Source organism: Rhinichthys klamathensis, unplaced genomic scaffold, assembly GCF_029890125.1.
Source record: "Rhinichthys klamathensis goyatoka isolate OS25496 unplaced genomic scaffold, OSU_Roscu_1.1 h1tg000196l_1, whole genome shotgun sequence".
Classification (NCBI taxonomy): Eukaryota; Metazoa; Chordata; class Actinopteri; order Cypriniformes; family Leuciscidae; genus Rhinichthys; species Rhinichthys klamathensis.
In genome coordinates, this window is record NW_026606722.1 from 3,764,714 (window position 1) to 3,908,892 (window position 144,179).

A 144,179-nucleotide genomic window follows, 5' to 3' on the forward strand; every position below is an offset into this window, starting at 1 on the left:
TTTGAAACAGAGGGAGGGAGTAAAGATGGAAGGGAAGATGAATCGATGTCCGCACCTGTGAGGATCTGTGCTCTGATGTTGCTGGCAACAGGTGGCAGTTCCATGGCTGTAGCGTTCGGCGGGATGGGCATCAGCATTGCGAAAAACAGAGTGAAAGGAGAACGATTTTGGGAAAAGGTGTTAGGAGGAAACCCCCCCGGGGCCGAGGCCGTTTGTGGAGGCAGCCTCACACTTGGGTCGGCCCCTAAAGCTTGAGGAGGAACTGGAAAAGTGGGAAAGGAGGGGAGCTGGGGAGGTAGAAAAGGTGTCTGGGCCTGCACCTCTAGCTGAAGCAGCCTCGCGCTAGAGTCTTGCGGTGGGGCTGCAGGCCATGGACAGGGGAAAGGGTTGGAAAAGGTGACAGGAAAATTATGTGGTAGTTGGGCCTGTGCCGTTGGCATACTCATGCTGACAGAGCGGCCCGTTTTCACTTGTGACGTGAGGTGCGGTGCTGGAAAAAAAAGCTACGGTCTGTAGCTCGGCGGAGCAGAGAGAAGAGTGGGGCCTGGCGGCGGCGGAATCTGGGGCGCGGCCCAGGCTAGCTGGAGGCCTGCTGCGGCCTGGCGCTCATGGAAAACTGGGCCCTGCAAGAGCGGGAGAAGGTGTTTTATGGGAACGTGAGTTTGGAGCCTTGTAATTACTTGCCTTTTTTGCGGATTTCGAAGGTGGAGTGGATTTTGGAGAAGGGAAAGCTGCCTGGAGTGAAACGTACAGGTTGTATAGTTGAGCTTTGTTCATTCTCCTAGAAAAATGAACATTGGTGCTGATTAGCGCTTGTCTCAACCCCAGCACTGTCCATTTCTCAATTGCAGGAATAGTGGGTTGTGCTGAGGTGTAGGAGGAAGCTGGAGATGGTGGTGGAGGTCTTGATGGTGGAGGTGAGGGCAAGCCCCGGTGCCTCGGGGTACGGAAAGTGGCTCGGCTAGGCCTGCGGCCGCACGGTGATGCTGGAGGTTCAGATGTGGTGTGCTGTTGTTGAGCATGGGAGCTCGTTGCAGCGATGGGATGCTGCGATGGAGCCTGGGCGACGAAGGAGTCGTCGTCGGACGGGAAGAGTTCGATCTCTGACATTGTAGCAAGTGGGCGGGACCAGATGCTGAAACTGTCAAGGAATGTCAGGTGAGTTGACAGAGTGAATATATATATGCTTCCTCTCGTGCTGATGGGGTAGACATGGTAATTGTTTGATGACAAGTTGATTGCAATGATTGTTTGAATCTGCTCCTCCCGAACTTTGTTTATAAAACATAATTTCTTGGTGAAAATGATTAGTGAGTCATTTTCTCTGTTCCCTTTGTTCTTTGTTTAACTTTACTGACAGACAGAATTAGTGGCTGCTGTCACTTTAATACCTGGAACTGCTGTCATAGAAGCGGATCTCACACGCGCCTCATTCTCTCACAACTCTTTACGTTAATTTGAGACTTTGTGTGTGTCTTATTGTTTGTTCAAGTGCGAAACATAACTCGATTCTGGCAAGATGTATGTGCGCACTGGCGCACGATACTGGCGCCCCTGTGTGTGTCAGGACATTCACAGGGAGCGCGTTTTCTTTTGTCTTGTCGTGCTTGAATCGTTTGAAAGCATTTGCATGAACAAGAGCGTGATCATATAATGTAACACTAGCTAAAGGATGACAGAACAAAACAGTTAATTGCATTAAATATTTTTTACACGTTAAACTGGAAAAAAAATAATCGCATGCGTTAACGCGTTAAAGTTGACAGCCCTAGTTTTTGTTTTGTTTTTCTATCTGCTGCTTGTAATTCTCTGTCTGCAGCTGATGTTGATGCTGCATGTGCTTCTTGTCCTGCTCTAATGGCCATCCAGCCATGGAAACCTGTGGTGACTGACTTTTTGCAGGTGTACCGTGCCATTTCACATGCTACAACTGGTATTTCACCCTTTCAGCCCCTCTATGGCTGGCAAATGCGCCCGAGGCTGTCTATTTTGCCATCTGCTCCTGTGCACCCGCCAACTGACATGACTGTTCACAGAAGGGTTTCGCGGCTGCAACACAAAACGAAAGAGTACACTGTTGCTAAAGCCGGGTACACACTGTACGATTTTGGCCTTGATTTGGCCGTCTGAGACAAATTTTGCAAATCCTAAAAGATTCCTCTGATCCCAGGCAAAAATCTGAAATCTTTGAACATTAGTTTGACATTTTCACCGACAGCAGATTAATGACCTTTGTGATCAAATTTTACCTACGGCGAAATTCTGGCAGAAACTTGACTCACAGTCCTGCGGTGTGACTTCTCCTACGACAACTGTCAACTTTTTCAAGACAAGCCATGACCAAAATTAATGTTAGAGATTTCTTTGTAGCCACCATTTAAATCCCGCTTGTAATGTAGCTCACTGTCACAGAATATGTTATTGATTGATAATGTAAAACAATTAACGTAAGTTGATTGTATTGTGGACTCTTATTTTGAAAAAGAATCTGAACTTTTGAAGTGTGTTCGACGTAATGTGTGTGAGAATGGAAGTGAAAGAGTATACAAGATGGATGAAGTTCACTCCTCCTGTCTCCTGACAGTTACCACACTGTGCCAAGGTCAATAAGTCACACTCAGTATATGATAATTAATCTTATTATGACAAGGAAAAGGTACTTGATGTAAAATGTCTTTTAAACAACTTGCAAGAGTGTATCTACAGTTTAGGTTCGGCCCTAGCATTTTGGGGGCCCATAGCAGATTTTCAGATTTCAAACATTAACACATGGCACTTATTACCAAGCATTACTGTCTGAACCCCTAACATGGGGCCTCCTGGTGGCCCCTATGTAACCGCTTGTATTGTTTTTATCAGTCATAAAGTTTAACCAAGTGAAAATTAATGCATTTTACAAAGTGACATTTTGTTACAATGTAAAAAAAATTATGGAGACCATTTGAACCATGTTAAGGTTACCATGGCCCTGGAGTCTTTAAGCCCCCAAAATCAAGGCTTAATATATCTTAATATCCCATATCTCAAAGCTTTTTTCCCCACTAGTTTTATTTTCAGTGGTGTGAAAGGCATCTCATTAAATTTCTCCAGCCTCTGTAAAGAGCTAGCTGTTCTCACTGTGAAGACATGAGAAAAGACTCATCCTGACCCCAAGGTCCATTAGAGCTCCAAGAAATTGCTGTTTTGACCCTTGATACTCCAGAGTTTCTTCTCTCACCAGTTTGCTTGAGGGAGCATCTCGACCATCTTGAAATTGAAGGAAATTAGATGCGGATGAATTGTCATCTGAGTGTCTCTATGGTAACAGCCACACAGGAGGCCCATTGCATGAGCGGTGCCTCTTGTTTTTTTGCCTCTTGTTTTTTTGCCTCTTTGCAGCTGTGGACTCACGGATGTTGCTTTCGGTCAACATCAAAGTGACGAGGCTTATGTTGATGCATCCAAGGGTATACATCACCTAAAGGAAGTAGAGTGTTCCAGATGCGTTATCTGACAGCTGCATTTTGTCACAGAAGGTGCCGATGGACTCAAAAAATGTTGTTTATGCAAAGTCCACACGCCTGCCAGAATTTTCTTACAGGGCGTGTTGATAGGAAATAGTGTGCAATAAAAAAGGTATTCTGCAAACACAGACCATTAAAGTGCATTTATGAGTTTAATATTAGAACAGTCGCGTAATTATTTCCATAAACTCTATTCTCGGGTAAAGTTCCAATAATAATGCAGATTCCAGTAAGGTACTTTAGCCTTTTCCTGTCTATGTACCATAAACTACCCTTAAGATATTAAGAGACAAAAATAATAGTAATATAAAACTCCATATAAAATTCTATACCATGAAATTATTTGTTGTGCAATTTAATTTTATTTTTGTGCAATTTTTTAAGTGCCTGAAAACCCTTCATCTGGTACCACCTCAATGCAATTTACAGTTATTTATTATTTTATTATTCTATTTTAAGTGTTAGTGCAAGGTCTAACAAGGGCAAAACAAAATAAATAAAATAATAATAATTAATAATACACATAATTTAAAAAAATAAAATAAAAAGCATTTTGTACTGTGACTTTTTCCCCAGTGATATGTTTTGAGATAATATTGATAATACTATGATAAGTAAATCATATAAAATATGGTCTGGTAGTAAATAATATAGTTTAATTATACAATATTATATATGGAATCATAACACACATTACAGTCTATTTCACATAAAGGATGTTTTCCATAGAGTCCACAAAATAATAGCTGTATTAAAAAAAAAGAACCTCATTCAAAAGTTTACATATGCTAAATTTGTAGATTAAAACTATAAACATAATCTTAAAAATAGAGAGTGGCCCTTATTTTCACATTTTTATGATCATAGTGGACCAGCTATGAAAACATGCTGTAGTGTAATTGTATTGGTGATTTGTTATACTTTAAAAACTATAGTTTGGAAGAGATTGTTGGTGGGAATTACCCAGTTTGCAATGTGTCTACAGGATTGCGTAATTCTTGGTGCCATCATTGATTGTTACTGTGGATGAAATGTGAGTTCCAGTTTAATAATGGGCTTGAGCTCAAAGTTTATTGTTTACAGTTAATGGCAGATAGTACCATCTGTTCATAAACTCCCTTGTGTTAATATTTTTTAAAGGTCATTGGTCAGAGATGTAATTGCTCCTTAATGGAGGCAGTTGTGGCCTAATGGTAAGAGTGTCAGACCGGTGACCCAAAGGTTACGGTTTCAATTCTTAATACTGGCAGGAAGTGACTGAGGTGCCCTTGTGCAAGGCACATAACCCTCAACCGCTCCCCAGGAGCCACAGTGAAAATGACTGCCCACTGCTCTGTGTGTGTGTGTTCACTAATCCGAATGTGGGTGCACTAACTTGGATAGGTTAAATGCAGAGGACAAATTCCAAGTATGGGTTACCACATGTCACTTTCACTATAATTATGTGTTGACCAGCTTGCTACTTATGATAAAAAAAAGCCCATGTCGCAAGTCCCTTATAGTCAGCTGGATAAAATATGCTCACACATGCTCTGATCAGTTAATTTTTTTTTCTCATTTCATCAGAATAATGGTGTCAAACAGCCACTCTGTATATGGGTTAGAGCTGTTTATTATGGCACTTAAGAGTCACAGCGATAAATTAAAACCAAGACACTGTTCTTTTCCAGACTTCTGTTAAACATAACCATAACAAAATACTATTTTCATCCTAGAATCAGCACTGACAGTAATTTTCTCCAGATAAAGGCCACATCCAGGAAACGATATTATAAATGTTACTTGGTTCCCATAATCAGATACAGTGAAAACAGAGACGATTACTCAGCCAAGTCCGACATATCATGATGAACGAATAGAGACCCACAGGCCCATCACATCAACTGTTTGCTCTCTTGCTAAATGAGTTTACCTGCCAGGTGATGTCAAACAGAAGGTGACAGGTGGGACCCATTCATCAACATACAGCTGTTTTGAGATCTATAGGATAATTGGAGCCAGACTCCTCCAGTTCTCTCCATTACATCCAGGCAATGAGCCATCAATCCCACGCACACAGTATGTGGGAGATTGATGGATCCGACGCGCTGCTGGATCTGACGTCACAGGATTAATCAGAGAGTATGCATCTAAGTCTGTCGCACACATCCTGATGAGATGAACGACATCGGTGTGAGTTTTCTTTCTCTGAAATCTGTTGCTTTGTGGTTCATAGCACTCGAACATCAGCTGCAGGGTCGCTGACAGCTTAATGCTCGAAAACTGTTAAATTACTGTCGCCATGGTGATGCTGCCATAGCAACAGAGTTTCCGGAGGTAGAGATTTGCAACTAGTCTGCACACATTTGGGGGAGAGCATCACATAAGTGTTTTCCACATGTACTCAACTAAACACAATCCCACACAAAACTATTCCTGTTTTCGGAAACAATGAAATATGATTCTGTTTCAGCGCAAACGTACAGTACATTTGTGAGATGGAAAGCTGTAATATCAGGTTACCTTGGCCTGACCCCTGGGTAGATGGAATATCTAATTTCATATCTCATAACATTGAAGGGATCATCATCTGTCTGGTTTAAGGGCAAACGCAAGCAGTCAAGAGCTTTACGGGAACATCAGAAAATCTAAACCGAGGCATTCTCGAAACAGACATGGACAGATTGATGAGAAACATAATAGTGACCTTTATGAAATTAGTGGTTGTAGCATTCTAAGCTTTTAGCCTTCACATAAGTGACCTACATGTGTGTGACAACAGCCTAAGGCAGAGAAAAACAGGGCTTGCTGGTGGTTGAACATGTCATGTGTTACAAATCTCTGTTTGGATCACACCATCAATAATCGTGAACAAATCAAACGCTGATGTGAAGGCTGAAAACAGACATTTTTCACCTCCAAAGAAAGCATTTACTTTCACATTAGTGGAGTATTAAGTAATCCATCAGTGATGTCAGAGGGACTGATCTTGTAAACAGGGGTGAAATGGGATCTATGCCGATCCGTGATTGGTTAATTGTGAAATTTGGTGGTCAAATTTTTTGCATATTCACTGCGAAACTGTATATTTTAATGTTTTATTCATGGCAACCTGCTGATTGCTATTTTACTGTTTCTTGTATCATACAGATGCTTGTGGGTGTGAAAGGTCTGCAAAATTTCAAAGATCAAAGTGCAGGATGAATGGAGTTATAGTCTCCCTGTCACGTGTAGGATAGAGGACCCAAAAGCAATGTCAGTTTGACAATGTTTAATAGATGACAAACAGTCCAGGCAAAGTAACACAGGTAGTCGCAAGACGATCAAATCCAACAGAAGATAATCTCATCCAAAAGGAAAACAGAAAGTCTCTCAGTCATAATAGAACATAAATACGCGGACAGGGCCGGCAACGGGAAACCCCGGAGGATGAGATTGACTGGGTCCGTAGAAAGCACGGGAACGCCAATCCTTGGACCCCTCACGTTTGCTGGAGGTTGGATAAAGCAGAGGCGAGGTAATAAGGTTTGCAATTAGGTGCAAGCACCAGACCGGACACGACTAAGACACAAGTAGGTACAGCAGGCAAACAAGTACGTAACATTCGGCAATAATCTGACAAAGAACAAGAGAAAGGAAAGCCTAGAAATAGAGAGTCTAATCAGAGAAAGTGGGAAACAGTTGGGAAGGAGAGAGAGTGATGAGATGATGTGATGAGACACAGCTGAGAGCGAATGAGATAATGAATGGGAATGTGTGTGTGTGTGTAAATAGATGTAATAAAGAGTTTGACCAGAAGAGGGCGGAAAAGTGTAAGAGAAGAATACCAGGATCATGACAGTACCCCCCCCCTCAAGTAGCGCCACCTGGCGCAACAGAGGAGCAGGACTGGCGGGCACGGTAGAAGTCATCGATCAGCGAGCGGTCCAGGACGTCCCGGGTTGGAATCCAACTTCTCTCCTCAGGACCGTATCCCTCCCAATCAACCAGGAACTGATGACCACGACCCCAAGGGCGAACATCGAGAAGTCTACGAACCCTGTAGGTGGGAGTGCCCTCAACGCGGATCGGAGAAGTGACAGGACGAGAAGGAGCACGAATAACGTGTTTTATACATGACACGTGAAAGACAGGGTGAACGCGCCGAAGATTGGCAGATAACTTGAGTCTGACTGAGACAGAACTGAGTACCTTGAGGACACGGAATGGCCCGATGAATTTAGGAGCCAGCTTACGCGAGGTGGACTGGAGAGGAATATTTAGAGTGGAGAGCCAAACCCTCAGCCCAACAGAATAACGAGGGCTTTTGAAAAGACTTTTATTAGCGGCTCGCCGGGTACGAGAACGAGACTTGCATAGAGCGGATCTGACCCCTCTCCAAGTACGCTTGGCACGTTGAATAAAGGTTTGGCCGGACGGCATTCTAGAGTCAGTGTCTTGTGACGAGAAAAGCGGAGGCTGGTAACCGAGACAACACTGAAAAGGAGAAAGACCAGTAGCAGAGGACAGAGCGGAATTGAGAGCGTACTCTGCCCAGGGGAGCTGTTCTGACCAGGAAGCCGGATTGCGGAAAGCGAGGCTATGGAGAATGCGTCCGATTATCTGGTTAGCTCGTTCGGCTTGGCCATTGGTCTGCGGGTGAAAACTGGAGGAGAGACTAGCCGATGCTCCAATAAGACGACAAAACTCCTTCCAGAACAGGGAAGAGAATTGGGGACCCCTATCGGACACAACGTCGGAGGGGAGACCATGGATCTTAAAAATCTTGTCGACGACAATCTGGGCTGTCTCCCTAGCAGACGGAAGCTTAGGTAAAGGAATAAAGCAGGCGGCTTTAGAAAAACGATCCACGACCGTAAGTATCACGGTGTTCCCCTCAGAGGGAGGGAGACCCGTGATAAAATCCAAGGCGATGTGTGACCATGGGCGAGACGGTAACGGAAGGGGACGCAGAAACCCCGCCGGGGGTGAATTACCAGACTTAGTCTGGGCGCAGACAGCACATGAGGTGGCGAAACGGCGAATGTCGCGCTCACGAGAGGGCCACCAGAACCTTTGGCGGATCATGGCGACGGTGTCCCTAACGCCGGGATGGCAAAATAGTTTGGACGAATGACCCCGAGACGAGCAGAAGGAGGAACGTACAAAAGGCCCGTGGGGCAAAGACGGGGAGTAACGGCGTGAGCCAGAGAGCGCTTGACCAAACGTTCTATTCCCTAGACAGCTGCACCCACCACCACGCCCTGAGGAAGGATCTCCTCCTTATTGGGAACAACCTCTGGGGAAGCAAACTGTCGCGAAAGAGCATCTGGCTTGAGGTTCTTAGAACCGGGACGGTAGGAGATGGAAAAATCGAAGCCCGTAGAGAAAAGTGCCCCCAACGGGCCTGACAAGCACAGAGTCTCATAGCGGAACGAATGTACTCTAAATTTCTATGGTCCGTCCAAACAACAATCAATCAATCAATCAATCAATCAATCAATCAATCAATCAATCAATCAATCAATCATTTATTTATAGAGCACATTTACGACACAACCAAGGTTGACCAAAGTGCTTTACACAGAATAAAAGACACACAGACCTAGCATTTATGAATACAAACAAAAATAGGTAATCAATAAAAATTCATTTTCAAACAGAAGGTAGCTATATAGTGTTAAAAGCCAAAGAGAACAAATAAGTCTTAAGCTGAGTTTTAAAAGTGGAGATAGATGGAGCATGCCTAATCGACAGAGGAAGGCTGTTCCACAGCCTCGGTCCAGCAGCGGCAAAGGCGCGGTCACCACGTTTTTTTTATTTTACTTTAGGGACAGTTAGAAGGCCATGGTCAATGGATCTCAGGTTTCTAGATGGGGTATACAGTACCAAGAGATCAGTTAGGTATTGCGGTGCTAGATTGTTAAAAGCTTTGTAGACGAATAATAAAATTTTGAACTCTATCCTATACTTAACCGGAAGCCAGTGCAGGGACATTAAAATAGGAGTTATGTGATCGAACTTACGCTTCCCTTCAAGCAGTCGAGCAGCTGCGTTTTGAACCATCTGCAGACGGGAGATTGATGCCTGAGAAATGCCATAATACAAAGAATTACAGTAGTCAAGCCTAGAAGTAACGAACGCATGAATAGCTATTTTTAAATCACTTCTTGATAGAATGGACTTTACTTTACTGAGAAGGCGCAGTTGATAAAAGCATGACTTAACAACAGCACAAATCTGTTTATCAAATTTTAAATCTGTTTATCAAATTTTAAACTAGAGTCAAATCGGAAGCCCAGATTCCTGGCACACTTTGTTTTGTACGGGGTGAGAGGGCCAAGATCAAAGTGAAAAACACAGTTTTCATTGGGGCCGAACAACATAAACTCCGATTTGTTTTCATTTAAGTGTAGAAAATTGTTTGACAGCCATGACTTAAGATCATTCAGGCAATCTAACAGCGGCTTAAAAGAAGATTCATTATTGCGTTGCAAGGGAAGGTAAAGTTGGGTATCGTCAGCATAAAAATGAAACGAGACACCATGTTTTTTTTTAAAATAGCAGCCAGGGGGAGCAAATATAAAGAAAATAACACAGGCCCAAGGATTGATCCCTGAGGGACACCACAACCAAGCTGCTTATTGGAGGATGAATATTGTCCTAACTGTACAGTAAAACATCTATCTGACAGATAAGAGTGAAACCACTGTAAGACAGACCCACGAAGTCCTACACAAGACTCCAGAATGTTGTGGTCAACTAAGTCAAAAGCAGCACTTAGATCTAAGAGGACCAGAGCCAAAGGTTTACCAGAATCTGTGATAAGATATATATCATTTAGGACTTTTAAAAGAGCAGATTCGGTGCTATGTAAAACTTTAAAGCCAGATTGAAAAACTTCATTGATTGAATTGTTTGACAGAAAAGTTTGTAATTGAGCCAATACAGCTTTCTCCATGATCTTTGAAATAAAAGGAAGATTTGAGATAGGTCGAAAGCTGGAAAGAGATGAGGAATCTAGATTAGGTTTTTTAATATATGGTGTTATCACAGCCTGTTTGAGGCAAACTGGAACAGTGCCCGTATATAAGCACTTATTAATGACGGACAGCAGACCTGGACCAATTGCATCCATATTTTGTTTAAGGAAATGTGAGGGAACAATATCATGTTGGCATGATGTAGGCTTAAGACGCTCCACAATTTCCTTACAGGTGTGGAAACAGAGTGGCTCAAACACAGACCATGTGGCGGAATATAAAGGAATCTCTGACAAAGTATGTCCAGTCTGAGACATTTTAGCTCTAATGGCCAATACCTTATTTGTAAAAAAGTTTCCAAAACTTTCACAGAGCGAGACAGAAGGCGTAGGAAAAAGATTGACAGGTGGATTTAGCACAGAGTCAACAGTGGAAAAAAGTACACGAGGGTTATTTCTATTTTGCGTAATCAAATCAGAGAAATATTTACTTTTAGCAGCTTTAGCAGCCCTCTGAAATGAGGAAAGAGAGTTTCTCATAATTTCATATGAGACATGCGATTTGTCCTTTTTCCACTTGCGCTCAGCTCGACGTCAAGCCTGTCTAAGAGAACGCACTGATTCATTAAACCATGGAATTGCTACTGAATTACGGAATTTAAGCTTAAAAGGTGCAATACTTTTCAGAATAGAAGCACAGGTGGAGTTGAAAAATCTGAGATGTTCATCCGCATCCAGGTTATGAAGAGTAAATTCCGTTTCAGAAGTCCACGCTCCAAGAAATGCTGCAGTGAACTCCTCCCTGGAGTGTGCACTGAAGGTACGAGACATACGCCCCATGGGCTGAGTTTTTAGTGTTTGACCAAAGTATGGAACAGAGAAAATTACAGGCATATGATCAGAGAAGGTTGCATTGCTAATTGTAATATCTGATACAGATAATCCATGAGTTAAAATCAAGTCCAAGGTATGACCCTGTAGATGCGTCGGGCCAGATACCCACTGAACAAGGTCAAAAGACTCAATGAGATTTAAAAACTCCATGGAGAGAGTTTTAGATGCACAACAAACATGAATATTAAAATCACCAAGCAGCAGTATTTTATCGTAAGCAATAACAAGATCCCCCACAAATGCAGCAAATTCGTTTATAAATTCTGAGTTATGTTTGGGTGGGCGATATAACAGAGCAATGGTGACAGGGTTTGCTACTAGTATTTGAAATAGTTGCACCTCAAAACTGCTATATGAAGAAGTAGATAAAAATTGACAAGAAAAAGTGTTTTTAAAAAAAGTCACTAACCCCCCACCGCGGCCTGATGAGCGCGGGGTATTTAAAAAGTCACAGCCCTGTGGTCGTAATTCAACAAGCGAGCTTAATTTGCCAGGTTTAATCCATGTCTCAGTGACACAAAGGAAGTCCAGCGCTTGTGTAGTAAACAGTTCGTTTAAAATGAAAGTTTTATTTACCAGGGATCGTGCATTGATAAGGGCCATCTTCAGTACAGATGAGTCACTATCCGACTGTGTTGCTCGACACAGTGGCCGGAGATTACGGAGATTAGCTCCGCCATGGTAAATATACATCCCATGACGATGCGTGGAAATAATAACAGGGATAATCGCGCATGGCCGCTGGAACTGAACCTCAGGAAAACACCTTCCTGTGTCGCATCCACAAACCCGAACTCCCAACGAGTAGAATGGGTGCTGCGCGCCGTTCTCTCGAGCCAACGCAATTTTCCGGCGAACAGCGACACCACCCCGTTTGCCGTGCCTCCTCCGGCGCTTTCTTTTGGGTAAGTCCGTCGGACACCTACGCAGGTGCACAGGGAGATTGATCGCAAAAAAACGATGGAAACACTCTATATCCATTAACATCACCATTTGCAGAGTCCAAGACCACACTACGAATGTTAATCAGTGTTAGGCGGTCATACAGGAGGATGGAATTACAATTTGCGATAATAATGGAGATAAGAAAAAGAATAACACATGCCAACGACAACGACGAAGCGGACAGCAGACGGCCAGCCAACACAGGCGCCATCTTTAACTCCAGAAAAGGTACAACGAACAGGACAGAGGTACCCTCAAGCCAGTGACGCCACTCTCCGAGGGCTAGACGGATAGCCAATAACTCGCGATTGCCAACATCATAATTTCGTTCGGCGAGCGAAAGGCGATGCGAAAAGTAAGCGCAGGGGTGAATTTTCTCATCAGAAGATGCGCGTTGGGAGAGGATAGCTCCAATGCCCACCTCTGACGCATCAACTTCTACAATGAATTGTCTGGAGATATCAGGAGTTATTAAGATAGGAGCGGAGGAAAAAAGGGATTTGAGGCGATCAAAAGCTGTCTGAGCCCCCTCCGTCCAGGAAAATCGGACCTTGGCGGAGGTGAGAGCCGAGAGAGGAGCGGCGATCTGACTAAAATTACGGATAAACCGACGGTAAAAATTTGCAAACCCTAAAAATTGTTGAAGAGCGACACGCGACTCAGGCACTGGCCATTGTGTCACCACACGGACCTTTGAGGAATCCATGCCAACACCCTCTGCGGAAATCACAGATCCAAGAAAAGGGACAGATTGCGCATGGAAAGAGCACTTCTCGGCCTTAACAAACAGTCGATTCTCGAGGAGACGTTGGAGAACTTGTCGAACGTGTTGAGTGTGTACTTGGAGGGAGGGAGAGAAAATTAAAATATCGTCAAGATAGACAAAAACTAAAATGTTCAACATGTCTCTGAGGACATCATTAATTAACGCCTGGAACACGCCGGGGGCGTTGACCAATACTCAAAGTGCCCTAAGGGGGTGTTAAAGGCCATCTTCCACTCGTCCCCCTTCCTAATGCGGACAAGGTGGTAAGCATTACGGAGATCTAGTTTTGAAAAGACCTTGGCCCCCTGCAAGATTTCGAAGGCAGAAGACATGAGCGGCAAGGGATAATGGTTCTTGACCGTGATGTCATTCAGCCCCCGATAATCTATGCAGGGGCTTAACGAGCCATCCTTTTTTCTAAACGAAGAAAAAACCCGCACCGGCAGGGGAGGAGGAAGACACTATGGTACCAGCGTCGAGCTAATCAGACAGATACTTCTCAAGAGCTTCGCGCTCGGGGGCGGAGAGAGAATAAAGTCTCCCCCGGGGAGGAGTTGTGCCCGGAAGAAGGTCGAAACTGCAGTCATACGGTCGATGGGGAGGAAGAGAAGTGGCCCTGGAACGACTAAAGACCGCTCGAAGATCATGGTACTCCTCCGGGACCCCGGACAAATCACCCGGCTCCTCCTGAAAGACAGAGACAGAAGAGAAAGGAGGGACAGCAGACATCAAACACTTAACATGACACGACAAACTCCAAGAAAGAATGGAACCTTTAGACCAGTTTATCTGAGGGTTATGCTCAACTAACCAGGGATGTTCTAAAACAACAGGATTAAAAGGGGAATGCAAAACAAGAAAATAAATTGTCTCTTGATGATTGCCAGAGATGGTGAGACTCACCGGAGCTGTGGCAAAGCGCATTCTAGAGAGGATACTACCATCAAGGGCGTGGACAGGGGTGGAGTCTTTAAGTTCAATAAGGGGAATCCCCTGTTCTCGAGCCCAAGTCTCATCCACAAAACTTCCCTCGGGTCCCGAATCGATCAAAACCGGGCAGGAGGTGGAAAAACCTGGCCATCGGAGAAGAGCGGAGAAAGTAGTGCGTGCGTGTGGCGGAGGGTCAAGGGTTGAAGCGCTCCCCAGTAGCCCTCTCTCTACTGGTGAGCTTTGGCTTTTACCGGGCAGGCGGCGACGCGATGAGATGCTGACCCGCAGTACATGCAGAGACGAGCCATGATTCGACATTGACGTTCAGCCGCGGAGATTCGTAAACCACCCAGCTGCTTGGGCTCGGAGTCAGCGATGGGAGGCGGTGTAGAAGAGAGCCCCGGAGTGGTGAAAAGAACCCTCTCAAGGCTGCGGCTGCGGCGGCGCATCTCAAAACGCTTCTCCACCCGAATGGCCATGTCGATAAGAGGATCCAGTCGAGTGGGCGCCTCGCAGGCGAGAAGCTCATCCTTTATGTCGACATTAAGCCCTTCGAGAAAACGGGCTACTAAGGCAGGCTCGTTCCAGTCACAGGAAGCAGATAAGGTACGAAATTCAATCGAAAAATCTGCTGCTGACCTTCTCCCTTGGCGAAGCGTTGACAGGAGACGGGAAGCCTCCGCTCCGAACGCAGAACGGTCAAAGACCCGCAGCATCTCCTCCTTGAAAAAGGAATAACGGCTGAGACAGTCGGCCTCCGAATTCCATACAGCTGTTCCCCACTCCCGCGCCCAACCATACAGCAAGGAGATGACGAAGGCGATGCGAGAGCGATCATTAGCGTACGTGGAAGTCTGTAGTAAAAAAAGACAACCTCACACTGAGTTAGAAAAGATCTACACTCCTTGGGCTCACCGGAATAACACGGCGGATTGTTCACTCTTGGTTCAGGCGCGTCATGACTTCTAGAAGAGGAAGACTCTACATGGAGGTGATGAAGCTGTTGTGAGATATCGGACATGCGAGCTGCAAGTGAATCCATGGCATGGCGAGCGGCGGCCAGCTCATCCTCATGACGGCCCAGCATGGCTCCCTGGATCTCGAGTGCCGATTGAAGAGGACTCTCCACTGCTGGGTCCATTTCTGGTCAGATTATTCTGTCACGTGTAGGAGAGAGGACCCAAAAGCAATGGCAGTTTGACAATGTTTAATAGATGACAAACAGTCCAGGCAAAGTAACACAGGTAGTCGCAAGACGATCAAATCCAACAGAAGATAATCTCATCCAAAAGGAAAACAGAAAGTCTCTCAGTCATAATAGAACAGAAATACGCGGAAAGGGCCGGCAACGGGAAACCCCGGAGGATGAGATTGACTGGGTCCGTAGAGAGCACGGGAACGCCAATCCTTGGACCACTCACGTTTGCTGGAGGTTGGATAAAGCAGAGGCGAGGTAATAAGGTTTGCAATTAGGCGCAAGCACCAGACAGGACACGACTAAGACACAAGTAGGTACAGCAGGCAAACAAGTACTTAACATTCGGCAATAATCTGACAAAGAACAAGAGAAAGGAAAGCCTAGAAATAGAGAGTCTAATCAGAGAAAGTGGGAAACAGTTGGGAAGGAGAGAGAGTGATGAGATGAGGTGATGAGACACAGCTGAGAGCGAATGAGATAATGAATGGGAATGTGTGTGTGTGTGTAAATGGATGTAATAAAGAGTGTGATCAGAGGAGGACGCAACAATGTAAGAGAAGAATACCAGGATCATGATACTCCCAATTGAAAGAACCGATTCTAAACTGCCAGAAAAGAAGTAGTCAGTAATTCCAGTCTCACTTCCTGCACAAACCTACCTAGGTTTGTAACAAATTTGCATAAGTCCCACCTATGGGATTCATGGTTTTCCCTGCCTACAAAAAAACGTCTACTTTGACTCGTCCTCAAACACTGTAGATGTAGCTGAGGCCTTGAAGAGTTTGGTTCATGTGTTGAGAAAACGTTGTTTTCTGCGCTGCGAAAGCAAATCCAATTTGCATGCTCTTCCAAAGGATGATGACTCATGCTCAGATTGATACGGTAAAACCAACGCCATTGTTACTGTTCATTTCACTGTATATCAAGCGCTGAGCTGAAATTCAGATATGGTGATGGGAGTTTAATTTCTGACACGTTGTAAGTGGTAGACCAATCAAAACACATTGGGCCAACTGACCAATCAGAGCAGGATACACCAATCACAACAGACTGGCCCATCTGATTAATCAGAGCAGAGTGGATCTATCAAGACAGGGCCATCTGACCAATCAGAGCTGAGCAGACTCTCAGAAACAAGGGTTTAAAGAGACTGAATCCTTTATCAAACCGTTTCAGACACTGTGAGAACAGAGGATATGTTGCAATGTATATTATGTGAAAATGTAAGTGATTTTTGACCTTGGATGAATGTAAACCTACGAGACCTCCAAAACAAAACTAGGATCCTTAAATACCCCTGGAAAGCCACATTTAATCCTGTAAAGATGTTTGCTTTTAAGCAATCTATCGTATAAAGTGATATAATTAAACATGACGTGACTTTACTAGAGTGCCAAATAGCAGTGCTCGAGCAAACTTTTCCACGTTGCTATGGTCAGATTATTATGCTTATACAAAATACTTGCTGTTTTCTCATTTTGTTGTGTGATTATTTTATTTTTGAGTGGAAAGCGTGTAGCACATATTTAGATATTCATCCACTCTCAGCAGTGTGGGCAGCGTCAGGATGTTTGCTAACATTAACCCTCTGGGGTCCAAGGTGTTTTTGGGGTCCTTTAGATGTTTTGACATACTCTGACATTTGTGCTTTTTTCAGTTGCTTATAAACAAATTACTGGCAAAGGTGTAATTACACTCTATACAGCACACACAAGGCTACCATAATATGTTATCAACATGTACATGTTTGTATTTTTGAGAGAATATTGTTTATGCGTGGTTATTGAAAAAACTAAAACTTAAAGTTTCTGAAATAAGGCCACACAACACATACTAAATATGTGTCCACAAGACTTTTGACTAATGGATGTTGTCGCCTAGATTTTTTTCTTCAAAATGATCTGAAAATCATCCTGCCTTATCATTCACATAACACAATAGATTGGTTTAAATTTAAAAATGACACTTTTTGTTTGGAAAGGCAATATGCGCAGGGGTGTGACCTGCTGTGATTCACACCTGAGAAGACAATGTGCCCGCATAATGAGCGCATAATGGGGCTGCATACTAATGACCCTTTCATTCAGGTGTGTCACTGAGCCACAAGAATGCAATGACAATATATATATATATATATATATATGTATATATATATATATATATATATATATGCCTATATAATACAAAATTGGTTCACAGTTCCAATTATTTATTTATTTTTCAAATTGTGCTTGCAAATTGTATAATATCAAATGTAAACATTTCTAGTAATTGTGCAGTTAATTCTCATACTGTTTTTACAGAAAGTTTGGGAATATATCCCAAATGTGTCACTAATAAAACACAATACAAATAATTTAAAGAGAAGGCTTATATTGAGCTTTTAAGATTTACTTATTTATATGTAGCCTACATATATTTTTGCTATTTTAATAAAAAGGTTACAATTACAACAACAATTCAAATTTTAACTATATTTAAAATGTAATCTTTCTTTGTATATACTAAAGTATACATTTTATCATACATATTTCACAGTTGCGGATTAATTAGTTTGAATATAGCCTACAATCGAACAAACACTATAATAACATCTTAGCAAACAAGCTTATTGATGTGGCAGTATTTTACAGTAAAAACGACATCTTGTCTTTCATATGTAACATATCGTTTTTATGATTAGGACATATAAATGTTAATTTGCAGTTTAATACGTTGCTTATACAAAAATATTTTATTTCAACATATTTCAGTCGATTTTTACTCATCTCAGTATTGGAATACAGTTAGGTAAAAGCTGTTCATTCATTCACACACAAAAACTCGATTCATATTCAAACAGTATTTTTGTTTACAGACACTATTTCTAGCGCGATTAGCACAAAGCACTTGAAAATAAAGAATGTACCTATTCATCAGCTGGATCCGTTGCTCCTCAAAATGAAACTACCTGCACTTCTGGGGTAATTTTTTCCAGGATTATTATTAAGATAGTATTATTCCTCACAGCGTCGTAAATATGAGTCTCTTTCGGTGGGTTATCCAGCTGATGTGGGCGTGGATCGCCTCAGAGCATTTGTGTTTGAATAGAGCGCGCGCTCCGTGGGCTTGGTCAAATTAACTTTAATGACCTGAGACGAGAACGACTATCATCTCTCTCTTTTCGTACAGATTACATAAAATGAGAAAATTTGTTTTTTATATAAATTACTTAATTTAAAAGAAGATAATTCAGGCTTCATGCCTGTGTGCCTGTATACCTGTTTGACTGAGTATTTGCAGAGTTACAGTTGATTTTTCGGACGCGTTTCAGAATGGACTTCACTGACAGAGAGAACGCAGAACGCGCATCATGTTTATTTTTCTTTATCAGGCGAAAAGCACAACACTTTGTTTTTATTGTGAGGTTCCACAAAAAAAATACAAACTTAACAGGATCGAATTATGTACAACACTTATATGTAAGATCAAAATCAACAGAGTAATTTGAGTCTCTTTTGCACTGATAAGGAAAAAAGTGAGCTGGTATCGCCGGCGAGACCGCCGACCCCAGAGGGTTAAATTGGCCCCATCTTGCAAAATGTTAAATTACAGCTACATATGTTAGCTGTCAGTGGACAGAAGGATACAACACAGGTAATGTAGTAGTCAAGGTGTATTAATGCTGGTGACAGAGAGCAGGTGAAACAAACAGGTGAGCAGATCGCTTGAATATATTTAGCTCAATGGCAACAGTCTCTGTTTCTTTGTAGATGCTGATGACTGGAAGATCAGAACTGAAGAAGAAGATCGATGAAGGCTGATGACAATGGTGATCATGTGTGTAGCAAACAAGTCAGGAATCAGGTGAGCTGAACGGTAGGTTTCAACAAGACCAGACAATGGTGAATGGAAGGGTGACTGCTTGTATCCGGTACACTATAGAGCTGGTGCAGTTGCGTGCAATTAGCATTCAGGTGAGGCTGAACGAGTGGGTGGAGCTGAAGGGTCTGGTGTGGATGATGGTGTAGCCTTTGTTGCACAGTACCGTGAAATGTGACACGTGAAATGTGGGTGAGATGCGATACTCCGAATGTAGTGCCAGACGGTAGGTGACTTTGTTAATCTGCCTCTCGATGGTGAATGGACCTATGTAGCAGTTAAGAGCCAGACCTTTTTTCCCGGATGGTAAATGGGAGTGGCAGATCTTCGTGCATCGGCCTGGCTCTTGTGTCTTCGTACTGCTCGCTGGATATGGATGTGAGCTGAGTCCCATATTCTCTCACTCTCCTAAACCAGTAGTTGACAGCTGGGACTTCAGATGGCTCCCCTGACCAGGGAAACAGGGGAGGCTGGTAGCCGAGTATGCACTGAAAAGGGGGTTAAGGAATGGTAGGAAATGACTCCAGTTGTGATGGCGCTGATGGCAGTAAGACTGCAGGTATCTCCTGATCTCCTGGATCTTTGTTTCAGTCTGGCTGTTGGTCTGTTGGTTATATCCGGATGAGAGGCTGATAGAAATGCCATGTAGTTTGAGGAAGGAACGCCAGACTCGGGATATGAATTGGGGTCCACGCTGTGAGACAGTATCTTCTGGTAGTCTGAAGGGGCGGAAGACATGATGGAATAGTGATTCTGCAGTCTCTAATGCTGTGGGTATCCCCTTCAAGGGAATAAGCTTGCAGGCTTTAGAGAATCTGTCCACGACTACCAGATTGCAATTGTATGATTCCGATGGAGGAAGATCAGTGGCGAAGTCAATGTCAAGAGACCATGGACGGTTGGGAATGGGTAGTGGAACCAGTTTACCATCAGCAAGATTACGCAGGTGTTGACGTATCGGGAGTCATCCTGGGTTATTTCAGGCCACCAGTATTTGTTTCGGAGGAGCGAGAGGGTTCGGTGGCCGTCTGGGTGTCCAGAGCCCGGAGATGTATGAACTGAGTCCATGAGAGATAGGTGCAGGGCAGATGGTACAAAACCTGTCCCTCATGACATCCTGGCAGAGCAGGTTCAGAGCGTGTGGCTTCGGCATTCTGGTCATCCAGAGACCATTGGATGGAACTCACGACTATGGCTGGAGGGAGGATTGGTTCCGGTGCAGACAGTTCCTGTTCAGGGTGGTACAGGCATGAGAGGGCATCGGCACAGAGTTTCTTGTCCTCTGGGCAGTAAGTGACGATGAAATTAAATCGTGTAAAGAACAATGCCCAACGTGCCTGTCGGGGATTCAATCTTTTGGCATCACGGAGGTATTCAAGTTACGATGATCAGTGATTACCTCGAACTGATGTTTGGCTCCCTCCAGCCAGTGTATCCATTCATCCAAGGTGAGATTGATTGCCAACAGCTCAAGGTTTCCAATGTCGTAGTTCCACTCCGCCAGGGACAGTTTCTTGGAAAAGAAGGCACATGGATGGAGGACTGGTGGATCACCCTGCCGCTGAGATAGTATGGCTCAAACCCCGGCATCTACTTCCACGATGAAGGGCAGTTCTAGATGGACCAGGGTTGGAGCAGAACAGAAGGCTTATTTTAATTGTTGAAAGGCTTTCATGGCAATGGGATTCCAGGACAGAGACTTGGGCTGGTCTTTCAAAAAGAGAGGTGAGTGGTGAACTGATGGAGCTGTAGTTGGAGATGAATCGACGATAGAAGTTGGCAAAACCCAGGAAACGTTGCAGATCTTTGATGGTGGTGGGTTGTGGCCAACTGCGGATGGCATCCACCTTCCTCTGGTACATTTGCACGCCATTCCTGGTGATTATGTATCCGAGGAAGTGGATGGTGTCGCGGTGGAACTTGAGATAGATGTGGTATTCTCTCAGTTTCTGGAGGACCTGCATTACGTGGTGGCGAGCCTCGGCCAGGTTCCGGGAGTAGATGAGTATGTCGTCGATGTAGATGATGATGAAGTGATGGAGAAACTCCCGGAACACCTAGTTTATGAAGGCTTGGAATACGGAGAGTGAGTTCGACAGGCCATAAAGCATAACGCGATATTCATAGTGTCCTGCAGGTGTTATGAATTAAGTTTTCCACTTATCTCCATCACATATCCGAATGAGGTTGAAGGCGGTCCGCAGGTTCAGCTTAGTGAGAAGCAACCTGCAACTTCTCCAGGGAGGATGGGACCAGAGGAAGTGGATAGCGGATTTTGACTGTCTAGGCGTTCAGAGTGCGTTAGTCGACACACGGCCTCAAGCCTCCGTCCTTCTCCTCAATGAAAAAGAAGCTGGAAGCGGCAGGGGAAGTTGATTGTCGAATGAACTTCTGCTTGAGTGCCTCCTTGATGTATTCCTCCATGGCCTTTTGCTCCGGGATGGACAATAGATCGATTTTACCTTTAGGTAAGGTAGCCCCAGGCAGCAGTCTGGCGCAGTCCCATGGCCGATGAGGTGGTAAAACTGCTTACTTAACACATCTGGGAACGCCCGGTAATCGTGAGGAATTTCAGTTTTGGAGGTCGACTTTGGACCCTCTATGGTAGTGGAGTTGAGTGCGACGTTTGTGGTAGACGAAGGTGTGTCTGGAGGCAATACTCACTCCACTGTGTTATTTCCCCAGTGTTCCAATTCACTTTTGGAGAGTGTTGAGTCATCCACGGGCGTCCCAAGATGATATCCGCAGTGGAACCCACCAGCACCAGAAACAAGATTTTCTCCTGATGAAGGCAGCTGATGCAGAGCGTCACAGTGGGTATGCAGTGTTTGATGCAGCCAAGGCCCAGCTGTGTTCCCAGGAGAGAGTGTAGATTAATCTTATGTGAACAGGTTTTCTTACGGAGTTGCAGTTTGCGGAGGAGTTCAAGTGAAACAAAATTTCCAGCTGATCCAGTGTCTACGAGGGCTTGTACTGAAACAGAGTGTTTGGAGGCAGTTAAGGAAACAGTTGTGCGAGATAACCCTCTGGGGACCAGAAACGCGCCCTTGCGTTTTGCTCGTTTTTTTTTTTTAGCAATGCAAAATAAACTCAAACTGCTCTGTTAATTTTGATCTTTCATGTTCGTGTTATACATCAATCGATCCTGTTCAGTTTCTATTTTTTTTGTGTAAACTCACAATAAAAATAAAGTGTTTTGCTTTTTGCCAAATAATGAAAAATGAACATGATGCGAGTTCTTCACTCTCTCTGTCAGCGAACTCCAATTTGAAACGCGTTCGGAAATGATCTGTAACTCCACGAAAATTCAGTCAAACAGGCAAACATACCCACGGGCATAAAGCTAGAGATCGCATCTTTTAAATTAAGTCATTTATATTAAAAACAAATATTCTCAGCTTCTGTAATCTGTATGAAAATAGAGCGATTCCAGTCGAGCTCATTACGAGCTCATTCACTTTAATTCGTTCACGCCTACTCCCGGAGCGCGCTATTCACAAGATAATGTGTTAAGCCATCTATGGAAAACAGGTAAACGCCCCCAAGCAAATGCATTAAAGGCTTCAAGTTTCATCATTCAGTTCACCTGCGCGTTAGGAAGATGGCACGATACACCGGTGTAGAAGCTCTTCAGCTCGTCCTGGATACTAGCGACGAAGAATCCACATTTTCATCAGAAGAAGAGCGCGACTCTGATGACGACCGTTTGATCGAGCCGCGGATAGAATTTCGTATGAGTAAGTATTTAGTCTTACTTCCATTAGTTGACAAGCTATTCAATATAAACATGTAGCTTACATATTATACTGGGTGGACTATTTTCCACTTGCCATCCAGAGTATTGACATTTGATATATTCAACACGATCTAATGAAAGTGCATATCTATACCATGAATTTAATATCTCGTGTTAAAGAGAAAAATGTTTTTTTTTTTTTTTTTTTTTTGCATGCTACGCACTGTAAACCCCAGTTAGGAAATTTGTATGTGTAAATGATATGTTTAGATCATTGTGTATGAAAGCTAGAATGTAGAAGTTATTTTAGAAAATAGGCCTACTAGATGTTTAGATTATATTTTGACTAGTTTAAATGCTGCCTCATTATTATCATTGACGATGCATGCTCGCAAATTAATGCTCCCAGTTAATGACTTGCGCAAATGTGTTTTGTTTGCGGTGTGCCTCTCCGGCAATGGCCCATTGACACGCATATTTATTGCACTCGCCTAAAATTATTTACATCAGTTATTCATTATAGACTAATGCTGCTATGGTTATATTTATGTAATAATATTCCTCAACTTAAAAAAAAAAAAAAGGAATGTAGCTTCATCACTACCTCCGCCTGCAACTCGGAGTGCGCTTAGCAACACAGTCAGAAATCAGAAAGAAAGTACATATTTACCTACAATTTTACAGATGTTAGTTCAATTTTGTTTATACTTAGTGTTAATACAATATGAGCCTGTATGACTTCACAATTGCTTTGTTTATAGCCAACTAATTATTTATTTATTTTACTCACATTTGATTTGCTTAGAGCAAATTTAGAACATTTAGTTTCTCCATATAGAGGAATTACAATAAAACAGATTGAAAAACCTTTGAATCCTCTCATTCTTGGTTCAGGCTGCCTCACTTGATGGGCCATTAGCCATTGGGAGAGTATCTGTCACACCCCTGGTCTGAATCTCATTAATATTGATGGGCCATTACCACCCCCACGCATAAACCTCTTCTGACCAAAAAACTGTCATACAAAGTATGAATTCATGTTTTGCTTTATGTGAACAATTAGGCAGGATGGTTTTCACATCATTTTTAAGCCAGAACTCGAAGCGACAACATCCATTAGTCAAAAGTCTTGTGGACACATATTTAGTATGTGTTTTGTGGTCTTATTTCAGCAACTTTCATTTTTATTTTTTTCAATAACCACGCATAAACATTATTCTCTTAAAAATACAAACATGTACATACATGTTGCTCATATATTATGGTAGCCCCGTATGCGCTATATAGAGTGAATTTACACCTTTGCCATTAACATGTTTATAAATAACTGAAAAAAGCACAAATGTTAGTGCTTGTCAAAACATCCCAAGGGCCCCAAAAACACCCTGGTCCCCTAAGGGTTAAAGATGCTATTAGGGGAGGTACTTGGATGGTACTCACCGCTGGGCGTGGCGGACGAATAGGCATTTGGGTAGTTTATAAAAAAGTAGTACATACAATTTTTTTGATTGCAGAGTAATATTAAAAGTAAGTGATTGATAAAAAGAAGCCATGTGACAAGTGGGATAATGTATAGCCAGCTAGTCATTATCACAAAACAAGTCCATCCTTGTCCAGTCCATCCTTGTTTGCAAACCCCCCCGGCACTGTTATTTTCATTGTCAAATAAACATGCAGTGTCAGAAGCAAAAATGTCATCCCCATAGGATTCAAACTGCTCTAAAAGCATTGCATTGTTTTTGTTCCATGCTTTTATATGCTCCTGCATCATAAAACTAAATTAACTTTACAAGAGGATGTTACAAGATACAACTTTTTTTCCAAGATTTAAATTAATTATGCATAGCAAAATGTTTGAGTAAAGCCAAGTGGTTTAGTCCCACGACCTTTTAAAACACTAAACACTTTATATGGGCCTAGACGTGCATGTAATCTATGCAAAACAACATTTATGTTACTCTGAAATAAAATATATTGTAGTAGGGTCACCTAATTCTACAATCTACAAATTAGATAAAAGCATAAGTGAAAACATAAGCCGCGTTTCCACCGCAGGAACTTTCCCCAGGAACTAGGAACTTTGGGGTGGTACTCCGTGTGTTTACACCGCAGGAACCAGGGTCTAAATGAAGTTCCGGGTAAAAATTTCCCCCCCAGAAAGTCCCTGCTGGCGAGGTAGTACTTTTTCAGAGTTCAGGAACTTTCGGGGTGGGACTTGTGCGCTGAACATGCTGATTGGTTCTTTTACCTTGTTCTCTCTGCCGGATGGCGCGCGTTCGTCCCATCCATCTCACGGTCATGTCCGCTATAGCTGATAACAAACGTTGTCTATAGCATTACGAGCTTTCTGAAATGAATACGCTTTGGTATTAGTGTTCGTCTCTTTTCTGCCGTTTTGTTAATTACCTCGTTGGTAAACCAATAGATCGCACACAAAAACAGGACAGCTTGAATCTCCTCAATACTTAAAACTCAAAACAAGTACGCGCAGACTGGGAGGAGCAGTCGCACGCAGTTCAACGTCACCAGACTAATCTTCCCGGTACTTTAGTCCACGGTGTAAACGCAGTGAGCAACCGTTCTGGGGCAAAAAAAGTTCCTATGAAAAAAGTTCCTGGGACAAATAGTTCCTGGTAATTGCGGTGGAAACGCAGCTTTATTGATGGATTTCCCCCCCCCCCCCCCCCCCTCCCTCCTTTATTTATATGTATGATATGTATAATATTTTATAATAATGCTTTAAGTTTCTTAGCTTTAAGTTTCCTTAAAGCAGGAAAATAATGCTTTAAGTTTCCTTATAGCAGGAGTATAAAGACAGAGAGAGAGAGTCAGAGAGATGAGAATGTTAAAAGAAATACTAAGAGCACGAGTAAAAGCTCTTGGGGTAGTCATATTTGGGTCGACTGAAATCAGAACTGAGTGTTCGAGGGAGACATTGAAAGAGACGTGAGAGTTATGTTAAGTGTCGCTCTGAGCACCATTGAGGCGTCTGTAAAGCATGAGCTCTGAAACAGCAGATGTCTCTGGGGAGCCTGCCTCAGTCCGAGTCAACACAGATGAGGGTTTGTGGGAACAGGCTGAAAGGCTCATAGACTATGTATCAAATCAAAGGAAACAGGTTGGATACTGGGATTTTGCAGGCTCACTGCTTCCTCTAGAGAAGAAGAAAAAACATATCCATATGTTTGGTCTCCAGAATAATTAGATTTCTGTAGCTCCACAAAGCTTTTGATATACTTCAAGTGTTAAATTATTCTATGAATGACACTATACTTGTTATTGTCAATTTAACTCTCATTCCTGACAAGCGGGAGAGTGTTTATTGGGTTTGATGACAGAACTAGGCTTCATAATCATACTTTGATCTAAGGGAATCAAGCTGCAGAAATCTCTCATTTTATTTCCCAGGCATGTCAATGCAAGCAACAAAAAAGGGAATGGTTTTTTTGTGTAAAACAAGTTAGTTAGTTAGTAGTTAGTACTTGTTCGACGTTGGTTTCAAAGACATAAGCACAAGTATCGACATAACTTAAAAACAACTAACAGAAAATGCATAAGTATGGTATAAAAGGATGGTATATATATTTTTAAATTCAAACGTAATGTGTGCAAAAATATGCATATCAGTAAACAGCTTGTGATTTCCTCCATTAGCAACAATAATGTGGTGTAAACATCTCCCATAGCCACTAATCAGTCTCTGACATCTGTTTTGAGGGCTTTTTGCCTACTCTTCCAGAACTTTACCTCAGAATTCATAATTTCCTTAAAGATGTGTAGTCATTGAGGCACAGAGGAAGAAACACAGACAGATCTTGACATTTACACCACCATGCTTAAATGTTTATACAGTTTAGATGTCAAAAGCAGTCAACAAATGGTGTCCTTTAAATCTACTGAAGAAGCATGATCCTAACCTTTATCTCCATACCGAAATCCTAGATGGCCAGACAGTAATTCATATTTTATGAATTGGTAAAAATACTGGTGACTGGCCTGTGACAGTGTGAGCTGCAGTGTTCAACGTGAGTTTTTAAAAGCTTAGATTAAATGTGTGATTTGAATAAGCAGTGCTCATAAATGACTGATAAAAGGGTATCCTCAGGTGAAACGAGTGGAGGCTTGGACCCAGAAACGGTATTCCTTACGTCACTACTTATGTCACAACAAAGCAGATGGACACTAAAGCTTTTTCAGGTTTCATAACCTTTTTTCTCTGAGGCCCACTCACATGATGTTAGTCAAAATCTATAATATATTAGTTCCCCTTATAATTTAGTTTCCTTTCAAGGGAACTAAATGCTGCGTCATAGGGTTGGCGCTTTGGGAACGCCCCCAGGCTTGACCGGTGTCTAAAGCATGTGTGGAAACACGACAATTGATTGGCAGATGGCAGCCCTATGAAGTCACATGGAGTGGCTGAGAGTATAAAAGGGAGCATGCCTTAGATGTCATCAGCTCTTTGTCTTCAGGAGCTGTTTGACTTAGTGTGTGTAAAGATATCACCTGTCAATGTTTGCTTGAGAGCAGAGTTTGTGCTGTCAGGTCTTGAGGGAGCTGTATGCACACACTGCGATGAGTCATGGTGGGGAAGCTCTGCTCTCGCTTGATTCTTTTCTTGAGGGATCAGAATCGAGCATCTGAACCCTGCATTTGCTGAGGCCGTGCGGTGGTATAGATCGTGCAGACAGAGGGTATATATATATAAATTGGTGAGCCTGTAAGCTGTCTTTAGGGTAGAGCGTAGACAGGCTCACACTAGAGGATTCTAAACAGTGATATCAAGTGTGACGGCTCCCTGTGAGCCTCCTTGGTAAGCTGTCTTTAAGATAAAGCATAGACATGCCTCCACTTGTTCTAGAGGGTTGTCATGCTGAGGCCTCCGCTCCCCAGAGCTCTGTCTTTAAGGCTAGTACAGGTTTGGTAGACTGGGCAATACCGCCACTGTCCTCCCACTACCTCATCTCTCCCATCCAGTTTGGATCTGGGGGTGATAATGAGGGAAGCATTTATATACCTTAGGCTTGTACAGATTAGGAAGACTGGGCAATACCCCCAACCCTCATCTGTCGCCCCTCCAATTTGGCTTGGAGGTGATAGTGTGGACATAGAGGATCTATGTAACACGTTTTAAGGTTCGTGAGGAGTATGGAGAGACTTGTTCATCATGGCGACGTGGGTATTGACGTTTCAAAAAGCGTCAACGCTATGACACAGTGTTGAGTTCCATTGAAAGGGAACATCTGAGGTTATAAATATAACCCTGGTTTCCCTGAGAGAGATGCTGTGTCTCATTGCCATGCTTCTAGCATGCCTGCGAGTCTCCTTTAGACAATAAGCTGATGACGTCTAAGACAGGCACCCTTTTATACTCTGGGGCTCTCCATGTGACGTCATAGGGCTGCTGTCTGCCAATCAATTGGCGCATTTACACATGTCCTATGATGTAATAAATGAGACGCCTTTGTGCATATAAAAGGGCACCTGCATTACATGTCATTAGCTTTGTTGTCTTCAGCAGTGGCGGATTTAGCAAATTGGGGGCCCAAGGCGAAGGTAGTATGGGGCCCCCCATCCGATCTTTAAAAGAGAACGAAATTTCTTCTTTTTTTTTTGAAAAATAAACCATTAAATGGCACTTTCTGGAGAGTTTTGTGCAAAGAAATATAGAAAAAAGTAGGTCTAGCAAGTCTTATATTTCTGTAACTCACACAGATCAAACACAAATATGCTGACTGAATAGATTGCTAGTTGAGAAACACTGCTTTAATTAATGTTTTTATGATGACTTTGTGAAAGGTTAACTAAACAGCATGAGCCGTCTTCCAGCTGGCCAGTAAGTTATTTGGCAAATTTCATTCATACAGATTTGTATTATGCTATAGTTTGTGATAGTGTTATACATTTCTTACAAATAATCACGATGATCATTGCGTTTGTCTTACCGAATGTGGTAGCTTTATGCAATTACAGTTTGTCTATAAGCTTTCTTTTTTTATTAATGCCGACAGTAAAATGTTGCCAGATATTGCTACGAAAAACAAAACAAAATAATAATAATAATCCGATATAAGCTTGTGTTTTGGAAATAAGATTAATATATCACTAACCCTAACATGCAACTTTCCACTTTAAAAACTTCCTAAAGTGTCACATTAAATCAGAAAAACAGGTCCAGAAGACTACTGCCACCTTTCCATTAGTGCAGTGGTCACCAACCTTTTCAAGCCTAAGATCACATACCAAGTCCAAATGTAAACCAAGATCTACCACTTGCAGAAAATTATGAAAAAGCAAGGCCACAATGTAGTTCTACTTTGGCATTCTTTGTTGCCTGTTAGTCACTAGCAAAATATTTATTTAACTATACAAATAGTATATAACTATACAAACTGTCAACTATAATTCAACATTTTCAACAGTAATATAACATTGGTAAGTATATCCACAGGCTTATTACTCATATATAAACACAATAATCAGTCAATTACAGGCCTAAGCCAATAATGTACTGTTTCATTTTCCCTTTTAAAACATATTTCAAACACTTCAAAATGGTAAGTGCAACTAGCATACAAAATATTATGACAACAGTCATCCTTCAATTCTTCAAAAATAGTTTCACACAAATTACAGACCTACTACTATTCATTACCTCAATAATCAATCAATTACAGGCCTAAAATAATCATGTACAGCACTGATTTTCTTTCCCTTTTCCAACAACATAAAACACAGATTTCCTTTTAACAATATAGCCAACACAGGGGTTTTCCTGGCTCAAAATGAGGCAGAGGTGGTAAAATCGTAACACTAGGGGGGTCCGGGGAGAAAATTATGTACATTTTAAAGATAAATTCATTAATCTGGTGCACTTTGAGTCACTCGAATCTGTTGTTAAAAATAAATAATAATCCACCCGCAAACCACCCATATTCTTTGATTTAGATATCTGATTCTGATCATCACATTACAATTGTTCAATTAAGAATGATAATATGGTAACATATCACACTGAAGTAGGCTGATTTAAAATGAACATTTATTTAAATTTAAAGTTCTTCTTTTGGCAAAATTACATTTCCTTTATAGCCTAAACAGAGGCTTTAGCCTACTCCCTTTAAACTTAAATTGTCAATGTTTCATTTTTGAAAACACTCTTATCGGAATAATTTTTTGTACCTTTATAAAGGGCATTTTCCCCCTAATTTTATTTAATGTATGCTCTAAATTTCATTTCAAATTCTTACATTTTATCAATACATCAATTAAAATAATAAGACACTAGGCTGTTAGCAATCAAATTGAAAAATTATAACTGTATTAAATGAGATTATGAGATTGTTTTGAATATTTTTTGAATATACAAATAAGGAATGTTGAAAAGAATGATACTTTGAAACTAAACCGCCAGTAGGAGGCGGCAGGCGCCCGTCTTAATGAGCGAGTCATTGAGTCATTCATTCAAACGATTCGTTCAAACGGCTGATTTATTCAAAATGAGGCGGTTTAATAATGGGTAATTGAATCTTTGACTCAAGCGATTAGGTCAAAACGCTGAATCTATCGGTAATGGATCATGGATGCTGTGAGATGCGCTGGTTCTGTTGTTTGGAACTATTTTTGCTGCTGAAACAGAACAAAAACAGTCAGCGTCTAAAAATGTAAGTAACTTAATTTTAACTATTTGTTTATTGAACTGTTATGAAATCAATATCTTGGTTTCAATCGCGATGGCATTCACAGGAAAACAGCACTCTGGTCGTGTGTAGCCTATAACGTTATATTGTTTCTTAACTATAAATTTGACAGAAGCGGCCGCCTCATAATTGTCTATGCAGGAAAAACCCTGCAGATGACTACTCCCTCACCGTTGTGCCGGTTGTGCCATCGTTTCGTTAGCTTGCGTATCGTTAGCTTGCCTTGAAGAGCTTGATGTGAGCGTAGTGTGAAGTGGCTGAGCGTAAAGCCTTGTTTATACTCGACGCGTCCGCATGAACCAAAAATGACGTTATTGTAACGACGCGCGCGCCTCCGGATCCCCTAGACACCATTTACTACACACAGTAGACTCACACATGGTGCATTTTTAATTAATAAGTAATAATGAATACAAATATTGGTGTTTTTCGCGATCGACTTAAAATGCTTCCAAGATCGACTTGTCGATCGCGATCGACGGGTTGGTGACTCCTGCATTAGTGGATCTGGCAACACGGAGGCTGCACGCGCGCCCTCACTCACAGCGCGCTCTCAAGCCCCGTTCACTACGCTAGCTTCTCGCAGCAACATGAATTGTAAACACTCATATGAGGTGGTTTAAACGGGTAATTAATCATTCAGAGAGCTTGACATTTTATTTTTGAATGTAAAAAAATGACAGAGTTGCCGGACCTCACCTCATAGCTGGCTATACGGCCATGGACTTGTAACATATCGTTAGCATTGTTGTCATTGTCAGCGGGCATCACAAAAAAGTTTGTTACCTTCTGCAATTTTGCTAAAAACGTTTTGCTTTCCTCCCGCTTCCTGGTTTTTCAGTACCGCTTGGGTAGCTTCGCTTAATTTTTACTCTGTCTACTACTCTGTACACTCTGTCCGTCACTCTGTACACTGTCTGTTAATCACTTATTTTTCTCCGTCAGTTTTTTTGGCGCATTACAGCCTTGTCACTTTCGCACGCAGAAAGTGAAATAATGGAATAGTCCAATGTAGTGAGGTGGGGGGTCCCCTCCTGTCTGCGACTAATGATTTGATGCCTTTCTTCGCAAATGTTTTTTAGAAATATATAATTTGCGAAAAGTAAAAAAAAAAAAAAAAACGTAAGCATAGTTTAATGGGGCATTTTGGGGGCCCCTAGGTAGCTCGGGGCCCAAGGCAATTGCCGACCTTTGCCTAATGGTTAAGTCCGTCCCTGGTCTTCAGGAAGCCGCTTTGTGTGTGCATGTAAAAAAAAAGAGATTGTCCAAGTTAATTATTGTTTGTTTTGAAAGGAAAACAGTATGGCACGCTCTAAACAGTTCAGGAAGTTCCTATTTCCCATTTGTTTAGGACCGAAGTATGCGCGTTTGGCTCTTTAGGGAGCTGGATGCATTCACTGTAATAAGATTTAGGCCCCACAATTTAGGTAACCAAAAATCGCCATAACCATAAGATTTAGGCCCCGCGGTGCCTTCGATTGTGGGGATCGTAGATGGAGCTGGCAGAAGAATTTGACATGGGTGTTGCCCTTCTTCATTCTCCTCCCGCTAGCTCCATTGCTCTCATGCCGGGTTATAAAGCCCACTCAGCCTCTTCTGATCTGGCTGAGAGCATCTTATGAGAGCATGTTATTGACTGTGTCTATCTAGTTCTGTGGAACTATGTGGAGGGCGTTGAGGCAGATGTTATCAATGAGTCCGCCTCCTCTGCTGGCCCCGCATATGAGGAGCTAGTAGGGGAAGACCAAATCACAGTTAGTGATCCATTCTCTCATCTGTCTCCCTCTCCATCACATTAAGTCTGGGAATTTGACTTCAGAGGTGTTACCTCGCACTCCCTTTGGTAGGGCTGCTTTCTAAGAGCTTTACAGTTGTCTTTGGCTCAGGCCAGGGGACTAGTTGGCTAATTACTAGGCATACTAGTGGGGCATTACTAGGCATACCTGGGACTAGGCATACTAGTAGTATGACAGAGAGAGGATGTGCACAGTTATCCCATTTGTTGCCTGCTTCAGCTTAAGATGGAAGGAGTACCATGGATTATGTATTGGCATGCCTTTGTTCAGCATGGTGTAGTGGGTATTAATGTTCCCATAGCGTCAACACCATAATGCAGCGTCGAGTTCCGTGAAATGGAACGTCTGGTTACCTGGTTCCCTGAGATGGAAACGAGATGCTGTATCACGTTGCCATGCTTTGGGCACGCCTGAGTGTCTTTCTTCAGACAATTCAAAGTTGTAATGTATTCAATTCAATTCAAACGTGTAATGAAGTGTATACGAATGGTGCTCCATGTGATGTCATTGGACTGTCGTCAGTCAATAAGTTCCAGGGAACTGGGTTAAATACATAACCCTAAAATGTTCTCCATGACTGTTTTCATTTCCTCCTCATTTACAGTTTCTGTGTGGACCAAGCTGCTGATTCCAAAATAGTAATTGATTATTGATTGTAAACATGGTCACTCACATGCAAATGTATTCTATTATTAACAACTAGATTATTGAGGTGAAAGTGTCAAGGTTTTGCTTAGTTCATTTTCAGAAAAAGATGAGCAAATTTGTTATAAGTATACGACAGTCGCACATCTAGTGTTCAATGACTCGTTTAATTCAACAGTGGTTTTTCAATACAAAAAGAAACACATTGCAGTGCAGGTGAAGCAGAATTTAGCTGAACACACCAGTGTCCATTTGCCATAATATATATCAGGCCTCTATATAAAGACCTCTCAACATCAACAGACATGACTTTTACTAAAAATCTTAATATCTACATTGTTTTTGCTGAGCAGAATTTTTTTGTTACTTTGCATCACTCTTCTAAATTAAGGTTTACTGTTGTTAGGGGATTGTGATTTGAGCTGGTCTAATTAACAGATGTCCCTCTATTAGGAACTGCAATGGTACCAGCAAACTGCAGTTTATTCCCTTAATGGAAAAGAGACTTTGAAGGACATTTCAATCTTCTCTCCTTCTCTCTGATTAGATCGTACCATAATTAACAATCAGCTCTTCATCAAACTTCATTGTGGCAGTTACAGTTTATCTGCAAAGTTTTTTACATATGGATGTGAGGGCTTCCAGTCCATAAATCAAAGTCAATGATAAAGTGAAGGCCATTTTCCTGTTCAGCATATATTCAACTTCATCTCCTAGTGCAATCCATTGCAAAAAAGATGATAGATGATCATCTTGGCTTGGTCCCAGTCCATTTCGTCCAAGTGAACCGTAGGTCTAAAGTCTGTTGATCAGATCAATACTGTGACCGTCACAGTCTGAAAACTGTCCGGTCAATAATGACTCAATTAGAAATCGTTTTTACAGTGAAAATGCTGAAGATCTGACTGGTTTGTAAAATTTGACTGGTATGAAATAACTTTCTAAACCTTTTTTAGTTGGAGACATTTAAGGACATCTGAAGACTTAGTCTTATAAACTAAATGCAGTCGCGTAATCAGAATTAAGAGAATTGATTCATCTTAAAAAAAGAGTGTATTTGCTGTTCCTAAACTACAGTAATAAACTATCTTCCCTTGAAAGACTATATTGGTCAAATAGCAAGACCAGCACTAGCCAGCATCAGCAAACCTAGAGCAGTCAATTAATTCCATTTCAGTAGGGATTGTTGGTCCAGTCATATTCTTCATTAAGGCTTTAAAACGCTCTAAAAAAAGACTTTTTAAAACATTTATAATAATAATGAGCAATAGGAAAGTTATTAGCGTAATTATGCATGAATCAAATTTCTTCATGTGTGTTTGTTTGGACAGTTGCTTTGTGCAAGCAGGCAGTAAAGATGTTTGCTGGTGTATGATGGTGGGATAAGAAGCCACAGCCACTTTCTCCCAGACAGCATGAAACAGTCACCATAGCAACCACCACCTTTTTATGCTGAGCTCATTAAAAGCAAAGCTTTGACCTCTACCAAATACAAGCTGCACTTGTCATCCTCAACTAACGGGACGGGATGATTCATCTGTATGAAATCGTTTACTGGAATGCAGGTTTTAATTCAAATCATTGTGTGGTGTGTTTCTTAAATATTAAACTGGCCCTTCCATAAACTAAAATTGGTGATTTTACTATGTGGAGATTTAAGTGAAGAGATTGTCTCCAAATTGATGTATCCTGGGGTCAAAAAATGAAATAATACATGAAAAATAAACCAATGTGTAAAAAAGAAAAAAATATAAATGCCTTTAATCGCTTATTATCTGTTTCAGAGCAAGGTTAAAATATTTGAATAGTATTAAAAAAAGGGTTTACTTTTTTCTGGGCACTTACAGTCTCCACTTCCTACTTTTACACTATGTTTTGGTTACTTTTCCAAATTAGGTTTGGGAAATCATTTCAACTTCCTCATCACTGCTCTAAAAAGGATGCTGGATGACTTCCAGAGAGTAGCGTTTGCCCTCTAGACATTTAAAGCTTAATAAAGCATTTCTTATTACACAATAAAAGCAAAAAAAAAAACACATACAAATGATTTGGCAAAAGTCTGGCAGTATTAGTCACTCAGAAAAATAAAAACAGCAGATTTTCCTCACATTACACTGTTTAGCATCAAACAATCTAGATAAAAAGTTTTCAACATGAAAATTACAAAATAATTTCTGGAGCTTCTAAATACTGTTCTGAATAGAAAATAAACAACTAACACCGTGTACATTTTTTTTTCTTGAATGATTGCACACACTGTTCGTCTGATGAGGGCCCCGGCACCCTGTATTTGGGGACGAATTTATCTCCAAAGTTCAGTTGGTTTCATTCTAGAGGTCAGAACGTAAAGGCATAAACAACGCCCACCACTATAATGTTCCCGATGGTGGCTGTGATGGCGATCCACAGCCATATGGCATCTCGGGACATGGACTGCTGCTCCTCCTGTTGGTTGTGAGCTGCCAGAGCGGCGGCGTGGACGCTAGCAGAGGAGTTGAAGAGAGAGTGATCCGTGCTGTAGTCATCGTGAGGCGATGAGTCCATGAAGGCTCCTGTCATCACAGGGATCTGATGATGGAGAAGAGATAAGGTAAGACGGATGACCACACAACCAAATGATTCAATCTTCTACATCGGTAACACTCTGATGCGCATCATGGTCTGGCTTTATAGACATCTTACAAAACTCGGTAACAATTGGATAGTCCACTTTAGACATTTTGCTATCTATAAGTAATTTGCAACTACATGTCAACTAACTCTTGTTAGTATTAGTAGACTGTCTGCCTTTAATATCTGGCAACACTTTATATTGATGCTCCCCAACAGTCTATAAGTAACTTTGCAACTACATGTCAACTTATTATACTAACCTTAACCCTAAGCTAACAGTTTTTATCATACTCTAATGGGAGATAGTTGACATGTAGTAAAAGTACACTGTAAAAGTCTCACTGCTAGCCACAATTACAGTTCCAGATACAATCAATAAGTGCACTTAGATGAGTTCATTCCTAGCCTCGGGAGAGCAGGAATTTGTGTAATACATTTAGCTAAATTGATAAATGTTTAGCCTAAATGTTTTACATTCCTTAAACATCTTTGACATGTTAGAGTAAAATAAAATATATTGCTTAATTGAATCAAATGTAATTAAACGAAAACTACATTAATCTCAATAATATATACAGTACTGTATATAGTAGAATACCATTGGTAAGGTTTATTATTATTATTTTCAATGTTGAAAAACGTTTTGCTGCGTAATATTTCTGTGGAAACCATGGCGCATTTTTTTCAGGAGTATTTGATAAATAGACAATTCAAAATAATAACATTTATTTATTTCATCATGTGCCAGTTTTAGTAAATTTGCAATGGATTGATGCAAATTTTTGGTTTTACTAGATTTATTGCAAATAAAAATGACACTAACGCCAAACATTTTATTCTACTTAACTAACTCAGAGCGCATACCTTAAATGGCTACAGAATTACTGATGTAGCTGATAAAATATAAACTATTACAGAAAATATATAAATTGAATGCAGTGTGAGTCGCTTTGATTAAACAGCATCTGTCAAATATACACTGTTTAAGAAGCAAAAGAAATGCTAAAGTCTTATCGGATTATTATTTTATTTATTTTTGAGGTGTCTAAATAATATAACTAGACCTCTTTTTAAGATCTGAAGTCTACACAACAGGTAAATGATTTTTTTTATTCTCAGAAAACAAATGCAGATGTATCTCAAAACAAATGTGTTACTTTCCATAAATCAAGATAATTGTTTTTTTTCTGTGGAGAGAAAACAATTCTCTTCACAAGCGATAACCTCAGGAAACAGGCTTCCCATATACAGTCTGCAATCTGTCATATATTTGTGTGTGGTGTAGCAAAAAAAGAAAATAAAACATATCTAAATCTAAATTTATTTGAGGATAATGAAGACAGCTATCCTATAAGGATTTTGGCTGTTTGTTCAAAAGTTGAAATATGATGAATTATGTTATTTTAACTATTTTAATAACTATGAATTACTTCATTTAGAAACGTGTTTTTATGAAATAGGACCATGCAGAACACCTCATAAAAACTTGATCGTCTACATGTAGCATTTTATTGGATTAGTTTTATTGGAAGGCATTTTCTGAGATTGAATTGTCTTGTTTACTATTGACTTTTTTATTTATTTGAAATGTAATTTTAAACATTCAAGGGAGTAAGTTTATGCACGTCTCTTTTTAACTCTTATTATCGTACATATCTTGTTAACAATTAATGGACCCATTATCCACTGACAGATATTTGAAATTTTGGATGATTTATATAAATAGTAAAAAAAAAGGTTAATAATAATAATAATAATAATAAATCATAATCACTGCTCAACAATATAATAATAATAATAATATTTTTTGTGAGTGAAATTTTAAACCTACGACTTTTCACATCAAATGCAAGAAATATACCTCTATACCAAACTATCTCCCTATGGCTAACATTTACCATCATCTCTCTGGGGCTTCTTCATAAAGATAAAAATAAAACATGTTACAAATGAATTGCATTTTATATTTGTCTAATAGCCCTTGGCCTCGAAAATGCTCCTTTTTAGTCATTCACAAAGCAGAGCTGTCATTTCCACAACCTTCACAACAAATTGTCTAACAAGTAGCATGTTGATGATTAAAGCGAGAATGTGAATAACAAATCTGGCTATTTCCAGAGAGGTGTCTGAGCTGGTTTAAGACTGATCAAAAGCTGCATGGAGCAGTAAAGAGTCTGAGAGCCTCCACTGATCCAAGATGAAAAGACGCTCTCCACCAGGGTAAAAATATCACAAAGAACCCAAAGATGGCCAATTTCTCTCCTCTCTATTCAGCCTGACATGCACACCTGTCTGTGCTGGTTTGTGGGTGTGAACCCTTACAAGCTGCACACTTCACACACACACAGACGGATCCTTGTTCTGCTTCACTATGGCAACTGGTGACAGAAGAGAACAAGGAATGGTGGAGGCAGGGACGCTGTGAATGAAGAAGGATGACAAACTTAACGGTGTATGAGCGGCTACCAGTGAACCATCATGAGCTGATAAAAAAACAAACAAAGACGACATATCTGAAGGCAACATTATGAATCATCCATCTCAGAGTATAATTGTTTATAATGTGTCGTTTCACTCATGGCTTAACACTTTTTAAGCTGTATCTACAACATTTTCAAACCATTTTCAGGAATCACACACGCGCACGCGCACGCAAACACACACACACACACACACACACACACACACACACACACACACACACACACACACACAACAAACAACAAATTAGCAAATAATATTGAAAATGTCTGTTTACATGCTGGTGCCGGTTCCAAGTTCTACCACAAACATGTATGTAACTTTTTTTTTCTTTTTTTTATTTAAATACATATTTATTTAATATACAATTAATAATTCAGTATCTCATTGCTGCTGTGCATTTTGTCAGTTTTGACAGCAATGTTTTTCATTTAGCAAGGCAAAAACACAAGTGAATTATAGTCTGCCCGGCTTATATTAAGACCAGGGAAGCAGAGCAGAATGTGAGGTTTTTATATTACTTAGGGTACATTTACACGATGATGTACTAAAAACGGAAAAGGTTTTATTTATATATACAGATGACAACGTTGTCAAAATGATCCCTGTTCACATGGATCAACGAAAACTACTAAAAACGCTGTATTATCATGCCAGGCCAGTAGGTGGCGATGTCACTTTGTAAAGAAACACTACACGCCTACAGACTGAACGCGTAAGACGCATACGCATGACGTTCATTTTTTTCACAAATTCACGTTTGCTGTAGTTTACACATAGATGATATTGATAAGGGTATAGTAAAAAAAAAAAAAAAAAACTTGCAGTATGAATACCTTTTTCAAAATTTTGTGTTTTCAGGACCCCAAAACGCCGTTGTCGTGTACATGAACAGCCAAAACGCATAAAAAGTTTTCCGTTTTTCGTTGAAAACTGTGTCGTGTAAACTGCCCCTCAAAATTAGGCCTGTTTTGAGATGTTATGTTGATGTATGACTCAGAGGTCAGTGATTGGCTGATTATTGAAGTCAGTGTAAAACAGAGGCAACTAGGCAGCAATCGATACAGCACTGCACCTGCTGCTCCTCACTGACAGAACAACTACATCAATCTTTGAGGAGAAAAACCTTCTCTCGTCTTTTTGAAACATAAAAACTGACGTACACATAAATAACAGTGCTAATAAATCAGAATGAGGATGTTCACTGGGATTCTAAATAGAACATTTTCAGAGTGCAGAGATTTTCCTTACACAGTTCTCCTATGTAATAACATTGTACAAAAGGTAGCATACGAATCAATGCATGCAATCAAGAGTGGATGTATAAATTCACATTCTGTACTAATAAGCACTAAAGGTACATAAAACATACAAAAACCTGCCATTATTTACTATTTCATTTTCTGCATGCTTTTTAATATAATGAAAGTGAAGAAATGCTGGAGCTTTCCAAATGAAAAAAAAAAACACCACAAGAGCATCATAAAAGTTTTCATTACAACTTGTGCACTATGTATTCCAAGTTTTCTGAAGCAGTATGATAGGTTTGTCTGAGAAATAGACTGATATACTGAGCTCTCATTTTGCATGTTCAACAAGAGTAGGTGATTTGTGAACAAATCATTCTTTTGAATTTAATATTTTCAATGAATCAAATGTTCCAATGCACAAAACCAGCCAGAGTGATTCGCTAATGAATAAAAATCTCACTTAATGGTCAAATTACAGTGATTGATAGCTCATTGGAGGTGAATATTGTCAGTGAATAACAACTACAGTGTAGCTTGAGAGGACTTGGAATATAGTGTGTCTACTTTTATGATTTTATTGTGTTTTTTTATTGTTGGTTGAAACTAAAAGCGGTTTCACTTTATTTGGATGGTCCCTTTAACACATTCAGTTGACTATAAGTAATGTTGCACCTACATCTCTATTAACTCTCACTAGAGTGCATTAGTAGACTGGTAGGCAGGGCCGTAGCTAGAGGATTCGGGGCCCCCTGAAAAAATATTGATGTGGGCCCCCACCACCCTCCACCAATATCATATACTGTACAATAGATGAACATGGAGGCCCACATAACAGAAGATGGTGATGTTGTTGTAAAACCTTTATTTTAAAAGTTAAATGTTTATATAAAAATTACAACTAATAAAAACTAACAAAAAAGCAAGAAATTGTTCAATAATAATAAAACCAATTTTTAAAAAGTAATAATTTTTTTCCCCATCAGTCTGTTATAATTCATAAATCAAAAAGTAAACATTTAGAAATTGACAAGAATGCAGTCTAATTCAAAAAATAAAACCATTCATTGTCTTATTTTTTAATAAAGATGATATGGAACTGGTAATATTATTAAATAAAGCGAATACATTTATTCATCCAAGTGCAGTATTCGTGTTTTCTCGATGTTTTAAATATCATCAGCCGGCAGGTCAGATGCATAATGCAATGCATCGTGACTCGTGTATTTTTTTTAAAACTCTAGTAACAATAGTGTAAAAAGACAGGAATTTAGACCACGTAATCATTCGGTCGATTGCGGCGCGCACCGATAATAAAAAATGACTGTACACGGCAGACTGTAGACGGAAGTTTTCTAATTCCCAGCGAAATAACAATATATAACCGGTCTTTAAGAACGTCTTGATCGACTGGGATACAACCACTCTCCTTGCCTCCCTCTCCGTCTTTTCCTGGCATTTCTGGTTCCCTGATTTATGTTTTCTTCAGTCTTCTTCATATTTTTCAGTCAGTCAGTCTCCTGCTCTTCCACCAAGTTCATCGTTAACTTCAGGCTGCCGCCTCAACTCTGATTGGTTCTGTTCACGAGCTGGGGCTTACAATTTTATTGGGTCCATCTGATGTTTGTCACTGACTCTGACTGAATAATAAATACTTTAGGTCGGACTAAACCATTTTTATGGAGGTAAGAGAAGCAGATATTTGGAAAAAATATTTACCCAAATTGCACGTTTTTGTGGTTTTCATTTAAATCTCAGGCATACAACTAATATAAATATTAGAATTATTCATACTACAGGGGCCTAAATAGTATAACTGCTGGATTTTGTGGGGCCCCCTGGGCAGCGGGGGCCCCTATAATTGTCACCACCTTTCACCCCACTAGCGACGGCCCTGCTGGTAGGGTTAGGGATAGAATAAGTTGACATGTAGTTTCAAAGTTACTTATAGTCTGTAGAATGTCTGTTGGAGGACCATCACAATAAAGAGTTGGCAGATATTAAGCAGACAGTCTACTAATACTCTAATGAGAGTTAGTTGACATGTAGTTGCAAAGTTACTTATAGTCAACAGAATGTTCAAAAGGGACCATCAAAATAAAGTGTTACCCTAAAAGCTTTAATTCCCATGCCAGTCTTAAGAATTTCATATTTTTGGATTTTAAATATTCAAGACTTTAAAATAACTCTTAACCAAACAGAGCACTTTACTGTCAAATGAAGCTGTTCCTTTGCATTTTCCTCTATTACTGTAAATTAAAATGACAAACAATTTAATGTCATAGGGCCCTATCTTACACCCGGCGCAATGCAGTGCCAAGCACGACGCAAGTGTTTTTTTGCTAGTTTCAGTCCGACGCAGTTATGCATTTGCGCCCATTTGTGCGTCCATGGGCGTCCATGTCTGAAAACGAGGTGCGTTCAGGCGCATTGTTGGCGCGTTTGCTATTTTGAGGCAACTGAAATAGACTGCGCCATTGACCAACTGAAACCTGGTCTAAAGTCAACGGCGCAGTATTTTTTTTTGTTATTTAAAGAGCACGTTAGTAATGTGCGCTTATAGGGTCCACAAGGCGTGTACACTCTGCTTACACACAGGGATGCACAGCAGTATACAAACATGTCAAATATTTAAAATAAAAGGATTACAATGTAAAAGATTTTTATTGTGTACATAAAGATATGGTGGAATCCGGCTTATCCCGTAGATGGTCTGCTTGCGCACTTTTACCTCGCGCACGAGCAGTTCCGTTTGCGGTCTGGGGAAGCGTTCGGTCTTTCCACAATCAAATTCCGTCATGTAAATAGCGAATCCGCCATGGCGCAAACACAACTGGCATTTAAAGGGAATGGGAGATGAGACTCGTAACGCACGTTAATCCCAAAACACACCCATTACTCATTAAGAGAATAGGGACAACCCTTTTAGACCATGCGCCTGGCGCGCATACCATTTTTCCCGTTGTTAAACTAGCAAAAGTGGATTCTGACACGCCCTAAGTGAACTTGCGCCCTGCGCTTTAGATCATGCGCTTAGATTGTTAAAATAGGGCCCTCTAGGTGTTTTTGCAGAGCAAAAGTTCATAGACCAAATAGTCTAATTTTGTAAAAGGAGAGAGGATTTGGAAAAGAAAAAGTCCACATTTCAATTTCTGCCACCAATTGATGAAGCATTGCAGCATGAAAAGGAGATTCAAGCTGTTCCCTTTGAGGGAACTCACATTGCTTCGTATGACAACACTTTGGGGAACGCCTTCAGTGTGACTGCGTCTGAAGCGTGTGTGCAACTAGTCCAATCCTGGTTGGTGCTGTGTCACCTTGTGAGGTGTGATGGCATAAGGCGGAAACTACAAAGGGAGGCCGGCAACACAGCAATGTCAGTTTTTGCTTTTTAGCAAGTGCTCTGTGTTGAACTGTCTGTCCTATTTGGTGTTGTTTGTCCCGTAGGAACTTGAAATGTTAGTATAAGCACAGCTCCGTCCTTCGGATGAGACGTTAAACCGAGGTCTTGACTCTCTGTGGTCATTAAAAATCCCAGGATGTCCTTCGAAAAAGAGTAGGGGTGTAACCCCGGCATCCTGGCCAAATTTGCCCCATGGCCTCTGTCCATCATGGCCTCCTAATGATCCCTATATACTAATTGGCTTCATCACTCTGTCTCCTCTCCACCAATAAGCTGGTGTGTGGTGGGCGTTCTGGCGCAATATTGCCGCCGTCGCATCATCCCGCTGGATGCTGCACATTGGTGGTGGTTGAGGAGATTCCCCCCTTCCATATGTGAAGCGCTTTGAGGTCCCAGAAAAAGCGCTATATAAATGTAACAAATTAGTATTATAGCTGATAGAGGGTGTCTTCCTGCCCGCGTTAAAACTTCGGGAGGTTACACATGCGATCTGGCATCACAAGAGATGACCCACTGTCTGCTCTGGTTCTCCCTTAAGCCTCCTGCCCCGTGGGGCCGGATTCCATGGTACAGACTTAGATGAGGCTTTGTCTGTGTGGCAAGCAGGGCGGGGCTGAGGGCCGTGAGAATAGCACACTCCCCGTGGTGCTACGCAAGTATAAAAGGAGGCGCGAAGACAGTGAATGATGAGAGAGGACCAGGTGTGTGAGGCAGTCGTCCTTGAGGGGCTGCCGCTTTCACTTTAGTTTTGTGTTTATTTTATTATTTAAAGGTGCTCTATGTAACTTTTCTTCTAAAATGAATCCTTTTTTTATTGCCTGTGAGTGAAGGGGTTGTAATCACACATTACAATGATCCACTTGTCTGGTTTTGCTATTACCTCTGAAGGCCAGTATTCCTATTTCTATGTGAAGTCTCTGGGTCGGATTTTCTGCGAAATCCATCGGATGTGACGTGCATGCGCGCTCCCGAGCCTCTCTCCTTTTTATATACAGTCTATGTGACGGCACTGCAGCTGACGACATGGAGTCTGATAACACCCAAAAACGACCTGCCTCCAGCACAACACAGACTCCAACACAAACGCCACATAAATATAAAAAACAAAACAAAAATGTATCTGCTGAAGCTCTTCTGTAACGTACGGACAGAGGCGGTCGGATCCATGTGCAGAAATGTATTATAACTTGAACATAAACAGAAATAAACCAGGCATACAAATAAACAAGGGCAATCCAATAACTCGTGGTGTAAACAGGCATAGGTCGAGGCAGGCAGCACAGGTTCGCAAACAGTCCAGGATACAGGCAAAGGTCGAGAGTCCAGGGAAACACGGAGAAACAGAACAGGGAATAACGCTCAGAAATGCACGCTTACAGTGTAATAAGACTGCGCAAAGGACAGAGGAGAAACACAGGATTAAATCAGGAACTCAATAACCAATAATGAAACACAGCTGAACATAATAAAACATAATGAGTCCATGGGGAAAACATAACAAAATGAGAGGGTGCTCTCCAGTGGCTCTCGAGGGCACTACAGCTGCCGATCGTCACATAACCCCCCCTCTAATGAGCGGCTTCCAGACGCTCCTAAGAGCTCCGTGGGGAGGTCAACGGGGGCTGGGATGGAGGGCTGGGATGGAGGGCCAGGCCCGTGGAGAGGCAGGAGGTCAGGCCCATGGAGAGACCTGGGGCCTGGAGACCAGAGCAGGGCAAGAGACCATGGGGGAGCACGCGTCAAAGGCAACCAGGGTGGAACACACTTAAGGGTACCAGGACGGAGCAGACTCGGACGGAGACGAGGGCGGAGCAGACTCAGACGAGGTCCATGTCAGCGTCGCCTCCATGGCCCTCACAGAGTACCTACTGCCCCCCCCCCAAAAAAAAATACTTGGGGAAATCCACCGGAGGAACCTCCGGGCGGTATACGGGTTCAGGAAAGGCCACCCGGAGCTTGAAGGGCCCAGGCAGGGCGAGGCGCAGAGGCGGGGCCGACAGGGCGAGGCGCAGAGGCGGGGCCGACAGGGCGAGGAGTCTGGGTACGCTCACCGGAGCCTGATGAGCCGAGGGAGTCCTCCTCCTCCTCCTCCTCCTGCGACGACGCGCTGTTGGAACTGGTAACTCTGGATCCAGGGGAACAGACTCGTTAACTGGACCTGACTCCATAGATTCAGCCGAACTTGAATCACTTCCTTCACTGGATTCACTTGACTCGGGGCTAGATCCACTTGACTCGGGATTCGGTTCACTTTACTCGGGATTCGGTTCACTTCACTCGGGATTCGGTTCACTTGACTCGGGATCTAATTCCTTCGAGTCGGCTGGCACGCGCTCCAACTCCGGTTCGACCGGCGAAACCTCCGCTGTCTCTGGAATAGCACGTTCAACAGGGCCAGTACAGAATACGGGCTCGAGGGGTCCGACACGATGAGTGGGTTTGCCAGGAACGATATGCTTAAAAGCTCCTCTGACGGTCCTCAAGGGAGGATCAAACAGCTTGGCGAGCTGAGGCTTTAGCGGCGTGCGGAATGAGTGAGAGAAATCCGCCGCATACGAACCTCCCCGGCGCAGAGACAAGAGCAGTTCCTCGGGATCCTCCTCTTCTGCGGGGAGTTCAAAAGCCTTTCTGAATAGGGCGATAAACACGTCGTAAGAAGGAAACGATATCCGACCTGATTCCCAGAACGCGCCTGCCCACTCCAGAGCCTTTCCAGATAACATTGAGCAGATGAAGGAAACGCGGTCGTTATCCGAGGCGTAAAACTGGGGCTGGTGACTCATGTACAAGCCGCACTGCTGAAGAAACCCCTCACACGCTACAGGTGAGCCATCAAACTTTTCAGGAGGTGGCGTACTGGGATAACTGGATGCGGTACTCACACTGGGTTGCGGTAGAACAGGTGCAGCGGCAGTTTGGGCTTGATTAGCCGCTGTGCTTGAGCTCTGCGGAGACCAGGATTGCACGGAGCTTGCTAGTTCCTCGAGGAGAGAAGTTAGTCTCGCCAGCTGAGAACGATGAGAGGCTAGCATGGAAGCTCGGGTCTTGACCACGGTGGATAGATGCTGAAAGTCTGCTGGATCCACGTTTGGCGAAGTCTTCTTTAACGTACGGACAGAGGCGGTCGGATCCATGTGCAGAAATGTATTATAACTTGAACATAAACAGAAATAAACCAGGCACACAAATAAACAAGGGCAATCCAATAACTCGTGCTGTAAACAGGCGTAGGTCGAGGCAGGCAGCACAGGTTCGCAAACAGTCCAGGATACAGGCAAAGGTCGAGAGTCCAGGGAAACACGGAGAAACAGAACAGGGAATAACGCTCAGAAATGCACACTTACAGTGTAACAAGACTTCGCAAAGGACATAGGAGAAACACAGGTTTAAATCAGGAACTCAATAACCAATAATGAAACACAGCTGAACATAATATAACATAATGAGTCCATGGGGAAAAGATAACACAATGAGAGAGTGCCCTCCAGTGGCTCTCGAGGGCACTACAGCTGCCGATCGTCACATCGTCAGGCCAAACGTGAATCGAATCGACTTAGGACGAAAACACGGATCAACATCGGCAGAGCGTTTGAATTATGGAGAGACCTCCGCTATTTTTATTGTGATAAATTACAAGTTTTCAGATATGCTGAAATAAATAATGGTAAACTGTAATGAAATAGCAAGGTAAACTACAACATACATGAGATATGAAAAGAATACAAAAGATAGTATTTTGTTCCAGGATAACAAAAAGTAGGTGCTTTAGGATGTAACTTTTATTTTATGTACTAGATCTACTGTCTAACGTCACTCATCCCACTACTATCATATTGTTTATAATACACATTTCCAGACACTTTCAGTACAGTAATGTTAGTTCCTACGATCTTACTGTTACACTGAAATTGTTCAGTCTAGTTCACTAACCGTTTTCGTTATCATATTATACATTCATCTATGTTGACATTGCTGATTGTGAAAGATACACGAATAGTTAGTGAAATGCCTTATGCTAGATAACACACATGTCGGCTAAATGCAGTCAATGTAACGTTATCATGGTACGAGCATGGAGCATTAGTTCAACGTCAAGCTGATAAAAGTAGCCTATTATTGTAACGTTGCAGTGGGAGTTTACATGAGCTTCCAGTATGTTGTATGATGCTTTCTCCGGTGTGTTGAAAGTCTCAGTGTGGCCGGTACCATGAGTGTTCACTCTTGTGTTCGAGCACGCGCAAGAGCACGCCACGAGCGCTCTTGTAAAAATTGGTTGCAATCTGAAACATTACCGATAGAGGCTGCTAAAAATACATATAGCACCTTTAAGATGTGATATATTTGCTGGTTCCCGCCTCCTTCTTCCCAGAGCTAACTAACCTGGTTACATTGGTGCTGAAACCCCGAAGGTAGGAGGAACGCCCTTTCATAGAGCAGTCGCCGCTGTGGGGAATCTGTGGTGCCATCGAGCATGGCTGAGCAGAGTCTGCCAAAATGGGTGCTCGAAGCGGTGGGCTGGAGTGAGTTGCCGGGTGGCCGCCGTTCGTCGGAGCCTGCTGCTGTCTGCCGTGATGGGGAGGAGCAGGGAAGGGGGGACTCGCTGCCAGCTGCCCGAAGCCGGAGGAGCCTTCACCGTCCACCAGGCAGCGGAGGAGTCAGTGTGCTGTCCACCGAGGGCTATCCAGCGCAACCGCCAGGCATCGCGGAGGAGTTCACCCAGCTGGTGGAGGACCGTATTGTAGAAGGTTCTTTTTCTCTCTCCCCTCTCTCGTCTCTGTCTCTCCTCATGCATCTGTCTCCTTTTCTCTCGCCTTGTCTGTCCTTACCCCCAGGTGCTGCGGCTGCCATGACTGGCCCCCTTGTGGGGGAATAGAGCGCAGTCTCGTGGGTACCCCCCAGCCTGCGAGGGGCGATAGAGGTATGTGGCAAGCAGGGCGGGGCAGAGGGCTGTGAGAATTTGTATAACTCACAGAGGAGCTACGGAAGCATAAAGGTATTAACACATTTGTTTTTGTGTTTATTTTTAAAGTTGTGAAATGTCTGTATGAGTTTTGCTGATTGCTCTGCTCCCAGGAGTTCCAGAGAGAGGGGGGCTGACCCTTGAGGGAATACAGGTCTCTTAACTGAGGTTGTGGAGACCAGCCTCAACTCTAGAGCTCCCCCGACGTGGAATCTTTATCCCATAAATGTAAGTTCACTCTTGCTGTTAGCTGGACCCAGTTAACTGCCCAGTGGCTTCAGTGCTGGAGTTCCTTTAAGACTGTCACTCTGCCGGTCTTCCCCTGTCCAAACCTAAAGTCTGCGTGACGACCTGTCACATTCCACGCACCACTAAGTGGTGGACCTCTAGAGGTTTATAACCTGGTAATTGGATTCCTTTGTGGCATTATGAGGATGAGGCCTGCAGCTCAGGTTAGAGTCCCGACAGGAGGATCTATCCGTGACTTTAGAAGAGTTGTCCCTGGCACTATTCAGACATTTAGCTTTTAGTCATACAGGCCTTCATTCTACTCCTGTGTCGGCAGACCAAGAGAAGCTACATCTAATTTGTACGACTGCTCGGCGAGACTGACCAGTTGTTGGTATGCTTCGGGCCCCTCAAGAGGGCTGCCCGGCTACCAAACTAACAATCAGCAGGTGGATTTTGGAGGCAATTTTGTTTGCCCTCGCCTCTGCCAGTAAGCCTATTCCACACGAAGTATGGCATTAAGTATGTCAACAAGACCTTTGTTGTAAGGTTTATAGACTGGACCTGCTGTCCAGGTCGGGGTCTCAAGTGCTCTTGTCCTGAGCTGTGCCTGAACAGTTTCATACCAGGACAGGCATTTGTCAGTATGGTGTAGTGGGTATTTCGTTCCTCAAAGTGTCGTTATACGACACAGTGTGAGTTCCCTTAACAGGGAACGTCTCGGGTTACAACTGTAACCCTTGTTTCCTGAAAAGGCAACAAAACACTGCGTCTCTTCACCATACTTCCTCCATGCCTGGGACAGGCTTGCTTCAGCCTATCAAAAACTGACGTTACTGTGTTGCCGGCTTCCCTTTGTAGCTTCCACGTTACGCCGTCATATCTCACGGTGACCCCTAGTGGTCAGAACAGTGTAAATGCAACAAAAACCCAGGCCAAACATGCATGAAATCACCTTTTACAAATCTATTGCATTTTTTTTTTTTAAAGTAAAATCTTTCAAATGGAATTATCTAATAATCTAATAAGATTATCAAGTTTCTATATGTTATTTTATCAAGTGTCAGGGTTTGTTTTGTTGTTCTATGAATGGCCTAGCTAAAGGGCAATAAGATACGTTGAACTACCATTACTCATTTTAATTATACTAATGTCTAATTAAAACGTCTACAAATGTATAAAATTGATCAGAGATCAGGTACAACCCACCGACTCTTGTTCATTGGTTCTCAGTGACTTCTCATGATTCATGGGTTGACAGAGATCAAATTTCGAAGCATTTCGAAACAGTTATGATGTAATGAAGCCTCGTTTTCTGAAATCACGTGACTGGCAGTTTGATTCAGGCTCCGAACCATTGATTCGGAACAAAATATTCGTAAAGGTTTCGAAGCTTCATGAAGTAGTGTTTTGAAATTGCCATCACTACCAATCAGGACTGGACTAGCTGCACACGTGCTTCAGATGCAGTCACGCTGAAAGCGTTCCCCAAAGTGTCATCATATGACACAGCAAGTCAATCCCTTCTAAGGGAACAAGGTCTACAGTCGTAACCAGAGACGTTTATCATCATCATCATTGTTTTTTATATCAAAGTAATTTGCAATTAATTTATGCAAGTAAAATGAATATATTTTGTTTGAAAACATTTAATTTCATATTGATGATGTTTTGTTCGAAAAAGAATATGTAGGTTTCATAAATTTAGTCATGAGTTATAAGTGTCAAATTAATTTAATTAAATCTTTTGAAGCCAATGGAGATCATACTGGTAATTCTCATATTATATGTTCTTATAAATTTAATCTAATGATATATTCAACTAATTTGTCTCATATTGATAAATATGTATATATATTTCCGTGCATTACACTGGTTTCTGCTGTAGTTCTTGAAAAAAGTTTAATTTCAAAGAATCTCTCAAAGAATTTAAATTAATAAAAATGGGGGTAAATGAAGTAAGAGCATGGTAAAAACATGATAACATTAAAACTTGTAAAACTGTTGAGCATTCACTGAGAAGTTGAGACGTTACTGATTAGATACAATATGGATTTGTTTAAAAATATTAAGTTATGACTGTTTTATACGCTTACATCCCACTGGGTCCAAGCGAATCCGGGAATCCGGACACAAAAGGTTGTATACAGTTGTTTTAATGCATTAGGAGGTTTAGCTTTTAATAACAGTCACTGATGGATTTTATATATTAAAAAAATCTGAAAAATGCAGGGAAAGTAATGCTACATGAACATTTGATATGAAGGCTTTCATACAATGCAACTGTCACATGAACTCAGTATCTTTTCACTGCAGAGGCAGTGGTTGAAATGAGTTGCCTGGAGCTCAATACCATTCAGAGAGCTGCATTAAGTCTTAATGAGTCCCATGCTTCCTGTAGCCTCTGCTCTGAGCTACAAAAAAATGAAGGATTCAATGGACAACTGCTAAGAGCCCACAGGCTCACAATAGTGAATAGGCACTCTGGACAGGAGCACCTAATAAGAAATAAGATAACGAACCCAAACAAATGCATACAAACTTAAACCGCATGTTTATAGATGTCCATGGCTTCTTTATTAAGTCTACTTTCTCACAAACTCACATGCACCAACAACAAACCATTACTGTCCTGCCCTGATATTCTGAATCTCAACTTTCACTACTTTTTTTTTTCACTACTCTAACATTCTCCAACCAAAACATTCTAATCACCTAACACTTTTTTAATTGAAATAATTCAATTTCATATTTAGAAATTGAAAGATGTCACAGACAGAAGTGCTAAGGTTTTTTATTTATTTATTTATTTATAATTATCTACCTATAAACACATATCTCCATCATACAGATCAAATTAATTTCAAGTCTAAAAAAATATATCATGCATGTTGGTGAATGTATAAAACCAATGTATAAATTCAGATGGTTCGGGGTAAGTTGTATAACTAAATGCTAATAAATTTTGCCTCGTAATGCAAGCAAACTTCTAAAAATTACAAATACTATTACAATATGTTATTATCCAAATAATCAGTTTATTGTAAAAAAAAAAAACAATTACATTTATTCAGTTAAAAGTATGAGCAGGGTTAAAATATGGCTAGCTGTGGAACAAGCAACACTCACTTAAAATGCATGAAACAAATTGGATTTATTGATGATACATAAACTGTTATTGTGTATTTAAAACACTTTCAGTTTATAAGAACTACAACAGATGTTACCTGTTTCATGTATGTATTACAAATATGCTTCATATTAAGTTTAGTTTTTTAGGCAATTCAAATACATAAATCTTCAAATTTAGGACCAAATTTTCATGGAGAAATAACTTGTCTATGGATATATGTGTTTGCATGCTTTCTTATCTTATAATCATTCATCATTGTTCAGTGCCTGAAGGACATAAGTAGTCGAATTTGGCACAGCTTACCCCACTCTCCCTTAATTTATTACAATATTATTATAATGTCAATGGATTGTTGTCAGTATGATGAAGCCTCATTCTTTCAGACAGGTGTTATCACTGTGCCAAAGACAATGCGCTCCCGTACAGCAGGGCTCAAAGCAATTTTTTTCCCCTCGTTCCATTTAAATGTCACACTTTTTAGACAAAATCCTCTTTTCTGTTCACAACCGCAACTCTTTGTTCTTGTTCCCAGTCTTAGAAAACCTCCTTCAGCAACTTCTTTATGAACTTCTGGTTTATTATGGTTGAGGTGCAGTCCACTGGCACATTGGCCTTCAAGGCACCCACAAATTAAAGAAAGCGAGAGAATAACGTATCCTCGGCTAAAGCAGGAGACTAGGGTCCAGGAAAAGATTTGACAATATAAATCTGCAGAGCCAGAGGACAATGGCAGCTTTTTTCATAGTTTTGGATTCACTCAATATGGTGATATATCTTCTGCTGTGCTTTTGCCTGCCAGTCACAATCAAGTTACATTCTAAATTGCACCTCTTCAACTTCTGGCAGTGTGAGATTTGATTAAGAGCGACAACCCATCACTACCAATGACTGATTGCCAAAGTGGTTTATTCTTGCAAATACGGATTCAAACTTTGAATGAAAATTCAGAATGATGAAGCGTCTCCCTGGATGTGGCCGGAAAGGACGTTTCCCTTAAGCTTATGATAGGATACATCCATGGATATCTTCCACCAAGGGCATGACATTTGCATTTGCTGTCTGTTAAACTATATAAATTGTATAAAGAATTCCTGACCGAAAGTTCTGCTACTGATTGTGAAACTCTTTTGTGTTTAGGTGATTTTCAGTGACAGATGGCACTTAGTTTTATTAAAACATTTGAGGCACAAAAACAGAATCTGGCATGAGTAGCTAGTTTTCAACCCATTAAATGTCTGTAACCAACCCTTAAAATTATAATTTTGGACTGTCACACCTCAGACATCTTCTGTCCAATTTTTAACATATTCTTTTTAATTTTATATTATGACTTGATAATTCAAAGTCATTTCAGTTATAACATTATATTTAAAATTGTCCACACAACTCTGTTACAGGAATGTTCTTGTTTTTTTATTTATTATATTGTATAATGATAAGAAAAGACCTCGAGTGACAGCAAAAGACCTGCAGCAATACTGGGTGGTCACAGGCACTGAGGTTTCAGCTTGCCCAGTAAGGCACGTGGTAAACGCATGCCATAACTCCAAGACTACACCACTACTGACCCAAAAGCACAAGAAAATAGCTCAAAATCATATAAATAAGCCACAGAAGTTTTGGGATTATGTTCTGTGCGATGAAACAAAACTGGAACTTTACGGCCCTATGGATCAGTGGTATGTCTGGAGGAAGAAGAATGAAGCATAAATAACACTGTCTACAGTTAAGCATGGTGATGCTCTGTGATGCTCTGGGGCTGCTTTGCATCCTCTGGCACTGGAAACCTTGGACCTTCCAACAGGACAATGCTCCCAAGCATACCTTGAATTCCTCCAAGGCTTGGTTGCAGAAGATGTCCTGGAAGATTCTACAGTGGCCATCACAGTCATCTGACTTAAACCCCATAGAAAATATCTGGTGGGATTTAAAGAAGGCGGTTGCTGAACGCAAACCCAAGAATATGACTGAACTGGAGGCCATTGCTCATGAGGAATGGGTTAAGATTCCTTAGAAACACTGCCAGAAGCTGGTGTCTGGTTATACATCTCGTTTGTAGCAGGTCATAACAGCAAAAGGGCGTTCTACTAAGTACTAAAGATGCTTGCCATGAAGGGGTTGAATAATTTTGAGACTGCAAAAGTCATTAAAAGTTGCATCTTCAGCTGAAGTTGGGGAAACCACTTGACACATTTGTTGTGTTGAGCTATTTCAGTTACTTTTGTTTGATTTGTTCATTGAAAACAGCTGAAAGTCTGTACATTTTGCCAATAAACCTGATCAGCAAAGGGGGTTGAATCATTTTGATTACAACTGTATATTGTCAGTGTTATGTTCTGTTTTTCTGTGTTTTGTGCGTTTCCTTTGTTCCAGTTCTCCCGCCTGTATGATTCCCGTATTTGTGTCCTAGTTACTGAAAGTTGCACCTATTCTGAGTTACGGTGACGATCTCCCTGTGTATTTATAAAGCCTGTGTTTCAGTTGCTCTTTGTCTGTTCTCGTCATTACATTGGTGTTGTTCGGTTATCCGTGTTTTGTTTCTTGGATATTCTGAAGTGTACTTTGAGTTTATGAGAATTAAAAAATTCTAAAGTTATTTTCCGTTTTTGCAACACCGCAGCATTATAGATTTAGTTAATGATAATTTTGCAACCCCAATTTTGTTTATTTAAATTGCAATGTTTATTAGCAGAAAATAAAATCAAAGTTTAAACTAAATTTAGACGTGCATGTAGCATGATTGGTTTTATTATTCCATAGGCCTACATTCATTTTTTGAGAGTTCAGTAAGCTTAAGGTTGTAAGGTTCAGAAAGGAAATTGTGTGTATTGATTTAACATTTTAATTCTGTTACAAGACAGAGCTAGCTGTTTTTCCTACTCTCTTCTGTCTCAGCCTATAAATGATACAGAAGGAATGAGTGTAATTTAGCCTTACTCTACTGTAGTGGCATATGCTAAAAGCTGTTTTACATTATGTGGTAAGACACAAAACAGTCCTCATCTATCCAAGCCAATGGTTGTGCTCTCAAACCAAAGCTCTTCTTTCACAGAATAACAATTACTCTTCATCCTCCAGAGAGAGGGCTGCAAAAATGGAAAAGAGTTGAAGCAATTTGCAGAGGCTTTGGAGTGATCTCATATCCAACCACTTCTGCAAGGAAAAGGAAGCATTTAAATTATGCAAATTAATGCTCTGAAACTTAAGAGAACATTGGCTAGAAATGAGAGTTAAAGAGAACAGCCCAGCGATATAAAGAGAAATAGGTGATATGAATATATTCCAAGTAATAGGCTAATATTCATACCCACTGTAATAATCCATTAACTCAAAAAAGGGAAACAAGAATCTAGTTGTTGAAGGCAGAATGAAGTGTGACCACTTGACTTTCTATCAATTTAAGCAGTTAAACTAGGAAATTAAAGGAGACCAAGAACAAAAAAAGAACCCTAGTACTTCAGCTCTACCAAGATAACACGCATTGATGTTGACTAATGAGTTTCTGCATTCTAGAAATGAAATCTTATCAGAGTCTGATAGCCCTCATGCCATGAAGAGATAAAAGCCTTTACCACAAGTGGCTGTTACACACTGCATGAAGATATACAATGAGAAAAACAGAGATAAAGGTGCCACTATACAAAGCTTTGTAATGATATTCATTAGAAAGACAGAATTATCAAACATTAAAAGTCTACTTTCCTAAGGTTTGAACACAAAGTATGATTCATAATTCTCATTGTGGGATATCTGTGGAAATTTAAATGCAGATCGTTTATATATATATATACACACACATAATATTTTTTTATGAATTACTTATTTTCCAAATTAACCAAAGTAATTATTCCTTTGAATAGAAAGTAAATAGTAAGAATAGAAGATTGGATTTCATACACAAAAAGGATTGAGAGCAGACTAAGAGATGGCCACATGAAATGTTTTGCTCTTTTCTACATTTTAATATTTTAGTTTTAGTTTAATTAATTATTAAGTGTAAACATTATTGACATTATTACTTACAGCCTTATGTTTCTCCTTTTATCCTCCTCCTTTTATTAACTTTATTTGTCTCTTAATGTTTATACATATAACAGCACTCTATTTTTTAGAGTATAAAAGGCATTTTATACATGAAAATATTAAACTGGGTGTCCATTGCATCAAATGAGTATGAGACCATGCCAATCCAAAAAAAAAAAAGCGGGGTGGGGGTGAATCTTATAGCATTACCAATATGTGTTGGTAATATTTTAACCTTTTGACCTCACATAAAATGTTGTGCATCCAGCACACAGTTAAATACATTAGGTTTCTCCATCTGAGATTGAATCACATGCATTCATAAATGTGACGGCTTACATAAGAGTATCACCACATGTCGGAGAACTGCTCACAAAATACAAGAGAAGCAGATGGGAGTAAAAACACCTTATGTGAACCATTAGCTTGTGCCTCTGAGAGAAGAAATCCTCTGGCTAGAGCAAATGAATCAGTGTGCAATGAACTCCACAGCATTATCTACATTGAAGTGCCATTTCCATTCACAGCAGCTTCCGGCCCCCCTCCCGCTGCCTTCATCGTCCTTATGGGTCCACACTTACCCATCCAGGCATCACTGTCCTCAGGATAACAGGGAGACGCGGGGAATGACACTCGGGTCTCAGAGGAGGAGATTTGAGATTGGTGATGTGGCATTTGTTCAGCTGGCTGAAACGGACGAGAACTCCCTCATCAGCAGTTTGCAAATTTGTCTTGGCTCACAATTTTAGTGTCACAGACACTAAAATTAGTTAAATAACCTGAATTAACCTTAATTAAAAGATTATCACTTCCAGCATTGTGCAGTAGCTTCACCTCAAATAGCCAATTTACATTTCTCAGTGGTGAGGTGGCAGATTCTTTGTTTATAAAAGCATGTAGCTTTTCAGTAGCAAAGCTTTTTTTATAGATTAAGTAGCAGGGTCGCATTGACACAAGCTATTTGTTTTGTTTTCACTAACAATATACAACATACCATATGAAAATATATTCGGTCAGCTTCTTAGAATCACAACTCAAGCGAAGCCCGATTCATGGATGAATCAATGTTTTAAGTCAGCTCTATTTAAAGAACTGATTAACAAATCGGTCTGAATCTTTCAGATAGCTCAGTCACACACTGAATCAATTGGAGTGCTTTCTCACTCCATTAAACACAGACATGAAATTTTATTAGGTTCAACACCAGCAGCTTGTGAACAGCTCTGTAATGCAGGGGAAGACATGTTAAAACAGTATGCTAAAACAGTAGTAGTACCAAAAAGGTGTCATGGCATTTCCATGGCTTCGACATGGTATTCTTTAAAGTACCTTGGAGTACCATGTAAATATCATTGTACATGAATGGGGGTGGCACAGTAGCTAAGTGGGTAGCACTGTCACCTCACAGCAAGAAGGTCCCCGGTTCAAAACCCGGCTGAGAGTTTCTGTGTGAGTTTGCATTTTCTCTGTGTGTCAGCGTAGTTTTCCTCCGTACTCTGGTTTCCCCCACAGTCCAAAGACATGCAGGTTAGGTGGATTGGATATGTGTGTGAATGTGAATATGTGAATGTGTCAGGAAGGGCATCCGAAGTAAAACCTTTACCAAATCAAATGTGTGTGTGTGAAGCGGACCCTGCAAATTAGCGGGAATAAGGCTAGGAAGATGGATGGATCATGGTACATGAATATGGTAATAATTTAGTACCAAGAAATAGCTAAAGTATACCTAAAGCAGAGTCCTGCACGCAGGCGACGGGTGAACCACTAATATTTGATGTATATTAACGTAGTCATTTGCGGTGTGGGTGCGGTTCAGGAATCAATAGGCACAGGCAGACTGCGGGTCCACAACCCGATCACACTAAATGCGTCTCTATAGCACGCAGTGTGTTTATCGTGTAATTTATACGCGAAAATGAGTTTTTACGTGCATAGGATACGCATGGGTTGGTTTAGTAGTGGTGTGGGGTACGTGTGTATTATACGTTTGGGTAGAATTAGTGGTGTGGGGTGCGTGTGTATTACACGCAAATGAACTGCGTATCAAATGCACGCGAAAACTGTGTATCATATGCATGTAAAAACTCATTTTCGCGTATAAATTGCACGATAATACACAATGCATGCTATAGAGACGCATTTACGTGAGAACAGGCTGGGGTCCAATAGCGAAGACAATTTCAACGCAATTCGGTACCTAGTGATAGGCAGCTGATTTCAAACGGTCCTGTGCTTATTTGTGTTCACGCTCTTCAGTCTTAAAAACCTCTAAATAACGTTTCTAATTGCAACGCGATTTGCAGCGCTGAGCACAGCGTTTCCACGTGATTGATAGATTTAGTCATTAAGGGAGTGTTCTTTGTTAGCTTTCTGTATATAATCTATTCGCAATTTGAATAAAAGTTTTATCTTTCATGCTGCTAAGAGGATCAACGGCCACGTATACACTGCAGTTTCAGGAGAGACTATCACAATGAAATGAATGAATCCGCTAAAATATTCCAGATAGTATATGAGAGTAAAGGCTCATATTGTAGCATACCGTAAAACTTCAAATAATAGCCTGGGCTTTTATTTTCCCAAACTGTGGAACTGCACCGGCTTGTATTTGAGACAGGCGCCTATATGAGACTGGCCTTTATAATTTAGTGTTGAGATGTTGTTCATTGAGTGTAGGCCTAGAGTCTCTAATCTCTAAAAATCTCCAAATGCTCCATGTGAAACTGCGGTCTTCCAAACTTTTACTCTCGTGTCAATTGATTTTGATTAATATGCGGGAGGGAGAGAGAGCAAGACAGCGCTTGTGTTGTTTGAAGACGTGAGAGTGCGCGTGCGCGGCCGGGGCGCTCTCTCTGCTCGTTATGCGTCAAGCGCAGCAGTCATTCTATTCTAGATCACTCACCGATCAAAACAGGCTTTGGCGGGAGAAAAATGTGTTTTAGAAGATAAAATACAACCCGAAACTAAAAAACAGACCCGCCCTCTATGGCCTGTATTTACCCAAACCTGCAGCCACACCAGGCGTATAAAAGAGACAGGCGTCTATTTGGGACTCGGCTATTATTTGAAGTTTTACGGTATGCTGTGTCCTGTGTTCTCTGAGACCTAGTTTCACTGTCTGGTTAATAAGTCATTATTTTCACCTGTTGTTTCATCAATTATCCCATTAGTTCCATTTGTTTGCTTTATGTATTTATACCCTGGGTTCTCCCTCATTCTCTGTTTGTTCTCATCAATGTTAAGTTGTGTTTGTATTAGTTTCCTGTTTGATCTCCAGAGTGTTGTCATTATATACATTTATACTTAATCACCTTCATCTTACTGCGTGTACGCAACCAACTGGTGACAGAAGAACGAACCAAACCGAAAATAGACTTCCCGGCTGTCCAGCTGTTATGCCTCAAGCAGGAGCAGCAATCCCTCAAGACCCACACCAGTGGATTTCTAGATCTGGCGTGCCTCACAAACTTCCTGGACCCATCGCTGTGCATCTTCTTCCATGTAAGCCTTAACGCAGAAACAAAGGCGCGCCTGCCCGGAGTGGGTCCTTTGGGGAATTTGCCATCTGCCATCACCCAGCTGCAAGGTAGATGAACCTGATATCTGTCAGTAACTCTACCCAGTCACTGCTGTCTCCCGTCAGCCTCTCTGTTCCTTCTCCACCATCCCTCTGTGGTGTGGATCCATCTCGGGCCAGCCGTATAACAGCACCATCTGGATCCCCTGGCTCAGCCTCCAGCCACTGATCCAGTCACTCCACCTCGGCCCGTCGTCCAGACTCCTCCGCCCTGGCTTCTCCATCCCTCTGCTCCACCTGGGACCATCGGCCTTATGGCTCTACCGGGCTCCCTCGACCCTCCGGCTCTACCTTGGTTAGACGTCGCCTTGTCTACACCACGGTCTTACGAGCCATCTGCTGTGCGCCTTCCCTCCAGCTCCACCTCGGCCCTCAGTCGCTCCGAATCCAACTCAGACCTCTGGTACCCTGGTTTAACCTCGGGGGGTCGTCACCATGGCTTCGTTGTGGCCCCTGAAGCCTGCGTTATCGTGCCTGTCCATTGCCTCTATGTCTGCGCTCCAGGCTCATTCTCCACCGGCTCAGTCTCTGTCCGTCCTCCCCACCCCATGGACTGACTACATTGCCCTGGACTGTGTTGGTTTTTCCATGGCCTCCTTCAGACCCCTCTCCCTGCCTCCTCAGTTAGACTATTTACGGCATGAGGAGACGCCTTTTCAGGAGGGGCGTACTGTAACGTATGCTGTGTTCAGTGTTCCCTGTGACCTAGTTTTGCTGTCTAGCTAATTAGTCATTATTTTCACCTGTCACTTCATCAATTATCTCATTAGTTCCTTTTGTTTGCTCTGTATATTTATACCCTGTGTTCTCTCTCATTTTCTGTTCGTTTTCGTCAATGTTCTGTTCGCTGTGTTTGTGTTAGTTTCCTGTTTGAACTCGAGAGTTTTGTCATTAAAGACATTTATAACTAATCTCATTCATCTTCGTGCATGTACACAACCAACTCGTGACACGTATTTGGCTATATGTTCTTTTAATGTATAGAGACATTTAAGCGTACAGCCTATTGTGTGTAATTATACACATTTGTTCAAAATAACCTGTAAAGGCAGATTGTTCACATGATAGGCAAACGTTTTGTATTGTTTACATGACGGATGCACGTTCTCAACTTTTTTTCCTTGTTGGGTTGCTTGTCTATTTTTCTTAACTGCATAAACTCACAATGCATAATGGTGGTTTGAATACTTGTTTTACATGATAAACTAAATCATTTTAGTCTACATGATGTAGTAGATTTAAAGTGGCTCTGGTTCGGGTTGCGGTCTTTGTCAATTTGGTCGGGTCGGGTACGGATTTAAATTAGTGCTGCTGTCGGATAACAGGACAGGTGTTCTGTTAACTAGTGCGGGTGCGGATTTACCAAACAGGACCCTTGCAGGAATCTGGCCAAAGCTATACCAATACTACGGTATACCATCACTGTATCTTAGCTACTGCTTCAAAATGATACTAAGGGAAATTTTGAAGACGACCAAAACATCTATTTTATGCGTTTGCAAATTTGTATGATCTCAATTGTGGTACAATCAGCTGATGCCCCAGGCCCCACTGAAGGTTAGGTTTAAGGGTGGATTGTCATGCTTTTTTTCTCATAAAAAGTATACGTTCACCAATTCGGCAAAATGTAAAATAGTCCATTTTAATACATTGCTAGCAGGAATTAGGATGTTGCTAGCATGTTGTAGCACATTGCTAGCATTAATTAACACATTGCTAGCATGATTTAGCATGTTGCTAACACGAATAATTTGATAATTATAATTACAGCATGTATACTATGCCTATGGTCAGTGAAAACAACAGTTATGCTAAGTTTGGCTACCTAGTAAATGCAGCAACAACAAAAAGGTTGGTTAATATTTTGACTATATATGTATGTATATCTCTAAGTAAAATTTACCTGAGGGTCTACCGATAATAAAAGTGTAGATGCATTTTTTAAGAGAAATAACTCAAAATAATAAAGTGAACCCTATTTACACAAATAATAGGCGATAAGGCTGATGATATATTGAGCATTCCCACTAACACACAAAGACAGAAAAAAATATATGTCAATTTCAAAGATGCTTTTAAAAATTATAATGCAAATGCAGTATGGCTACATTTAATAAAAGGTACCATGGGCCAGGTGAAAACGCCAAAGCATGTTTTATCACTGTAGAGTGATATTACTAGTACAGAGTTGTCCCAAAGGAGAACTGCCCACAAATGTGTAGCATGCATTAGGGATTCAGTGACTGCAGAGAGTCTACAGACAGACCCAAGGCTAAACCTCGGCAAAGCATTCACAGAAATAAGACATAGTAAAGAATCAAAAAGCAGCCATGGGCCAGTGGGGAAATAGAGGAAGCCGATATGCATGTGATGAGGTTCAAAGGCTGATGAAAAGGTGCACAGGCAAAATTGGGATATTTTTTCATTTGCTGGAAACAAAGGATGCAGATGACAGGGAAACCATTCAATGTGGACTGTAGAAAATAGCACAAACGAACACTTGGAGTGTGTTGAGGCCAAGAATGTATTTGAAGGCAGATGGTGTATTTATGGCATTTCCAGATGGGACTAACTGGACTGTGATAACCAGCCAAACTTTTACTTGAAGTCACGAAGACTAAGAATTCTGCCCATGACATCTTCTACGCTGGTTCTATGAATAAATTGTGTGAACCAAGCAACACACCAACACACAAAAAAAGAAGTAATCTGAGGGCACATCATATGAGTTAAACAGCATTTTATGTTAGTGATACCGAAGATTAATTACCCATCTAAAGGGCTCGACGGCTATGCCAAAGACTCATATAACCAAAAGTTATCAGACAATATAGAGCTAAACGAATAAGCCACTTTCTCTGTAATATCTGCCTTTGATGAAGGCAGGGAAAGAGGTGCTGAAAAGCATAGAGGACAGATGTTGAAAATACTTCAAGTTCGTTACTATGGAAGTCAACAGTGCTTTTCCAAATTCCTAATTGTTAACACATAATTGATTAGATTTAGAATGCTCTACGTAGTCAGCAACATAGTGCTGCACACAGGAGACTCAACTTGTAATTGAGTTCAGTTCACTAAATGCGAATATGTTCTACTTTATACCTCAAAATCTTAGGTGAAAGAATGAATGTGAACCATTTGTGAAAGCCTGATTTGAACATTGTTTTGAAATCAGTTTTTCCCTGCATTATTAGTACAGTACTCTATGTATAAGTTTTATAACTTGTGTAACATCACTGATATAGTTTAGCTTAATCCCAAAAAAAAATGAGCTCCACCGTTCTACACCATCTGAGCAAAATGAAGCGATTTAATTAAAGGCAGAGATCCAACACTGTCTGAGATAAATGAGGCAAGTTGGAGAATTAGTGGAAATCTCGCTAGCAATCAGGGCCATTGTGAGAAACCATGGCCATCTTTTATCACCTGTCAAAACACATAAAGCCAAATATTAATTTGCATCAAGGGCACAAATGTGGGATGAAACCAAACTGAAAAATCATGCAGTCTTGGACTGGCTACAATATTCGGATTTGGCCCAACTCTAAGACTCTCCAATGAGAGTCATTATAACATATTTGAAACTAAGACCTCAATCCAGTTCGTACAGTCACATGGTCAGTTCTGAAAAAGACCAGACATGACATCAGAAATTAGTCAAACCAAATCTTACCTATCAGACGTGACTTTATGAGGGCCATGTCTATTCTGGATGATAGCACTGTTCTGGCAGGCTAATTTTGACCCTAGCATGGCTCTAAGTTAGTCTCAACCATTAATATTAAAGCTTCTGCCTCTAGGCTGTCAAGAGAAATGACACTGAGAGAAGACACAACACTAATGGAGACATCACTCTTTGATGCCCTGCAACCTATCTCTGTCTGGCCTTTGATCAAATCCATATACTGCACAAACTACACCTAAAGTTATTTCCATAGCCCATCCAGTAAGAGGGAAAGGGTTGTTTAGTTGCACTCCTGGCTGATGTTGCAATGATGTTCACTTCGCTTGGATACATCCTTTTAAATGACTCTGCCAGTACAATTTTCTGATGTCGCTCCAAGCAAAACTCGTCTCGCTTGTTTGCCTACGAGAAAGTCTTCATCCAAAATAAGCACTGTGTGTGATCACAGAGGATTGGCTTATAAAACACTTTTTTTACATCAAACTCCAGTGAAATGGCTGCCATGGGGGAGTTTTCTTTTAACTAACTTTCCTCTGCTGCAGTGTTTTAAAAGACTTTATACTTTTGCCTTTAGATTTTTTTTCTACCAGTTTAATCAAACACAAGGAAATGAACATGACCATAAAGCTTGAGCACTGCTGTTCTCTCCTATTAGCCTTTCACCAATAATTGCGTTTCAGCTCATTACAAAACCTGCAGTTGTTCCTATCAATTCTTAATTTTATTGTTCTCTGAATCATGTTCACTGCACATTCTCATGGTCTAATAAATGCAATAATCTTTGATCAAATTTATTGAAATTGCATATACAATATACATGTTTAGGACTTATTCAATTTCAACAAATGATTACTTGTTGCAAAGTGAGTGGAGGCAATTAACCCAGGATAATTTTATAATTACATTTACTGTATGCTTTTGGATTATGCTTTTATTTAATTACACACACACACACACACACACACATCTATCTAGCATTTGTCTGTCTGTCTGTTAGTCTTTTCTTATGTATTTCTGCGTATCAGTAAGATCGCAATCACTGTTTAAATGGCAACTAGATAATTAGATTTTTTTGTGGAATTGTTCTATAAAACTAATGGTTTCTGATTGCAACAGTGACAATAAGTGCACCTGACTTTTTAAAGTAAAATATTGTTGAAGTAACAGCTCTCACGTGGATACAAGTTGAGTTTTTAAAGTGCGTCAATAGGAGGAATGAGTATTTGGCTTGTCATGAACTCCACAAGTTGCAGAAATCAATGTTACCCAGCATGATTTGATAATGTTACAAAGAGCATATTGAGCTTCATGTGAAAAAGAAAATGTGACATTTTAGTGCAAAGCAGTTCAAACACTCGGTATCACAAAATGTATCTTATTATTAACAAATACATAGGCCTAGTCATAACTTCTCTTTGTTTTACATTTCCTGGAAATCCTGAAACGTTCTGTTTACTACCGTGTAAAAAACGTATTTTAAATCCCATTTTTAATCTTGTCTCGGAGTTTTTAATGTTGTCTCTTTTAATGTTTTAGACCCCACAGTATACTATACAATACAAATCGAATTAGTTTTGCTGATATAATAAGCTGAAGTTCGTAGCCTATTGAGTTCCACATAAACTTCAAGTTGACTTTACTGTAGCCTATATCTTTCTGATGGCTCGAGACGAAAGCGTGAAATGTCTTACCTGTGCGGCCATAAATGACAGATCCATGATGATTTGCTTATCAGAAGAATAACTAAAGCTTCAGGAAGGTCAGGTAAGCTCGCTTTCTGCGTCGTCTTTGTCCACGGAGGTAACCTATTTACTTCCAAATAACATCGTCGAGGTACAGCTTCCAGGTACATGAATCCTGAACATCTGAAGTGCGTCTGCGATCATTTTAGAGACGGATCAACAGCGAGACGAGGATGAGACAGAGCAGAGGTGAAGAAACGAGAGAGAGAGAGAGAGAGAGAGAGAGAGAGAGAGAGAGAGAGAGAGAGAGAGAGAGAGAGAGAGAGCCTTATTCGTATTCATTTTTTTGTGACGCCAAGCGAACGTCTCGAAAATATTTTAGACAAAGCTTTTGTAGATGCGCCACATGTATGAGCTCGAAATATTTCAGAAAAGCTCCTTCAAAGCCAATTATGTTCGATTTATCGTCACCAAAAATATGACTATGATTTATTTCTACAGCCTTAAATGGTAGTCAACCAAAAACGTTAATTTTCCTTATGGATTTTCTAAATAAATTAGCTAGTCAAATCTATTTAACGGAAAACATATTTTGATAAAGGTAAACATAAGCCTTTCTGTTCATAATGGTTTGCTCAGGCACGAGGCAAGACATGAATGTGAAACCAAATGCAGTAAAATCGTTTTATAATTAATACAGCAGTCAGAACGTGTCAAATATTTAATGTATCCGGATCCATTATTGTTATGACTAGGTTTATAATAAAAATATAATATTTTTTCAAATGTAAAATGTTGCAAATAATCAGCAAGATGTGAGATTGGAGACAAACTGTTGCTATTAATGACAACCAATGTTGCCACCTTCTAACTTGTTGCCATCTTTCTAACTAATGGTAAATAAAAGCAATATGGGTTCAAAATAGGGTAATTTTAAAAATGAATCCTGTTGGAATGCCATATTGGCATATGCCAAATTGGAATGCCAAATTGGCTCTCTACCTGGTTCAAGATTATAGTCCCAAACACGTTTGAGGAGCTGGTAGTCAGAACTTGTTGAACATACAATCTGTTAATGGAAGATTATTGAAACGCCAAACTCTCTCTGTTTTGTGCATGGCAATAATCTGAATTGCAAATGCAAGAGGTAATTGTCATTCTAGTCTGTGAGCACGAATATGCCACCCTCTTGGCAGCTTAATGGTGTTTAGAGGACAGAATCTCTGTACTCTCGGTGAACTTTCGCACATTTGACCACAACATTCAAGATGTACCTAGCATGCCTTACGACAATGCATTGATGATGAACAAACAAACATTAGATGAGCTGCATTGTGAAAAAAGAAGTGTTCTGCATTGCACTGAATGTGCACTTGTAGTGTACTTCAAATCTTAAAAGTATAATATAATATAAATATAATATTAATGAAATAAAGGGCCACTTAATTGTACGAGGTACTTCACCGCTGGCAAAATGGGCTTTCATTAAAACTTGGCTGCCTAATGCTCTGTTCCAGGCAGCTTGAAATTTTTCCCACCTTTTCTTGGAAATGACATCTGGAATGCCACTCAAAGTCAGACATTCGACCTGTGAACTCAGGGTACATCGATCAACCTCAGCGAGACACGTCATTTGACCCCACTTCCAAAATGTCGGCAAGCTTCCAAAATGCTTCCGACGAGCATAAATGTAAAAACCAAAATTTGACATTAAGTTTATGTAAAAATACCTTAGTTTTTGCTTTTCGTCAGCTGATTTCAAAAGCGATTTTATGTTGTTTTTATTCAGTTTTTGCAATAATTGACACAAAAACAATGGTCAACATGTGAACATGACATCTGATTGCCTGGAACTCACTGGTCTGAAGTGGGACATTTCATTTGGGATATTCCCACATCCAACCTCATTAGTCATTAGTCTTCCTTTTTGCAAAAGAAAACTTCAACACCCATGATGCACTGGGCATGTTGCCATCCAAGGCCCTGCCTGTCAACAGTCTGCTATACACTTACCAGGGTCAAATATTGCCTTGCTTTAGTAGGAAACACTTCTTAAACTTTTTGTCATAATGATTTCGACTTGCATTGGATTGAACAAACGTTTGTAACGACACGCCACAGTAAACGTTTGGCGGGAGTGAGTTTTGGTTTCCAGTGAAGGATCCAGCGTGTTGTAGGCTGTGGCTAAAGGCAAAAGAATGTAAATACTGAGAGAATTCCACGACAGAAAATCTGAAAAACATCCCTGTTTGTAGTCAACATTTCAAACCGGATGACCACGAAAATAGGTCACCTTTTGCATCACCCGGCAGCCTTTTGCTGACAAATAGAAGTGAATTTCTCGGTCCAGGTAACACAAAGAAAGAGTAAAAACATTGTCCATTTACATATACTACAGACACTGTAGCAATACAAAGCGACTTACACTTTAAAGAGAGTACTTTTTCATGACTTTTTTAACACACATAAGTAAAAAGTGCACTGTGTAATAACATTTATTTTTAAGCACTTTTTAAGTACATTTTAAATCATTATTTGAATAATCTTTTGTAGTGCTTTAAAGAACTTGTGTTGATTAACATACTCAAAAAAAAATATATATATATATATAAATACATGACGTATATCAATAATAGACAAAATCTCCCCTTTGTATTTAAACCGTGAATTCTGTCTGTTCCTTGTCCTGTATAATTTATGTTGATGTGGTGTTTGTATTATCCTATGTTCCTGAGTTTGTATCTCCAGTGATCTATTTTAAGGAATTATTCTAGTAATATTCTGTTTGTGCGTGTTCCTTACCACACCAGTCGTGACATTGTCCAGACATTGAATGTGTAATAGAACTTGAGCTGATACAGCTGAGCTGAGAGTTTGGAGGCAGAGGGACGCCCACAGCTGTCCTCAGAATAACAGGTCACAGCGCATCAATTATTAATGTAGAATCTGGAAATCCCTTCAGCCATTGATAAAGGTTAGGGCATATTTTCTGGTTAAATGTTTGTCTCATAGCAACAGGCCTCTCTGAATGAAGTCTTTGGAGACTTTTTTGCTCCTAATGTCATCTGAGCGGGAGGGTATAGATCTAATGTCATTGCAGGCCTGGAAAGTGAACAAGTTTATATTAATTATGTCATATTATATAGATGATTCACCCTCCAGGCATATGTTGGTGTGATTGGGGTGTAGGTCATATACAGTAGTTTTTGATATGCATGAAAGCACAATGAAATGAGTGCTTAGACAAATACAAAATTATGTTAAACAGAGGCCTGAGGCTATAGCTATTTTTTGCGCTATATTTCTAATACACTTTATATACAGATGCATATAAATGTGATAGTTCTTTATGCACAGACTATCATTCTGCTTTATTTTTCATTTTAAACATGAGATTTACTTTTCAATTACCCACGGCCCTATTTTGTAAAGTGTAATCCAGACAGTTGATAAAACATATTCACAGCCCATATAACAAAAGCCATTATGATGCTAAGCAGATGATGCATAATTGGGACGATGAGCTCTTGTCCCCTCTAAACTCTTGAATATATCTCATCCCACTGGTTTTTATAAATGCTGTGTCTCCATTACTCACTTTGAAACTGTCTGAACCTTGTTAATCAGTTACTTTACTATTTTTATGGAACAATTAAAAACATTACTTTGCATATGTTTCTCATAATGTGACAATAAATCTAGCAAATGCAGCTTTGATTCTCATAATGAGACATTAATCCCTCAGATGCACATTGTTTCTCGTAATTTGACTTTAAGTCTCGCAAATTCGTCTTTGCTTCTCGCAATGTGACTTAATTTCTCACAAATGTCATATTATTTCTTGTAATTTGACTTTAAATCTCGTAAATTCGGTTTTGTTTCTCATAGGCCTGATGTAACATTAAATCTCGCAAATGCAACTGTTTCTGGTAATGTGATTTTATATCTCGGAAATGTAAATTTGTGTCTTGTAATGTGACCTTGAATCTCACAAATGCGACTTTGTTTCTTGTAATTTGACTTTAAATCTCACGAATGCAACTTTTCTAGTAACATGACCTCACAATTGCGTAATCTCGTTGCGTAAAGTCATAAGTTCACTTCATAGCATATCTCAGAAATCTAACTTTGCCTTTCTTAATGTGGTTTTAAATCACATTTGTTTCTCGTGGGACTTTAAATTTTGCAAAAGCAACTTTGTTTCTCTCAATTTGATTTTATATCTCGGAAATGTAACTTTGTTTCTTGTAATGTTTCTTGTAATGTGACTTTTTTATTGAACTTTTCTAGCAATGTGATCTCATAATTAAACCTTTATGTGACTTTTGCAATGGTTATGGTCTGTTTTGTCCTGTTATAGTCCTGATTGATCCTGCTTGCCTGATTTTCTAGATAGTTTCCTCATTTGTCACATAAACCTAAGTTCTACCAGAAAGACTCGGGAGAATAAATACTGTAACAATAAATACATTTATTGATAGCCCAGCAAGCAATAAAGTTCTTTGGCGTAGGCCCCGTCCATAGCTCGCAATCCGAGGGTCCGGACTCTGCATTTCCTGCCTGAAGACGAAGGCAGGGGCGCAGCCGACCCCCTGTGAGGTATAGGAAGGGACCATCCTGGTGGTGGTGGTGGGGAGGATGGAGGGGAAGGGACCATCCTGGTGGTGGTGGGGAGGATGGAGGTGAATGAAAGCGTCAGCATCTGCGAACTCAAACATGTGTAAGTACTGGTCTTTTATACCGCAAGTATTAGACACGATTGGATAGATGAGAAGGTAATAAGTGACGTAGCAATTGAGTCTTCCTGGCAGAACTTAACGCTAAAGCTTCCATTTCTACCAGAAAGACTCGGGAGAATAAATACTGTAACAATAAATACATTTATTGATAGCCCAGCAAGCAATAAAGTTCTTTGGCGTAGGCCCCATCCATAGCTCGCAATCCGAGGGTCCGGACTCTGCATTTCCTGCCTGAAGACGAAGGCAGGGGCGCAGCCGACCCCCAAAAATAGGTGGAAGATAATTCCACCAGGACGGAGCCCACCCCCAAAGAACGGTAAAGAAAAGTATACCCACCAGTCGTGTATCCTGTAGAGCCTAAAATAGAAAGAAAAGGGAGTTAATAATGGCATGAACATGAAATGTGGAAAGCCTCGTAGCCAATAACTAATTAGTGACAGACGACTTCATAGTGAGCCTGAAGGTACTATGCGAAGACGTGAATAAAGCATTTATGCATTAATGTTCTGCTGCTGAATGTACATTAGCATTTATCCATGCTGACGCTTTCATCCAGGCGACTTATGTTTTGAGACGCACTTACGTCTGATCGAACCAGTTTCCCTGAGAATGAGTTGGAGGGAAGCAAGTGTTGTGGAATAGTGACTTAGCTGAGAACGAGGCTAACTTAGGACATAGGGACAGGTCATGGAACAAAGCCGTTATAGGACCACAGAGAAAAGGCCACCTTGGGCATACAGAACCAGCCATATGGGACAAGGCCATAACAGACCGCACAGAGACAAGGCCTCGATGGACCACACAAAACAGAGCCACATTGGCCAGGCCTCATTGGACCACACAGAGACAAGGCCTCGATGGACCACACAAAACAGAGCCACATTGGCCAGGCCTCATTGGACCACACAGAGACAAGGCCGCGATGGACCACACAGACAATGCCACATTGGGCCAGGCCTCATTGGACCACACAGAGCAGGCCGCCTAGGGCCGTACACAGAGCAGGCCTCCTTAGACCGCAAACTGGCCACATTGGACCACACGGCCATGATAGACCACAGACACAAGGCCGCCCGGCCACATGGCCTTGCTAGACCACAGAGACAAGGCCGCAATGAGCCACGATGGCCTCTAATGCCGCACATAGAACGAGGTAGACTGGACAAGGCCGCAAGGCCACACAAAACCAGGCCGCAAGGACCACAAGACCACATGGCCATTTTTTAGCGAGGCAACAATGCCTCAAGGCCGCTTGGCCACACAGACAACGGCCGCTTGGCCACATTGAACCGCGCCACTAAAGGCCACAGACCACTGGCCATTTTTTACATACAGGACAAGGCAACTTTGTGCCACAAGGCCACTATAGACCACACAGAGCAAGCCACACAGACAACGGCCACTAGGCCACATTGAACCGCGCCACTAAGGGCCACAGACCACTGGCCATTTTTTACATACAGGACAAGGCAACTTTGTGCCACAAGGCCTCTAGACCCACACAGAGACAAGGCCCGCTGGGCCACAAGGCTGCTAAAGCCATACAGAGACAGAACCACTCATAGACAAGGCCTTAGGCCACATAGAACCAATGCCATAACTGGCCACAAGACCACGGGACAAGGCCACATTAGGCTACACGGTCACAGTAGACCACACTGAACATAGAATGAGGTCGCGATATCGTAAGCCCACACCAAGACGAGGTCGCACAGGGACACCGGCCACTAGGCCACACAGAACCAAACCATAAGGGGCACAAGACCATGTAGGCCACACATAGGACAAGGCAACATTATGCCACAAGGCCTGAGACCCGCACAGAGACAAGGCCCGCTGGGCCACAAGGCTGCTAATGCCACACGGATACAAGGCCAACGAGACACAGCCACTAGGCCACACAGAACCATGCCATAACTGGCCACAAGACCACGGGACAAGGCCACATTAGGCTACACGGTCACAGTAGACCACACTGAACATGTATATCATGCACTTGCATGATTTTTTTTTTTTTAAGACCATAAAGACCACATGGAACAAGACCACAACGGCTACTACTGCCACATAGAGACAAGGCCACATTAAGACAAGGCCACTAGGCCACATATAGACGATGACTCATTGACCATTTGTAATTGCAAGCAGAATTTAAGACCAATTGTGAGAATGGATTATCATGGCACCACCACCAGTAGTTGCAAAGGTTATTTACCAGAACCGTTTTAGTGAAGAGCTTGCTGAGCTTCGAGGATGATTTTGAATCAGGTCTTATATAGACTCTAATGCAGAGGAAGACCACCTTAATAGCTGAAGTAGAAATGCCATGATCAGCTGCTGTAGTGGCTGCCTCGATCCTGAAGGAATAACCAGTATACTGGGAGGGAGATAGACTGCAGCTTTTGAGGACAGAAACTGATGAGTCCTGAACTAGGCTTAGAGAGAAGTGCTCCGTTAGTTAGGATAAATGGAGGGGAACTTAAAGAAATTAATCATAGATGAGAAGGGACAGAATTTATAACTAATTAATAAATTGATAAGTGAAACAGAGCCTTGAGAGTCATTCTTAGAGTTCTGAAGAAAGAGAGTAAAGAAATTAGGTGAGAAACGCAAATTAGAAGAGACCTTGGGGAAATCGGAGCATTTAGCTCCTGGAGTGAATCCCCTGGATGCATGAGCCATGACGCTGTAACAGACAGCTACAATCTGAATACCAATAGAAAAGAGACCATTACGGACAGAAAGTAATAAAAGGGGGTTGGATGGATTTTGCTTTTCTAACTTACTTAGTGTGAAATGTTGCCGTATAAGCATAACCAACATCTTCAAGGTTACAACACTCAAAGTTCAAGCAATGGGAGAAATTCATTTAAAAATTGCTTTTTAAAGACTACAACAGCGGTGAGAGGAGCTAACGAAATTCCTCCTGGGTTAGTGCAGCACAACCTAAATTTACATGAATCCTGCCCACGGGACATGATTTAAAGAAAATCGAGACAGAATAAGCTAATTAGTGACTAGAGATAGCTACGATGAGCTACATAATTCATCAACGACCATCCGGAATGTTGTCTATATGTTGACACTTCTTAAGTCTCTCCATTTTGAATGATCCCGGTTGAGCAAAGAGAAAAGTTTATAATTGTTGGTGAGAGGTAATCGAAGCTGCAAAACGAGCTGTTGAAACTCCGACCCCTGTGCCGGGAGTAGCAGCCCTGCCACATCCAAAGGGATAGACAAAACGATATGCTTAATCACTTTCGAAATGACCATTCCAACATGCTATTCAAAATTATCTGTGGGCATTCCGAGGCAAACCCCACATACTCACCGGAGACCCATCACATATTTTGCTGTTTTTACTTTTCTTATTTGTGTGTTCTGGTTCTGTAAAGCACTTTGGTCTGTCTAAGCGGCTGTTTAAATGTGCTATATAAATAAATGAACTTGAACACATAACCTAAATGTTATGTTGGCATAACCTAAATGAACTTGAACACATAACCTATAATTGTGCCCATAAAAGGGCACAATTATACACATTTTTATCTTTGTGATACAATGTGATTGGCAGGCGTTTATCGGAGGTTTACTACAGGTCTTGGCTATGCCTTAAGTAGCAGACAAAGAGAAGGTATGATAAACAAACATGGATAATTAGTATTAAAATACTTGCGTGAATTTAAATGCCTGCGAGCAAACTATGAATGGAAGAAATATTAAATTACGATTTCGTAATTGTAGACGAGGAAGGAACAATCGGCCGTGATCAGGATGTGAAAACAGGAATCTGAAAAGAAAAGCAAAACATTACTAATTTAACAAACTCTGTTAGAAGAGGGCAGGGTGATGGATCCGGGTTGCTGAACGGCAAAAGCCGTCTGAAAGCCTGTAACAAAGAATGAACGCACGTAGCTTATGGCTTTGCATTGGCAGGAATAAGCAATGATTAATTATGAAATTGAAGACGATTGATAGCCAAATTAACGTCTCAGGAATGGCATGATCGCCTAACAATAAGATCTGCCTTGATGACAACCATGCTTTGTAAGCACAAAGATATAATATATTTTGCGATCACGTCAAATCCCTAAGGACGCTACGACCGTTATAGGATGATTTTGTGAAGAGTGGACGAAACGAACCTTGAGTAAGCTTAGAAGATTCATCTAGCCTTTACTGATCTAGATATCCGAATCTAAGATTGGACGTGCACCCTTTGTCTAGTGTGGTTTTTTTTTTTTTTTTTTTTTTTTTGAAATTCTTAAACCGGCTAAATCTGACTTCTTAATACGGTACTTACCTGAAGTAAGGTGACGGCGTCCTGTCAAGAAGCTACTATCATTACCTAAATGATACTTGATCTGTTGTCTTTTGAGCGTAGAATCCTTTTCTCAGATGTGCAGCATATGCCTGACATGGCTCCCAAGTTGCTCTTTGCAGAAATAGCCCCATTCATCGCTGGCCACAACAACAGTTGAGACTCTTGAATAGAAAGATACATGAACATGTAAATCATACAGTTGAGCAAAGACAATGCCACTCGAGGCTCCTTCACTGATTAGTTCTGTTTGATTGGTTGATTTGATAAAACTAATATGACTGTTAGTTCTACTGAGTTAACAGTTTTTGCTAAGGATATGTGGCCTTTGACAGGAGCATCGTTAGTCTGCATTTTTCTGTACATTAATGTGGAAATACCCATCACATAAAATATTTCTATCACACATATCAGTGGATTAAGTAGTCACCAGGAAAGGTTGAATATTACAGCAATTGTACACATTTCCAATATTGTAGATCTAATTTCATTAAGGGACTTATAATATGATTTTAAAGTAGCCTAAATGTTAAAAATAGTTGTTTGTGAAATTACAACACGTATGTAAATATGTAATTAACTGCCATTGTAGAGATATCCACTACAGAATGCATAACAGCCAATGAACAACTTGCTCTCTTTAGCTCAGGTTTATTTTATTTATTTATTTATTTATTTATTTATTTATTTATTTTTAAACCAGTTACTCAGTTGTTAGTGGGTATTTGCAAACTGCCCGCGAGAGCGTGGTATCGACAACGCTGATATTATTAGATCACTGTACTGTGGAATATCGGTGACGCGAAACTTGTTTACACTTGCTATGAACATTTCCCCTTTAAGGCGAGCTATCCGGCCCCATCAGTCGTAGTACAGATCAGTAGTAATTATGAACACGTACGCCACGTCACCGTGGACTCCAATTTGAATTCTGCCGCTGGTGTAGGAAGCAACGGAGAAATACTTACCTGGATGAAGTTTAATCATGATAGAGGGGACATATATTAACAGTGGCTGGTGGAAGCGCCAACCAAAACTGAAAAACCGACTTGAAAGCCTTGGAAGTGGAGCTTGAACTTGAACCAGCGAGAGAAAATCGCCTCTCGTGGCTTGCAGAGTTGATGATTCATGTCGGTGGATCGGTGATCTGCGGGATAATGCACCCGTGCAGACAGCGAGATTCTTTTGCTGGACAAGTTGTTGAGGATGACATAGTTCTCTTCCTGCCGGATTATCCTGGCTGAGCTGACGCTGTTGAGGCTTTTGATGACGTGAAAATGGAAACTGGTTACCCAGGGTGTTTTAGGCCTAGAGAGCAGACTTCTAATGAGAGACCTTGGCTGATCAAAAAGTCTCCGAAGACCACTGTGCATACGGAGATATGCGGCACTAAACCATACTAAACGCGGGAACCTCGAAGTGTAGCAGGAGATACGCGGGACATATCCATCGTCTGAACTCAATAATAGTAAAACAATATGCGTGTCCTGAAACATGTTGGCTGGCGACTGAACGAGAGCATGAATGAAGGCGACTGAACGAGAGCATGAATGAAAGCGTCAGCATCTGCGAACTCAAACATGTGTAAGTACTGGTCTTTTATACCGCAAGTATTAGACACGATTGGATAGATGAGAAGGTAATAAGTGACGTAGCAATTGAGTCTTCCTGGCAGAACTTAACGCTAAAGCTTCCATTTTCATCCTGATCACATTTCCGCATGTTTCAGTTCTCCGTCTGGTATTGTTTGTTAAGTGTAGTTGCTTTTCTGATTTCTCCTACAGTACATGTTCACGTAATTTATTAAAATACTTTTTATTGAACTTAGAAGTTATGCGTTAGTCTACATGTTACAACTTTAAATTGCACAATGTGACATTGAATCAATTGCTACTTTTTTTCCTCGTAATCTTTTTTAGACTTTATATCTCCCAGGTACGGTTTAATATTTCACAACTGTGACTGTAATGTCTCACAATGTGACTCTTTCCTATTTTGAAGTATCACAAATTACCTTTTTTTTTTTTAAATAAAACAAGTGGAAATCAGAGTGTCAGAGTTGTCAGAATTTTACGAGGTGGCTAATTCGTACTAATTCATACGACCTCACTCGTACAAATTCGTACGATTTTTGCTAATTCGTACATATTTTACGAGTTACCAAATTCGTATGAATTCGTACGAATGAGCTACCACTGACCCCGCCCCTAAACCTACCCATCACGTGGGTTTAGACAAATCGTACAAATTCGTACGAGTGAGGTCGTATGAATTAGTACGAATTAGCCACCTTTTAATCACTCGTACGAATTCGTACGAATTGGTCGTGAGATAGCGTTGGTGATACACAAGCTAAAATAAAACTGTGAAACTAAGAAGCACATTAGACGTTCCCTTATGTCTTTTTTTCTGTTCCCTATACTTTTTCTGTAATATTTTATTTAGCTTTTTTTATACTTTTCATCATATTTGATTTAACTTTATTTGTCAGTGCTTTTCCTACAAGGTCTCAGTGATTGTCTATGGCAGATACACTAATCAGATCTGATGGTTCAGCCTATTTTTAATGATATTCTGTGCATTTTCATTCATTGCTTAAATTGCGTGAACATTAGAAGGAAGCACCCTATTGAAGCAACTTTTAGTGTTTATTGATCCCACAGAGTGATCAGAAAAGATGTTTATTTCATACATATTAAAACACTTTGTACCATCAATATGGTTGAATTTTTCAGAGTAACTAATGCAAAGAAAGTTGTAAAACGATGCACTCTAAATCATGAGTTAGAGACCAAAAATGGAAGCAGAAGCAATGTGTTATTGTTTCAAAATGAATAGGATTTCATGGGAGAGACAAGCTCTTCCTTTCCACCAACAAAACAAACACAGTAAATGCAAATAAAGGTCACGAGTCTGTTAGTCCTCCATGGGGCAGATTTTCTGCTCCGGTTGGCTTTTCGTCAATTAATGGAACTCTTTTTCCCCTCTACGGTCTGATAACAGCTGCTCCCAGTAAAGTACAGTAATCTATCTCTGTGTGGTTGCATCAACAAAGACGTATGCATTCTTCTGTCGACCTAATTCAGGAGTGTTTCTGTAACTAATGCATGGGAGAAGCCCAGCCTTAATGGAAGTAGATAAGGAAATGTTGATCGGGGCTGTGTGATATCAAGCACGCATAGCTGTTGCCTTTTCAAAATTTATTACAGGAAGCAATTTATATAAAGGGGCCAAGAGATCCCTCTGCTTTCCTCTCCTTCAATGATTTACTTGCAGCCTAGATAAAAACACAACAGCACCGATGTAGTAAAACAGGAAGAGGCCTCAAGCTAAAATAAATAAAAGATGGATTAAATAAAAGATTGTGATAGACTACCATTCAAATGTTTGGGGCTATTACGAAAAAATAAATTAATATTTGTATTCAGCATGGACACATTCAATTGATCTAAAGTGACAGTAGCCTATTTATAATGTTACAAAAAAAATATTTTTCAAATAAATGCTGTTAATCAAATAATGTATTCCACAAAATTATTGGGCAGCAAAACTGCATTCAACATTGATAATAATTAAGAGCCATTAATAACAATTGAGCACCAAATCAGCATAATATAATGGTTTTTGAAGGATCATGTGGCATTGAAGATGATGCTGAAATTTTTGCTTTGCCATCACAGGAATAAATTACATTTTAAAATATATAAAAATAGATTATATATATATATATCATAATGTTACTGTTTTTCAGCCGCATAAGAGACTAAGAAAAATCTTAATTATTCTAAACTTTTGACCGAATAATTATGTTTCTAATCAAACTTTTTTATGTTACAGATTACAGATTAGAGATTACAGATATTTCAGTGATGTGTTATTAATATGCATATTCTGTTATGTGTTTGTTTATCAGTAGCACTTTTAAAGAATAGGAATAATAAAAGCTTTCATTTAAAAGAATCGAATGCTATACTTTGTGCAACATTTAGGAATTCAGGAAATATTATTTGCTTTAGGTCAAAAATGCCCCTACTCACCATTTTCCAGGTTATTGTATTTTTGTCTCTGCACTATTTTCATCTCCAGATTGTATGAAGATCACATCTCCCTTGAGCTTTAATCAGTTTAACGGGCATATCCTTCCTCTTTATCTAATGAAGGTCGGCATCTCATTGAATACAAACACTCCCCTTACATAAAGCAGATGAGAAGCTGACAATATTGAGTGAATGGTGAGGGCCAAACACATGCTGAGTCGAAATTAATTTTGGGGGTGTTAAAGGTCAGAATGATTTACTCAATATGATCAGAGCTGCTTCATTACAGATTATGTTTCTAGAACACCAAGACTGAATCAATCTGACTTCACCGTAGGTTATGCAAGTGAAAGTAACTTTTAAGGGTCAGGTCAGGTTTCGTATATCTTTTGTCTAGTTTTGAGACAGGTTTCAAGAAATTTGAATTATATTCTGTGTATATATTATGTACAATATATATTTTGTGACCCTTTGTGGTCAGAATGGCACCCCTGGTGAATATGCTCAAAGATGGCTGTACAAAATGCATTATGAATTAAATGTTATTCTCCAAAACACAATTATAGGAAAATATCTCTCAAGTACATTCCCATTAAAATTTACATTTTTTAGCACTCTAGGGTAGGCTACATGAACATGAAATTGTCTAGCTATAACTTCTTGTTTCACAGGAGTATAAATATGAGGAAACACAAAGGCCAAATTCCCTTAATCATTCATCACAATGAGTTAAACCAAATAATATAGTTCTGATGTGCAGCAAAATATTGTTGAGCTTCACAAAATAGAAAGTGGCTGTAAGAAAATTGTAACAAGCATTGAAAATTCCCATTTCTACCATAAAGACAATAATTTTCTAATCAACAAAAGATGTTACGAATTTGCCTGGAAGAGGACGTGTGTCTACATTGTCTTAATGCACGGTGAGGAGGAAAGTTTGAGTCGCAAAGACTCTTCAAGGATCACAGATGGAGAATTGCACTCCAGCTTATTCAGTTGTCAGACATGACTGGATGTTCAAAGGGGACCTGGTTCTATGGTCAGATGAAACGGAAAAAAAGAAGAGCTTTTTGGCAGCAAACCCACCAGATGGGTTTGGTGCAAACAGGGATAAAAAGAACCCCATGCCCACGGTTAAATATACCCATGGATCTTTAATGTTGTGGGCCTATTTTTTTGCCGGAGCTCCTTGAAATCTTGTTCAGATACATCGTGGATTCTAGCAAAAACCAACAGATAAAATATCGAAACCTGACAGCCTCTGCTAGAAATCTTATATTGGGCCATGGTTGGATCTTCAATCAGGACAACGATCCAAAACAAACATCAAGATCAACACAAAAATGTGTCACTGAGCACAAAATTAAGCTTCTGGCATGACCATCCCATGCAGTCCCCAGACCTGAACCCTAAAGAAAGTTAGTGGGGTGAACTGAAGAGAAGAAGCACCGACACAGATTCTGTATGGAGGAATGGTCTCTGATCTCTTGTCAGGTGTTCTCCAAACTCATCAGGCATTATAGGAGAAGACTCAGAGCTGCTATCTTGGCAAAATGAGGTTGCAAAAAGTATTTACTAAAAGGGTGCCAATAATTATGGCCAATGTGTTTTGGAGAAAAACATTTCATTAATATTGTGATTTTCCTCCCACTTTCCATTATTTTACTTCAATGACTTACTTCAATGTACTTCAATTATAAACACCAGAATAGCAAATTTAGGCTTATTCATTATGATTCTGGTGTTTATAATCAAACTCTCATCTGAAATTCCAAATTTAAATTGTAAAAGTTTCTACTGATTGTTGCCCTTTCTCTGAAGGATAAGATTTTCTCTGGATCTTACTGCACAAGTCCTCACAAATATTTGTAAAACTATTTAAAGTGAACTACGGAGACAATACACAGAAGTCACAACAGCATATTTTGAGTTTAAAGCTGAAGTGTGTTTTGCATCACTAGTGGCACCAAAAAGGAGTTGCAAACATTTTGAAAACTCCCCTTGTCTGTCAATGGCCAGAGATAAACAGTCCTGCCCTAAACTCACCCCATTGGTTGAGCCAATGTTACTGTGTCAGGCTACTCCATCAATTGCTCAAATATCTTATAGACTATGCATATTAAACTGGAATATGAGAAAGGGTTTCTCTTTCATTTCCCTTTATAACCATGCGAGTCTTGCCACTTGGATTCTCCATTATGTTTGGTCGGCTCTCTGTATCTATAGCAACAGCAGTTTATCTGGCATAGAGTTCCTTTGTGAAATGAAATAAAATAAAATGTTTATATTATATAAATATAAAATATTACATAAAATCATGTAGTTAAAATGTCATCAAAATAAATAAATTTGACCATTTGCATCCATTTATCTGCATTATGATTTTGTACACAAATCAGACATCTATAATTATAGTACACACTGTTACAAAGAGAACAAAGACAACCTTGAGGAGGTTTTAAAAACATGTCTCAGATTTGTCTTACTCACTGTGAGGAATAAATTATTATGTGCTGGTTCCCATTTTAATGAGAACCTTAATGAGGAAATATCCAGCAACCTTACCACAGCTGTGTCCCTTTATATGCAATGCCACTGTTTCATGAAACCAAATTGCCAATCTCTATAGCGCTAGAGGTGATAAAACCAATGGGAACTTTTCCAAACTTTGAAAGACACTTTAGAGAAAGTTCTTAAATAAGATTCAGATTAAAACCTATAATAATCAGGTTTGAGTCCAGAACAAAATGACCCATTTATGAAAATCTGCTTTTTTGCTCAATAACTGAAAGCTTTAATGAGTAAATGCCCCTGTCACAATGTATTATACTTAAATGGCTAATCGCACAGTGGCTTGACCTTTAATGCTCCCTTATATTAGATGCATCCAAATTTGAAGTGTCTCACTGACATTTCTTGTGTGATTCAGTTACATCACATGATGCACCTGATTTCTCATTCGGGCCTCCGGGTGAGTTATCAGGGGATGGACCAGTGCCCTCTGACGTGGAAGACTCAACTGGCCTCGCACCCTCAGGTGGAGTGGCCCAGTCAGAGCATGGTGCAAAGTTAGCGGCGATGCTTGCCCGGGCCACCGAAAGCATTGGGCTCGAGTGGAATCCCTCGACCTGCCCCGAAAACTCTCGATTAGATGATTGGTATCTTAGCACTGAGCGTACTGCGCGGGCTCTTGGCCAGAAAATGCTCACACTAGAGGTCCAGGAATGGCATCTCTGGCTAAACCTTGCAGAGATGAGGGAGGTCGACAGTGCGCTTTCTGGATGCACCCATTTCGCAGGGTGGCCTCTTCGGCAACACTGTTGAGGACATTGCCCAGCAGTTCTCAGCAGTGAAGAAGCAGACTGAGGTGATTAAACACATCTTGCCTTTGCGCGAATCTAGGCCGCAGAGGTCACGCTCGTCATCTGCTCGTCTCCATTTTCCAGGAGATGGTGAATGCACCACTCCTTCCCCCGGTGGAGAATCCTTGGTTTCCTTTTGTTTCGCCGCTGACTCAAAGGACAATGGGACCCACATTTTCAAAGGAAGAGCAAACTCTTCACTCCCTGGGTCACACAGCCTGCAGACGGAAATGATGGATGCGAGCCCCTTGCCTCCTCATGTTCATCCGCAGCACACACACAGGTCAGCATGGCACGTTCCGAGGATACAAAGATTCTTCAACTTCCACTGGCAAGTTACAGTTGGAGTTCGCGGAGAAAGGTAGGTGATCCAGTACACCTACAGCCACGGATTCACAGTTCCCAACATGGCAGTCAACGCTACACTGTGCCTCCGCACCGCGGGTATGTCAAATACCATTATTCTCTGATGCCACTCGTGCAGAGTTTGGGAGCCTGGCTAGCACTTCCCAACTCGTCACGCTGGCTTATCAGTATAATCAGACTATGCAACGTGATTCAGTTCGCCAGGCACCCGGCCAGGTTCAATGGCATCTTCTTTACCTTGGTGGCAGGCAAAGACATCTCAGTTCTCCATGCGGAAATTGTGGTCCTATTAGCGAAGGACGCAATAGAGCCTGTACCTCCAGCCGAGATGGAGAAGGGTTTCTACAGCCATTACTTCATCGTACCAAAGAAAGGCGGTGGGTAACCACCATTCCAAGACCTGTGAGTTTTGAATCGGGCCTTGCACAGGCTCCTCTTTAACCTGACATGCATTCACCAACAGGAGTGGTTTGCAGCGTATACTGTACATTCATGTCTTGATCTTGCCTTGGCACAGACAGTTTCTTTGGTTCGCCTTCGAAGGTCAAGCATATCAGTACAAGGTCCTCCAGGCTGCCCCTGTCTCCTCACATCTTCACAAAAGTCGCAGAGGCCGCCCTTGTGCTCAAACACCTCAGCCGATCGGGCCTTTAGGTCAACTGGGAAAATTGCAACCTCTTGTTGAAATTGGACTCAGTCTCTATGACGGCACGTCTCACAAACAAAGTTATTCATGGGGAAGACGACTCTTCCACTCAAACATTTTCAGAAGCTCCTGGGGCATATGGCATCCTCAGTGGCCGTCATGCCGCTCGGGTTAATGCATATTAGACCGCTTCAGCAGTGGCTTCGGACTCGAGTCCTGAGATGGGCACGATGCTGCGGTACGCTTCTTGTGTCTTTTACGCCGGTCTGCCGCCGTACATTCAGACCTTGCATTTCTCTGGGCAGGGGTTCCCCTAGAACAAGTGTCCAAGCATGTTGTGGTCAAAACAGATGTGTCCAAGACACCACGGTTAGCACTAACCATCAGAATTAATTAGAAACAAAATAAATATATACAAATCAAACATCTGAATTGAATTAAGCAGTTTCATTTATTGAAATTATTTTATACAGTATAATATTACCCTTGTCTAAGACATTATGTGTCAAGCTTTGCCATGTGAAACTGTCTCTGATAGTGGGAAGAATGGAGGTCAATATGTCCTGAGTCTGTCATACTATGGTCGAGTCCCTAAGGACAGTAAGGCTTATTGAAGCCATAAACACTGAACATCAAAAGGCCTAGAAAACTGTCAACAGCAAAATATACTTAGCTGCAAATTTGCTCCATATGCTGTGGGAAAAGCCTGTCAACAAAATATCAGATAAATTCAGTTACAAATGGCCTAAAAATTTATTTAGCCCTTTAGCATTTAAAAAGTACCTAAATAATAGGAACATTTATGTTTTCACACAATATTTGTGTCTGGCTATGCTTTAAATCTATTTATTTATTAGATTTATGTTTGACATGCTCATCACAATTACATTGGACAAACATTACATTGGACATTGAGTGTTTTAGCAAACATGCTAATTTTCAACACCTGTCCACTGGAGGCTTTTTAGAAATAAAAAAAATCTGTAATAATAATAACAATGCTGATAATAAAAGTAATAATAACAATGCTAACAGTAGTAAAAGTAAGAATAACAATACTAATAATAAAAGGGAAAAAAATGGGAAAGATAAAATATACCATAAGATTACAGGAGCAAAGAAAGAAAGAAAGAAAGAAAGAAAGAAAGAAAGAAAGAAAGAAAGAAAGAAAGAAAGAAAGAAAGGAAGAAAGAATGAAAGAATGAAAGAAAGAAAAGAAGCAATTTATTCAGAATTATTGACATACATAAGCTATAGAGCAAAGGCAACATAGTCAGACCATAACTTCGTGGTAAGCTATTCATGTGAGCACTGTTGTTTTGTTTTTAGCCATTGTTTAAGTCCTCTGTTAAAGGAACACACCGACTTTTTGGGACTTTAGCTTATTCACCATATACCCCAGATTTAGATAAGTCCATACATACCCTTTTTATCTCTGTGCGTGCAGTAACTCCGTCTGACGCACCCACCGCTAGCCTAGCTTAGCACAAAGACTGGAGGTAAACGGCTCCAGCTAGCATACTGCTCCCAATAAGTGACAAAATAACACTAACATTTTCCTATTTACATGTTGTAATTTGTATAGTCACAACGTGTACAAATAACAAGGTCACATGAGACACAGCCATCTTCTAACTGTATACATACTGGGAACTATATTCTCAGAAGGCGAACATGAAAATGAAAATCCAAGGTCTGATGCACAGAGAAACTTAAGTAGAAAATGATTTTCTCTTTCTTTTAAAAACTCATTCAGGATTTCATGCAAAACTTTCAAAGATTTTTTTTTTTTTTTTTTATATACATGTATTTTATTAAAATGTTTAAAATTTAAATAACATTCAGAAAAAAAAAACCTTTCAGTCTGAAACAACTTGTTTCTATTGTGTGCTATCATTCCTGGATCATTTCAAGGTGACATCCGCTAATGTTGCATACATTAAATGCAAAACAATTTTAAAAAAAAATATCAATCTGGAAATTTCACTCCAACACAAACTATAGTGCACTCCAGAGGCAGTTTGTTGAAGTCACATCATAATCTTTGGTGTTTAAAGCTGTGTTTTGTATCACTAGTGGCATCAACCAGGAATTGCAAACATTTTGAACACTCCCCTTGTCTGCCATTGATCAGAAATACAGATACTCCCGCCCTAAACTCACCCCATTGGTTAAGCCAATGTCACTGTGTCAGGCTTGTCAGGATGCTTTAACAATTATACGATTGCTCGAAGATTGCAGTCTCTGCATATTAAACTGGAATACGAGAACGTATTTTAGCAATGAAAAATTACAGACTTCACCTTTAAACCACTGTGGCAAAGAACCAAATTACAGCTTTTCATACTTCTCTTTTATTTCCCTTTCATAACCATGCACCGACATGCACATTCACACAATGTCGGCTGCTAATAGCTTGCTATCATCCAGTCATGATGTGATTTATAACTTGGGCTACCCAGCAGATGAACAGATGGAGTCTACACTGATGACAGTACCAGGGAAGTAGGACGGGACAGGGCACAGAGCAGAGCCATTGCTCGCATGTGGGGGCGTGATCTAATTTGAATGCAAATTTTGGGAGGCATTCTACTTCGGATGTTCATTTATTCTGCGTCATAAAAAAGAACTGTGTATTTTTCACATGAAATTGATCATCTGAGTGGAAGAAATGGAAGATAATGGACACTATTCAAATACAGGGCCCTTCGGGGCTGGGGAGGTTGGTCCTAATTGAAAAAGATGAATACGGGAGATAAAATCTTTGTCTGGAAGGAAATTGAGCATGTTCATCCTTCGTGGAGAATTTGAATCATTAGTGTCTGGAGAATACGGTTTACTTTGAACCTACACATGCATGAGTCCGTAAAAGTAATGTTGTAAAGCTTATTTGAGTGTTTAATTTGATCTGTGGAACACAAAAGGAGATATTTTGAACAATGCTCAAGCTGCTTCCATATAATGAAAGGGAAAGCTAGATTTTCAAGCACGATTTTCAATGAATAAAGACAAAAAAAAATGTATTCTGTTCCTGAGTGTAATTAGAGCGCAGACTAGAGGATAGCCCCGGCCTGCCAGTTCCCGCCTCCTTCTTCCCTTATCAACAAACCTTGCTACATTCATTCCAGCTAAAACATTTCTGGAAAAAATGTTCCATGACCGATGTATGAATAATGTTTTTCTCCTAACATTTTGAGAGCATCAAAGATCATAACGTTCTATTAACATTATTGGAGGAATATTTGCTCAGAACCTTTAGAGAACCTTGCCAGAACATTAAAAGTTCTGAGAACGTTCCCTGTTGGGATAGTACTTGTTTTTTTTTGAGTTTGACAACATTGATCCTCATCCACTTATGGAAACTATTATGTGAACATTCTTCATAAAGTCTCATTTTGTTTTCCACAGAAGAAAGAAAGTCAAATGGGTTTGGAATCACCATGAGTAAATGATGACAGAGCTTGTGTGGGTGAATCCCTTTAAAACTTGAGTAATCAGAGAGCATACAGATGATATTGTGAAATTATGGGATTCCCTCAGAGAAAGGCTAAATATGCTTTGATGGATGGCTTCACACTATCAGCACCCCCCTTTTGATCCCCGTCACTGGGTAGGAATTGAGCTGAATATCTTACATGTGGCTCAGGGCAGATCCGACTTAATATGATTATGGATGACCATCTTCCTCTGCCTTGAGAAAAAAAAAAAAAATTTCAGCATTGCTCTTATGTTGTGTTGGCTGATATAAAGTGAGCAGTAGAATTACTGCACCTTTTAATGATGTGAATCTTCATCAAAGTTCACACACTAAAAGCAGGGTTGCCAACTCAGCCCTGGAAAATAACACTCTTAGTTTCTTTAAGTTTCTTGATTCTTTCTTTGTAACACATATGCCATTTGAGTTTTATAGGTCAACCACTGAATACAGGTGACCACGTTGTAAACAAAAACAAAATGCTACAATTACAGTATGCCTACAGCTATGTATGTGTAGCTATAAACAGAATCACTGATTGACTGAATCGAGCACTAAAATGAATTTAATATGCTCCATTACATAGAGTAAAGATGGGGAAAAATGTCATGCGCTACGCACATATGAATTTTGTTTTAACCAATTGTGACTGTACATAATTATTTTTACGAGGTCACAGTTACATATAAACAGATATAGTATAAAATATGTGTATATGTGTGCTGTCAGAGAAGAGGGCCCCGAGCTCGGAATTTGGCCTGAACCCAGAGCACTCACTCCTCCACATTTTTATCCCACACGTTTACTGGAGCGAGGGTGGGACAACCTGTCACTCACATGAGATTGACCAATAGCAAATTACAACCATCCCGCCCTACAATTTTTTTTGTCCGAGAAGTCGTTTCACTCGGATATATGACTAATAGGGATGAAAAGACTATCGCATCTTGCGTTTCATGAAACAAACAGCGATCAGTCCGATTCCCGAACAACTCTTATGAGCCAGCTGTTTTTAATTAAATCGAATAAATAAATAAATACAGCAGGATAGGCTTCAATATTGCTTTTTTTTTTCAATGTCAAGGTTCTTTATTTATTTGTCACATACATGTGATGCAATGTAGTAAAATGGTTTTCCTTAAGTTTATCGTCCCACAATGCAACAATACTAATAACGATAAGTTAAAAACAAATAAACCAATAATATATATGATACAAACATGAATATAAAATAAAATCAATATATGATAATGTCTGCGTCTGTATGTAATGTATTGTGTTTATACGTGGGATAAAAGTTCTACAGACTCATCAAGTGTCCTCATTCAATAACCAGATTGCCTGCGGATAAAAACTCCTCCTCAGTCTCTGTGTATATTTTTATTTACTTTTATCATTTCTTTAAAGTCCCCCTGTGGTGAAAATCAAGCTTTTAATGTTGTTTATGTCTATGTGGTGTTTTTAATATGCTTTAAGAAAAACATGTGCAAATTCGTAAGTCAACAGCATTGCTGAGTGTTTTCTCTTTAAAACTGCAGTGAACCAAAGACAGTCTCAAAAACACGGTTTGAAATCGCTGGTGTTTCTGACATCACAAACTACCTTGTAACCAATCACGTAAACAAGTGGATCTCTGAGATGGTGTGAATGAGTGGAGGCGGGGCGAATTTGCATATTCATAGAACTGCAAATACTAAAGTAGTCAAGGGTGTAGAGTTACATTCAAGCTATTTTAAGGCATGACCATTCTTTTTTCAAGGAAAAAACTTTTAAAGGGGCCATGAACTGAAAGTTAAGAGTTTGTTATACTATAAAAAATACCCTGTAAGTTTGAAAAAAATAAACCTTCCTTGTTATTCCAAAAACTGCTTTTATTAAAAACAAGGCCAGAAAACGACAGGATCTCAAAAGTGGAGACTTGTGACGTCACAGGGCAGCGAAAGACCACCTTTGCAGAAAAATAAACGCCTACGTTTACATCACCGCATCTTTGGCGCCACCCACTGGCGTGTTAATGAATAGTGACACAGGATCAATACCATTACCTTCCCAAGGATCCTAATGCTAGGAAAGTCTTTTTTTTTTTCAACAATATGAATGTCTCAGTAGTGCATTATTTGTCTGTATCCTGTTGCATTTCACTGTGGATTATTTGGTGAATCAGTCGCAATTTCGACGCAGGCTTTGCAAACAGACTTTTACGATATGGATCTGCCAGTAACGCCACAAACTTGTAAGTAACGTTTATTCTACCTGATCTGTGATCAGTGATTTCTGATGTGTAATCAAGTTCAGACAGGTAATCTTTCTCTCAAAATCGTTCAATACACATCAGTAAATCAAGCCAATGACTAAAATATCAACTTCACATCGTTTCTCTTAGTAAGATGAAATTAATCTTATTTAAACTGTGACTAAATTATATACAGAAAGCGATCAAAGGACGCTCCCTTTCCAATCGCCCAAGCTGTCAATCACACAGCGCCAGTTTATCTGGACTCTTGCCAAAACTCGTTATGAAATCAATAACACTGTTACACTGCACAACGAGGCTCTTAATATATTTACATTATGTTTGCATTGTTATTTGGTGAAACCATTCATGAGAGTGCAGAAATTGCATTGCAATCGTGTGATCACTTCATTCAAGCGATCGACAGACTCTGTCATCTGCTCAATGCTCATCACTGCAACCTTGCATGTGATGAAATAGATCTAAATATAATGCTTTAATCAATACTTTTCACGATTTGTTAATCTCGATTAGCCTGGTAATACCAAACTCTGCTACTTCGCTTTGCTTCGTAGACAGAGTCTGGAATGGCATGTCTGGAATGGGGGGCGCTTGTCTGAAGTATAAAATCATTGGTTACCCGTAAGCCAATCACATAACGCAATCACCTCTCTCTCTTAAACATCACCTCCATTCAAAATGTTTAACAAACACTCTTCTTGTTCGGGTTTGCAAATGCCGGGAATATTCTCCACAACAGAGCGAATTGCATCCCGTATCTCCATATCCGCGGTCCTTTTCGATTTCCCTAACCTAAAATACAATCTTAAACTCGGTGCTTTAGCGTCTACGTCACAGCTCTCAGCCCGCACTCTGTTCGTTGATTGGCCGGCTGTTTTCAGGCCGGAGAAAAGCTGAGAGATAGGTTGCTATCTCAGACTGAGTACAGAAGAGAACTGAAATTGAGCGGAAGTACGAAGTCTGACGTAGTCAGGCTAAATCTCGACAGCTGTAATAGAAAAAAACTATGAAAAAGTATTCGAGAGATTTCCACATGTAATGCTGGCTTCATACGCAAACATGTTAGCCAATCACAGGAGAGGGCGTTTACACTGAAGTCTCACAGCAGACACGCCCCTTAAAACAGAGTATTCAAATCAGAGGCTAAAATCAGGGTAGGATAAATACCTTTTATTTCTAAATTATGACAATTTTTGATGTAAACATCATACTAACATTATAAGCGCACCCCAGGATACATTATAAAATAATCCGGTTCATGACCCCTATGTATTTTTGGTGATCAAAGGTAAAGGGGTTAAATGATTGACTACAGGGGGACTTTAATATGTAGGCCAATTGCGCACATGCTTTATGTTACTTTTGTATAAATTATCTCATGATTTGTAAATGGAATTGATTGGAGAAGTGAAGAGATGTCACTGCAAAAATAAAGAGGAAGTTACGTTAGTTAAAGATTATAAGCACACATTCATTTTTTTAAAGGTTACAATTAGGGGTGTAACGATTCATCGATGCATCGATGTATCGATTTATATTCCTATGATCCAACTTCATCGATCTGTGCTCGGCAAATTGGCATTCCGTACGACATATATCGATCTAATATCGTTTTAAAAGGTAATCAATCGATTGTATCGATACTAGGAAATAACGTATTAGATTTAAGCACGTCAGACTTTATATGGACGTTTTTTCTTAGCACTTTTAATGATAAAGGCGTTAAACATTACTCGATTTAGTCTGCCTATATGTGACGTCATCGCCACGCGCCAGCAGCGGCGCAAAGTCAAAACATAGCATGGCGGAATACATAGGAGATGCCGACGAGCGAGAAATCATCAAGCCTCCATTGCGGTCCAGTGTGTGGAAACACTTTGGATTTTGCAAAGACGGCGATGTTTTAAATAAGTCGCTCGCTGTTTGTAGAATATGCAAAGGTCAAGTAAAGTACAACGGCAACACGACAAATCTCTCTAGCCACCTACTAAGGCGCCATGGGATTTCACACAACACCGACCGTCCAGGCACCTCTTGCAGCGTTCCCGCTACTGCAGCCGCAGCGCAAGGTAAAGTCAACTCTGCAGAAGCCTCAGGCCTCGCCTGCATGTTTAGTCAGAGACTAGGCCAAAACTCAGCTCGGGCGAAAAACATCACGGCAACAATTGCCAAGTTTATCTGCAAAGATTTGCGACCGTACAGTGTGGTTGAAAATCCGGGGTTCCGTGAAATGATTCTAACATTGGAGCCAAGGTACACGATACCAAGCCGACCACACTTCTCAGAAAAAGTTATTCCTGCATTGTACGAAAGTACTAAGAATGACGTGAAGCTGTCGCTTTCTCAAGCTGAACGAGTAGCCATAACGACGGATGGCTGGACGTCATGCTCAAATCAAGGGTATGTGACAATTACCTCTCATCACATTGATCCGGAGTGGAAAATGAAGACCTTTGTTCTGCAAACCAGAGTTTTAAATGAAGCCCATACTGGTAAAAATATTGGCGCGTTACTGCGTGAAGCCTGCATGGAGTGGGAAATCTCAGACAAGAATCCTGCCATCGTCACAGATAATGCCAGGAACATGATTGTGGCCGGTGCAGAAGCCCAGTTCAGTCCACACATTACCTGCTTCGCACATACACTCAACCTCACCTCGCAGAAGGGTTTGGAGGTGGAGCGTGTTTCCAGGTTGTTGGGGAAGGTGCGAAAAATTGTTGGATATTTTCACCGCAGCACGATTGCATGTCACGCCCTACAGGAAAAACAAACTCTGATGGATTTACCAAAACATAAACTGATCCAAGACATAATCACCAGATGGAACAGTTCCTTCGAAATGCTTGAACGTTTTTTGGAACAACAGCAAGCTATAATGGCAACTCTGATGTCCAAGGATCTACGAAAAAAGGGGGTCACAGATGTAGGCACGCTGAGTGAGAGTGATATTGCCAACATGGAAGACATTGTTCAGTTGATGGGTCCTGTCAAAATGGCAACTACTGTTATGTGTGAAGAAGACCAGCCAACTCTCTCTGTAATTGCTCCACTTCAAGCAAAACTGCTGAAACACCTTCAGCCATGTGAAGACGACTCAACCCTGGTTGCAGAGATCAAGAGGGTGATGGCCAATGACCTCTCCACACGCTACAGTGGCACCCAAGATGCTCTCAACATGGGTAATTAATTTGGAGCCTTAATTAAAATCAACCAGGTTACTATTTAAGGTTATTAATTTGTAAAATGCCACACCTTTACTATTTCAAGTTTGAATTTGAGTTGAGTTTTTTTCATATGGAAAAGTAAACAAGATATCTGCTATAAAATTCTTAGTTTTTGGTGGCTTAACATCACTGTACCACATTTCTTTTAAACATACTAAGTTTAATCTTCTGCTTATTTTATGTATGAGGAGGTGGTCATCACTTGCAACGTCAGGTCGGCTTAATTTAATAATGCAATGAATGCAATATTCTTGTTCTTTACACAGCATCAGCGTTGGACCCATGATTTAAAGAACTGCCCTACCTGGAAAAAGAGGACAGAGAACAGGTCTACGCAAAACTGTTTTTTGAGGCAGACCAGGTTACTCTCCTCTCCTCTCTCATCTCCTCCCCTCCTCTTTTCTCTTCTCCCCTTTCATTTATCCTCTCTCAAATCTCATCTGTTCTTATCTTCCTCTAAATTTCTATGTGTTTAGTCTTACAGAGCAGAAATTTGAACAATTCACACATTCTTACATCAATAGATGCAAGCAATGGGAAATCAGGAGGAAGATGAGGGAAGCTCAAGCACAAAGCTGTCAGGATTCAATGAAGAGACCACAGGTGTGTTTCATGTGATGCCAACAAAAGATTGTTGTTTTGTATTAATGAGAGACATGACTATATTTTGAAATACATTTATTATATTGTAGCTCCAAATGAGTCACCTCCTTGTAAAAAGAAAGCCTTAGATGCACTGTTTGGCGATTCCTTCACCCAAAGAGAAAGAAAATCCACAAGCGAGACAGCCAGAGCAGAGGTGATAAGCTACCGAGCAAAAGATGCGTTGCCTTTGACTGAAAATGCCATGAAGTGGTGGAGATCTCAGGAGAAAGAGCTACCTGTACTTTCAACCCTTGCTAAACGGTACCTGTGCATTCCAGGCACCAGTGTGCCAGCAGAGCGAGTTTTTAGTACTGCTGGCGACATAGTGAATGCACAGAGAAGTGCTCTGCGGCCAGATCATGTTGATCAATTGATATTTTTGAAAAAAAATCTTTAGTCATTGAAGAGTAGTTGGTTACACTTGATCTTTTGTTAAATATTGTTTGTTTATTAAAATGAGAGTAGTAGCAGGTTCAGCCACTGCTAATTCAACCTGAAGAAATTTTGGTTGCACTTTATTTTTTATATTAATATTGCAATATTTTTGTTAAAAAACAAAAGCAGAAGTAGCAGGTAAACCTACTGTTGAAATGTTGGTTGCACTTACTGTACTTTTATTCAAAACGTTTTGAATAGTGAAAATGAGAGCAGAAAAGTTTAAACTTTTGTGTCAAATTCAATCTAAAGTGTTGGTTGCACTTCAAATAAAATGTGAATGCATTTGCCATTAATTTTTGTTGTCTTGTTTGTTTATATCCATAATTAATTTATACCTTACAAGAAACAACAGGAATCTAGAAAACTTTACCTGCACTGACCAGTATCCAGGTATTTATTTCAGTCACACTGGTTGCATTTTTGGCTAAAAAGTTACTGAATCGATTTCAAGTCACTGAATCGTTTCGGATCGTATCGTTCTAAATGAACCAATATCGTCCTTGAATCGTATCGACAACCACGTATCGTGATACGAATCGAATCGTTGTTAAAACGAATCGTTACACCCCTAGTTACAATCTATTTTGATGGTCCAGTTTAGACTTTCTACTTACTTTGCAACTACATGTCAACTAACTGTCATTAGTAGTAGACTAAGGTTAGAGTTAGATTATTAGGTTTAGCAGAATACGTTGCCATGTAGTTGCAAAGTTTCTTGTAGTCAGTACGATGTCTGTTGGGGATTATCAAAATAAAGAGTTAACAGATATTAAGCAGACAGTCTCCTAATACTCTAATGAGAGTTAGTTGACATGTACTGTAGGTGCAAATTTACTTGTAGTTAGTAGAATGTCTAAAGTGGACCATCAAAATAAAGTGTTACCAGATAAATCATTTGTAATAAATACAAATAATTAAATTTCAGGGTTAGTAACCCTGTTAAATGCGTGCTTAATCATATAAGCAACATGCAATAAAACAGTTTTTCATGTAATTATTTTGCCTGTATTTTTCCAAATATTAGAAGTAAAAAACCGAGAGAGCAAATAGGGCAAAAAATTAGTGCAATCATATGTTTGCTCTTTCTCTCTCACTTTCTATAACTCTCGCCCACTCATGTTCTCTTTCTTCATCCTCCACCTCCTCTTTCTGTCTGCTTTTCTCAATAAGGCTGCTGAAGGCTTGTCAGCAGGCCTCCATGTTTTTCCATCGTTCAGCTCTAGGGCTTGACACATCACAATGATAAGGAAGCAGTAGGGATACATTAATGCAAAGATGATGTCACATCTCTTTTAATTAACCCAGTGTGAGCTGATGCCCAGCTGCCTGATTCCCACAGGGGAGGAACTTGACATAGCAGGCCACTTCCCTCCTATTGCTTTTATTTTTGAGAAGTCCCGACATTCAGAGAAACATCACATTTACAGATGGCTACTCCTTACTTTAACAATCACAACGCCTAAATGTATAAGTCTAGGTAAAATATGCCAAAATCTGACTGAACCAGATAAGTATAACAGCTAAATCACTTCCTTCTTGTGAACACAAATGTGTATTTACAGCCTTTTTTTTCAGGGTTGGTGAATTATTTTATTGTTGTTGTTTAGTTGATTTTATTATTAATGAAGTGGCTGGTTAGTGTTAGTGTGTTAGGTTAGTTGGGTGGCAAGATAGTGAAATTGTTAGCATTAATGTAAGCCAGTGAGATGAGAATTAGAATTAATGTGAGCAAGAATTAATGGTGGCAAAATGGGTTAGAGTTAGGGTCAGTATATGTTAAGACTCATAAGTAAGTGTTAATGTTAGCATTAATGTTATAGAGGAAGTTAGTCCTAATGTCCTCAAAAGTGCTGGCTACTAAATTTAGCATAATGCTAACAAGGGCATAAAACAGCAATCAAAACTATACAAAGTACAACAGCAGGAAAAAAAAACATAATTATAATTGTAGCCATGGTCAGATCTGCCATTTTCTTAAACTGCTGGTTTTGCATTCTTTTAATTCAGAAACTATGACAAAAGGGTCATTGGAACTGCTGATTAGATTACCGAGTCACTCACAAAGCCTCTCTGTTGTAATTTGCCACACAAAGCAAATGGGGCTTGGATTTGATTGAATTACTGACTGGAATCAGAATCACGTGGAAGAACCCCTCCGAAGGTGACAAGACGAACATTGTCCATTCAGATAAGCGCACACACGTGGAATCCCCCTTTGGGGTTTTTCGCTTACACACACACAGAAGAGAATTGTGAGATTAGACAACTGGCCATTGTAGCCGTTGTTAAACTCATCAAATTCGAAGCACCCACGCTCACACGGGACTGGTCGCGAGTTCACCCCCCCCCCCGTCACCATCGGTCAATGAACTCTGAACATACATACATACGCATGAACACACACGAAATACTCTGAACACATGGGATCAAAAATCCCCTTTTTGTAAATGTATAATGTTTTGTGGTTGTGTTTTCATGATTCCCTGATGACAAAACTGGTATAACTGTAAGCTGTTATGATATGTGACCAATTTAACATCCGTTTTAATCACGAAAATCATGTATCTGCATTTCACTAAGCCCTAGGAATGCCGAATTTGGTATGGTTGTAATCAGAATAATCAAAGAAGATTGAATCATCAACCCAAAATGTAATATGATGCATGCTTTTATTAATACTAGTTTAGAAGTGTGTTTCGAACAAGTTTATCCCCTATGCACATGATCCGTAAGGCGTGAATCACGAGGTCTGACGACCCGCCTTCCTGCAACACGATTGGATCAAACACGTGAGGAAGGCGTGTCCCTCGCTCCTTCAAAATAGACCGCCACCTTATCCTCTGTGCAGTTTCCTACGCCAGAGAGAGATGCCTAAACTTTCCTGCTAAACTCCAGCCGGAGTTTTCCTTCTTCGTCGTTTTTCTACTTTGTTTTAAATCTAAGTTGCTTTCTTTCGATCTACCTCAGTTGATAGTTCGGTTTCATTCAAGAACGAAACAAGTTTAAGATTAATCGCCTCTCGTACGGGCCGCAGCTGAAGCAATCGCAAACATCTGCCTCCTACCGGAAGACGTGCCAGACAACTCCAACCACGCTGCCTTTGTAACACAACTCAACACAAAGGGACCGTGTTTAAATCAAGTAACGTACAAATCTCAATTAAGTGCTGCTTAAAGTTGTCTCGATTAATATTGGAATCCTTTGGGTCTCTGTTGAACTGTTTTGAACTGTCCTTTTCTCTCTCTCTCTCTCTCTCTCTCTCCCTCTCTCTCTCTCTCTCTCTCACCTCCCTCTCACTCTAACTGTCTCCTTTTAAATACGTCATATTGCAATCCTGTATTAATTGTTTGTTTTGATATGCATATTATTTACTCCTGCGTGATTTTTAGTAGTCTATATAACCCTTAGTATTGTGTTATTAAAATTCCATAATCCTTTGAATCGAATCTGTCTCATTGTCCCATGATTGAAGTCTCTGTAATATGTCAAAGATCTGTAAGTTACCAAAGCTCTACCTCGGTTAACTATTGTAAACATCTGAAAGTGCCGTATACGAGCAGATACTTCCGTGTGGCCAGCGGAAAATATTCACTCGGTATACAGGCAGGTAATCTTGTGATATAAGGAAGTTTTCATCTCCGATTTGCAGGACGAACCAGGATGCATGACAAACTAATTTGGAATCACATGTAAATTGACCCTGACAATTAATCTGACTTAACCAAACCAAATATCAATAATTACAACGATCAATCGTGTTAATTATTCATATATGGTAATGTTTAGTCCATTCCCTATTTGGGATAATTTAATTTATGTATGCGATTACATATTCATTATCTAATGAATAATATTCCCCATTTGAGTTAAATAATTTCCCCAAAACAGACTCATTTTCGCTACATAATATTTTACAATCTTCAAATACTACCAAACCAATAGCAAAACAATATTTTCACCTGAAACGGATGAGAAAGCTTGCTTAACAGCGATCAATTACTTGTCTTGATGGTCAAAGTATTTCATTTGCATGATATTATATCCTGCACTGTAGTTCTATAAAAGTAGTACTAAAGAGAATTTGTCAAAACATTATGAATGTAAAAAGTCATCAATCATCAAAATATTGTATCCAAACTGCAGATCTGGAATGGTAAATTACCCACATAATTTAGTAATGTTCAAATGTCTATGAGATAATACACTGAAACAAAGATTAAATACTGTATAGCAAATAGCAGTGTCTGGGAAGTAAATGTTCCCCTGTGGAAAGTTTGGTCACACATTATCATAGTCTAGTCTCAAACAGAAGTATACATGAAGACCAAAATAAGGACAAGTAGGTTGAGGATGGTTCCAACAATCCCCCAAAAGCCAGGATGGACTCTTCCCTGCTCTTTATCTTTGGTGGTCTTGAGGATTGATGGGGGATTGCATAGTCCAGCGTTTTCGCCTGGTGGGTCAGCGTCTTTTTGAAACTGGTCTGCATAAGAGTGATAGATTCCTTTTACACAGAGAGGTGAACAAAAGATGAAAGAGAGAGCTTTCATCAATTACGCCATGGCTAATGAAGAAGACAGATTTAGCACACACTGAGTGCGATAGTAATGATGTCATAAAATCTAGTGTAAATTTTGTCCTATAATTAATTATACTAATTTGCACACTCTGAATGTCTGGTACTTTCGACTAGGCAAGATTAGCAAAGGGGTCGATGACATCACACTCATGTTTCATCCTTTCCATTAATTTATTAAAAAATGTATTAGAAAATGCAATTCATACATACAGTGACTTGAATACAACTCTTCTATGATGAATGTGTTTTAATTTTCTGAATTCATGAAAAAATAAATATGAAGTAGTTTGGCATAATTGTATATTATTACCAACAGTAACAATACTGTAAATAATATCAACATTTAATAATGATTCATTAAATTGAAACTTTTCAAGATAACAGTTAAAACATTTTCAAAAGCTTATGAAATAAAAAAAAGAATACAAAGATTAAGTTTATTCGAATTTAAAAAAAAAAAATGTAACTAGACTTTTAAAAGATTTTCGAGGTACACTGGGAAAGCGTGCCCATTCCCACCAGAAAAGGGACGCTATGGAGACCACATCCTGCCTGTAGGGAGGTAACGTGGAGTTATCTAGGAATTAAATATGGACTGACCGAGCTGTACTATAAATGGAAGATCTCTGTGGTAGATCCCGCCTAGTTCAGTCAATACCATTACAGAAATGGCAGAGTGGACTCTGCCAAGTGAAGGACATGGCCTTGCCAACAGGGAAGCAGTACCGTGGACAATACACATAGGGGATCACAATATATGGACATCTAGTCTAGTACAGGGGCTGACCAACCGGGCATACACACAAGTACTAGACCTGGCGTCAGATGCCTCTGCTGCATCTTTCATATTCGATGCTGGAGGAATTCCACCAGGGTTCACCAGTCGGGGAACTCGCCTGAGGAGCAGAATAAGCGCTCGTATACCGTCCTCAGAAGCGAATGGCACAGCAAGCGAGACACACTATCCTTCCTACATATTACCTGTTTGTAGACAACACACGGGAAGACACTGGCTTTAAATCGGAGATTGTAGAATCTTGAAAATGTGTTAGGTGTCGCCCAGCCCTCTGCATATGTCTGGCAGAGAGGCGCAGAGCGCCAACGCCCAGAGGGAACCAACACTCCGTGTTGAGTGAGCTCTCACTCCCAGGGGGCACAGCTCGTCTTGAGAGTGGTACGTTAAGACGATGGCATCCACTATCCAGTGGGCCAACCTCTGGTTGGAGACATCCTTTCCCTTCTGCTGGCCTCCATTGCAGACACAAAGCTGTTGTGAGGTTCTGAAGCTCTACGTGCGGTCCACGTACAAACGCAAAGCGCGAACAGAACATAGCAACACGAGGGCTGAGTCTGCCACCTCCGGGGGCAGCGCTTGATAGTTCCACCTTGGCGGTTGATGTACGCCATGATCGAAGTGTTGTCCATCCGGACCAGCACGTTTGCCACACAGTGAATGGTAGAATCCGGCGCAGGGCAAGATGTACAGCTTGCAACTCGAGACAATTGATATGCCATTGCTGGTAGGGTCCTGTCCAGGAGCCCGAGGCTGCATGCCCGTTGCACACAGCACCCCAGCGCTGGAGGCATCTGTTGAGACAACAGCATGCCTGGACACTTGTACTAGGGGAACACCAGCCTGTAGAAAGGAAGGTCCAATTACGGGCTGAAAGTCCGGGACAGACCGGAGTAATTTCCCCTCGATGTGTGCCGCGGTAGATTGCCCATCTCGGGACCCGGTCGTAAAGCCAGCGCTGAAGCACTCTCATATGAAGCAATTCGAGCGTCATCCATCTGAAATAGTGTCAGGGGAACCGCTGTTCTGCTCTTGAACGGATTCAAGAAGTTCCAAGCACGGACTGGTCAAGCTCGTTCGTGAGGCAGGCCGACATGTCGACTGAGTCCAACTCCAACTTTCCCAGTTGACCCGAAGCCCTAACCGGCTGAGGTGCGTTAGCACCATATCCCTGTGTTTGTATAACTGATGTCGCGACTGGCCCAGTATGAGCCAGTCGTCGATATAGTTGAGGATGCGAATGGCGGCCTCCGCTATATTTGTAAGGACGCAGGATGACAAGGACAGGCCAAAGGGGAGGACCTTGCACTGTTATGCCCATCCCTCAAATGCGAAGCGTAGAAACGGTCTGTGTCGAGGTAGGATCGAGACATGAAAGAAAGTGTCATTTAGGCCGACCACTACAAAACAATCTTGGCTGCGAATGTACATAAGAATCCGTTTCTGCATCAGCATCTTGAATGGGAGCTTGTGAAGGGCCCAGTTCAAAACGCGCAGGTCTAAGATAGGTCGTAACTCAACGCCTTTCTTGGGCACGATGAAGTATGAACTGTAAAACCCTGACTTCATGTCAGCTTTTGAAATTGTCGATTTCCACACGCAGGACAGGAGCATCCTTGTCTGCCACTGAGGAAAACCGGACGCTGCTGAACCTGCGGGGGACGCAGTGCGAACTGAATCGCATTGCCTAGTCTGATCGTCCGAACGACCCACAAAAAGGTTATTTAGTGGAGAAAGGTTCTTTAGATTATTAAAATGTTCTTCAAACTAAGAGACAAATATGTTAAGAACTGTTTACTGAAAGGTTCTTAGGGGAACTCATAATGGTTCTTCTATGGCATCACGGAGAAAATCTCCTTTTGGAAACTTTATTTTTAAGAGTTTAAGCTAGAGCAGTGGGTCCTGGTACTGGTCCCCCAACACTGCAATTTTTTTGATGTCCCTCTTATCTGACACACATATTTGAGAGCTGCCTCCAAGATCGCATTCCTACTATTTAGTAGGCGAAAAGCAAAAGTATGTGAAAAAATAAGTATGTCCGAATATCCAGTAGGGGGAGAGAGTGATTTGATACTATGGGGAAGTTGAGCCACCCCTTGTTTCTAGGTAACCATAAGCAAAGTTGGTCACAAAAAAAAGTCATCCATTTTACTCACCCTGTGATGGAGAGAGGACCATGGAATAATTGGTAAGTACGTTTAAGTAATTTTTTTTTAAATAATAATAATTTAATATTATTTATTAATAGGCCTTGTGCAGATCGGTGTGACATCAAGTACCACAATTCTTTATTAAGAGCTTTATTTAGGGTAATTACGACATGGCGTGAACGCAGCATTAGTCCAGTGGAGCCTAACCCAGTGTCTTGAGCCACAGACGGGGAAACACTCTGGATGGATGGCCAGTCCATCACAAGGCTCACACACAGATTTCAATAAGTCATTTGTTATTGATTTTCTCTTGCTTTGATATAGCATGAGCTGAAAAGGTCAGGTTTTTAATTCAGCATAATAAATGGCACAATTTTTACCTAGGGGGCAAGTTGAACCACTTTTATTTTGGAAGTCATTTTTTGAAAGCAGTTTTTTTTTTTTTTTATCCAAAGTGATTATTCCTAAAGATGCACAACATCCTGAAATGTATGTACATATTTTAGTTGGACACTTTACTGTCATGCACTCACCTAAAGACACCACAAGTTAAAACTGTCTCAACTCACCCCGCTCTCCCCTAGATGACATACTACTTCCCGCGAGATTATGAAGTTACTATCCTATTAGGACACAGATGATTTATGAATGGCTGTAAAGCGATGCAAATGATGCTAGTAGGTCACGATAATGCAACATGGCGAAAGTAGTACGTCAAGATTACATTCATACACATTCTTTAAAGGACATACTTTTTTAGCGGTTGTGAAGTAATTACTTATTCAAAGAAAATACCTACTCAAGAAAGTATGTGATTGGACTCTTCACTAACAAGCTGATGAGTTAAATCAGGTGTGTTTGATTGGGAAGACATCTAAAATGTGCAGTGCTGGGGGTACTCCAGGACCAGGATTGGGGACTACCAAAGTTTCTTTAGAGGGTTCAGCCCTGGGATGGGCAATGTTGGTCCTGGAGTGCTTATGTCCTACAGAGCTTAGCTCCAACCCCGATAAAATAAAACAAAACTCACCTGCCTGTGGTCTTAGTAATCCTGAAGACATCAATTAGCTTGTTCAGGTGTGTTTGATTAGGGTTGGAGCAAAACTCTGCAGGACCGACGCTGCCCATCCCTGGTTCAGCCAGATCTTTTGTTCTTGGACTAATGGTTCATTACACTAACTCAGGCCTTGTCCACACGGACACTGGTATTTTTATAACCGGAGTTTTTCCTACAGCGTTTTAAAAAAAAATCCCGTCCACACATGCTCGGTCTCCGTCTACATGAAAACGCAAAAACACGTATCAAGCGCGGTCAAGAGCATGCCACGCCAGCAGGCGGTGATATAAACCTTAACCGTAAAGCCACGTTGGCCAATCAGAAGCGCAAATCTGACGTCAAACACAGCGGATAACGGCGCACACTCTGACGTCGCAAGGCAAAAACCCCGGTTTCACCGTCTACACGACAACACTGTAACCGGCGTTTCTGAAAATCCTCACCCTGGCAGGGGTTTTCAAAAATGTTCGGTTTCAGTGCGTTTTCGTGTGAAAGGCCGAACCGCGTAAAAAAAAAGTCACGGTTATAAAAATACCCGTGTCCGTGTGGACAGGGCCTCAGACTGAGTGTTTTTAGTTTACAAGGCCTGATTCTACATAAACACCGCAATATAAGGCAGGCTGCTGACCCCCAGTATTAAATCCTGTTTGATTTCAACTGCTTTAATTTTCTGAGATCATGTTCATGCTTACCTGACACAGCATCTGGAAAAGATCCTCACCTTAAATCACCTTATCTGAGAAAAAAATTGAGGAAAATTTTGTCCCGCATGTTCTATGACTTTAAGGTTTTGTCCTCCTCAGCCCAGATATGTAGCCTACAACAGTTTATACGCCATGGAAATTTTAGCAACTTCAAAATTTCTGTGTTCTTGAAAATGTAGCTCCGACAACTGCTGTGAAACCTTCTTTCCTCCTCGAGTCTCGGATGTTTACATGTACCTGCAGAGCAGAGGTGTCAGATGCTCTTCAGGCACAAGCACCAATGACCTGATTCTGTTTGCAAACCAAATCCACATGGAGAATAGTGGCAATCCTTGTTTCTGTGCCTCATATTTGAGAGAACCTGAGCTGTGTTTTAAATTGCCCCCTATACCCTCATTCACTATTCCCTACATTACTTCAGTAATACAGTCCACTTGAAGGAGTGAATGAAAAGGATGGAGTGAATTCAGACACTGAGAGCGCCAGAAGGGCTGCCACTTTTGCAGTTTGTGCTTGCTGTTTAATAATCCTTTGAAACTTACCAAACTGGCTGCTCCAGTAGCAATGAAAAGATTTATCTTGAACTCTGTAATGGAAACTAGAATGTATAAACCTTAATAAACAATTTAATAATCAAATGGATGGATGGATGATTCGGCGGCGGAATGCATCTTCTGGTGTGATGCGTGAATTAATTCGGTGTGACCCTCACAGTGCATTTTGGGTATTTACTTGCCGTGGAGCGTACATCGGTTGCTCACTTGTTATTGGTGCATTATGGGTTTAAATGAGTGCACTCGATAATGTCCACCACACTGTTAAAAAGTTGCTGCCTTCAATTTTTAAATACAATCAACTTGGATGTTTTAGATATTTCAACTTTACTTCATTACATTTAAACTGACTTAAATTAGTTGAATTTTGAATAACATAAAAAAGTTGAAAATTGCTTAACTTATTTTGATGAGTTAAAGCAATGTAAAAACATATGTTGTCATAACTTATTGATCATATCATTTTTTACAGGACATTGTTTCAGACACCACTACAAATTGCTGTCCCCTCAAATAGTGCCCTTATTTAAGGGTATAGGGGGCGATTTTAGACACAGCTGTGGTGTTGCCTAGCAACCAGCTTAGAGGGAGAAGGAGTGCTGGGATATGAAAGCTTTTGAGAGGATGGTGAAAATGGCAAGTCAAGCATGGTTTACCATTTATAAAAAGGAATAAAGAAAGGTGTTACCATGTAACCTTGCCTAATACATTTCCACATTTTAATTATTAATTTATTTAAGAATAAAGACTTGGAAAATACCTTCTGTATGATTTGATTTTTCAAATAGTTTTTCTATTTAATTATTTATTATTAAATTAAACTCAATGTCAATTTGACCAGTCATTATAATGAGGGTACAAATATAGACCAAGTATAAAATTAAAAAAACGTAATATTAAAAAAAAATATTTGTAATTTCCCTTGAAACATTTAAAAACGTACATATGTGTTTTTCATAACAACATTAAATCAATGAATTAATTCAAGTACTTTTAATTTAAAAAAGGTGTTTTTTTTTCCTTTTATAATGGGAATCTATCCTTAATGACATCATCTTTGGTTTTCTATGATCAGTCAGAAAACAATTAAGACTATTGCGTCCTCTAGTGGACACACGTGAAGCTACAATCATCCCTAACTCCAATACACTTGGAATGTTATTTGTCAATTCAGATCTTTGACCTATTCTTCTAGACCTACTTTTTGATTAACATCCTTCATGATTATCAATTTCCAAATTTGTCAAAGATACAAACATTAAAACGATCAACAAGATGAAACTCTTTACACTTCAAAGTGTCAGATAGGACATGTCCATGTGTTATATCGCACAGAACTGATGAATAAATCTTTCAAATAAATCTCACCATTAAAGCCAAGTAGATACCTTTGACCCAAAGGATTTCAACATCTTAGGAGTAAACGGTGCAGAAAATCTACAACAGGACAACTTCCGAGCATGTTTTTAGACAAGACTCTTATTACTAAGGCTTTAAAGAATGAGGAAGATGAAAACCTGTATCAACGAGCACATTCTTTGCAGTGACATCAGATAGGCAGAATTCATACTCCTAACAGCTTTACTTTCAAACAATGGGTGCTTTAAATTATTTTATTGACAAAAAAACTGATATACATCTAAAATACATGTAATAATATATTTCAAAATACAACATTTTAAATATGCAGTGGTCTAACATTAGAGTATCTGAAATAAAGGCAAGCATACTGCAATAGAAATGTAATCGTGTGTAATACGGTAATTCTATGTCAAGTGTTTTACAGTGATTTCTCAGGATTTCGGAGTTTTGACATCCTAACCTTTAGTTTGGACTTCAGCAGGTCAAATCACCCTTCACAAGTCAACCTTTGAGAAGTTTACATCATTGGACAATCACCCTACGGATGCGACTTCGCTGACTAGGACTGTTTTTCTTGATCCAGGAGAGCTGATCTGATTCCCAGCTTCTGAAGTTCCTCTACCAGGTCGCCGCTCTGATGCATCTGAAGGAGGATATCACAGCCCCCGACGAACTCCCCGTTGAAGTACACCTGTGGAATCGTCGGCCAGTTGGAGAACGTCTTTATTCCTTTCAGGTGGAACAAAGTTGCATGTCAGTAAACAGACATTTTTTTTAGTCCTTAACTCTTACATGCACAACTCTGGAAATTATTTTACGTGACCTGGATTTCCTTGTTCTCTTTTTAATTCCACTTGAGCATTTCAGGCTAGGCTTTACTGTTTGCAGACTGATCTCATGAAATGGCGTATGTATGACACGCCAATTCGTATTTCCATTTTTGGCGTGCTATCAACACGCATAATCGCTTTTCAGCGTGTTTATCAACGCCTTTGACTTAACGTTATATTACTGTATTATGTATATATAAATATATGACCTACCCCAACCCCGTCCCTAAACCTACCCGTCACTGGGGTTAATACCATTTATGAGTCTTCTCCTACCATCCTAGGAAAAGAAATATCGCTCCCCAGATGTAGATATAGATTTTGCTTCGTTTCGCTCGGACATTTAACGGCGTACACATACACGCGGAATCACTCGGACGTTTAACGGCGTACACATACACGCAAAAGATTTCCGCGTGGACATACACGCGGATAGCTCAAAATGCGTATAGATAACACGCCACTTGAATTGAAAGTGGCGTGTATGTTTACGCAAAGTCATGATGTCATGTTGCTGTTTGGAAACTAACCTCAGGGGTCTAAGGGTTAACACCCCTTTCTTCCTGCTGCGCAAAACTGATAAAGGCAATCAGAGCTGACCGGGTGACTGCTGGCGCCGTTAACCTACTAGTGCTGGATTGATCAGACTCACCACCTCTAAAGCCAAGCTTCAGACCCAAACTAAAGTGCATTGTATGGAAGCTCATTTCTGCCAAAGTGGGGTGTAAAAAAATGAAAACTTTCTCATAATAATGACTTAGTTTCTCATTATTTCAAGATGCAGAGTCATTATAATGAGAATGTTTCTGATTATTATGAGATGTTTTCTCATATTATGAAAACGTTTCTCATTAATAAGTTAGTTACTATTACCGTGAGATGTCATGTCATTATTACAAGGACACATCACGTAATAATGAGAAACTTTCTTAATAATGAGATTTTTTCATAATACAATTCTCATTAATATCTCGTAATAATAAATCAAAATAAAAATGAAAAATTCTCTCATAATAATGAGAAACTTTTTAGTAATACTGAGAAACATTCATGTAGTAATGTCTTGGTTTCTCAAAAAAATAAGAAACTTTCTCATAATAATGACTTAGGCCTAACATCTCGTAATAATGAGAATCGAAGTCATTATTATGAGAACATTTCTGATTATTATTATGATGTTTTAAGGAAACATCACATAATAATGTAAAACTTTCTTAATAATGAGTTTTTATAATAAAGTTTCTCAATAATATCCCATAATAATGGATCAACATAATAAGATAAATTCTCATAATAATGACTTAATATCTCACGATGAGAACAATTTTAATAGTACTAATGATTTTATGTAGTAATTCCTTTTGTTTATGTAACCTTTAATGTAGTAATGCCTTTCTCGTAATAAAGACTTTGCTTCTCATTAATATCTTGTAATAATTACTCACCATCTCATAATAATGAAACACTTTTTCATAATAATTGCTTGACATCTCATAATAATGAGAAACTAAGTCATTATTATTTTTAACTATTTTATAATTAGTTAGTTTCTTATTATCAGGAGAAGTCAAGTCATTATCACAAGGAAACATCACATAATTATGAGACATTTTTTTTTCTCATTATAAAAAACGTTTCTCATTAATATATTCTCATATGAATGGATCAACATAATGAAATACTTTCACATAATAATGACTCAATATATCATAATAATGAGAAACCTTAATAATTATAAACTTTCACTTAGTACTGCCTTGGTTTCTAATAAAATGAGAAACTTTCTCATAATAATGACTTAGTTTATCATGCATATTTCGTAATAATTAGTAACATCACATAATAATGAGAAACTGACTAATGACTCATCTCATAATAATGGAAGTTGTTATTAATAATAATAATGTGAAACTTTCATATAATAATCTCATAATAATGTGTCATTCTTTTGAGATAGTAAGTCATTATTAGATTTTCCCCAAAAAGTATTACTACATACGCATAATCATAAGAAAGTTTCTCATTATTATGAGATACTAAGCCACAATTATAAGACCTTTTCTTGATTTTATGATTAATAATTGGCAATTTAAAATAGAATTTTCCAAAAAGGTGTCACTAACTTTTTTTAGTATGTCACACGTTTAAGAAGAACCAGAAACCGTCGTCCAAGCCTAAGGTTATATCAAATTGTATAGGGTTTTAAACTCCTCAAACAACAATGACCAGCCACTGACCTTCTCTGATATCCTGATCATCCAGCACGTTATAAGCCGCGTAGCTGTCGACCCCGTGCATTCTGAGGATCTGAACGACTGCGTTGCTGAAGCCGCACATGGGCTGCCCAGGAGTGCCTTTCATGAAGACCACCACCTTGTCCTTCTTCACCATCTCCTCCATGTTCTTCTTGCCCGCCGAGGAGCACATGAGGCGGGCCCAACCAGACAGCATCTCTCCATTATTCTGCGCTGTTCTGTAATGCCACGCGCCCGGTCGAAGACACCGGGCTGTCGATCTGAGAATGTTGTTCATTGTACAAGTCTGAAGGGTTTGGTGAATATTTTAAGTGGTTTGTGTGTGTGTGTCACGTCCTTTAACTGACGCCACAGTGACAGAACTTCGCCGAAGAAACTTACTGAACGTAAGCTCCGCCTCTTCGAGAATAAACACTCAATGGAGGAAAGCTATTGGTTCTCGTCTTTTTCCTGTCCTCTGTGATTGGTTGAATACTACGTCAGTCATGAAGGTTACACAAGTTGCTTTTTATCTCTTGACAGCTTCTATTTTAGCGAAGTAAAATATGTATCTCATATTACACGTACATTCACTGTAATTTAAAAACGCCTATTTTTTTATTTATTTGTATTTTTTTGTAAGTAGTAATTAGTGGAGGCATTTACATCCGGTTAGAATAACACTGACCTTTTTTCTTCCGGTACGTACATGCTCCAACTCATTTCTGCGAATCGGTTCTTTGAAACCCTTTTAAAGATTCATTTAAAAAAAAGATTCAGTGATTCCTCTATATTGCCGGAATTTCAGTTCATTAGCAGTGATTCCGCTCATAAAACGCACAGCCATTTAAAAATACTATATAATCTAGTTATAATTTTATCATAATTTTATAACAAGTAAAAACAGTGATCACTCGACATTGCTCGAACGGATAAAGAATCGTTCGTTTGTTTGTTTTTTAAACGATTCAACCGATTAAGCGCAAACAATGAGCCGAATGATTCAGTCACGGGTCTGTATTTAAGTGCATCTTGCTATAGTTAGTTCGTGTTCGGGTTGATGAAATGAAGTCTGCGGTTGTTGCAAACCGCGTGGATTTTCTTACAGTTTTTGTAAGTAAGATTTAAGCTACATTTGTCCTCAAAAAGAAGTGCAGTCTCACGATCCTGTCTCCGCCTGCAGTGGCTGGAGACTCGACGAGGCTGCATAGATTAAAATGAAGGAACAAAAGGCGTGACTTCTCTAGACTTTGAAGTTTTACGTGCGATATTCTTTCAACAAATCTCGTCCTGTTTCCACAGCGGTAATGGTTTGTTTTATACCGTTACCAGTCTCAAAACAGGCAGAGTAATACAGCGGCGGCAGTCAGATATTGTCTGGCAGGAGATCTGCGCGCCTTTCAGACACTTCGAATTGCCACAGTGAAACGTTATGTTGTGAATGGAGGAAAAACCTTACATTGACTAATTCTGACTGTTTTCTATATCCGTAGGTTCGCCCGGATTCCATCATTGATCTCCATAATCTCAGTAAAGTGTAAAGGTTTGTTTTATTGACTTTTTTTTCGTTCAATAAAATGTGATTTCATGCTCACAAAAAAAAAAAAAAAAAAAATCCCAGATTTGTATGTTTTTTTTTCTACCATAAGTCAAATTTAGCCTAAATTTATTTAATCTAAATTTAGCCATTCAGCAAAATTGTTTGTAGCTTGGTTAGACTCTGAACATTGTAATTTACATTCATGCATGGGTAACATTAGTTCATGAAGGTGTATTTTTTTATGTCTGAGGCCTGGCTTCCTTGGGTTATAAAATGAGCCACTATCTACTCTCTGCCCTGCAGGACCTACACCAAACTCAGCCAGTCTGTAGGAACAAACTAATTACACTTTTTTATTTTTATATGTTGACGTTGACAGCAGCGCGGATTGATAGAAATGGATAGAAAATAGTGCCGATTAAAACTGAGGTATGAATTTTGACCGGCGTGTTTTTTGTGTGGTAAATTAATCAAGCTTTGAAACGCAAATAATTTCTTCACGTAAAAACGCACAGTTTTGTGGCCCCGGAAAATAACCGGGAGTACTTCATTGAAAAACTTCCAGCGGCCAGAACTCTGACCAGGGAGGTGACAACAGAGTGGGTCAGTGTGTATGCACTATAGTGCTGGTAAGGATTGCATACAACTTCATGTCTTAAATGGGCGAACTAACCCTTTAATAACTTGCACACTGAGTCCGAAATTTTCATATGCGTTTTTCCGTATTCGTGATTCAGTGGCTCCAAAGCGTCAAAACACCATTCAAACTGCTTGATACGGATGCGAAAAACGCAGAAAATCGAACCTGATCCAATTTTGTTTTTTATGATGGGCAAAAGTTTCGGAGGCAGTGTGCAAGCGTGATTGACATAACGTGATGTCGTATTTATTTTTTAACGTTTATTTTTATTGTATTTATTAATTTTGGACGTGAATTTCGGACTCAGTGTGCAAGGGCTTTAAGACTGATTCTTAAAGGGATACTCCACCCAAAAATGAAAAATCTGTCATTTACCCTCAAGTTGTTGCAAACCTGTATGAGTTTCTTTCTTCTGCTGAACACAAAGGAAGATATTTTGAAGAACGATTGGAACTTTGGCACCATTGACTTCCATAGTATTTTTTTTTCCTACTATGGAAGTCGATGGTGCCAAACAACTGTTTGGTTCCAATCTTTCTTCAAAATATCTTCCTTTGTATTCAGCGAAAGAAACTCATACAGGTTTGCAACAACTTGAGGGTAAATGATGACAGAATTTTCATTTTTGGGTGGAGTATCCCTTTAAGTGCTGAATGAAGTGGCACTTGAGTGTTGTGAACTAAGGACTACAATGATGTCAACCTAAAATGGCTGCACTTGGCCAATAAATTATCCAATAGCGAGCCTTTAAGGGTGAAGTCACAGCAGCATGGCACCAATTATTAATGTATTTATAATAAAATCACTTAAGACACTGACAATTTTATTTGAATTCTTACATTTATTTTAAAAGTCTAATAAATGAAAACATTTTAAAGTGTTGATGCTGTGGAATCCTTTTCTATTGATGCATGTTTCCTCAGTTGGAGTAATGATGCAAACATGAGTCCATCAATGGCTCCAACAACTGCAGGGAAGCTTGCAATCCTCATAAAAGGGGCTTGTTTTTGCCGCATGGTTTGATCCGTTAGAAAGTCAATGAACTGCTATACAGTAGTGGCCAAAAGTGTTGAGCAGCCTAGGAAAATTGAAATATTCACCCTTTATCCAAATATTATACAAAATGTATTAAAGATTTTGTAAGCATATTGCGTAGTTGTTGTTGTCAATTGTTTAATTTGTGATGACGCAATGAATCATGACGCAATGAATAAAGCAAACAACACATGCAAAAACAGAAGAGAACCAGTGAAATATTAATTAATAAACTGATTATGTTGTCAATGTATCCTTTATCCTGGAGCTATGAGTTTTTCTATAACCTGTGGCTGTATTTTGCCTTTTTTTTTGTTGCCAAATAATTTTGTCAGATAAAAACCTCCACTAAGTTTAGTTTTTGTTCTTCCTTCATAGTTTGAAATATACAAAATAAAATATTTTCCTCATATTTTGATGCGGTCTAAGGGAACTTGTAAGGTCATTAAAAACAGAAAACAAGAATAACCTTTTCTTCACTTTCATCACTTCTGGCCACTACTATGTTTGGTGTGGTTATTTCAGATAATTCAGATAATGCACTACTGCATCTTTCCAGTTGCCAAAATATGTCATTACTTTCATTATTGCAGTCAAAGTTGTAGAGTGGGAGAAGTTATTACATTTCTTACAAGGTCAGTTATACAAAAAGAATACCTCTACGATCAACACTGTATCGTTTATTTAACTCCCTGTCATCATATCATAATATACATAAACATAACTCCAATACGTTATATCTTTGATGGAAAGTGTGTGGTCTCCTCCTCTCTGCTGCCATATTGTTACTCTTAACTAGGTTAGGATACCTCTCCAGCACTCTTAAATAATGTAGGAGCTGAGACCTAGTCTTAACACTTTGGAACCTTTATGAATCAAACTTATTCTTAAGTCTAGGAATAAGAGTAAAATTACATCTTAGAATTTTGACACACTTAAGGCAACAATTTTACTCGGCTTTAGCGGCTTTATACATACGGCCCCAGATATTTAAACTATTTCAATAGTGCTTATAATGTAAAACCTAACAAATGTCTTTCTGTGAAGTGTATCATGGTGGTATATTTCTTTAAAATAAATGGCACTAGTAATGTTTTGGTATGTCATGTTTTGGTACATTCAGGCACATTTAATCGTATGAATACATTGACCCACTACCCAATTTATAAGGCAACAAAAACACACTGTCATTGACTTTTAGCAGTTTTTTTTTTTGCGCAGACGACAACATTATCAAAGCGATCCTGTTCACATGGATCCGCGGAAAAAAAAACCCTAAAAACGCTGTATTATTCACGCCAGGCCAGTAGTTGGCGATGTCACTTTGTAATGAAAGCTTGTAGACTGAACATGTAATACGCATGCGCATGACGTCACCGTTTTCACAAATTAGCATTTTTGTAGTTTACATGGGGACGAGTACATTATAGTTTTCAAAAACTTGCTCTTTGAAACCCGTTTTCAAAAGTTTGCATTTCCAGATCCCCAAAACGCGTAAACAAACAGCCAAAACGCATAACAACTTTTCAGTTTTTAGTTGAAAATGGCCCTTTAGTGTTCAAATATCCTATGATTTTACAAAAAAGAAAATAAACTTGAACCCCCAAATGATAGTTATACTATGAACAAACCATTCATTCAAGTATCCACATGTTTTTATTTGTTAAAAGTGAATAGGTGAAATGTCAACACATAACATGACTATGAATGAGTATTAAATATTGGCTTGAGGCAGTAAAGGATTTGCAGGAGCTGTCACAGGTGTATGGAGGAGACGGGCGTGTACTGGCAGGATTTGACGCTCAAAAACACTCTTCTCAAACCCGACGACTCGATTTCCTCAAATGTTCTCCTGTAGCGTCACTGCAGCTATGCTTGGAGCATATTCCTGACTTTGAGAAGTTTTCGTGGTCCCGTTCAGGATGTCCTTAACATCGAGTAAGAGAGATGGACGTGTAAAAGACAAGAAGTGCGCGAAAAGAGCCCAAGGTAAAATAATCCATAACGGTGTATACATAATTCACAGGTACAGTTCTTATAATGAATTTTGGGTGGATATTTGTATGATTACGCAATGTTTTAAATGGCAAGTTTGCTCCATTGTATCATAATGTATATTACATTTTCCAGTTCTGGCACAGGTTTAAAAACTTTTTTTGAATTTGTTCTTATTTTATATTATATTATAAACACAATTTGACCGAAATGGAAATGGACATAGAACAACATTCTAAAAAAACAAGTCTGAAAATAAAATGGAATTTTTTTTAAGGCAAACTTCCTCGTTTCATTTCACCCAGTGCATGTCTCTTAAATGAAAGCGAACCTGCTTATACCTGTTCTCACCCGCTCTAAACCTGTTACAGTGTTCTGAAATGACAAGCATGCACACAAGCTGACTCAAAAAGTTGTGCCCGTGCTCTGAGAAAAAGCCTGAGTTTGATTGCTTTGTTCACAGAGGAGAAGCAGGCAGTCCAACAGAGAACTTTTACCAAGTGGATAAACATGCATTTGAAGAGAGTGAGAATTGTCTTATTTCTACTTGCAAGGCCAATCAACATATTCAGTTTTTTACATGCAACAAGGCCAATCAACATATGATTTTAAAAATGATACCTTTGTTTACATAATATTTTCCATGAGTAGACCTATTACTACAACAGAAGCATTGAATGTGTTGTTTTTGTAAAAATGTCAGTTTATTAATAATGAGAAATTAACATATACATTTAAAAGTAGTCATTAACTGTCATGTCTTCTTCATTTAAGTTTCCTTCTGTGTTGTAGTGTGACCCACCTTTACAGGTTAATAACTTATTCACTGATGTGCAAGATGGAAAGGTTCTCATGGCTCTTCTAGAGGAACTGTCAGGCTGTAATATGGTTTGTCATCACATATTTTACTGAAAAGATACAAAGTTTGATCACTATAAATCTGTCATACATGAATGTGGCTTTCCTAAACACATACGAAGTGTTTTTCATGTGCTTTAGCTTGATAGATTCAGGCCATTCCCGCATCACATCTTCAGACTAAACAATATTGCGAAGGTCTTGAATTTCCTCGAGGACAGAAATGTAAGTCCTAATTTATTTATTTTTCCCCATGTCTTAGTGTGAATCCCTGTACATCACATACATGGTGGGTGGGAAATATATCATGGCCAATAATGAACTCCCTCATTTTAGTTAAATGGATAGTTCACTCAAAAATGTTGTCATAATTTAGCTACTCACCTTCAAGTTGAGTATGCCATTGAATTCCATAGTAGAAGAAAAAATAATAATATGGAAGTCAATGGGGCCCATCAACTGTCTGGTTAGTACCAACATTCTTTAAAATATCATCTTTTGTGTTAAAAAAAAATGTAGGAATATAATTAGTACTTGACAACGGTTTAACTACAATGAGGGAACTAATTTATAAAACACAGCCATCAATATATATTTACCCTTCCATATGTCACGTTCAAATGTAATCATTTATATTATTTCCACACAGGTGAGTCTTATAAATATTGACGCTAATGATATTGCTGATGGCAATCCTTCAGTTGTTCTCAGGCTAATCTGGAACATCATTGTATACTATCAGGTAAAGCACACTAACATTGTGTAACGGTACTGAAAGAGTTCCATTGTTCTTGTGAGTGAGTGTTTGATCGACTGATTTATTGTGGCTGAATTATTTGACCATTCGAAGATTAAACAGGTTACAGGACACCTAGAGAAATTCCCTTCCACCTTCAGTCTGCTGTCATTACCTTGTGGCAGTGATTCTTCAGGTCGTAGTTCCCCAGTATCACCTGGAGATGACATATTCGGCACTCCACCCTCAAAAGGCAAAAGGTCCTTGCAAAATCTCAAGTACCGCGGTACAGCCATAAAGACTCTGCTTAGCTGGGTGCAAAACTGCACAGCAAAGTAAGTCAATTAATTTACTCAGCCACAATAAAGACAAATGTGTTTCTTGATATGCAAATTGGTATATTGTATCATGTAGTTCCAAACCTTTTTTCTTCTGTGGAACACAAAAGGAGACCGTTTGAAGAATGCACTGATCGCTCTTTTCCTTGAAATTGAAACGGAAACTGACGCTTTCAAGCTTCAAAAAGATGCAAAACGCTACAAAAGCATCGTTTTGTTCGCTATATTCCTTTCAAAGCCATGCTTCAAATCTCCTTCTCCAGTGAGCTGTCACTGAGGACCATGTTGAACTTCGTAAACAAATCATTCAGAGTGGTTTTGTGAAGCAGTTTAAACGATTGATTGAAAACACATAACTCAAAAGAACAATTTGTTCCAAATAAAGCATCGCTACTTCTTTCATGAACTCTTATGAACACACCAAGTTGGGTGTCAAGGCTGGATCTTAAGATGCTCAGTAAATATAACTTGAATTGTAGTCTGTCGCTCACTCGATACTACAAGATGACTTTTTATGGAGTATGGACCACTTTCATGGTGTTTTTGCATCTATTTTGTCCACATCAAGTATAATTGCATGAAAAAAGAACATTAACTTACACAGAAGAAAGACAGCTTTGGAACAACATGCTGCTAATGATTCGATTTTTTTTAATCGATGCTTTTAATTAATTGGATGGACTTCCATGATTTATTCAATCTTAGAAAATGCTGTTTCAACCTTTTCCTTCAGATATGGGGTAGAAATTCATGATTTCGGTAACAGCTGGAGGAGCGGAATGGCTTTTTTGGCACTGGTTAAATTCTTCTGTCCTGAATTTGTGGACATGAGGAAAGCTTTGTCCTCTGAGCCCCGCCTAAACATGGAGACAGCCTTCACAGCAGCATATGAGTGGCTGGGGATTCCTCCACTGCTGGATCCGGATGGTAACACACACACACACACACTCATACTCATGTTGGCTTTTCATGTTTTATGGACATTCTACAGACATAATGATTTTTATACTGTACAAACTGTGTAGTCTCTCCCCTTACACTAACACTACCCCTAAACCTACTCATCACATAAAACTTTCCACAATAATAATAAAAAAAAAACATCAAAAACATCTTTGTATGATTTATAATCTATTTTACTCATGGCGACCAAAAAATGTCCCCACAAGGACAAGGATTTAAGATATTCCCATCTTTGTGGGGACATATTGCCATTTTGTCTCCATAACGTAGGGTATTCCAGGCCCACACACACTATCCGCTTCCTTTTACTTGAAGAATAACTGCGTATTGTTTGTGCCTTCTAGGGGAACATGCTCAATTGCTGCATGACCTGCTTTCGCTTTTCAGAAATAAATATGTTGTAAAAACACATGAGCAGACCCAGAATTTTACTGCAGAGCTATAGTAAATATTGCCTGTGAATATAGTATAGCAAAGTGTTGTATTGTTTCTTAGTTTTGTGACTGGGTAGCAAATAAGCAGAATTTATTTTTGAGTGGGCTTCATCTAGCAGGACCGCTAGCAGGTGTGTTTGGTTATTTGACCTGACTTTTTTTTTTTTTTTTTTTTACTAGATGTTGCAGTGTATTCACCAGATGAGCAGTCCGTCATCACCTATGTAGCCCAGTTTCTTGAATGTTGGCCAGGCCATGGTGAGGTGAGGATATGTTTATCTTTCATATGAATGATTGCGTAATAAGGCCGGTCATATAAAGTCACAGGTAAAGCTAACTAAGACTTGCTTATCTGGAATGGTAACATTATTGCAGAATTTCTCACCAAGCAGATGTTACGTGATCAACTCTGCACATTCTTGTGACCAATGTGAACCCATTGCGTATTTGTGTGGGGAAATTTCGCCCTCACGTTAAATTGGCAATCATGTGGAGTCCTATTGAAATGACTGGATTTTGCCCTCGACAATTCGCCGAAAAATGATAAATGTGCTGCCACGAGTATCAAACTTGAAGGTGGTAATGAGATAGTTTCACCCCCACAGAATGAAGCTGAAGAGGAAGTCCCGGACTGTTTCAAAGACATGTATATACATTTTTTTATTTTATTTTTTATTCTCAATCATGTGAATTCCTATTGAAATGATTGAATTGTGCCCTTGAAAATTAATAGCACATGCGATATAAATAATGCATAATATAATAATATGATGCATCCATGTATAATTCAACTCCAAAATGTCGGAAATACTGTCTATTAATGGATCCTACTGGCATTTCAGAGGCCAGGTAGTGGTTTTTTGTTTAGTTTTTGGGGGGTTTAAGCCCTGAATGAATTTGATTTCCATCTTGTAAGAAATAGTTACAAATGGAAGAAATATATTTATAATTATGCGAAAAATACACTTGTGAGATATAAAGCCTCGGTTATGTCACAATTCCTCAAAAAGTGGAAATTGCCTTTTTATATATACTTTTTTAAAGGCGTTTCACCGCACTCACGATAAACAAGGTGCCAGACAGACACAACTAAACAACTCAGAAAATAAATAAACTGTCTGCACACTTGAATCCTTTAAAGCAATTTTAATCGCCAAGCTTTCGGTCACAAGACCATCCTCAGGGTCCTGCCCTGAGGATGGTCTTGTGACCGAAAGCTTGGCGATTAAAATTGCTTTAAAGGATTCAAGTGTGCAGACAGTTTATTTATTTTCTGAGTTATATATACTTTTTGTACCATAAGGTGGAAAACACATACAAAATTAAGCTAATGTGCCTCCATGGAACATATTATTTTAATATTGTGATGTTTATTCTCAATCAAACTAAAATAAACTATTTTAGTTCAATTAGAAAAATATATATTGCTAATCACATCGCATTCACTGATTCGCAGGACAGTGCGTCAACAGATTCCTCTAGAGGCACACCAAACTCCATTGAAAGATGGGACAGACCTTGGATTGATTCGGTTAGCTGTGTGTCACAATCTAATGTCTCCGCTGAAGCTTTGAGACGGCTTCAAAACCCTTCTGAGACCTGCCAAGAAGAACAAGATCAAGTGCTCGGCTCAGAGTCGCTTCCTATCTGTCCTTCAGACAACCCTGTGGGTTTAGCTATACCTCAACATTTCCTCACCATGAAGAGTTCCAGCTGGTCAACTGGACAATCCTTCTCAGACTCCACTGGAGGGCAGTGTTGTGACTCTGTAGCATGGAAAAAAGGCTTGATGGTAAATCTGGAGGATGATGGGAACAGTTCTGAGGTTTCAAAGGCCGTTTATGCGATGTCAATGCTGGATTCAGACGAGGAGGATGCATACAGCTACATCTTAGAGCTGGACAATAAAGAAGCTGGAATGGTGTCAAATGTCAACTTTGAATTCATTACAGTTATGGATGCTCAGGGAACAGAGTTTGATATAAATGTTGTCAGTACACTTGAATCTCAAGGAAGTGAAAGAAACGCATTGTGTAATTTGTGTGATGCACAGAGTCAATTAAAACCCACGAATGCACTGATGTCATGTGATAGCAAAGGTACAGATGAAAGCACACTGAGACAGGTCAAGGACATCAATGTGTCCCAAAGGGACCGTGACTCTCTGTCGATGAATCAAACTGGTATAGACAACACATACAAGACTGCCAGATCATCTGCTGATGAACGTTTGGACTTGGACTGTTCATTCAAAATGAAGGAGAGTATTTACTCGGATGTATTTACTCTGACTTGCAGTGATGGTGTTGATCATGTGCAAGTGGACAATGATCTTAATAAGGAGAAAATTAGAGAGGACCTTTTTCTTTGCGAATTGCATGATAGTCTATCAGAAAATGACCAATATGAGCAAAACCGTTTTTTAGATCAAAGTGTTTTGGATAGAATAACCGAAGAACCTGCAGTTTCACATTTGAGGTTAGGATTTTTTTTTTTTTTTTTTTTTTTTTTTTTTACGTACATTTGATTACCTGCTCATTGGAAATGCGTGCCTCTACCTATACATTTTTGCAAAACTCCCAAAACGTACCTATACAAACAATTCACTGCAGATTTACATTAATCTGTTTTGGATAAAAACTGAACATGTTTTTAATGGCACTCACTAGACATTTCACTTTGAAACATGCAATAAGCGTAATATCATTCTGCAGAAATGTTGCCACAGGTACGTTTTTTCCAATGAGCCTGTTTGCTTTGAAAATAACCAATAACCGCCTGTTTCTGTGTTTTAGGAACGGGGGTCGTGACCGAACTAGTTATGAGATGGAAGAGCTACATGTGCTTCTGTTCCTCTGGGTGATCGCCTACTGCTGTCTTATATATCCTCACCTGGACTTCTTCAGTCGATTAAGTAAAAACTAGCAATGCTAGAGCAATATACTAATAAGGACAGTTGAACAAAGTGCAATACTGTGCGTCCACACACGCAAACTCAGTTTATCTCCTTCTCACTGTTTGTAAGTCGATCACAAGTGGGTTTTAGATCACATACAGGATTTACAGTTAAAGAGTTACAGACTTATAGTAGACTATGTGGATTGTCAGTATCACATTGCGAGAGCATGTCAAAGGTCTTAAAGGTCCCCTGACGTGGGGTTATTTTATTTTTTTATAATGTTTCCTGGGTTGCCCTTATAATGTTAGTATGTTTTTTAGATCAAAAATAGTCATAATTTAGAAATAAAAGGCATTTTTCCTAGCCTGATTTTAGCCTCTGATTTGAACGCTCTGTTTGAAGGGGCGTGTCTGTTGTGGGATTCAGTGTTAACCGGCCACTGCTGTGATTGGCTGACATGCTTGCATATGAAATAGCTACATATTACATGTGAAACTCTCTCGAATACTTTTACTACAGCTATTATACGTTTTTAATATTGCAGCTATCGAGATTAACGAATCGTGAGAAGTTTTTAGATCTATTCCCATCACATAAAATGTTGCCTTGATGAGCATTGAGCAAGCAGATGACAGTCTGTTGATCGCGAGCATGAAGATCTTATCATTGCAACGCAGTTTCTGCACTCTCTCTAATGCTTTCACCAATGCAAACACGATGATACAGTAAGAGCTTCGTTGTGCAGTGTAACGTGCATCATTGATTTCATAACGAGATGTCAGATAAACTCGCGCTGTGTGGAAAGATTGTTCTTTTGACCGCTTTCTGTATAATTTGTTCACAGATTAAATACCATTATTTTCATCCTACTAAAAGAAACGATGTGAAGTTGATATTTTAGTCACTGGCTTGACTTATGCATAAACCGTATTGAACGATTTTGAGAGAAAGATTACCTGTCTGAACTTGAACAATTAGGCTTCACATCAGAAATTGTTGCTTGGTAGCGCGATCGATTTATTTTCAGACGTTCATCGAGGCCAGCTCTGTATTGGCCTAAGTTGAGGAAACAGTCGTCGGTGAAATGTTTGGACCATACAAAACTTTGGGAAGTTGTGTCGGCGCATTTCCAGAGAAAATACAATACAATTAATCCATTGTTTCTTCAAAGGCTCGGATGAAGGAACTAAAAAATACCTTTGTGTTCATTTGTACATCCGAACACTAGTGATGTATGTCTCGAGACCGGTCTTGGTCTCGAGACCACTTTTACGTGGTCTCGGTCTTGTCACGGCCTTGACGGTCTTTGGTCTCGGTCTTGTCTTGGTCTCGGACCTCTCGGTCTTGTCTAGGTCTCGCTGTCTCAGACCGACATAGTGGTCAGGGGATTGAGCAATACAATACTACAATATCCACGACGATATCCGCAACGTATTGAAGCGCGCGTCCGGGTGAAGACAGTGCGGTGCGCGCGAGCCACGCGAGAAAACACTGTATCCGCGCCACTGATCGCAGCGGCAACGAGCACTTTGATCACTTGATTTAAAAAACACATATCATGTACAGTTTTTGATATATTAATATTTAGTAAAACACATATCAGTGACATGATGGGTTTTACCATCATTCAGGAGATTTTGGGTAACTGCACAACTGACAGATGACTTTGAGCGCACCGCCAACGGTGTGTGTGTGTGTGTGTGTGTGTGTGTGTGTGTGTAACCATAGCGACAAAAACGACCAACTTTCGGATCCTGCACTTAAGCCTATAATTTCGTTTTTGAATATAATTATGTATTTAAAAGTTGCAGAATGGATTCATTTGGAGACTTCGAAATCAGCAGAGATAGGCAGGCAAATGCAAAACAACATTTGACAAGTTATTGCTTAGCTTCAACACTAATGTTTTTTTCCCCTCCGGTCTCGACTTGGTCTCGGTCTTGGTCTCGACTTGGTCTTGGTCTCGACTTGGTCTGTCTTGGTCTTGGTCTTGGTCTTGTCTTGGTCTCGATACCATCTGGTCTTGGTAGTGTCTTGGTCTCGGTTTAGGCGGTCTCGACTACAAGTCTACCGAACACTGATCAACTGCCATGCTTCGCTCGTTTGCAAGCCATGATATCTCTCGAGGAAAAACTCAAATCGCGCTCGCGCGTTCGTACTTCCTAGCTCATTTTCTCATGAGCGAGCCAAATTCTCTGGGCGGGCAAAGCAGAGAAAGGGGAGGTAACCTTTCCTCCGTATGATGTCATAAGGAGGAGATTTAAGATCAGCGCGTCTGAGCTGCAGTAGAGAAGAGAAAAATAGCCAAAGCTCGGTTTACACCGATTGAAATGTATAGCCACTGGGGGACCATATATAGGCTAGGGGAACTCATATTAATGTTAAAAAAAATGTCAGGGGACCTTTAAAGAGTGTTTAAACTTTCAACAAAAAGTCATAATTTAGTTTTGCATGACTTTTAGAAATAGAGTGCTTAAGGGATGGCGTTATTTTGCAGGCCAGCCCAGAAGTTAGTATCACATTGGTTCCCTTAACAAAAAGCCAATAGAATTTTTACCACTGGCTTTTGGATTATTGCAGAAAATAACTTGTTTTTGAGTTTTAAACTCATTCCTGCAGCACTATAAATATTGCCTTTTTGCTGCTGTACCTTTGTATATCTACATAACTGTCTTTCTATGTGACATGAGCAACAAGTTTCAGTGTTATTTATTTTCAACTCTTTACCCACCAGATTTTTTTTTTAAAGTTGCCAGCCTTTGATAAAAAAAATAAAATAAAAACAATTCTGTCAATTGTGGGGAAAGAGTTAATATAATTTTTCTTTTTTTCTCCTTTTGTTTTTGTTTATGTGAAATTGGTTCCATGATATTTTTTGATGAATATGTGAATGTTAATCTGACATCTATAATATTGTACAAAATTGAAAAGCATTAAAAAATAAAATGATTCAAATATTTATTTTGACAGAAGATAGTAATGTCAGGTAGTGGCAAGAGTTTGTTTAGCTTCATTCTATCATTTGACAGTTGAATGCTTCATTATTGAAGCTAAATTTTATGGAGGCCCCACTTAATAATCTCATTAGAACAGTGGAAATATTTAACACTTTATCAGATGTATACACATTGCAATTTATAACAAATGTTTACATGCACCAATAAAGTGATTTTCAGTTCGTCCCAGCAATAAAACCGTTATATGTGTGTGTGTGTGGATCTGGAGAAGATAAAACAGGCCAAACTGTTCAAATATGTACGACTAAGCGTGGGCTGGATGAGATTTGTGCCCTCTCTACAGAGAGCCAACAACTTCTGAGAATGTGTTTGTTTACTGTCAAGGTCAGGGCCGCTAATCAATGTCAATATTTCAACATTTCCCTTGGAAAACGATCCAAAGAGGAGTTTGGACAGTTACGCGTACCCCCAACTGTGGTTTTTGTGCAGCAGTGAGTTATCAAGAGATGTGTAAAGCTGCTAATTCTCACTTCTCCAGGGGAATTGGACAAGCCTGAGAGATGCAGGCGCTAAATGGTGTTGGAAGCTACTATTGATGCCCTAGTGCTCTAGAATAACCTTGTCTTTGGTTTGTTTGCTGCTTATAGCAGGGATAAGCAGAGGGAAAATCATTGTTTCTCCTCAGTTGGACTGTCCTTTGCCCTTGTGAAGATATGGAGAATCTCACATGACCTGATCTCAATAAGGTTTGATGAATGGGCTTCTCAACTTCACAGAGGCCTCTGTGGAGGTCACTTATTCCTGGTCATCCATAACCTAAAGAAGACACTTACAGCTCTTACTCAGTATTATGATAGTCAGAATTTACAACAAGATTTAAATGTGGCTCTAGATTAAAATATATAAATTAATTCATCGAAATATAGCAGTCACTATTTTATATTGTTTGTTATACAGTGCATTTAAAGTATTCAGACCACTTATTAGTATTACATCAATAAACATTACATACCCCATAATGACAAAGAAAACATATATTCGTGATAATGTGCATTTTAAAGAAACAACAACAACAACACTTCAGTCCATTTGGTGGCGGCAAATCAACAAAAGCTCCTTTGCCAACTGCCAGTATAACATTGAAAGAAGAAGATAAATAGATTTTGTAGATTTTAAAAAATTTACATTAAATTCAAGTCAAATCACCTTCTGGTCATAAAGCGCTTTTAACAGACTGGATTGTTTCAAAGCAGCTTTACAGTTATAATAGAAGTAACCGTAACAGATTGTTTAGGCTTTACAACAACATTAGGAGAAAAGCTATTGTCCAGCTGAAGTTAGTTTTGATTGATTCACTTCCATTGCTGAGATCAAAGATTAAATAAATGTTATGATATAAATTGAATGATCTCTATTTTCAGGTCAATGATCAAACAAGGATATTGGCAACACATCAATTGGGTCAATTGGTCACACATCTTTGCTTCCATTGAAACACAATATGCTCTTTTGATCATTCTCAAATCATGCTGTATCATCTGCATGATTATTAAGTTTTAAACAAACTTGTGGAGTTAGTTTGGGAGTTTGTAGCCTGAGTGTATAGAAGCCCAACATTATTATTTTTGTCTTGTTTTATGATCAAAATATTTAATTGATAGATGCAATGGTTGAATTAAATGGTTTGCGGTGGTTTGAGTGACAGAGTGTTTTTCACACAAGAAAAGTTATGAGAACAAGAACAATCAGTCTACAGCCTCTGTACAAGTGCAGCTGCCATAAAAGCAAATGGATACATATCAAATACTAGGAAATACAGAAATTCTTGTTTTTGACTCTCATTCAATGTGTTATGATGATAATGTAATTTATAATGAAAAAAAAACTTTCTCACACCAGTCTCAGGCTTTTGGACCACACTGAATTATTCAATCTGATCCAGTTCAGAAGAAGCTGTCTTAAGCCAGACATTCTGTTTGTGGCCAATTGCAGCTCTGTAAACACCAAGCTCAAGAAGCTTCATTCTGAATTCAACTGTTGTAAACATGCCAATAAAATGGAGAGAAAGTGACATTCCACACTGTCTAAGACATTGATTTTCTTTCCCCCTTTGACAGGTTTGCAGAGATCCGACTTCCAAAGTTTGCTTTGGAAAAAAAAACTTATACTTCAGAGACCCTTGAGAAGCATGGTGTTCACTCAATGTGAATCAGCCAATTGTACACAGCCATCAAAGGTGAACGATCTGGTGTTGACTCTTGTGAGTGTATTCATTTTAAGCACCCTCCTATCAGAGTACAGTATATCACTGGTTGATTGATTGTGTCACTCTCTGCAAGCTCTGTATGTAGTGAACTGATTATGGATGAAAGCCCAATAAAAAGAGCGTATAATAATAATAATAACAATGTATGAATAAACCATTACTGAGTCGTGTTATAGGAACCTTTTTCCCCCCAAAATAAACAGAACATGCAAATACATAAAATGTTTAATTGCAGCGTAAACAGTAAATAACGTATTTTTAATTTTTTTAATTTGTTTAAAACCTAAATAAGAGAAACTACTTATTATGGACAGCTAATTGTAGAGCTGTGCTTCAATTGACCATCACAGAAAAAAAAAAGGCATAAGATATCACAGTATTCTGAGAGGAAGGCAGTCATATCAATCTTACTTTGCTGATTGACTACTTTTTAAATCTAAATCCCATCAACACATTTTAAGTAGGTACTGAAAACCCCTGACACAGAAGTCTAAAACTGTGTTGCATCACTAAATACAGAGCAACAGCTAATCATGAGTGATTGCGTCCACAGAACGGGGGTGGAAACAGGTTAATGTTTGAAAATGTTACTCGGCTGATGCTTGAAGGACTATAAATTGACTCCACTCCATCTGAACAGTCTCCTGTGAAGAGGACTTTGATGGTAAGTTACAACTGGTTTGCTTAAAGTGCTATGATTTTACCAGAATTTTAAATAGCTACTCTTTGGAATTTTCGTAAAAAAAATGTAATGTAAAAATCACAAAGTTTGTACAATGCTGTGCCCTCTGTTCATAAAACAAGTGGATACAATGTGGGGAAAGATTTATTGCTGTGCGATTGCTGCCCTGCTGGTAGTAACGGCCTGGGCTGCACCCCACGAAGGTCACGACCATGGGGGCCACACACCCGATCACCACCACCATCTCCACCATGGGAAGGATGAACCCCACCCCAGCCACGAGGGGTCCAGCGATGCCTGCCACCTGCTTTCTCCCCACAACGCTGACTTCGCCTTCTCTCTCTACAAGAAACTTGCATTCCATCCTGATGCCCAGGGCAAGAACATTTTCTTCTCCCCGGTCGGGATCTCAATGGCTTTGAGCATGCTGGCTCTAGGTGCCAAGGGCAGCACTCATTCACAGATATACAGCAGTCTGGGTTATGGTGGGTTGAAGCCTGAGCAGGTCGATGAGGGTTATGAGCACTTGCTCCACATGCTGGGCCACAGCCAGGACGCCATGCAGCTGGAGGCAGGAGCTGGTGTGGCCATCAGAGAAGGCTTCAAGGTGGTGGACAAGTTCCTGAAGGATGCCCAGCACTACTACAAGAGTGAAGCCTTTAGCGTTGACTTCTCCAAGCCTGAAATTGCTGAAGAGGAGATTAACAAGTTCATCGCCAAAAAAACCCATGACAAGATAACCAGCATGGTGAAGGGTCTGGACTCAGATACGGCGATGATGCTGATTACCTATATGTACTTCAGAGGTACTAAATAAACTTCTTTCGTTCAGAGATATTCCTGTAATAATCATTTATTTGATCTTTGAAAAGTCTTGGTTGAGGCTGACCTGAAGTTCTTGCAATTTGTCTTGATAGGCAAATGGGACAAGCCATTTGATGCAACACTGACCCACAAAGCTGACTTCAAAGTGGACAAGGACACCACCGTGCAAGTTGACATGATGAAAAGAACCGGCCGCTATGACATTTATCAAGACCCTATCAACCAAACTACGGTCATGATGGTGCCTTACAAAGGCAATACTTCCATGATGATCGTTCTTCCTGAGGATGGGAAGATGAAGGAGATGGAAGAATCCATCTGCAGACACCATATTAAGAGCTGGCACGAAAAACTCTTCAGAAGGTAATACCATCGATACATCCAGATTTAAATTCATGTACTAGTTGACTTCTGACCTGAAGGTTGATGGTTGTTTAGTTACACAAGATATTTGGGAACTTGCCATAGTAGCTGATATACCATATTTTACATTTATCCCCTTCAGTTCTGTGGACCTGTTTATGCCCAAATTCTCCATCTCTGCAACTTCCAAACTGGACGACATTCTGAAGGAGATGGGAATAACTGATGCATTCGGTGACGCAGCAGATTTATCCGGGATCACAGAAGAAGTCAAAGTCAAGGTGTCACAGGTATGTGTGGACTTATTTTTACCTTTTGAAGCACCACCAATGGTTGATAGACCTAAAGAATTTGAAAACTCTTGAGAGTCATGTTCACATTTTGAACCCAATCTCCAGGTTGTCCATCAGGCAGTCCTCAGCGTGGACGAGAAGGGCACAGAGGCAGCAGCTGCAACCACAATAGAAATAATGCCCATGTCCCTACCAGACACCGTGGTGCTCAGCCGACCTTTCCTTGTTCTGATTGTAGAGGACAGCACCAAGAGCATCCTCTTCATGGGCAAGATCACCGATCCTACTGTGTGAGATCTTACTCCACCCATAACTTGCCAGCCCTCTGCGTAAGGCTGCTAATCTTTGTGTAGATCTTATTGTAAACTGCAATAAATGTTGATTTGATTGTAATCAAGTGTGTCATCAGCACTTTATTTCACAATAAATTTCTGTTTCGCATGTACATACAACTTATTGTACTTTACATACCCCTAAACCTAACCTTAACCCATTACCTTACACTAATCAGTACTTTCATGGGTAAGTACACTGTAAAGTGCACGTACTTTAAAATAAAGAGCAACCAAAACCATAATACATGCATTTCTCAATACTGGTCTCAACATAATGCTGTCTGGAAAAAAACTGCAATTTTGAGCTTATTAAATTCTTATTATTTTAAATGTATTTTTTACTTTTTTTATTATTATTATTATTATTATTTACATACATTTAACGTAATGTAGCAGGTAATTTAACACAAATGGATTTACAGTAGAATCAAACTCATCAAAGCAAATTTGGCTAAATGTATCAGTGGTGGTAGTAATTACAAGCCATGTTTTGGGTTGCACAACAGAGGGAAGGATGAGATAACCTATGGTTCATTCCCCTCACCTCTCTGACCTTTAACCTTTTGATAGAGCTTCTGCTCCAGTACAGTGAGTTCAATCAATACCTTGTCCTCCATAAATCCAACACAGCAGGCTCAGGCATGTCTGTCTCTTCTACAAGATCAAGAGTGCAAATAAATTAAAATGAAATGAAAGCTTTATTGTATGTAGTATGCAGTCAGGAAATAGATCATTTCAGAGTAATACTCATCCAAGATAAATCTGGCAAATACTCTGGCAGTACCTCACGTGTTTCTGCTCAAGCCTGATGCGATCATTTGGTTGTGACTTTTTTGAGGGCTGACTAATGAGTGGTAAGTATATAGGGGTGGGCAATATGACCAAAATCTTATATCACGATATGAGTAATTTTATTTCATGATAATATATGATGGTATCATGATAATTACACACACAAACAAACACACACACACACACACACACACACACACACACACACACACACACACACACACACACACACACACACACACAAAACACAAGAAAAATACAATAAAACAACGATACAAATGAAATCGACCTACCTGAAAACTTCAAGCACTAGACAAGCGAAATAGGTTACCACATAAATTGTATAAAGTAGTCCAATGTACCAAAAAACACTGCATAGTCTTCTTCGCTGTTTAAATTAAGTATATATTGATTCTCATTAAAGTTGCAAACGTGATTCAGTCAAGAGCAATGGGATCGTTTGATTAACATTAAATGGATAGTCCACCCCAAAAATGAAAATGCTGTTAATCTACTGACCCAGGCGATCCAAGATATAGATGTCTTTTTTTTCTTCAGTAGAAATGTAAAGAAGATTTTTAGAAGTGTAACTCTGTGCCATTTTGTACAAAATAAAAGTTTTTCTAAACAAAATTCCTTGTTTTTTTTAAACACAATTCCTGGTGAAACATTAAAGTAGACTAGTATCAACAGTGCACTTTTTTTTTTTTTTTTTTTTGTGAAAATTATTCACAAATAATGTGTTTTTTTTTACTCAAAAAATGAGATGCCCACTCTCAGATAAATGAGGCCTACGATTAATCAGATGCAAATATAAATATAAAACCAGTCCTAATTGAAAGAGAACAAGTTGACAAAAAGATTGAATCCAACATTGGGTGATAATATAGCATAGCAAGTGATTTATAAGCTATTTTTTGTAGGCCTGTCATTTTTGACCGGTAACACCAGAAGTGTGATTATGTGCCATATTGTACAAAAAAAAAAAGGTTTTCAAAAAAAAAAAAACTTCCTGGTGAAAAATAAAAGCAGACTAGTGTAATCAACAGTTGCCAATTTTCTTCATATTTTATTTAATATTTCAAAAATATTATTTATATTATTTATATTATTTTTTCAAAATTATTCAAAAATATATATATTTTTCTCAAAATATGAGATGCCCACTCTCAGATAAATGAGGCCTACAATTAATCAGATGCAAATAGAAATGTAAAACCAGTCATAATTGACAAGTTGACAAAAAGATGAAATCCAGTATTGGGTGCTGGTGTAATATAGCCTGGCATTCGTAAACCACGCCTCAAATACGAGAAAATTAACATGTTCATTTTCTCGTATTTGAGGCGTGGTTTACGAATGCCCAGAGCCGTTTATTGGGTGCTACGAATGTTTATCAAATGTGCCTGTACGTAGCTCATAGCCAATCGTTTCAATTATACCAGATGACGTATGTAGAGCGAATGAAATTAGACGAGGAAGAAGACGATGGGTCAGAGATTTATTTGCGTTCTAAACTACTTAGAACAATATCCAAGGCTGCATCGAAAGGTAACTTCGCGTCTGCTGCCATGTTTGATCCAGGTATAAACAAACTGCTTCGGTGTGTCGCATAGACGTCGTCATCGTCTTGATGTTCCCTCCCCGTTCTGTGATTGGTCCCCTCGCTGAGGCGAAAATTTGGTCCATGGTATCCAGACTGCCTAGCAGCGTGAAAAAAATCATGCTGCGCAAAGGCAGTATGGGGAAACCCAGGCTAAGTGTAATATAGCATAACAAGTGATTTATAAGGTATTTTTTGTAGGCCTGTTATTTTTGACCGGGAACACCACAAGTGTAACAAGGTGGCAACCATTGTTTGTTGATTAGCTGAATACTTTTGTGGATACTTACCTGTTGTGTTTGATTGTACCTGTTGAGGAGAAAAAAGTGAGAAATTATGACATTGTTTGCATAGCTGTTGAAGAACTATGAAAGAAAAGTGTATATTATTTTAATGTTTAAAAACAGTAAATTGTTACATTATTTATACCACCAGAGAAAAAGCTTTGTGTGGGCTTTTTTTTACATATATATATTTTTTATATCTCCCCTTTTCAGGGCGCAAGTAAGCAAAAAGTCCTATCAGACCCATGTCACTATCAGGCTTACCACTGTATTTTTGTCTCACAGTATCATTAAGATGCAGAAAAGAAAGAGGCAGGAGACGCTTGACACCTTTTTCAAGAGAAATCCTGTAAGTGAAGTTGAAAGCTGAAAGTTGAAAAATGTTGCCATTAAACAACAGTAGCCTATTACCATTAGATATTGTTTGCATTTATTTCATGATATTACTTTTCAATATTCTCTGAGGTTTGCTAGTGCCACAGCTGTAACTGTTTGACCCTATTCCTTTACCACTGCACCCTTGTTTAGGAGAGGAAGTTGCTGGAGGCATCAGTTTCAGAGAGATCACAGGAAGGTTCACAGGTGAGCAATGGAATGAATGTTACAGTTTGTGAAAGAGGTCTATGAAGGAAGAGAGGCCATGTGTGTGTGTGTTTGTGTCATGGGTGGTGCTTATTTCCATCCCAGGTGCACGCGTGTATCTGGTGTGTTGATATCAAATTCACAATTTCATTTCAAACGTTTTGATTAGGGTGTATGTGAGGATGTGGCCAGGAGTGAGGAAGACATAGATGAAGAGGGAGGAAAAGGCAGACACGAAGCGGGCAGACAAGAAGCAGACAGACAAGAAGCAGCCAGACATGAAGCAGGCAGACCAGAAGGCAGACCAGAAGGCAGACCAGAAGCAGACAGACAAGAAGCAGGAAGACAAGAAGAACAGAGAGAGGGAGAGGTCAGAGTGGAGAGGAAATGGTAGAGAGAGGAGCAGAGAACTCAGACGTGGCTGTTACTCGCCATCAGTTCAGTAAGCCCAATCAACCAGATCCAAAATGAATTGCTAAACAGTCCTTGCCCAAATATACTCTGAATTTTCAAACTCAGTGGTACCAGAAATTTCCATGGCTCCATGTGAGTCCTGGTGTTGAGGGTGTATTGTGCTTTTACTGCTCCAAAGCCTTTAACTCTGAGACATCACCTCTTGCCAAGAATGCTGATTCAGCATTCATTTCACCTGGGTTTAAAAATTGGAAAAAAGCCCTTGAGCGATTTACTGTGCATGAGATATCTGATGAGACAGCCATGACAACGCACATCTATGAAGATCAGAATCATTGGTGCTCAAAATCATTGGTGCTGTTGGCTAGGCAGGGCTTACCTTTTAGGGGCCATGAATGTGGTGAGGGAAATTTTGAACAGGTTCTGAAGTACAAATCAGAGGATGACCCCTCTCTAACCAAGTGGTTGGCAGGTGGTAGAAAGGATGTATACTTCAGCTATGGTTGAAAATGAAATCCTGACTTTGTTCAGCAGCGTTATCATACGTGAAATAGTTGAAAACATCAGATCACTTCCACACCTGCAGTACTCTGTGATGATGTATGGGACATGAGAAGTGTCTGGAAAAGAGCAAGAGGCAGTGTTGACATGGATTGAATCCCTCGTGAATAATTTATTGGTCTTTATGAGGTTTCTTTGACAACAGGAGAAAATCTAGCAAAAGTAGTGGATGTTTTGCAGTGCCTAAACTTGCCTATCACTGGGTTGCATGGCCAAGCATACGATGGGGCCACAAATATGGCTGGCAAATACAATGGAGCACAGGCCATTGTAAGAAAAATACAACCTCTGGCTCCCTATGTTCATTGTGCTGCCCACTGTGTTAACCTAATTACAGAGAGGTCCTGTACTGCCTCAATATGTATCCGGAATTCTCTGGATTGGGTCAATGAGTTGGGAGTGTTGTTTGGGCAGTCAGGGAAACTGAAGGACATATTTAAATGAATTGCAAGGTCTGAGGAGGATGAGGGTCCATGTCACACTATAAGACCTCTGTGTCCAACAAGGTGGACGGTCCGCACTGTGCTAAACCAGTACGAGTGCATAATCAAGGCTTTGGCTGAGATGGCAGTGAGTGAGTCTGATGCGGCTAGTAAGGCACAGGGGCTGTATGAGACATTTCAGCAGGAAAACGTTGTCCTTGGTCTTGTGTGTGCTTTGGAGATCACAGGGGAGTTGGAGGTTTTGAATATGTCCCTCCAGAGCAGAACACAGACCCTAGATCAGGGATGGGCAACTTTGATGATAGTGAGGGCCACAAATATTTTATCGTCGCTATCAGAGGGCCAAATGTGACCGTGCACTTCCACCAATGGGATATTGGAAAATTAGAGGTACCATTTTAGAAGAAAACATATGTATGTATGTCTGTATTACAGACTCTGCTTAGTGAATCAACCTGCATGTCCATATTCAAATTTTTTTTTTCTGCTTCTTTTCATGAATTAACTTTTAACATAAACAAACAAAAACACATTACTGTGGCAAACATTTTTTTTTATTATTATTCCAGTACAAACATGTTGGGCTCTTTAAAAAAACATTTTAGGTTACTTGGGTTTCTCCTGCTGGCGTACAATAGACTGGATGTCAATGTCAATGTTAGTGCAGCCAATCCTCATGAGCTGAAACAGAACGTCATCGCTGATCCTGTTTCTCTCTTTCGACTTTATATGTTTCATTGTGGAGAAGCTGCTCTCGCAAATGTACGTGCTCCCAAACATGCTGGCCATTGACAGTGCAAAATCCCTGAGAAGTGGAAAGCGGGACTCTGGTAGTAAGCTCCAAAATGAAACTCCCCTCTCACTGCGCTTTGCTTGAAAAAACGGGTCTGACTGAATTTCGCAGAGTTCAAGCTGCAACTCGGAGGGTTGCTCGCTGACAGCAGCAGAGAGGGGGTCAGTGAATAACGCTATTCGTGCCTGCATGGCGTGGAAATCATGGAAGCGGAGCTTAAGCTGCTGCTGCAGTGTTTCGATGTCGGCTCTGTATTTGTGAAAAATGTTATCGTATTCAGGGACATCTCTCCGCATCTCTTCACAAGCGGGAAAGTTTGCCAAATTTTGACGATTGGATGAAAATCCTTCTTTGAAAAGCTCTAATTTACGCCGAAATGCATTCATGTGTGCGTAAAGGTCGGATATAGTTTGGCCTCGCCCTGTAACTGTGTGTTCAGGTGATTGAGGTGTGAGGTAACGTCCGTAAGGAAGGCCATATCGCAAAGAAACTCTGTGTCTTTGAGTTTTCGGGTGTAGGCACTTGTATCGCCTCGAACACTGTCCTCCAAAAACACAGGAATTTCGGTGCGCAACGCAAAAAAAACGCTCCAGACACTTTCCTTGGCTCATCCATCTAATCTCGGTGTGCATTTGTAAATCCCCATACGCCGCGCTCACTTCATCCAAAAAAGCTACAAACCTCCTGTGACTGAGAGACCTATTCCCTCCTCGGATGAGATTTGTAACTTTAGTCACCAGATCCATAACGTGACTGAAGTTAAGCGTCTTGGCACAGAGAGCCTCCTGTAGAATTAAAATAAAGATTAGATTCAGTGCTGAAATCGACACATATCCTGTCATATTAATCTCATAAGGCCGCCCATATTCCTAATCATAAAAAGTGAGCTGAAGATAAAACAACTCACTTGATGGATGATGCAGTGCAGTACAGGACAGTCCACCCCACTCTGTTGGAGGAGCCCGGCGAAACCATTGTGTTTTCCTTGCATCGCAGGTGCGCCATCAGTAACGACGGCTGACAGCTTGTCAAAGCCACCATACTCATTCACAACACAGTTAACGGCGTTGAAAATATCCGTCCCTTTAGTAGTGTTGTGCAACGACACCAACTTTAAAAGTTCTTTGTGTACAACAAATTAACTGTCAATCGTTCTAGTGAAAATCAGTAGCTGGCTAATATCCGTCACATCTGTGCTCTCATCCAACGCTAATGAGAAGTATTTGCAGTCGTGCATGACTTGTTTCAATTTGCCATCGTCGTGATCATGGATGTCAAAAATTCTGCGTGTCACTGTGCGACGGGACAAGGAGACAGATTCAAAGTTTTTAGCCATATCCTCGTCTCCAAATGATTTGGCCATTTCCATTGCACACCTCTTCACCATTTCACCATCTGACAAGGGCTTCTTGGCTTTAGCAAGCTCCAGTGCCACAGAGTAAGACGCCTTGAGGGCAGACTATTCTGTGGATGTAATTCTGGTAAAAATACTCTGTTGTTGATTGAGCTTTCTTTTCAGGTCAGCTATAACAGCGACCCTGGCAGCTCCGGTGTACTTTCCATATTTGTCCCTGTGTGTGGTATTGTAATGGCGACTTAAGTTGAAATCTTTAAATACTGATCTTGTTTCCAAACACACTAAACACATAGGTTTACCTTTGAATTCTGTAAACAGATAATCTGTTTCCCATCTCGTCTGAAAAGTACGATTCTCTTGATTCAGTTTTCTTTTTTTACCGCTCATGGTTCTCTCTCTTCATCGTTGACTGTAGTGAAGTAGATCCGACTAAGCGTGTTTTGCATTGGAGAACATTTCTATGGTATTTGAAAATTGACCCGCATGCGGCCCGCAGGCTGCCAGTTGCCCATCCCTGCCCTAGATGGTATGCTTTCAGCTGTTGCCTGTGTTAATGAAAGTTTCAGCAAAAAGAGAAATACAGAGGGTTTTCAGGCTCTTTACACGAAAGCAACAAGGATGTGTGAGACACTCCATCTCACTCCAATTGCCTCTCCTCGTGTCCGTATCCCACCTCAACGCTTCACAGGTAGTGCTCCTGCACATGTACATGTGTCCCCTTCTGACTACTACAGGACTGAATTCTACAAAGTTCTGGATGTTGCTGACAAGCAGTTTAGAGAAAGATTTGAGCAGGAGGGAATGCAAATGTTAAGGCACCTGGAACAACCTCTCTTAACTGGAAAGATACATGGTGTTGTCCAGCAGTACCCAGAAATCAACCCAGACATCCTCAAAGTTCAACTTGCATTGTTCAGAATAAAGTACAGCTTCCAGTCTAGTACTAGTACAGTCTAGTACCCAGAAGCTAGTCCAAAGGATCCGATTGGCCACCATCAACATCGGGACACTGACCGCACGTAGCCGCGAACTGGCTGACGTCCTCAAGAACTGCCGCATCGACATCGCGTGCATACAAGAGACGAAATGGAAGGGTGCATTATCTGCATCAAGGGTGCATTATCTGCATCAAGATTGTCTCCGGCTCGATCGCCATCCATGTCGTCTGCTGCTACGCCCCCCAAACTGGCTGCACCGACGAGGACAAGGATGAAAACCTGTATGCACATAATAATAATAATTAATAATTCATTACATTTGTGTAGCGCTTTTCTCTGGACTCAAAGCGCTTTACATAGAAGGGGGGAATCTCCTAAACCACCACCAATGTGCAGCATCCACCTGGATGGTGCGACGGCAGCCATATTGCGCCAGAACGCCCACTACACACCAGCTTATTGGTGGAGAGGAGACAGTGATGAAGCCAATTAGTATATGGGGATGATTAGGAGGCCATGATGTACAGAGGCCACTGGGCAAATTTGGCCAGGATGCCGGGGTTACACCCCTACTCTTTCGAAAGACATCCTGGGATTTTTTGTGACCACAGAGAGTCAGGACCTCGGTTTAACGTCTCATCCGAAGGACGGTGCTCTTTGACAGTATAGTGTCCCCGTCACTACACCTGGGCGCTAGGAGGACCCACACAGACCACAGGGTGAGCACCCCCTGCTGGCCTCACTAACACCTCTTCGAGCAGCAACCTGGTTTTCCCAGAAGGTCTCCCATCCAGGTACTAACCAGGCTCAACCCTGCTTAGCTTCAGTGGGCAACCAGTCTTGGGCTACAGGGTGATATGGCTGCTGGCGTCTGCGGTCTGTGGAACCAGAGGAGTACTTGTTCATCAATGGAGACCTAAATGGGCACGTAGGCTCAGCGAGACATGGCTACAAACAAGTACATGGTGGACGGGGGCATGGTACCCGCAACGACGATGGCCGCCACAGCCTAGATTGCGCTGAGGCCCACGACCCCGCCATCGCCAATACATTTTTTAAGAAGAGGCCCAACAGCGGTGGAATCGCGACACAGATCGACTACTTGTGAACACAAGAGCCAGCTGGCAGCAGCCTTCTGGAGGCCTCAACATCAATCCCTGTCAACCAGCAGAAGCCATGTGGAGTGAGATTACCACCCAAATCCACACCATCGCCACTCAAGTCCTTGGTAAGACGAAGCCAGGAAGAAGATTTATCGACAAAGCAGTCTGGTAGTGGACTGAAGAAGTGCAAATGGCGATCAAGGCAAAAAAGATGGCCTACAAGAACTGGTTCCGAACGCGACAGCCCGCTGACCACCGACCGATACAAGACCCTCAAGTCTGCGGCGAAAAGGGCAGTGGCCACCCCCAAGGCGAAGCACCTCGACTAGCTGTACGATGAGCTGGACACATCAGAGGGAGCAAACAAGATCTACCACCTAGCCAGCTCCCATCACCAGTCCATACAAGCCATTGCCCAAGTAGCCACCATCAAGGACATCAACCATCGTCTGCCGCAGGACCCACCAGTCATTCTCCAGCGTTCGCACGGCTACTTTTCCGGGATCTCCAATGAAGAGTTCCAACACCTCCCAATCAGGGTTCTAAATTAACACCCGCCAACCCGCCAAATGCGGGTTAAAATTCATTTTGGCGGGTGTTAATAAAAACTTACTAGCCAGTTTGGCCGGTTATGCATAAGGTTCTGTTTTCGGTCATTTATCCCCCTGGCAGTACTTCCTACATTTCCCATAAACACTGTGCCGTAATGCTACGTGATGACGTTTCATACGCCCATTGGCTGCGCGCAGTTTGCAGTGAAACCAGCGCGAGAAATGATCATGGAAACAAACGGAGAGTACGCGTCCGTCCACCAGAAAACACAAGGAAGATGAAGAACGAGCCAGAGCAGGGAGCAGACTGAAAGAGGAGGAAGCTAGTAAAGTAGCTAAAGTAAAAAGTTAAGATTAAACTAAATGCGGCGGTGGTTGGGACAGACTTCTGGGTTTAAATTTAAATGTCGTTTAACGAGAGATAGCCTACGTTATTTTTTTTAAGTTTAAGGTTTTTGTCATTATTTCTTACAAGCTTATACATTAGGCAATAGCCTACACAACAAGCTTACTATATATCTTAAGGTTTTCTTTTAGTTGAAAACATTAAACAATATGTGTAAACAAAATATATAAACAACAAAAGCATTTAAGCTCAGGCAGCGCAAATGGGAAAAAAAAGAAAAAAACAAAAGAAGCAGACTGCGCAGTTATCGTACAGAACGTAGTCAGCATACTCGAGTCAGCATATGATTATCGTGTTTATATTGTTTCACGTTCATGTTGAGAAAAACAATAATATCCACATGCTCGAGTGAGAAAACGCGCTGCGCTGACACACAGGCGTTGCAGAGACGCGCGCGCGTGTGTGTGTGTGTGTGTGTGTGCAAAGTGAAGTTACAGCACTTTGCGTTTTCTGTTCTTAAACCTGTCTCCCTCAACGAAACTTAAAGGAAGCATATTATGTCAAAATCATTTTGCTACCAGAAGATATCGGGGTACAGCTGCTGACCTGCAGTAGTTAATGCAGTGATGGACAGCTGCTTCCTCAGTCGACTGCTGTTTCTTTGGATTTCATGTGATTTCTCATTGTGGTGGTGATATTATGATAATAATAATAATTAATAATTGATTAAACGTAATTCCATTTTGTAATAGGCTATCATTTTCATCTAAGTAATTCCAAACTTCGCGAGGCAGACAACAACATTATGTGATCAAAAACACAATCCACTTGTTAAATGCTCCACCCAGTGCATTTAATTATAACTGCGAAAAAAAATTTAAGAAAAAAAGTATTAGTATTAGTATTTTATTTTGTTTATAATAATTACAGAGCGAAAATTCGAATATTCGTGCACATCCCTAATAGAGATAGATCCCAAACTTGAAATGAAATGTTTGCACTTTCTGTCTTGTATTGTACTTTATATGTGTTTTTCATGCCAACAATGTTAATAAAATTATCAAATGCATTCAGTGGCACTCATAATTTCTCTTATATTCACCGGAAAAAATTTGGCTAGTGGAAATTCTAAATGGCTGGTAACTTTAGAAAGTTACCAGCCACATTGGCTGGTGATCAAAAAAGTTAATTTAGAACCCTGCTCCCAATACCAAGCATGGACCCCGTCGCTGGTCCAGTCCCACCAATCACCACCACCGAAGTGTCACAGGCTGTCAAGAAGATGAAAAACAGGAAGGCAACTGGACCCGATGACATTCCTGCCGAAGCCTGGAAACTCATGGTGCAGAAATCCTCCACGCTACTCTTCAACCAAATCATTGCCGTTAACAAGCCTCCCCAAGCCTGGACAACTAGCACCACGGTGCCGATCTGGAAAGGCAAAGGGGATGTCAGCGAGTGCACTAACTACCGGCCAATCCGACTCCTATGTCACACGATGAAGATATTTGAGCGCATCCTGGACTCCCACCTACGCTCTATCACCAGTATCACGCCAAACCAATGCGGTTTTGTCAAGGGCTCTGGAACCACAGATGCCATCTACGCCACCCGCCTGCTAATGGAGAGGCACAGGGAGAAGAACATACCGGTCCATATGGCCTTCCTCGATTTGGAGAAAGCTTTCGACAGAGTTCCCCACGACCTTATATGGCGAACACTTTGATCGCACCAAGTCCCGGAAGAGTACGTGCGCTGGACCCAACTCCTCTACCAAGGTACCACAAGCAGCGTCCAGTGCCCTGTGGGAACCTCGCCACCATTTGACATCCGGGTTGGTGTACACCAGGGATCAGCCCTATCGCCGCTGCTTTTCGTCCTCTGCATGGACACAGCAACAGCCGACATCCAAACGAACCACCCATGGACGCTTCTTTACGCTGACGACGTCTTCCTCGCCAAAGAGACCTGCCAGGAACTCAACGTCCAAGTGCAGCAGTGGAACGACCACCTTGGTGAAAGCGGCCTCAAGCCCAACCTGGATGAAACGGAATACATGGAAGGTGGCGCCCAAACCGACGGCACAATCACCATCAATGGGAAGGACATGAAGAAAGTGGAGCAGTTCAAGTACCTCGACTCCACCCTCTCGGCTAATGATGACAGCCTTCCAGACACCAGAGCAAGAGTCAACGCTGCCTGGATGAAGTGGCGCCAGGTCACTGGTGTCCTCTGTGATCGATGCATGCCCACCCACCTCAAGGCAAAGGTTTACAAGATGGTAGTTCACCCAGTCGCCCTCTATGGAGCAGAATGCTGGCTTGCAACCACCAAATACGAACGTGCCCTCCACACGATGGAGATGTGTATGCTCAGATGGACATTGAGACTGACCCGACTGGACCACGTTATGAATGAGGATGTCAGGAAGAATATGGGAGAAGCACCAATCACGGAGAAGATGCGAGAAGCCCGCCTCCGATGGTATGGCCATGTGGTCCGCAGTGACGAGGAGTCAGTGGCGAGAAGAGCACTGCGGCTCAGCCCTGAGGTGAAAAGGCCACGTGGAAGACCGAAAAAGAGGTGGATGGACTGAATCAAGGAGGACATGAAATACATCGATGCCGCCCCAAAGGATGCCTTGGACCGGAGAAAGTGGATAAAGGCTTGCCGACTGCACCTGCACGGGACATACGCTAGGAAGAAGATATAGGTGTATATATATATATATATATATATATATATACAGTATATATATATATTTTTTTTTTTTTCTTAATATATGTTGTTTGTATATCTGGAGTTTGTAACAAAAATAATTTCCCCCTGGGATTATTTAAAGTATTTCTGATTCTGATTCTTTAGCAAGTCTACTGTTATGTATTTTCACAACAGAGTTTTGACTTATTTTCCGTGTGTTCCGAGTGTGTTTTTATACTTTAATAGTATCACTCATTTAAATGGGAAGCTTTTTATATCTTGTATGTAATACCTTTTGTACCTTTCTGTCATTGTAATCATCGTTGTTATTGTTAATAAACAAACCACATCCATCCCCCGCACTTTTGAAAAGCTTTCTACGCCCCTGGTCTTAGCAGTGATACACATGTGCTTACTTTCTCAACTGATTAAGACTGTGTTCACGAGGATACTCGCAAAGACGGGCATTTTGACACATAAGTATGTGTATTTAACCATTACTGGCAACATCGCGTGAGCGTGACCGCGATAGAAATGATAGTCCAAAATCTCAATCGTGTCTACAGTAATATCAACACATTCTCATCCTATGGCGTCATATAGGTGACGCCATATGACATTTCGTCGAAATCTTACGCACATGGCATCCTTTAGCGTCAATTTAGTTGGATTTAGACGAAATGTCAAAAGCGTCACCTGTATGACGCCTTGGGTTCTGCGTCTCATATTGACGCTAAATGATGCCATGTGCGTAAGATTTCGACGAAATGTCAAAAGCGTCACATGTATGACGCCTTGGGATGAGAACGGGCTGGTAATATCGTCTACCCCTATAGTTGTAAATTTGTTTTATTGGATTTGTTTTTATAAGTGCATGCTCACAATGTTAATTAAACAAGCCTAAACGCTCTGCGCTGCACAAGTGCTGCACAAACACATGTCTACCGTGTGTTGTGGGTTTTCATGTGTGGTTTTGCTTTCAGTAATTTACGGCGACGGAGATACAAGTTGTGTGTCATCTGAAGGGTTTAGATTCAGTTATTGTATGTTCTCCACCGGAGCTGCTTACATTAGTTGTGTTGTTCTATGCACGACTCAAATGCTCGGCTCTCCACTCGGATATAAAAGCTGTCGTTTAATGAAGATTTGAAGGATGAACTCGCAGCTCGATTAGACTCTTGTCGTGTCAAAAGTGAAAAGACTTGTCCCTTGTCGTGTCAAAAGTGATAAGACTTTTCAGTTGTATGGACGTCGCCATCTTTGATATTACTTTGCTCACAGAACATTACTGGTAAGAGACATTACTGGTTTGATATTACTTTGCTCTTATCATTACTGGTAATAGAATAGAGGCTTGAATCCCATTGCACATTAATACAGACAGTTACTGTACAACTGTACGCTACTGTAAGTTGCTGTCTGAACAGGACATTTTGAGACTCACACCTGTAAGTAAATGCGGTTGTCAATCCCAAAACAGTGTGAACGGGTGAACATGGCCTTATTTTCAGTAGAACGTCTGTTGGGGGGCCGTCACAATAAAATGTTAGCAGATTTTAAGCAGACAGTCTACTAATACTTTAACGAGAGTGTGTTGACATAGTTGCAAAGTTACTTATAGTTAGTAGAATCTCTAAAATGGACCATCCAAAATAAAGTGTTACCTAGGCCATTTGCTGGTTCCTTCCTGTTATGAAGAAGTACCTCATGAAATCTGTAATCCGGACAAAAAATGATTTATCAGGTATTATCAGGAATTATTTCTATTAAAAGTTTAATATATTTATTGAGTTTAATATTGCATCTATCTACTCTTATGCAAAGTATATATAACATATATTTCCTTATGTATATGAATGATCAATATATGAAATGATTCAAAGGTTTATTTGAAAATATACAATATATTATATATTACAACTAGTCTCCCATGGAAATGTATTATGTAATATATCATATTATATTTAGCAGTGCATTCCCATATATTTTTGCTCCGTAAGGGTAATACATTAAGACATATAGAATGTGTACTTTAGCAGGAATGACTGCTACATTTTGTGCACACGTTGCTTGCCGGACTATGAACATTGCTCTATTTGGTGTTCCTGTGTGCACTAGTGTACTGACAACAAGCACCCACACTCCCCCATCTGCATTTGCCACCAACATGTGCAACTGAAAACCTACTGAGATGTGTTTGTTTACTTGCATCTAAAACACCATTACTCTGTCTAGCCTTGACCTTCAGCCATTAGCATGCTGCGTTATACATCTCTCCCATCAAATGCTACTGAATTAAACAGCATCGACCTAATTTTTCCCATTCACAAGGTGGCACTGTTGTTTCTCTGGACGAATAATGCGAGAAAGGCAAAGTGAGGGAGAAAGAGAGAACACGCTGGTCTCCCAGCACAGCAGATGTTAATTTTTTTCAGTTGGCTATTGAGCGCCAAGCAAAGCAGCCAAGCCTCCCAATTCACTGACCATTTAACACTACTAATGACTTTCATGCTCAGTAAGGCCACACAAAACTGGCATTCATTTTGAGGCAGACCCTCATCACTAAATCTACAAAATGGGACACGAGTTTAAGGACAAGGCAGGTGAACGCTCTGCACTGGCAGCGCTACGAGCAGGAGAGGGCCGTGTCCCTGGGGTGGATGGTAGCAGAGTTAATTGAAACTAAATGGATTCTGCGGGCACGGCATGAACTACCAGCATGCGTAGTCACAGACGGGTGATAGAGGTGATGATAGACATCATATGGCCACAGCAGGACACCAGCAACACACCAAACAAACAAAGCCCAAAATGCTTGTATTTATGACATGTACATCAACGGGAGACTCTTATCAACAATACAATATGTTCTGTTAATAGTCTATATTGTAGTTGCTGCTATATTCAAGCCTTTCTCATTTTAAAATGGTGATTGTTAAGTACAATTTTAAACAGATGAAGAATGTCTTTAAGTACTAACAAATTGCATTGCACCATCTTAAAGGGGTGGTTCAGAATTTTGGACATCGGGCCACATTTCCAAGTTAGCCTTAGTGTTATTTATCAGTGGAGACAGTTTTCAAACATTTTCATCCAGTCGCTCCAGTTGCATAGTTTGCCGGTGCTAGGCTAGCGCGAGTCAACGGTAACTGCTAGCCTAAACTATAATAAATAATATGCATAAATATTCTGAACTTGTAATAAGAAAATGTCACTACTAAAATGGCTGCAACTCTATTAAAGTTCATTTATGGCCTCCTATCATTAGCATTCAACAATCAATAATACGTTTTTAGTACAAAGTATTAAACACAAAATGCTAATTATGAATGAAGAACTGGCCGTTTAAACATTTCTACTTTGAAAATTTAAATGGATATTTTATATGACAGTTCATATTTATTTTGAGGTAAATATAGTAAAATTCAAAGACAGAGATACAATATGCTGTTTAGAATTCACATCTATGCTTTTAATTATTATTTAAATACAATTATTAAATACAATGATATATTATTAAAACATTATTTGAATTTCAATTACTGGCTATATAGATTTGTACTCCTTTCAAATACTTTTATGAAGACTACACCATTCTCACATAAAATATGCAATACACTCACCAGCCACTTTATTAGGTACATATTTCTAGTACCGCGTTGGACAGTCTTTTGCCTTCCAAACGGCTGTAATTCTTCATGGCATAGATTCAACAAGCTGCTGGAAACATTCTTCAGAGATTTTGATCCATATTGACATAATAGCATCACACAGTTGCTGCAGATTTGTTGGCTGGACATCCATGATGTGAATCTCCCATTGCAGTACATCCTATAAGAGCTCTTTTGGACTGAGATCTGGTGACTGGAGGCCTTTTGAGTTTAGTGAACTCATTGACATAGACAAGAAACCAGTTTGAGATGATTTGAGCATTGTGACATGGTGTTTTATCCTGATGGAAGTAGCCATCAGAAGATGATACACTGTGGTCATAAAAGGATGGACATCAGCAACAAGGTAGACTGTGGTGTTTAAATTATGATCAACTGGTACTAAGAGGCTCAAAGTGTCAAGAAAATCTCCTCCACACCATTACAGCACCAGCAGCCTGAACTGTTGATACAAGGCAGGATGGATCCTGCAGGATGGATACATGTCAGATGGATAAATGTATATTAGATGCAGGTTAGGGTAGGATCAAATTTCTCTCTGTGGAAAAGAATGTGTGTAAAACTCAAAAAAGTTTGTGTGTTTTAACGTGTGTGTGTCTGGGTAGCGTGTGTATAAATGTATCGATACATGCACAGGTCCAAGGGCTCAATGTTTGCAAGCACACATGCTCATATGTGTACATGAAAATAATGAACATGCTCCTGAAAACTAAATTGTTCTGTTATTTTCAGTCTCTCCCATTCACTTTCAATGGTCGGCCATTGTGACCATTTTTGACCATGCCTACTCTCAGATAAATGAGGCCCACGATTAATCAGATGCAAACAGAAATATAAAACCAGTCCTAATTGAAAGAGAACAAGTTGACAAAAAGATTCAATCCAAGATTGGGTGAAAATATGGTATAATGAATGATTTATAAGCTATTTTTTATAGGCCGGTCATTTTTGACCGGGAACACCACAAGTGTGACTATGTGCCATATTTTTTACAAAACAAAAGTTTCAAAACAAAATTCCTGGTGAAACATTAGAGTAGACTAGTGTGATCAACCGTAGCCATTTTTTTCATATTTTTTTTTCATATTTCCAAATTTACTCATAAATTATTTGTTTTTTACTCAAAAAATGAGATGCCTACTCTCAGACAAATGAGGCCCACGATTAATCAGATTCAAACAGAAATATAAAACCAGTCCTAATTGAAAGAGAACAAGTTGACAAAAAGATTGAATCCAAGATTGGGTGAAAATATGGTATAATGAGTGACTTATAAGCTATTTTTTATAGGCCGGTCATTTTTGACCGGGAACACCACAAGTGTAACAAGGTAACAATACTCCCACAAAAAAATAAGAAAATTTTCAAAAAACACTGAGATTTAGTTATACCGTTTGGGAACAAAGTCACTAAGTTTCAGTCCAAAGCGATAACATTAACTAGTATTTTCGGGAAAAAGAAAATCTTCTCCGGGTCAAATTGACCCGAACACCACATGAGGGTTAAATGAACACCAGAAATAACAAATCCTGGATAACAGGACTGATCCAGAACAGGGCCTGAAGCAACATTTGTGATTCATTTAACATGCAGGTAGACATATCAGATCAGCCCGACTCTGATAAGCAGAAAACAGAATAGATTTTTAAACTTTTTTTAAAAAAATTTTTTATGTGGGCTTACTGAATAATTTGCATCTTCATTAGTTATGAGCTCATGTTGCATTACGTCCAATTAAATCGATTTTTTTTTTACGTGTGGATTAATGGTAATTTAAAAATGTGTGCCATGAAAAATCAACAACACATTACAAATGAAAAAAAAAAAAACGTTATGGAGATTTTTTAATTGGTTTAGAATTCATCTTTATTATTATTATTATTATAATAAATGTAAATAGATTTCCCCTCGGGGAGAATTCATTATCATTTTACTCTACAAGCCCACATTTATGTGCATTACATTTTTGTTGGAACCCAATTTTCTGTTTAGAATACGATGCAGCTTATTAGTGTGAAGGATCCCGGCTTTATTTAAATAAAAGCACAATCTGTGTTTTGAGGTAATTCATGCTGCAGTCGACTGCACTGACCTTGCAAGAGAGGTTGTAAACAGATGCTAAGTTATTGTCTTCCGTGAAGCAGTTTATAATGAAATGTATTTTTGTAAGCAAGTACTTTACCATGAGGCAAGTACAATCATATTTCTAAAGTCGTGACAGCAAAGTCATTTGAGCAGATATCCTATTAAACCTGTCACAGTGTCTGGTTGTGTTTCCCTGGGTTATCACTAGAGGTCCTCGTTCTCACGGTGTCATTCACATTAGACTACAATTCCCAGCATTCTGTTCTGTCACTTATCTGATTATTGCACTCAGCTGTTTCCCATCACCTTGTTAGTTCTGTGTGTATATATTCCCTGTCTGTGTTAGTGTTTGTTACGGAGTCCTTGATTAATGTCCGCACACTTCTGTTCCTGTTTGCTGCCTGTTCTTGTTCATGTTTTGGTCTTGTGTTTTGGATTGCCTTATTGGATTTTGACCCCTGCCTGGACTGGATTACGTGTACGGATTACCCAATAAACATACTGCTACTGGATCTACTGTTTCCCTGTGTGTGCGTCGTGACAGAAGGACTCCGTCACACCTAATCCAGCGGTATGTTTTGTAACATCTCTTCCCCAGCCACCGAGCGGGAGAGAAGGGAGTTTTTTAAGGGGACCCGATTGGTCAAGTTTCGCGGGACCCGTGGAGGTCGCAGTGGAGGAGGTGGTCGAGAGACTGTTCACGTCCCGTCTGCCCAGCCAGAGACTGTTCACGTCCCGTCTGCCCAGTCAGAGACTGTTCACGTCCCGTCTGCCCAGTCAGAGACTGTTCACGTCCCGTCTGCCCAGTCAGAGACTGTTCACGTCCCGTCTGCCCAGTCAGAGACTGTTCACGTCCCGTCTGCCCAGTCAGAGACTGTTCACGTCCCGTCTGCCCAGTCAGAGACTGTTCACGTCCCGTCTGCCCAGTCAGAGACTGTTCACGTTCCGTCTGTCCAGTCAGAGACTGTTCATGTTCTGTCTGCCTTCATGGACCTGGATTATCTGGAGCGTCTGGCTCGGATCCTGGACATGCCCGTGTCTGCTGTTCCAGAGCCGGAGCCAGTGTCTCCTGTTCCAGTGC

General features: G+C 40.2%; 5 protein-coding genes, 1 long non-coding RNA gene and 1 other non-coding gene across 7 annotated transcripts; 5 read left to right on the top strand and 2 right to left on the bottom strand.

Annotated features, from left to right (window-relative positions):
• Positions 1–34,751: 34,751 nt before the first annotated feature.
• Positions 34,752–64,203, bottom strand: LOC130096077 (uncharacterized protein C14orf132-like). The gene is made up of 2 exons (XM_056262719.1): positions 63,956–64,203; positions 34,752–35,482 (listed from the first exon to the last, which is right to left on the bottom strand). The coding sequence occupies exons 1-2, from the start codon at positions 63,980–63,982 to the stop codon at positions 35,252–35,254; spliced, it is 258 nt and encodes an 85-aa protein (XP_056118694.1). The 5' UTR covers positions 63,983–64,203; the 3' UTR covers positions 34,752–35,251.
• A 24,744-nt stretch (positions 64,204–88,947) lies between these two features.
• On the top strand, positions 88,948–90,333 carry LOC130096216 (E3 SUMO-protein ligase ZBED1-like). Its single transcript, XM_056262900.1, has one exon. The coding sequence runs from the start codon at positions 88,948–88,950 to the stop codon at positions 90,331–90,333; it is 1,386 nt and encodes a 461-aa protein (XP_056118875.1).
• A 12,552-nt stretch (positions 90,334–102,885) lies between these two features.
• glrx5 (glutaredoxin 5 homolog (S. cerevisiae)) lies at positions 102,886–106,101 on the bottom strand. Its single transcript, XM_056262720.1, has 2 exons — positions 105,720–106,101; positions 102,886–103,381 (listed from the first exon to the last, which is right to left on the bottom strand). Exons 1-2 carry the CDS (start codon positions 106,012–106,014, stop codon positions 103,212–103,214), a joined length of 465 nt encoding a protein of 154 aa, XP_056118695.1. The 5' UTR covers positions 106,015–106,101; the 3' UTR covers positions 102,886–103,211.
• A 763-nt stretch (positions 106,102–106,864) lies between these two features.
• Positions 106,865–107,141, top strand: LOC130096224 (small Cajal body-specific RNA 13). Its single transcript, XR_008808184.1, has one exon. It is a non-coding gene; the product is annotated as a small Cajal body-specific RNA 13 (non-coding RNA).
• A 3,430-nt stretch (positions 107,142–110,571) lies between these two features.
• On the top strand, positions 110,572–117,281 carry clmnb (calmin b). Its single transcript, XM_056262721.1, has 10 exons — positions 110,572–110,920; positions 111,390–111,451; positions 111,719–111,814; positions 111,926–112,009; positions 112,434–112,526; positions 112,635–112,855; positions 113,592–113,785; positions 114,436–114,518; positions 115,712–116,733; positions 117,051–117,281. The coding sequence occupies exons 1-10, from the start codon at positions 110,854–110,856 to the stop codon at positions 117,178–117,180; spliced, it is 2,052 nt and encodes a 683-aa protein (XP_056118696.1). The 5' UTR covers positions 110,572–110,853; the 3' UTR covers positions 117,181–117,281.
• Positions 117,282–117,299: 18 nt separating this feature from the next.
• LOC130096080 (uncharacterized) lies at positions 117,300–119,940 on the top strand. The gene is made up of 2 exons (XR_008808172.1): positions 117,300–117,398; positions 119,565–119,940. It is a non-coding gene; the product is annotated as an uncharacterized LOC130096080 (long non-coding RNA).
• Positions 119,941–123,167: 3,227 nt separating this feature from the next.
• On the top strand, positions 123,168–124,933 carry LOC130096081 (alpha-1-antitrypsin homolog). The gene is made up of 4 exons (XM_056262722.1): positions 123,168–123,865; positions 123,977–124,247; positions 124,390–124,537; positions 124,646–124,933. The coding sequence occupies exons 1-4, from the start codon at positions 123,190–123,192 to the stop codon at positions 124,832–124,834; spliced, it is 1,284 nt and encodes a 427-aa protein (XP_056118697.1). The 5' UTR covers positions 123,168–123,189; the 3' UTR covers positions 124,835–124,933.
• The last annotated feature ends 19,246 nt before the right edge of the window (positions 124,934–144,179 follow it).

Bases quoted from the DNA above. Each gene is read 5' to 3' on its own strand.
- LOC130096077 (XM_056262719.1), bottom strand. From the start codon at position 63,982: ATGGATCTGTCATTTATGGCCGCACAG. The intron at 35,483-63,955 runs GTAAGACATTTC...CTCCATCATCAG, and splicing joins TGTCATTTATGGCCGCACAG to ATCCCTGTGATGACAGGAGC.
- LOC130096216 (XM_056262900.1), top strand. From the start codon at position 88,948: ATGGCGGAATACATAGGAGATGCCGACGAGCGAGAAATCATCAAGCCT.
- glrx5 (XM_056262720.1), bottom strand. From the start codon at position 106,014: ATGAACAACATTCTCAGATCGACAGCCCGGTGTCTTCGACCGGGCGCG. The intron at 103,382-105,719 runs GTCAGTGGCTGG...TCCACCTGAAAG, and splicing joins TGATCAGGATATCAGAGAAG to GAATAAAGACGTTCTCCAAC.
- clmnb (XM_056262721.1), top strand. From the start codon at position 110,854: ATGTCCTTAACATCGAGTAAGAGAGATGGACGTGTAAAAGACAAGAAG. The intron at 110,921-111,389 runs GTAAAATAATCC...CTTTGTTCACAG, and splicing joins GTGCGCGAAAAGAGCCCAAG to AGGAGAAGCAGGCAGTCCAA. The intron at 116,734-117,050 runs GTTAGGATTTTT...TCTGTGTTTTAG, and splicing joins CCTGCAGTTTCACATTTGAG to GAACGGGGGTCGTGACCGAA.
- LOC130096081 (XM_056262722.1), top strand. From the start codon at position 123,190: ATGTGGGGAAAGATTTATTGCTGTGCGATTGCTGCCCTGCTGGTAGTA. The intron at 123,866-123,976 runs GTACTAAATAAA...TTGTCTTGATAG, and splicing joins TACCTATATGTACTTCAGAG to GCAAATGGGACAAGCCATTT. The intron at 124,248-124,389 runs GTAATACCATCG...TATCCCCTTCAG, and splicing joins CACGAAAAACTCTTCAGAAG to TTCTGTGGACCTGTTTATGC.